The following is a 117950-nucleotide window of genomic DNA, read 5'->3' as shown; positions in this document are numbered from 1 at the left end:
TGACAGCGCGACCTGCTTTTAGAATAAAGATGTGATTTTTAAATTGGATTGGCAGTGGTGATGGATAGCTGGGAAGGTGCTTTGTAGTGCTTACAACTACTACACATTACATGTCTGTCCTTGCTAATGCTGTCCAGTGCTTAGAAAAGCTAAGGGAATTTTACATGCAGGGTTCAGTTGACAATGAGTGGATCATAGGGCTGGATTTAAGCTTGGTTAAGCTCGAGCTCACCTCAAAGATGTCTAAGTTTAGCTCGTTTAAGAGAAATCTAGCTCAAGTTCGGCTCAAGTTTAAGCTTGAATTGAGTTTTAAACTTGGCTTGGTAATAAAATAACAATATTTTAATACCTATTAGTCAAAACGTTTCCGTTTTAATTAATTTGTATCAAATTTTTCAAGCTCACAAGTTTGACGAGTTGAATACTCCTAAAGCTTGAGCTTGAACTTAAATTTGAAAATATTTAATTCTTAAACTCAAAATCAAACTTGCTTGAGTTGACCTCGAGCTCAAACAAGCTCGAATTAAATCTAACCTTTGTAGTTCAGAGAAAAAGAGATTGAACAATTGCTTATTTTTTATGGGAACGTTTCACCTATGATTACTAGTTGGAAGATCAGCTTGTCCCTGCCAAACCCAACAGCCTTAGTTTTGGGATGTTGCTCCAATGATAGTAAGATGTAAGTTACCATTGGATGGTTGTGATAGAGAGCCTTCTGGGTCTAGTTTTTGATAAGTGATTTTACCGAATCCATTTTGTTCATGTATATCATTCTTTAGCAGATAGAATAGATTACTTCTTCTTTACCAGCCGAAAAGTACAAATGTTTTGTTACATAACATAAATCAAACACCACCCTTTCTTTTAAAACCTTTAATTTAATATATGATGTTGTTATTTGTTGGAGCCCCATCATTCAAAGAAAAATCTTCTCATGGATGTGTGCGCTCTAGCCATTTTGTTTGTGTTATTTGTTGCTACTAGAAAGGGCTATCGGCTTGGTCCAGGATTCTTGCTGATTCTAGTAATATTTGCCCAAGTAGATACTGTAGGTCCCTAACAAAAAGCAATTATACTCGCAACATGCAGTTTTGATTTTTTTCTAAGGACAGGTGGCCCTTTCATTGTTTTTCAGCAGAAGTTTCACGAATATTTTGATCCACCAGTTCAAAGATAAATGTTGATTGTGGCCCCTTGATTCCGAAGCCTCAACTTTTTGAGCACATGGGCTGATTGATTGAGAGGTAAACCCGGTCTTTCAAGCTTTTGGCTTATGCACTTGTTTGCGTTTTGTTTTTATTTTGATTTGAACTGATTTCAGTGAATATTATAGAAATAAAGACAGAGATTTTGATCTTATTGGTTTGCTAGTTCAAAAAACAAATGAGGGTTGAGATAGGGACGAAGGTAAAAAGAGGAAAGGATAAAAGAGAAAGAAAGAAACTGAAAAGCTTCTTGCTTTTAGAATAAAAGTCCAAAAAATAGCTTGGCCCTGATCCCTGGAGTCGTTGATAATTGGGTGCGACGTCAGTGTACTTTGTGCAGGGAATACGGTACAGATATTGACCTATAGGTAAGTGCTGGTGATGACCCAAGCACGTTGAAGGCGTGGTGTGGGTCAGCCGTCGGTGAGAATGAATTATGTCAACATTACATCAATACTTACTCTGTGGCTTAATTTCGTTTTTGCTTTTTTGTTACTTTTAATTGTTTAGTGTCTGTCGCCCATACACAATCCCGCTGGCTTGAGTTTGGTCTGCTTACGTTGTACCCGGGAGGCTTCTTGGCCATCAGTTCTCATTTATTCTTTATTATGACTGCTGGTGCTGGGAATTAAGACAGTCCTGGGTCGACCAACTTACTCACCCACAGAGTGGGGTTTCCAATTTGTGTTTTTCACCATGAGCCTACGTAGAAAACACAAGTAACCTCAATTTTAAGAGCGTAATTCAACAAAAACTAGGGGTGGAGTTTCTGGTAGAAGGTGGGATGCGAAGTAGAAGAAAAATCAATTTTAGATGTGAGGTTTATTTTACGTGGAAAATAGGAGAAGAAGAAAAAAGATAAGAAGAAATGAAAAATGAGAAAAAAAAAAAAACAGTAGAAAAATTTAAAAAAATGGAGTCAACTACTAAAAGGTATTTTTGTCTTTCCGTTAACTTTAATGATGAAGTTAATCAATTTTTAAGGACCTAGTTTTAACAAAAACTTAGGTCGGAAATAGTCATTAGGCCAACCAATCGAATTTATCTACGCATACATATATTAATTAATCATCATTAGTCAGGTCAATCCAAATGTAATTAAAAAAAGGGGGGGCTTCGTATCAATGTGATTGGCGAATTTTGCTGTGTGCCCATTTCGACTTGGTGCCAATTAAATTGAATTTTATATTGGTCATATATTTAACAAAGATTTCATGCACCTCCCGCCAAATCCGAACATGTAAATCCTTGTTAGAGCTCTGAAACGACGGTCATTCTTCTATTTCTGTACGTTAAACAGACGGCAAGCCTTCTAATGCTTCTCTTGGGCAAGCCATCCGGTTGGCTTCTCCGCCGCAAAACTATTTATATATTTATTTATAGATTTAGGGTTAAAATTTATGAAAAGAGAGCAGACTTGGTCACAAAGCATGCTATTGGTTGCTCCGCCGTAGTTTTCTTGGACTGCGATAGTTCAACCTATGTGAAAATAAGATATGTTTTGATGATGGATGAAGCATCCCCAAAAAATGTTAACTTGAATTGTTTCTTTTTAATGGCTGAATGATATCTCCCACCCAGTCTTTGGTGAAACAAAATATTTCCCGCATTTTAAATTTTAAAAGTTTGTATTTTCACTAATCATTCAATCCGGTAAGTTAAACACTAATGTAAAAAAGTAAGAAATTAATTTAATAGTTAGACCAAATAGAACAATATTATATATACATATTTTTATATTATATGATTAAGTGTTATTTTATTTTTAATTTAAAATAATTTAATTATATGATTATATATTATTTGTGTATTTAAATTGTATAAAAAATAGATATAATTAATTTTATTAGACCAAATATCACCTATAGATTTCGTACAGGTGAGATCTAGGTGGTTTGAAATGACCAAATCAATGGGAACTAGCCAACCACAACCTTCTTCTCCCTGATCTCTTGTGGGGGAAAGCTCCGGCCATCTCACAGCTTGATGAGATTGAGAAGATTTAGTCAAGCAAAAAATTCACAAAATAAATATTTAACATAAATATACCCGTATACAAAACTAATTTATATCAGGTAATTTTCAATGATATCTAAATAAAATAATATTGTATTAAATTAATTAAATATAATACTATTAAATTTTGTCAAATATACTAATAATTTATAATAAAATAATTTATCATTTGATAATATTTTTATTTTAATAATAGAAAATTAATCGAATCAAACAAGTTTTCCAATAAAACTATGGGTAAAATACATTTATTTTATAACAATATAATAAAAAACAATGACTAAGTATCATTTTATATTAATCTATTATTATATCATATAATAATTTTAAATTAAAAATAAATTAATATTTAATTACATAATAATATATCATTATTAATATTTAAAATAATACTTATTATAAATATTTTATTTAATAAAGAGGGACACAGGACTTGGTAAGATTTATGACCCAAATGGATACAATTCACTTAGTAACTATAATAAATACGAATTCATTCCAAAATAGGGAAAAGGACTATTTCCCACCCATTTTTTAACCCTACCTCAAAAGCATACCCATACTAGATGAAAAACTCAAACACCTACCAATCTCTAAATCGCCGTTAAATTCTTCGTTAAATAGAAGGGTAAAACCATCATTTTACTGTTTATATTTCAGTTATATAATTTTATTGTATTTTTTTCCTCTGATTTTAAAAATTAACTTTTACCCCCATCCCTGAACTTTGAAAAGTGACTTTCACCCCCCCCCCCCCCCAAAATCCCTAATTTTTTTTCACTTTCTCTCTGACCACCGACGACGATGTGGCTGGAGGGAGAGTGACGAGCGTCATCCAGAGAATGGACAACGCTTGTTGAGCTTCACTGGACGACGCTCGTCGTCCATTCTGGATGACCTCTGGACGATGAAACATCGTCTAGAATAGATGACGAAACATCGTCCAGATTGGACGACGATTCTTCATCCAAAGATTTGGACGATGATCGTCGTCCAGAGGTGGTCGATCTCTGGACGAAATCTTCTCTGTCGTTGCCGAAAAAAGTGACTACATTTCAGGGGGAAAAAGTGAATTTTTTAAAACTTAATTCAGGGGACAAATATTAGTTTTTCAAATTAAAGGAGAAAAATGAGATAAAATTTTAATTATTTAATATTATTGATAAAATGATAAATTTACCCCTTAATCTAACTGAAAATATGTGGGTGGATGTAAATAGATTAAACTTTGGATAGGTGTTTGAGTTTTTCATAAAACGTGAGTATGCGATTGAGATAGACCTAACAAATGGGTGGGAAATAGTCCTTTTTCCCTCCAAAATAATAATACTATATATATTTTTAATATATAAATAATATATTATTATATAATAATATATTATTTATATAATTAAATTATATAAAAAATATTCTTCAACGCATAGTTTTATTTATTCGTAAATTCTAGACTGAGTTCGCTTTCTTGGGCACTGCAGCCCGGCCAGCCTTCGCCCACCGCCTCTCTTCTCTCTCAAATTATTTTATCTTGTTGTACATCAAAACCGCGTTTCAACTTTTTCAAGTCTCAAATCTTAGTCCAAACCAAACAAACAAATCTTACTATCAATATAAAACCCAAGCGCCTCTCGCTCTCTCTTGATAATCTTTCCTTCACAATCACCCATATGCCTCCTAAATCGCCTTTCTTCCTCTTACTCTCACTTGCTCTCTTAACCACCACCGCCAATGCCACTCAACAGTTCAGAGAAGCTCCCCAGTTCTATAATTCCCCCGACTGCCCTTCCCTTTTTGATGACATCGAAGAAAGTGAAGCCACTCTTCTCTGCTCCGATCAAGCCGTCCACGTGGCTATGACCCTTGATTCTACCTACATTCGTGGCTCCATGGCAGCTGTTCTTTCTGTTCTCCAACACTCCTCTTGCCCACAAAATATTGCCTTCCATTTTGTCGCGTCTGCATCTGCCAATGCCTCACTTCTACGCGCCACCATCTCCTCTTCCTTCCCTTATTTAAATTTCCGGGTTTATTCTTTTGATGACGCCGCCGTCTCTGGGCTCATTTCTACGTCGATTCGTTCGGCTCTCGACTGCCCTCTAAACTACGCTCGCAGTTACTTAGCCAATATTTTACCTTCTTGTGTAAGACGAGTCGTTTACCTTGACTCCGATTTGGTCCTGGTGGATGACATAGCCAAACTTGCAGCCACTGATCTTGGTAAAAATTCAGTCTTGGCTGCTCCAGAATATTGTAATGCTAATTTCACTTCATATTTTACACCGTCCTTCTGGTCTAATCCTTCTCTGTCATTAACTTTCGCAAACCGCAAAGCTTGTTATTTTAACACTGGTGTGATGGTGATCGAGCTTGATCGGTGGAGAGGAGGTGATTATACCACCAAGATTGAAGAATGGATGGAGCTGCAAAAGAGAATGAGAATATACGAACTGGGTTCATTGCCTCCATTTTTGCTAGTATTTGCAGGGAATATAGTGCCCGTTGATCATCGATGGAACCAGCATGGACTTGGAGGGGATAATTTCAGAGGGCTTTGCAGGGATTTACATCCGGGTCCTGTGAGTCTTTTACACTGGAGTGGTAAAGGCAAGCCATGGGCTAGGCTCGATGCTAACCGGCCATGTCCCTTGGATGCCCTTTGGGCTCCTTATGATCTCTTACAGACTCCATTCGCTCTGGATTCTTGAGAAAATCATTTCAATATCTAAGTTTCTCAAGAAAGCTCCATTGCTGTAGAGCTTTGTAAGTCTTTGCTCGCCTCTCCTCCACCGGTTCATCATTTCGACCTTACTTGGAAGACGAATCACGGAAGAAGAAGAAGCCAGGTTTCTTCTTGTAGGTTATTCAGGTATCATATACAATATTTTTACTATTTCTAATAAAACCTACAGTCAAATTGTCTGCAACAATAAGCAGAAAATCCACATAAAATTTAGTACGGATTGTATGATAATTGTATCAAAATCTGATAGCAAAAAGAGCTATTTTTGTTGGACATTTCTGTATAAATTTTCCATTCTATTGTGATGGGTTTCTTTGTTTCATGCATTCAACAATTCCTTTCTGATGAAAACTTTCAAATGGGTTTCTTTGTTTCATACATACAACTATTCCTTTCTAATAAAATTGTAATTTCATGTGACTTGCTGAATTAAAAGATGCTAAAATGCCTAATTCGATCCAATTTTGAAAAAATGAGGTGGAAAGATGGTGTTTATTTGGTAATATATTTTTTATTAAAAAATATTATTTGAATTCTTTACGAAATTTTTTATTATTGAGTGTCATGTGACTGGTGATAGGGGAATAATTTAATTACCAAGTGTATTTTAGATACAAAAATATTACTTAATAATTTATTTTTTATTAATTTTTAAGATAAAAATATTATTGTTTTCTATTAAAAATATAATAAAATTATAAGTATTTATTTTATGTATATAAATAGATACATATTTATTGTATGTCATCATGTAATTATGTGATTTTGAATTAAAGATATGAAAAGAAATAATTAAATAATTAATTTCATAAAAAAATTCTAATATATTTGGAAAATAAGCAAAAACAAATACTTTAATTTAGTATATCCCTAACACAAAATTAATTTATATACAATAATATTAAAAAAATACTTAAATACCAATTAAATACAACCATTATTATTTTTTACATTTTAATTTTTTTATTAAATTTATTTTTTTAATAATTTTATTTTTAATAATAAAAAATTGTTTTAACATGTTCAAAGGACTAAATGACTTATTCCCATCCAAAATTTTCTCCTTTTTTCAAATTCTTACTAATTATTTTTTAAAACCTCAAATACTTATTCATTAATTATTAAAATTAATAAAATTATATTAATTTTACTTTTTCCAATACTAAAAATTAATAATTTTTATTTAAACCAAATTAAAAAAAAAAAAGATTTTCTTTCATAGGATTTATTTTCCATTTTCGACCCATTCAAAAACGTTATAATTGACAGTGAGACTAATTAAAACTAATTTGACTTTTATTGGATTGATGATGGTGGTGGTGGCCTGAAAAATGCCAACCTGTAAAATTTTTGCTTTTCTCGTAGAATAAAAATTAGAGTGTCGGTCGAGTGAAAGCAGAAAAGAAAAAGCTGTATGCAAGACACGTGGCATTCCAGTGATGAATAATGAGTATTGACGGCCCATGATTGAACAAGTCTTGAGTTGGTACGTTAGATTGATCGATACGTCGCTTACCTTATACTATAAAATATCTCAATCAAATCTAGCTCCTTAAATGTCATTTATTTTACGAGAAAATTCCCTCTCACTATTTTTATTATGTATAATTACTTTGTCCACCCCGTGGTTTAGCCTAAGAATTTTCTGCATCGGTATATCGTATAAATAAAATTTTCTCACTCAAAATCCAATTATATTAATAATAAAATTATATATATATATTTTTGATACATATTTTTATACACAAATAATATATTATTATATAATTTTAAATTAATAATAAAATAATATCAAATTATATGATAACACATCATCTATATGTATAAATTATGTTTAAAAAATATATACACATAATATTACTCTTATATTAATAATAGAAAAAATTGAAACAGTATTAAAAAGGGAAATTACTATTTTATTTACAAGTTAACAAAATTTAAATATATATAATATAAATATCCAAATTTATAAGAATTCACTTATTTTTCTTTTCTTTCACTCTATCAATTTCTTTATCTTTTTCTGATTTGAAACTAGAAATAATAATGACAAATGATGATTGTGATAGTAGTAATTGCACCAGGAAAAACATATATAGAAGTGACAATAACATATAATAATTATATATTTTGAAGCTAAATTATAATTTTTAAAAATGTCAAGGGTGTATATTTTTTTTCAAGTGGTTTTGAAAAGGCCAAAGGACTATTTTCTACCCAAGTTATGCTGTTTTTTCAAGTTTATCTCTATTAACTTTGAAAATTCTATTTACCCACACATGAGCTATTAAAATTAACGGTTTAATAGGTAAAATTGTTATTTTATCTATAATATTAAAAATAAATTAAAATTTTATTTTTTTTCCTCCTTAACCCCTAAAAGCTAACTATTTCCCCGTAAACCAAGTTTTTAAAAAATAGCATTCCCCCCTAAGGTTTAGTTTTCAATCCCCGATGCCAAATCTAGCTCCATCGCCGATAACGAAGCTTTTCCAACGCATCACTATGCTCTGACGGTCTCTCTTCCCTCATCTAGAACACTAATTGATCGAGATCTGGGCTGAAAAATCAAAGAGTTTCGTTAGGAGATGAAGCTCTTCGTCTTCCCAGACGAAACGAGGTCGAAGAGCTTCGTCTGGGGAATACTATTTTTTAAAACTTGGCCTAGAAGAAGATGGTAAGTTTTAGGGGTTGAGGGAAAAAAGAGATAAAATTTTAAGAGGTTAGAGTTCCGTTAATTTTAACCATTTATGAGTAGGTAAATTAGATTTTCAAAGTTAACGGGGGGAAACTTGAGAAAACAGCATACCTTGGGTGGGAAATAGTCCTTTGGCCTTTTAAAAATTCAAAAAAGATTTGGGAGTGTTTATGAAAATTTTAAACTTTCAATATACCTTCCAATAGTTTAAAAAATGATTATTACACTCCCAAAAAACTAAACACAACACAATATATTAGAGGTAATGTATCAAAAACTATTGGGTCACAATAATATTCTCAAAATATGAGGGTGAATATGATAGTTTTTTAATGAATGACATCGCCGGCTAAAGTTTTCAAAAGATTTCAAAGATTAGTTTGTAAGCTTTTAAATTTTGTTAAAGGTTAAATTCTCATATTCAAAATGCTTGAATCTAATCTGTAAAAGATTTATTCTCTTAATTTTTTTTCAAAATTAATATATAATAAAATCATTATTTTACCCTTACACTAGGGTTTAATTTTGGATGGAAAAATGTTATTTATACAATTTAGGATTGAAAAAGTGTTTTGAAACCAAATATTGGGTGGGAACATGTGATTTACTCTCTTGTTTGCCTGTTTAGTTATAGCCTGTAGGTTGACTTTGAAGATAGCTTGCATGAGTTAAACTTGAAGAGGATGAAAGATAAAGACTGCCTAGCGAATATTGCATCAGATTACTTTTTTTTTTTATTTTTTTAAATGCTGAAATAAGAAAATTCTTGTTTGAAATGTTCTTTAACATAATTTAAACAAGTGTAGAAGAGTTTGCAGTGTATGACTATGGGGGACTAAATCAATCTGTTTCATCATTCATGCGAAAGGGCCATTAGAATAAATTATTATGTTCATTTGTTTTGATACTATGCATGCTTTAATTTTTTCTATCTTTATTAGAAAATACTATAAAGGGTGATGAACAAAACTAGAGGTGACAATAGGCACGACCCAAGTTTGACATGATTTGTAAATTTGTAGGTTATACCAAAAGTCATGAATAAAACAAACATATTAAAGACTTATAGAAATGTTTATGAATCAACAAGGTAAAACAACTTTTCAAATTTTGTGAGTTGCCAATCAAAAAGCTTGTAGAGGCATGAGACATCATGTTTTGGATTGTATTATAACCTTGAAAATTCAAAAACTAGCACAACCTATTAAAACTTGCATTTTTGTGGGTATTAACATGACACGACCTATGGTACAACGAGCTTTACCAATTTCAACATATATTTTATGTTGTTTTTTTGTTCTGGTTAGAATTTAGTGAGATAACATACACACAAAAAAAAGTGTTGTCTCTTTGTATTTCTTCAATTATGTATTTATAGAACAAGATGAGAAAGATAACAAGTTTATATCCTAATACATTGAGTTTATATTTTTAATAATAATTAACTTTCGTTAATCACTTTATCTTGTGAAGATAAATTTCGAAAACTCTTAAAAAGGTTTGCCCATTAAAATGAAGGATAAAGATGAAAGGTGATTGAGCGAATCTTGAAGCTATTGATATTCATCTTTTTCGTCTCTTTTGAATGAAATGTCTGTACTAGCATTTTAAGTTATTATCTGAATAAGGTTACATATTTATTATTTTGTGTGTGAATAATATGTTTAACTAATCGATGTTTTGTTGCTTATTTAGTTAGTTACTTGCTTATGTCGAGAATTAATGTTTCTTTGGTCCAACTCATGTACATATTCTCTAATGGTGAGAATATGAGTATATAACAAATGCTATCAAGTATAAGACTCAAACCTCGTTATGGGTCATTTACGATATCACTATTGTATAAATGGTGAACAAATTCAACACACAAATTTATAAAAGTTACAAGGTTTTACTCTTCAATGGATTTTCATGTACCATATTACAATTCATATATGTTTATATGGGATAACTAGAGAACCTCGTTCGATTTTATTAGATAGGTAAACTTCAAAATACAGTGATTAAATTTATAACTACTACATTAGATAAGTTAAAAGTGATTTATCATGATATATCACTAGTCAACCTAAAGTTATTCATGTCCTGACTTTTTATATATAAGAAACCATGTTAATCGAATCATGACCTTTCACAAGGAAAACGTTTTTCTTCACCATTTAAGCCAACCGTTGAGGTTTACAAAATACTATATTTTCTTACAACATTTTTTACTAAATTTATCAAATAAAACAATAGTTAAAACCAATTATAGGCCAAAGAAAGGTTAAAGATGGTTAGTTGACTCTTTTGGCTTGAAAAATCATTAATTTAAATATATTTAATTAACTTTTTCTAAATTTTATTATTTTTTATTCGAGTTTTTTATATTTTACTTTTGTTCGCTCTAAATCCTTAATTTGTATATTGGCAACCCATGTATTGACCAGCTAAACTCGGCAATTTCTTCTCCTCTTCCACGTATCATGGACGTTCCTCACAATCTAAGCGACATCACCGCTGCCCGGTTAGATGGGGCGCATCTTTCTGTCTGCCAACCTAAAAGAGTCTTGTCTTAATAGATTCCAATGAAAAGTTAGCTTTAAGAATTGGTGAAGTTTATATTCTTTCGTCTGTCATTGCAATTATTAAACGAAAAGGAGAACATGATGGAGTGTGATTGATGCAAAACGACGACATTTCATAGTCTGTATCCGCGTTCGGCTCCTACCAGCTTTACCATAAAATGCTTCATACTAAATGGTTTATATAAAAGGTAAGCTTTCCAGTCCTGCACATCAATGTGGACCACTTTTGCTGTCATTGCTTCACTGATGGGATGCCTTTCTGTCTGTCAGTATCCATCTCAAATAATGGAAATCAGACTTGCTAATTGCAACTCCAGCTTAGCTGATTTCAATTTTGAGTATTCATTGAATACTAAATAATATATCATCATGTGATTCTTTAATTCTTTTTAATAGATATCCACTTACAATGCAATTTCTCCTGACTTCTATTCTCCAAATTGTGCAAAGATCCTCATCCTAAGGGGTAAATCGTGAACATACACCAAGTTTTCCCATTCATATAACCATACATTGTTTGTATCTGAAAACCAGTTTATAATGGTAGCTGGTAGCTCCAAATGGTTTTCCAGCAAGAGTCTGAAGCTTATAAGACACCGTCATATTCACTCAATATCCGGGTCCTCAATCGTAAGCTCTAAAACATCACCTCCCCTTCTTCCACCAAAGAAACTGTTTCAAAGAAGAGCAGTTCAGCAAGCATTTCACATGGTGACAGTATGATTTTATTCAAGGAATTTCGATCATATTAGTGACAGTAGATGAGTCCATGCCACATGGTGAAAATAGAGTAATATTCTCGTATAAGCCTCACACATTGTATTTGGGATTGTGATTGACAAGAATATTTGATAAATTATAGATGTTTCGAAGAAAATTAACGATTATCTTTTATAAAATTAAAAGAATCAAAATCACGTTTGCAGTGGCTGACAACACAGCCACAGGGCGCTAAACAATCAGTAACTCCTAAAAAACTGATCTACAGAGAGTAGATTCCTACATGCTAGGGCCTCATGTTCAACCGTGTCAAAGGAAAAAATAAGCAGATGGAAAAGAATGTTGGGTACTTGTACAAGTTCAGTATGGAAATCTCCCAGTCATTCGGATATGATCAAGAGTCCTTCCGAGTCCATATTTATTTACTGCCATCTGCCCTGCTCTAAATCCGTCTCCATATATTGGGGAAGCGTCCGAGACAATCTGGTGCTTAAAAAACTCTCCCAGCTTTCTCTCAAATTTTGATCTAGTCTGCCTTGATGAATTTCTGGAGGTTGATGCAACATTATTGCCTGAACTGGACCGGAGCTGAGCATCCAACCACATGTGTGCTAGAACCTGACAAATACCTTCTTCAACATCTTGATTCAGAGTTCGGAAACCTTACAAACAAAAAACATGTAAATATTAGCGCCTCCACGAGGCATCAAAATGAAACATCCAAGGTTTTCATATTTAGGTGTCGTTTGATTGCTATGAAATGTGAAGTAAAATGAAAAACAAAATAAATGTAAAATTGGAAATCATCCCCTGAAATTTTTATGTCAATTTTGTAAAAGGATATGATTAGACCCATTTTAAATTCCATGAGATGGGATAAAAAGTACCTTGAAGTCGCATCCAAGCATGCATCATCTCATGAGCTAGGATTGACCCGGTAAGTAATCTGCGTAAACAGAGATTTCAAATTACAGATCAAACACCCAACCAATAATTACAATTGCCAAAAACTTATAAATCTCATTGCTAATAAAAAAAAATTGCAGAACGAATGTGGCAAGGTCAAACCCATAAAGGAAAGAGAAATGTGGAAATAAGTGAGATGGAAAACAGTTTCAGAAATTAGCTCTCATCTCACATCAACAATTTCGACTGACAAGAATGTATTAGCGTGTGCAAACACATGATTAAACCTTTAATGACTATAACAACCTATTTGCAGCTAACCATGGCAAGGATTGTGATCATCCAAAAAAAATAAAGTAGGTCATTCAAACCATCATTCCATTCTAGTATTGGGGGCATAGACAACAAGAAAATGTAACATAATCTAATGCAATCAAAATATCAAGTAATAGAAGTTCCTTTTTGTAGGTCTATAGCATTTAATGTCTATGGGATATGAATCTCCCATTATCTCAACATGTGAACTGTCATTGCCATCACAACCCTTTATTCCCAGTTCAACAACAATTAACAATTATAGATAAATTTTTTTCATGCTTTAAATTACTTGTACATTCTTTAGTGTTGTGCAGTCCACCTAACTTCTAGACTTCTAACGCAAATAGTAAAGAGAGTTAAATTACAATACCTTGGAAGGCCATACAGAATCAGTATTGCGGTCACCTCACAGCGTCGTGACAGTTTGTAGGGCTCAGTTATCATTTCCATGGGTATGTTTCCTGTTCCATGCCTTGTTCGCCTTCGAATCTGGAGATTTTCAGGTTTAGTACTGTTAACCCTCAGGGTTGTAAATAAATTCTAGTTCACCAAAAATAGAAAAAGATACTCTTACTGTGCTGATAGTTTGTTCCTCAGAAAGGCAGAGCCCTCTCGTCTCTGGCATGTGATAATGGCCCTGCTGATACACGAAAAAGAATGTGCGGTTACAAAATTTACTGAAGTGACAAAAAATGGTTAACAAATGGCTCATTTACAATGATGAAGAATACAAAATCACAAAATAAAACAACTCGTGTAAAGGCATATCTATATGTTTGTTTCTCTGAATTTAATGTATCAGCATAATTTAATCATCTTGATTTTGTATATGCGTGTAGTACAAACAGAAAAACATATGATTAAAGAGGCTTATTACCATGCACTAGTTATAATATTAAAAACCATAATTCACTAGATCAATAACAAATTCTAGCAAAAAGACAATGTGAGCCACTTTTAAAGTTCTTGAGCGGTATAAGTGAGTAAGAATGTAAGATATGCCAACCATGATTATTCCAAATTGTCCTATATGTCATAATGATAAAAAGAGTTTAAGAGATTCTCCACATACATTCTTTTCTCCCTCTCTGGCATCATTTAATGCTTGCCTCTCAACCAAGAGTAGTGGAACTTGCTGGCCCAATTTCATATTTAAACCTTCATAAAATTCTTGTATATCAAGATACAGGGGTTGGCATGCATTAGTATCCATGATTGAAGAGTCTAGACACTCTAGACAGAGCTTCCTTCCATCATTAAGGGGAACATATCCAGTTTCACGTGGCTGCATATCATGTGCAGATTTATCATGCATCAAAATTTTTTTACAGAAAACTCACAAGTACACACTTCCTTTTAAATGCTTAAAGAACCTGTTTTGAATGAAGATGCATATATTTCACTCAAACTGACCTCCATTCGTTCACAGCTGCAACATCTTGGAGTGCCATCATGTTCATGAGAAGGGCAGTACTTCTGGGACCAAAAGGGATGTGCCCTATATTCAATAAGACCAGCAGGGTTTGTTGGAATCTGTCAAAAAATATATTATCCAGAAAGACCACCAATTGATGATGAGCAATATATACAGAGAGAAATGGATTTACATGTCTTAAATTGAAAATCTCAAAAAGGTAAAATCAGAATTTGAATATGAAGTGCATAAATGAGGCTTTCATATTTTCCATGAATTTTTTGAAGAAATAATCCCAATTGTTGCTTATGAGGTCAAAAACTATCATTATTCTATTACAAGGTGAAGTCTATTATGACACGTGCGTTGAAACTGACATTTAAATACAATTATACATCAAAAACATTAGCTGAGAATTTGGTTGGTAGTAGATTTATTACATATATATCTGCAATCTGTCCTTCCATTGGCCATATCTAAGTTATAAGAAAGACGAACTTAAAACAATATTATTATAAACAGAATATTCTCTTCATACTGAGACAAACTTACAAAATGATTGCAAACATCACATTTTGGATGGTACTGCTCCCTGTAGCAAGATTTATGATAAGGGTAATTCCCAGACATAGAAAACTACAGGAAAATGAACAAAAGAAACGTTAGACACCTACATCACATACTATAAGAAGCCTACCAAAACAACTTAATCAGTCAAAAAACAAGTACTTTAGAATACAATTAGGACTAAACTTTTCACCTCAATATCAGAAATTGGTAGCCGACACGCATTGCAACAGAAACATTCTGGATGCCAAAATGCATTAAGGCAATTCAGAAATCGTCCATGACCAATCTCAGCATTGCAACCAGCACAGATCCTACCAAATAAAGATATTCTTTAATCATATTTCTTGCATAAGTGCTTGAAGGAGATAACAGTGAATAGGAGATGAGGATTGAAGCTCCACAAGAAATTTAGGAAACAACAGCAGACAGTTTAAAGTCAGGAATGGTTGCGGCCAAAAAAAGTAACTGCATTATCCCTCACACACGTCCATTTCATGTAGAAGGGCCTTGAATCAAGTTTTTCACATTCTAAATCCTAGGTTCAAGTTTCATAATTGGCATACTTATGCATAGAATAATTTACTTATTACTTCCCCAAAAATACAAAGCCTATTGGCAATTAAGACCCCGTTTAAAAGCACTCAAGCATAAGTGCAAAACCAAGGTGCTGTCAGCTTTATTGGTAATAGAATGAGCTAATGTAATTGATCATATAACTTATACATACCTGTACCCTGTCGGAAATTGGACTGGCATGGGGAGATATGGATGCCCATTTCCATACCTAGGAGGAGATTGAAAGTTCAAACTTTCTTGTATAGCTCTTGCAAGTTGTTCATCCTCTTCCAATTGAGATCTCCTATCTATTCAATGCATTGAGAAAAATAAATATATTAAATTGTAGAACATTCAATTATAAAGATATAGAATTACTCAACACAATTGCTTAATGCCAACATGCTGGCCGTATTATATGCATCAAATGTTTGGCACGCTATCAACCCATGAAAGTAATTTCCAGAATAGGAATGAAGAAAATGTGAATGAATTATGTTCCTATATACAAAGTTTGCTCACCAAATTTGATGAAGCAGTGATGCATGGCACAGATTGAGTTCAACACATTGTCATAGAAACAGATGGAACACCATGAATGGGTTATTCTTTTAATTTCAAAAACACAACTAGAAGCTATTTCTTAATTATTTCCAGTCACAGGATCCAGAAAAAATAGAAAATGTACATCCTTATAACAGATGATGGAGCATTTATTACTATGTAATACCCAGGTACTCACCAATCGCCCTTTCTCCTTTTTGACTTTCTTCTACCAGGGATAGTGCAATCGCATGATCTATATCTTCATTCTCTTGCTCGGACCACACATCCTAAATTTGAGATTCCCGAAAAGTTATATGTTGAGTAAGAGGACATCGGACATCAGACATCTAAGTATCTAACTTAGCTGAAGCAGTAAAGAGATATCACTAGATGCAAGAAGCATGCGCAAGCACAATGAAAGGACAATCAAATCCCATCAAAAGGATTATAAGTTTGACACCAAAAAAAAAAAAAAAAGAAGAAGAAGAAGAATGTATGTACTTACCCCTGATGTTGAAGGTGCATAGGAATTCGACTCCTCTCCGTAATTACCACGATAACGCCCTTCTGAAATTCTGTGGCTGGAGCCTTTAAAAATTTTGTTAAACCAACCCATAATGCATAATGTTATCTGCTCATAGTCGATGAAGGTTTTACCTGTCCATGAAGCAAATCAGCAAATTAAAAGAAACAAACAAAAATGAAGCACTAAACCCATAGAATGATTCTGATGAGTCTGAGTGATTACCACAACCTTCAAACCTAAACCTTGAACCAAAATTCTCATCAAATATTGAAAATCATCAAAAATACCTTCTTTAATATATAAATGTAATGATTAAAGAATGATAATTTGCCCATGGGATTTTAAAAAAAAAAAAATTTCCATCAGATGGACATAGAAAAATCAAGATCAGATAGTGTCAGAAGAAAATAGTTGAAGACAAAAATCTCAGGAGAGCCATCAATGTCTATGAAACTAAAGTAAAATTTAGTCAGAAATGATTGACGAAAATAAACACCATCAAAACACAGAAATATATACAGCCATTGGGCTATCGTAATAGTAAAATGCTTTCCCAACATTAGAACAAACTTCCATATCCATTTCATGCACAGTCGATTCCCACATTGGAGTAGGGCATTTCTTTCGATAAGCATAAGAAAACAAAATTCTTGACAAAAAAAATCCACCACCCACCAGGCATTGTGTTGCCCAGACGGTTAGAGCAACAAATGAGTGAAAAAAAGATCAAAAGTTGCCAGAACCTTAAGATTATATATGAGATAAAAGACACAGATTCTTCCAGCTCATCATGCCTATAAATTTACGACATGTAGCGTTTTGTTACAGGCCCTAAAGATAAAAGGATTTAAGAATCAAACTAGTGGAAATATGACTCACCTCTGACAAATCAAGAACCTGCGACAATGGTGTAGAAGCAGAACGCAACCAGATCAGATAAAGATCCAATTCCCTCAAAAGGCCTATTTACAGTCTCGTTAAAAAAACGCTAGATTATTCAAAAACAATATATTCAGAAGCGGAGGGACCCTTTTTACTTTTAAGCGCTTTCAATCCAAAGCGGAGGAGAATCTATCAGAGCAGCAACGAGAATATCAAAATAGAATGAAGATGGGTCACAATGACAAGAAATAGAAAGCAAATACGCAAAGAATGAATAGAGGTGTACCTGAATTGCAAGCCAATTCAAAGTCAAATTTTGAGAAAACGTAAAAACACAAACGGATAGTTGTGCTGATAACCCAAATCCGACTGGCGAAGAATCATCAAACCCAATTGAGTTTTGACTAGCTTTCCTATAATTTGGAAGCCATGTGGGGTCCTCCTAATTCTTCAACAAGAACGCTGAAGACCCCCAACAATGTTCTTTTATTCTTTCTCCTTTTTCAATCTTTCCGGTATTAATATATGCAAAGCCTGCCTAAGCACTTCAAATTTAGCCAGTCGACGTAGGGGTTTAAAAAAATTTGCCAAAAACAGGATGAAAAGGTCAATGTTGTGTAAGATCATAGCAATCTTGATCCACGTGTCTCATGCTAACCACGAAAGATAGCATTGATTTGGTGGAGTAATTTTAAATTAAATATATATTAACATTCTATCATAGATGATGTATTATCTACAATGTTTTTGTTTGAGTTTTAACGGGGGTCTATTGTAACTTTTATAAGGCCAAAGGACTATTTTCCATCCAAGGTATGCTATTTTTCTCTCGTTAATTTTTAAAATCTCATTTACTCATCCATGGACGGTTAAAATTAACGGTTTAAAGGGTAAAATTATTATTTTATCTATAATATTAAAAATAAATTCAAATTTAATCTATTTTTCCTCATAACCCCTAAAAACTAACTATTTCCCCTTAGGTCAAGTTTTAAAAAGTAGCATTCCTCCCTAAGGTTTGATTTTCAATCCTCGACGCCATTGCCTATAACGAAGCTTTCTTGATGCACCAACATGCTTCGACGGCCTCTCTTCCCTTTTCTAGAACATCGATCGACCCAAATCTGACGTCGCCTTTGTTTGGAAAGTTGGAGACTAAGCTTTTCGTCTTCTCAAGAGAAGACATCTGGGAACTTTGAGATAATAGCATACTTTAGGTGGGAAATAGTCCTTTGGCCCTTTTATAAATACTTTATGGTCATAGGTCTTATTCTCACTAAAAATTTACTTATTTTTTAAGTTTTTATTTATTATCTTTCAAAAAATTATATATTTTACTTATAAATGGTTAAATTTATTAGTTTTAAAGATAAAATTATTATTTTATTAATTATGTTAAAAATAAATTAAATTTTTATCTCATTTTTTTCAAAAAAATCTTAAAAACTAACAATATCCTCTCTAGATTAAGTTCTAAAAAATAATTTTTTTTTTAGGGTTTATTTTTCAATTTTCAACATCATCTCTGACGGCTTCTCCCTCTCAGCATTTTCTCTCTCTCCCTATCTTTCCTTCAAACCAACCATTCAAGTTAAAAAGACAATTTATGGGAAAAAATTATTAATTTTTAAAATTTCAAGAAAAAAGAAGATAAAATTTTAAAATCAACCGATTTGATTAATCTTGATAGTTTATGAATGAATATTTAAGTTTTTAAATAATAATAAGTAAAAATTTGAGAAAAAAAAAGTAATTTCAATAAAAAAATAAGCCCTTTGTCATACTTTATTGAATAAAGTTTATTACCTCATTATATAAATATATGTGTGTAATGAGCACGTGTTCAAAAACTAAAAAAATAGAATGCTAGAGAGCAATTAAACATTTTCGCTCTCAAGGTTTGCCTTGTAAAGGTATAAATCAACCTTTCCCAATTAAAACTTAAATTGTAAATTTGAAAATTCCTAATTTAGTATTTTACTTTTCAAAGATATTATATATATTCAAATTAATAAAATTTTAATATATCCTTTTTATATATCAATTTTATATTAAAATTCTCTTTTCTTCTTCATCTTTCACTTTTATCTTCTTTTTCTTATGTGGTTCAGTCGACCCTCCATTATTACAACTGTTGTCCTTGAGTTACTACCCTTTTATCTTAACAAGTCACCTTATTTCAGTAATCTTGTAAGTAATCCTCTCTTTTACACCTAATATCTCTCACATTTTTATCACTCATTTTATCGATGTCTACCACAATTAAAAGTACTATCTCGTACCCCAACTAGCCACCCCACACTCGTAGACTTATAAGCCATGTTCTTTCTTACATCCACTAATAGTCACTATCTTTCACCATCACTTTATCCCAAGTTTGGATAACCCTTCCTACCACAATTGTTACCATCTCTTGTACGGTAACAAGTGATCTCACACTCTTATTTTTTAAGTCATCTTTTATGTTGTGTAAACTTTTGTCTTTTTTGATTTCTTTTATCTCTATTTGTTGAAGATTGTCAGAATTTAATAACGTTAAGATTGTTTCGACTTACTTATTTAAATCAATGAGTCATTGTCAAAGTTTGAATTTGAAATTTGGTTACAATAGATAAATTGTTAATGGTAACAAATAAGGTTTCTAGACTTGAATTGCAAGTTTTTAAATTTATTAAAAAAAGGTAAAATTATAATGTTTAAATTGTTAACGTGAAATCCTTAAAATAATTTTTTTTTTTTTAACTTTTAGATGGCTATTTTACTTTAGTAATATTATTTTTTTAAACCATTTAAAACTGAATGAAAAGTATAAATTTTCATGCCAAAAAAAAAAAATTATTTAATAATAAAATCGGGTGGAAAGATGTTGTAGCATTAGATGATTTAATTTAGAACTTCGGAGATGAAACTTTTGAGTCATGCTCACGTGAGGCTTGAGTCATGAGCCGAGCCCATCGACATCAGTCGCCGGCCACGTGTTAGTTGAAAATCCAACCCAGCTTCTGAGAATCCACACACAAAAGATTTGTATTAGTCTTTCCTGCCTTCCACATTTACGCGGTTAAGTATAACGACCGTTCACATTTAAGCAAACTTTTATTATTGCCTAAATCACGGGTCAATGCGAATCCTTGTTGTATGAACAACATCAACATTATTATTATTTTAAACAATAATGACATGTTTCCCACGTCTTCTGAGGTTGATTTGCACCGCCATTTCTGCTAGTTTTAAGTTTTAACAGCCTGAAGTTAATCTGGTTCAGCCTCAGTTCCTATACTCAGCAGCACACAATTTGGTTATCCCACTTTGATGATGTTATTGTTAATTTGTTTGGTGGCAATGGCAAACTAGCCGAATTCAACGGAGATGGCTTAATTAGGTGAAACCACTTCAAACTCTTTCAAAGTATTGTTTTTGAAATCTGCAGGCTGCTGCGATTTACCGAATTCAACTGCTGTTCGATCCCCACAAGTAGGGTCCATGGCCAGGGAAACTGTTGGCTTAGAATGCACAAGCTCGTTGAATGCTTTGTTTGACGAGGTCTTACAGACTTGATAGTGTTTGCTGTTTACTATTCCACGTGAACTTGACAGATGAAGAAGATGCCTTGTTCTTAATTTCTTCGCAAGAGGTCTTACAGAAGTAATTTTTTTCACTGGTTTATGATCAGAACTGTAAATATGATTAATGGATTTGTAACAGTGTAAACTCCCATTGATTTTATGGAACTCAGATTATCCATTGAAGGTTTCCCTCTTTTGGCCTCTTGTAACAGTTGATCTTTTCTGGTCAGCAGCTGTAATTGATACAAAACATTTCAGAAAGCTCTTCTTTTAAATTGGCAGCACCAAATTTTAACATGAGGGTTACCATTGTGCTCATCAGGTTTTGGCTCTTAACAAAGCGGAAACAAATGCAAATACATAACAAAAATTGACTGTCTTCATACTTTGTGATGAAGATCACTCTGTATCCTGTAATTGAGATCCCCCAACCATATTGCTATCTGGCTCGCGTTGCATAAAGGTTTACGTTATTGGAGAAAATTTTGTGTGATATGTGCCTGCATTGAGAATTTCTTTCGTCCACATTGCGAGCTTGTGCTGCATGAAAGTAACCAATTTAATTCACAAACAGAGAACCCCATGTTGAACATTGGCTTTATCATCGGGCAAACACCTTGGCTTTGGCCAGGAATGGAGAAGGCACATTGGAGCAAACGAACTTACCAGAGAGATGAGAAGAGATGTACACCATTATGATTCCTTTATAATTGATGCGGATTGCCACAGCCCCTTTCTTTCTTCTAATTAATCCTCCAAATCCCCGAACAGAATACTTATCAACCTAAACTTCACAAAAGCACCCATTGTATATGGTATGGCAATTCTGAGTTGTGCATGTTTTCCGTATCATTCAAGACAAAGGAACTTAATGTTGTAGGCAGCCTTCATGAACTTTCACATCATCAAAATTTAACTCTTGAATATTTTCTTCGTCAAATTTTGATGACTTATCGTCGAAGTAGTTGAAGGAATCATGAGTGTTAACATCAGTCCCATCATCAAAACTATCTTCAAACTCTTCGTTTTCTTCTTTTTGTAAAAGTTGCATTGTCATAGTTTCGGCTTTGGGCTAAAAAGTCCTTATTTCAGCAAGTATCTTCACTGCGGAGCCCAGTGAGACTCTTTGTTCGGCGTCTTTGTATTGTCCCTCAAATTTTTTGAAATTTCAGACGTGGGCCTGTTTACATTGTCAGCTTGTGTCTCAAAGCTGAAAATTTATTGTTTTCATTTAACATCCTTTAGAAGAGGGCCCTTTAACAGTGCATTATATGACTAAAAGGTTCTCTCAGCTAAAGATTATGTGGCATTGCCAGATTCCTTGTTAAAAAAGTGCAGAGTATTACCGGACTTGAAGAATGTTACTTAGAACTCTGTTGGACCCCTTAATTAGAAATTTTTGGAATCAACATAGCATTATAGTTAAGTCTGTCATTGAAACTTTGGTCGAGCTTGAATTTTTTAAACGCAAGAAAGATGGTATAGAGATTTGCAAAGGCTTCAGGAATTTCAACAGTCTTGATCTTCAGCACATTACCCTTTCCCAGGATGTGTTTCAAAATTTAATTTCAATCTGCCTTCTGCTAACATTGATGAACTTTGATGGCTTCACTCATTTTAAAATTAATGATGGTAAGTAATTTTCAAAACTAAGCTCCCCACGGCTACAGGGAATTCAGGAAAACTTCTCTGGTTATTTATTCATCTTTGTCGGAAATATATATTGAACTTACAAGTGTGAAGATTGAAACCCAAATTACACAAAATCAATTGGCTTAATGTCTAATTCACAACACTTATATATCACTCTCTTATGTTCTATTTATTAGATGTGAGACTTTTAGTCTCCAACATCTTTACTCAAGTGTAACTACTTAGGTTGTTAGACTTGCCGTTTGACTCAGTCAAAAACCTTAGCTAGTTTTTGACTAAGTACGTTGTCACTTGTATCTAGGAATATTTTAGGCTGTTAGACCCGCCGTTTAACTTGTGCTCTGATACCATATTGAAAACATATATTGGACTTACAAGTATGAAAATTGAAGCCCATATTACACAAAATTAATTGACTTATGTTAAAATCCAATCCACACATTTATATACCACTCTCTTATATTTTATTTATTAGATGTGAGACTTTTTAAGTCTCCAACATCCCCGTTCAAGTGCAACCACCTACTGTAACATCCCTCCCCAAAAAGTACTACCCACCAAAAGAGAAATGTTACGAATTAATATCCGGAGCGTCTATTTTTTTTCTTTGAAATACTTTAAAATGAGCGCATCACTAAAAGTGTTTGAAAATTATTCTAAGAAAATTAAAAATCTGGAAGCAAACAAAAGATGTATATACTCATATAAAAACTTATCTAGAAGCATATGAAAACATGGAGTAATCCTATACAACTGTACAATCATATCAAAAAGGTCAAAAGTCAACTAAAACATGCGACTGTATGTATGTAATATAAACCAAAGATAACCTGCTCTAACCGGATCTATTTTCGCTGACCTAACCCTGCCTTGAAGCTACCATGGTCACCTGTACTTGTAATCATGAAAGAGAAGGAAGTGAGAGATAAGAACACTCAGTAAGAGGAAAGAATTAAGTAAATTATCTCATTTTCTATTCTAACTTTCTCTCAGGACTTAACCCCACATCATAACCTTCATAAGAAATCGAGGGAATAATTTAGTTCATTCTTTACTATTTGGGTCATACTTTGTCCCATCTAGTGTCTCTTTAATACTTTCTGAAAGCTCACTATAGAGATTTGACACCTTTCTAAGCTCGAGCTCTCTTCCTTTCTCTCACTACACCATTTTGAATTTGAATTGAGCTCTACTGTGAACGAACCCTACTAGGGGTCTATGTCCTACTGCGGACGTGCCCTACTGTGGGCGGTATAGTGTAAAATGCCCCCTCATAGATCATAGCATGCATGCGTGTCTTATATCTTACTAATCTTATTTTTATCTAAATCTATTCATAACTCACTATACCATACTCTTGGGAGGACCTCTAAATCTTGAGTCCCAAATTCCTTTTTTTGCTTTTCTTTATCTCTCCTTTCTTTCCCTTCCTTTCCTTTCTTTCTTTCTTCCTTTCCTTTTTCTTCTTTTCTTTTTTTCCCAAAAACTGTGAAATACTGTATGCATGTATGTAAATGTATGTATGTATGTATGCATGTATGTATATGTATGTCTATATGTATATGTATGCATATGTTTATGTATGTGTATGTAGGCAAGTATATGTATGTCTGTGTATGTATATGTATGCATGTATGTATGTAATATGTGTATGTATATATGTAGGTATGCATGTATGTGTATGTGTATGTGTATGTGCATGTATATATGTATATGCACATGTATGTGTATGAATATGTATGTGTATGTGTATGTGTATAAGTAGGTAGCCCATTAATACCATCGTGAAGGTGCTGTTGGTCATAGTAAAAAACTAGAGGGCTGGATTCGAGCCGAGCCGAGCTCGGCTCGCAACCAGCTATGGGCGGCTCGAGTTTGGTTCGAGCTCGGTTAAGACTGACTCATTTCGGGCTCGTGTTCGACTCGACTCATTTTTCGTTATCAAAACAATGACGTTTTGTATAAAAAATTTAAAAAAAATTTACCGAGTCAACTCGAGCCAGCTCGAGCTCAGCCAAGCCAAGCTTGTTTCGGGCTCGACCGAGCCGAGCTCGAGTCCAACCCTACTAGAACTACCATTTGAAAGGGGAACTGGTCATTTTGTGCGGCATGAGCATAGGCCTCTCGAGAAAGCTTCTTACAGTCCATCAAGCTGCAAACTTTCTCTCTCTCCACGTCACTTTGAGTAGGATGAGCCTGTGAATATTGAAGCAAAAGATTGATCAAATTGAACATAATGCACCTTGAGGTAGATGCCTATGGCTCTATATATCCCATCCTTTGTTACCCCTGATTGCTCTGGAATAAGTTCAACAAGACTAATGAATTTCGTGACAGATAAGTTACAATCGGAGGCTATCTCAGCAAGGTAGTTCTCCATTAGCTTCCCAACCCATTCCATATCACTTGTTGTGGAAAAACACAATCCACTGAACTGTCTACATCAAACAATGTATCCCTGGTAAAAGAATACACAGGAATCAATAGATTATCCAATACAGCATGTCCTAATTACAAAGCCATTCTCTTCTCCTCAAGCCGGCAAGCAACTGTTGTTTCAAGATATACTACAAATCGAAGTAGTATTGGTAGAATGCTAGCGGACAATGCATTCTTTTCCCTTGGCAGAAGACTCACTATTGTTTCTAAGACAACCCTCTTCTCATGTTCTTGTTGAGGCTCAATTTTCTTCCTCCCTTCTACAAATATTTCCTACATAAGAAAAAAATTTCAGGTTCAATTCTCCAACAATAGGTTAAAGCAACTCAATTTCTGGGTTGAGATCTTAACAAACCTCGAAGAGATCTCTGTGCATTCAGCATAAGTGTAGGAAAACTGGTTGAAATTGCTTCCTCAGTACCATTCACTGCTCTACCAGACATGGAAAACTGGTTTTCTTTACAAGCTATGTATGCTATTGCATCTATGCCACGACCACCGATTTTACTTTCTCTACAATTGGAAGTAGGCTCTCTGACATATGTAAAATGGTAACTGCTACTGCAAGGCTTTTGAGTGCTACTTCGTTCAAGTAAGCATCAGCTCTTCCAACTAAATTTCCAACTGCATAGTCCTCAGTCATCTCAAGATACCCTGCCGCACATCTAAGCAGGGCAATGTTTTCTGTGTTGATCTCAAAATTAATTCCACAGCGGAATTTTGTTGCAAGTTCAAATGCTTCTACCCCTGCCCCTGCCCTGCCCAGAGCATTAGAGACTTCAATAGTAGAAGATCAGCTTCACCAGATTCAGATACCAGCTTCCTTATGTATCCACATTTTGAGACTAATGGAAACTGCCATTACCGTAGGAGATAAAATAGTAAACATATCACTTATTGACTTGAAACTAAAAAGCAAGAGTTGAGAGGAATCACACCTTATGTAATGAAAAGGAAGTTCCTCCAACATGAAAAGTTACATCAGTAGGAATCTCCTGGAAGAACATCCTGAAACAGAGTAAGGAAAAATAAGGACTTGAATAAATCATATAAACATGAGTTTAAACTTGAAGTGAATGAGGAAAAACAAATGATTGGTCACTGGTTCTTTTAAGGGTAGTGGACAGGAGCTCCTTCTTCTTAGTGGCCATGTTTAGAGTGGTAGGCGCATCTATGTTTTTGTTTCTCTCTGATTTCTTGATGTGGTTTACTAACGATTCTTCACAAGTATACATACATACACACATACACATGCATATGTATGTGTATTTGTATGTGTGCATATGTATATGCAAGCATATGCTATATATGCATGTGTATGTGTATATATTGTAGCATATGTATGTGTACGAATATATGTGTATGTATGCATGCGTATGCGTATATATGTGTATATTATATGTATATGTATCTGTATATATGTATATGTATGTAGGTATGCATATGTGTATACGAATATATAAGTTCGTTTGAATAACTTGAAAAGATCATACTTAAAAACTTAAAGGAATCCTATATGACAAAGACATAAGTGAAAAAAATTAAATAAAACTAGCTTCTACAAATCTAGCTTTGCAATTCATCTATAATAATGGATTTCATACAAGATAAAAGAAATTTGAATATTACCTGTCTTTTTACAAAAAGAAGATAAAAGATTTTTGTCAATGTTTTCCATTACATTAACTATATTTTCAGCAAGTACTTGATAAGTGAATCAACATTAATAGTAATAAAAACCAATACCTGTACAGTGCATTTGCTCAAAATACAACAAGAAAATGGAAACTCCTTTAACATTTCCATTTGCTTGCCAAAACCGTTCATTAATTTCAGCCTAATAAAAAAATATTCAACTACCCTATTGTGCATGATTGTTATTATTTTGTGTCTTGATTCTACAAATAACATATAACTCAAAATTTCCACAACTTAGAGTAATTGTAACAAAATACCACAGAAAGTAAGTCACAAATATGTATGAGCATGTATATATGTATAAATGTATATGAATGCATATGTTTGTGGATGCATATGTATATATATGTGTATGTGTATGTATATGTGTATTGTATGTATGTGTATGCATATGTATATATGAATATATGTGTATATGTATGCATATGCATGTGTATGTATATATATGTATATGTATGTATGTATGTATGCATGCATGTATGTGTATGCATACATGTATATACGTATATGCATATGTATGTGTATGTACATGTATGCATATGCGAATGTGTATGTATACATGTGTATGTATATGTTTATATGTATATGTATATGTACGCATATGTATATATATGGATATGTATGTGTTGCAGAATCTGTAAATTAGTAAATAAGGCTTAATTATAGGAATCAAATATAGGAATCAAATATTCATATTCCTAATACGGAATACCTAATATGTATATAAATGTATCTCTGTAACAGTAAAGATTAAGGAAAATAAAACTATTAATTTCAGTATTTTACATGGTATCAGAGCCCGGTTTGCCTTAGTGTGCAAATTCGGAAGTTTCTTCTAGCCTGAGTGAGCAATTTCGTAGCCCTTGAGAGCAATTTCGTAGTTTATTGGTGTAGACTGACCATTAGTTTTCACCACCGTCCTAGAAAGGAGCGCGCTTCGCCGATCGTCAGTTGTCTAGAATCCGGCCACCGGAAGCTCAGTGCGTGACCCACACGCGCCGCCTGTTCCTTCTGAAAACGAACACTCAGTTCTCCTTGTTTTGTGTCGTGTTGATTCTCACCGCCAGCACAGAGAGACTCAGACGACGCCGATCGTTCAGATCGCTAATCTTCCGTCACAGTTCTCCGTTGGACGCGTCGTCGACGTCGCTGGAACAGTCGCCGTCGACGAATCTCTCTCTCTGACCAGGTTTTCGCTTCTTTTTCACTGTTCTGTGTCGCTTGTGCAGTGTTTTCAGATCTTAGTTACTGCAGAAATCAATTTGTGCAAGGGTTTTTTCGCTATTGATTTTATTCGGCTGTGTTGAGTACTATTATGACAGATATTAAACCGATAACCATGGCAGAGATGGTTCCTGTAATGTCAAAAATCACTGAACATAAGCTTAATGGTTCTAATTATCTAGAATGGAGTAAAATGGTTCGATTGTATCTGTTGAGTCTAGAGAAAGATGATCACCTTACGCAAACTCCTCCTGTGGATGGTACTAGACAAGCATGGCTGCGAGATGATGCTCGATTATTTTTGCAGATCCGGAATTCTATTGAAAGTGAGGTAGTAAGTTTAATTAATCACTGTGAATTGGTTAAGGAGCTAATAGAATATTTAGATTTTTTTTATTCTGGAAGAGGTAATCTTTCTCGTATATATGAGGTGTGCAAAGCTTTCTATCGTGCAAAGAAACAAGACAGGACTATCACTTCTTATTTCATGGATTTCAAATGGACTTATGAAGAACTTAATATGTTGTTACCTTTTAGTCCAGATGTAAAGGTTCAACAAGTTCAGCGAGAACAAATGGCCATCATGAGCTTCCTAGCGGGTCTTCCATCTGAGTTCGAAACTGCCAAGTCTCAAATTCTTGCGAGTCCTGAGATTTCATCTTTGCATGACACTTTTACTAGGGTACTTCGCACAGAAAGCACCCCATCATTTCAGAATAATAGCGCTCTTGTTAGTCGAAGTGCTGAAACTGGACGTCCATATCATAAAACTGGTAATAGAGGAGGGAGCAGTGGTAACCATGACAGGGCGATTGATCAGAGTCAGGAATCTGGAGGGATTGTGTGCTATTATTGCCATGAGCCAGGCCATACAAAGCGCACTTGTAGAAAATTGCTAAATCGTGCTTCAAAATCTCAATCAGCACATGTTGCAACAACTAACACTGCTACCAGTTCATTGTCTGGAGAGGCTATTATGATTTCTGCAGAAGAATATGCCAAGTTCTCTCAGTACCAAGACTCACTAAAGTCTTTATCGACTTCTATCACTGCCAGTGCTGAGTCAGGTAAATCAAATACATGTCTTGTTTCCTCCTCCTCCAAATGGGTCATTGATTCTGGTGCTACAGATCACATGACAGGTAATCCTAGTGTCTTTTCAACCTTTCAGTCATTTACATCCCCTTCTAGTGTTACTTTAACAGACGGATCAATGTCATCTATTCTTGGTTCTGGCACTGTTAATCCAACTCCATCAATTTCATTGTCATCTGTTTTGAGTTTACCACAGTTTTCATTTAATTTACTCTCTGTGAGTAAACTCACTCGTGCTCTTAATTGTTGTGTCTCATTTTTCCCTAATCATTGTTTATTTCAGGATCTTACGACGAAGCAGATTATTGGTAGAGGACATGAATCTGGGGGTCTCTATATCCTAGATATGTAAACACCAAGGTCTGCTGCCTGTTCTAGTGTTTTGACCCCATTCGAAGCTCACTGTCGGTTGGGACATCCTTCTCTACCAGTGTTGAAGACTTTATGTCCACAGTTTCGTCATATATCTTCATTTAATTGTGAGTCATGTCAGTTTGCCAAACATCATCGTCTGTCTTCAGGGTCTAGAGTCAATAAACGAGCTAACTCTCCTTTTGAGTTAGTTCATTCAGATGTTTGGGGTCCTTGTCCTATGGTTTCTAAAGTTGGATTTAAATACTTTGTTACTTTTGTTGATGATTATTCTCGTATGACTTGGCTTTACTTAATGAAAAATCGTTCTGAAGTGTTTTCGCATTTTTGTGCCTTTCATGCTGAAATAAAAACACAATTCAATGTTTTTATTCAGACTTTACGTAGTGATAATGCCAAGGAATACTTTTCTGAATCCTTTCAGTCATATTTGAAAAATAATGGCATTCTTCATCAATCTTCTTGTGCTGCCACCCCATCTCAAAATGGAGTAGCTGAAAGAAAAAATAGACACCTGCTTGAAACAGCTCGAGCACTCTTGTTTCAAATACAAGTTCCCAAACAGTTTTGGGCTGATGCTGTTTCAACATCTTGTTTTTTGATTAATCGCATGCCATCTTCAGTTCTTCAAGGTCAGACTCCTTATAATGTTCTTTTTCCAAATAAATCTTTATTCCCTATTGAACCTAAAATATTTGGCAGTACTTGTTTTGTTCGTGATATTCGTCCTGATGTCACCAAACTAGACCCCAAGTCTTTAAAATGTGTGTTTCTTGGCTACTCTCGTCTTCAAAAGGGTTATAGGTGCTTTTGTCCGACCTTAAACAAATATCTAGTGTCTGCTGATGTTACCTTTTTGGAGAATATTCCTTTCTTCTCCACTTCTCCTGCTTACACCATTCCGAGGGAGGATGATGATTTATTGGTGTATACTGTTACCTCATCTCGCCCTATAACTGTTAGTTCTTCAGAACCTTCTTTACCTGAAGAATCAAACCCTGTCAGACCACCCATTACACAAGTCTATTCCCGATGTCAACAAACCCCAGATGCATGTCCTGAACCAGTCTCTTCGTCAGATCCAGTTTCTACTGACATTGATCTACCAATTGCCCTTCACAAAGGTAAAAGACAGTGTACTTATCCTATTTCTTCTTTTGTTTCTTATGGTCATTTATCCCCTATTTCATGTTCCTTTGTTGCATCACTCGATTCTATTTCTATTCCTACTACCACTCATGAAGCTATATCTCATCCTGGTTGGCGTGCGGCTATGATAGATGAAATGCATGCTTTAGCTGATAATGGTACTTGGGACTTGGTCAATCTCCCTATAGGCAAGAAACCCATTGGATGCAAATGGGTGTTTACAGTTAAGGTTAATCCGGATGGATTAGTGGCTCGTCTTAAGGCTCGCCTGGTTGCTAAAGGATATGCACAAACTTATGGGGTGGATTACTCTGATACTTTCTCACCTGTTGCTAAGCTAACATCTGTTCGTTTATTTATTTCTCTGGCAGCTACTTATAATTGGCCTTTACACTAGCTGGATATCAAGAATGCATTCTTGCATGGTGATCTTCAAGAGGAAGTATATATGGAGCAACGACCTGGGTTTGTTGCTCAGGGGGAGTATGGAAAGGTTTGTCGTCTTCGCAAATCCCTGTATGGTTTGAAACAAAGTCCTCGTGCTTGGTTTGGGAAATTTAGTGAGGCTGTTCAAAAGTTTGGCATGATAAAAAGCAAATGTGATCATTCAGTTTTCTATAGACAGTCTGAAGCTGGTAGTATTCTTTTAGTTGTTTATGTTGATGATATCATCATTACTGGAAGTGATACTATAGGGATTTCCTCTCTCAAATCATTCCTTCATACTCAGTTTCAAACAAAAGATTTAGGAGGGTTGAAATATTTCTTGGGTATTGAAGTGACGAGAAGTAAAAAAGGTATCTTTCTATCTCAGAGAAAATATGTGCTTGATTTATTGACTGAGACAGGTAAATTGGCAGCTAAACCATGTAGCACTCCGATGACTCCTAATCTCCAACTTACAAAAGATGGTGAACCGTTTGAAGAACCTGAGAAGTATAGAAGATTGGTGGGAAAGTTAAATTATCTTACAGTGACTCGTCCTGACATTGCATACTCTGTCAGTGTTGTAAGTCAATTCATGTCATCTCCGACGGTTGATCATTGGGTAACTTTAGAGCAAATTCTATGCTACTTGAAGGGGGCTCCTGGACGTGGCATACTGTATGGAAATCATGGTCACACTAATATTGAATGTTTCTCAGATGTAGATTGGGCAGGTTCCAAGATAGATAGAAGGTCTACCACTGGTTATTGTGTTTTCGTGGGAGGGAATTTGGTATCATGGAAGAGCAAGAAGCAAAATGTTGTGTCCCGATCTAGTGCAGAATCAGAATATAGAGCTATGGCTCAGTCCGTGTGTGAAATAATGTGGGTATATCAACTTTTGACTGAAGTGGGTTTCCAGATATCGTTACCAGTGCAATTATGGTGTGATAATCAAACTGCTCTTCATATTGCCTCTAATCCTGTGTTTCATGAACGAACTAAACATATTGAGATTGACTGTCATTTCATTCGAGAGAAGATTCAACAGAATTTTATTTCTACAGGATATGTGAAGACTGGAGAACAGTTAGGAGATATTTTCACTAAGGCTATAAATGGGGTTCGAATTGATTATCTTTGTAACAAGCTGGGCATGATTAATATTTATGCTCCAGCTTGAGGGGGAGTGTTGCAGAATCTGTAAATTAGTAAATAAGGCTTAATTATAAGAATCAAATATAGGAATCAAATATTCATATTCCTAATACGGAATACCTAATATGTATATAAATGTATCTCTGTAACAGTAAAGATTAAGGAAAATAAAACTATTAATTTCAGTATTTTACAGTATGCATATGTATGTATGTGTATGTATGTATGTATGTATGTATATATGTATATGCATGTATATATATATATATTATATGTATTTATATATTTATATATATATGTATATATGCAGATATGTATATGTATGCATGTGTATGTGTATGTATATATGTATGTATGTATGTGAATGTATGTATGTATGTGTATGTATATATGTGTATGTGTATGTATGCATATGTATGTGTATGTGTATGTCTATGTATGTATATGTATGCATTTATGTATGTAATATGTGTATATATATATGTATATATGTAGGTTTGTAGGTATGTATGTGTATGTGTATAAGTAGGTATGTAAATGTATGTATATATGTATGCAGGTATGTAAATGTATGTATGTATGCATGTATGTATATGTATGTCTATATGTATATGTATGCATATGTTTGTGTATGTGTATGTAGGCAAGTATATGTATGTCTGTGTATGTATATGTATACATGTATGTATGTAGTATGTGTATGTATATGTATATATGTAGGTATGCAAGTATGTGGATGTGTATGTAGGTCTATAGGTATGTATGTGTATGTGTGTATATGTATGCATGTGTATGTGTATGTGTATGTGTATATATATATGTATGTATGTATGTATGTATGTGTATGTATATATGTATATGCATATGTATGTGTATATATGCGTATGAATATATATATGTATGTGTATGTGTATAGGTAGGTAGCCCATTAATACCATCGTGAAGGTGCTGTTGGTCATAGTAAAGCACTAGAACTACCGTTTGAAAGGGGAGCTGGTCATTTTGTGCGACATGAGCACAGGCCTCTCGAGAAAGCTTCTTACAGTCCATCAAGCTGCAAACTTTCTCTCTCTCCAGGTCACTTTGAGTAGGATAAGCCTGTGAATATTAAAGCAAAAGATTGATCAAATTGAACATAATGCACCTTGAGGTAAATGCCTATGGCTCTTTATATATCCCATCCTCTATTACCCTTGATTGCTCTGGAATAAGTTCAGCAAGACTAATGAATTTCGCGACAGATAAGTTTCAATCGGAGGCTATCTTAGCAAGGTAGTTCTCCATTAGCTTCCCAACCCATTCCATATCACTTATTGTGGGAGAAACACGATCCGCTAAACTGTCTACATCAAACAATGTATCCCTGGTAAAAGAATACACAGGAATCAATAGATCATCCAATACAGCATGTCCCAATTGCAAGGCCATTCTCTTCTCCAAATCAAGTCGGCAAGCAACTGTTGTTTCAAGATATACTGCAGATCAAAGCAGCATTAGTAGAATGCTAGCCGATAATGCATTCTTTTCCCTTGGCAGAAGACTCACTATTGTTTCTAAGACAACCCTCTTTTCATGTTCTTGTTAAGGCTCAATTTTCTTCCTCCCTTCTACAAATATTTCCTGCATCAGAAAAGAATTTCAGGTTCAATTCACCAACAATATGTTAAAGCAACTCAATTTCTGGGTTGAGATCTCAACAAACCTCGAAGAGATCTCTGTGCATACAGCACAAGTACATGACCAAGAACATATTGTTTAAATCCTCTTCCCATCATTGGTATCAAACCCCGTTGGAAGATATCGATTCGAAAAATAGTTAAATCTTCTGCCCACCAATCAATAATGGCCCTTGGATGAGATGCCATGGTTGAAATTGCTTCCTCAGTACCATTCTCAGCTCTACCAGACATGGAAAACTGGTTTTCTTTACAAGCAATGTATGCTATTGCATTTATGCCACGACCACCAATTTTACTTTCTCTACAATTGGAAGTAGGCTCTTTGACATATGTAAAATGGTAACTGCTACTGCAAGGCTCTTGAGTGCTACTTCGTTCAAGTAAGCGTCAGCTCTTCCAACCAAATTTCCAACTACATAGCCCTCAGTCATCTCAAGATACTCTGTCGCACATCTAAGCAGGGCAATGTTTTCTGTGTTGATCTCAAAATTAATTCCACAGCGGAATTTTGCTGCAAGTTCAAATGCCTCTGCCCTTACCCCGCCCAAAGCATCAGAGACTTCAATAACAGAAGCTCAGCTTCACCAGAATCAGATACCAGCTTCCTTATGTATCCACATTTTGAGACTAATGGAAACTGCCATTATTGTAGGAGATAAAATAGTAAACATATCACTTATTGACTTGAAACTGAAAAGCAAGAGTTGAGAGGAATCACACCTTATGTAATGAAAAGGAAGTTCCTCTAACATGAAAAGTTACATCACCAGGAATCTCCTGGAAGAACATCTTGAAACAGAGTACGAAAAAATAAGGACTTGAATAAATCATATAAACATGAGTTTAAACTTGAAGTGAATGAGGAAAAACAAAGGGTTGGTCACTGGTTCTCTTAAGGGCAGTGGACAGGAGCTCCTTCTTCTTAGTGGCCATGTTCAGAGTGGTAGACGCATCTATGTTTTTGTTTCTCTCTGATTTCTTGTTGTGGTTTACTAATGATTCTTCACGAGTATACACACATACACACATACATATACATATACATATGCATGTGTATATATATGTATGCATATGTATATGCAAGCCTATGCATGTGTATGTATATATGTGTAGCATATGTATGTGTACGAATATGTATGTGAATGTATGCATGCGTATGTGTATGTATATTTATATTATATGTATATGTATTTGTATATATGTATATGTATGTGTATGTGTATGTGTATGTATGCGTATGCGTATGCGTATGTATATGTATGTATAAATGGAGGTATGTATATGTATGCATGTATATATATGTGTATGTATATGTAGGTATGTATATGTAGGTATGTATATGTATGTGTATATGTATGTAGAAATGTAGGCATATATACATGTATGTGTATTAGGGACGACAACGAGGAGGAGATCTCAATCCTCGTCCCCGTTACGGGGATGAAAACGATTCTCCGTTCCCTCGGAGAAAAATCCCAACCCCCCATACCCAGAAAAAATTTTTTTTTTTTATATTTTATAAACACAATATAAATATATTAAATAACAAAATTAAGTAAAATTAAAATTAATCCATTATTTCAAATATCACAAATATAATATATTAACTATTTTAATTTGCACAACAAAATCCTAAATAAATTTAAAAAACATAAATAATTTAAAACTATAAAAATCTATTAATATTTTAAATAAATATATTAATATAAAAGAACGAGGATAAGGGCGGGGAGGGGACACATGTATCCCCATCCCCTACCCGTCTCCGATTGCGGTTATTTTTTTTATCCCTGTTCCCATTTCCTTTCCCGTTTCTATTAGGGAATTCCCTTCCCGTTAAGGTTGGGGCCCCTAAAGTCGAGCTTAAATTGTCATCCCTAATGTGTATGTTTATGTAGGTAGGTATGTATATGCATATGTATACGAAGATGGTTTACACGCATGTATATACATATGCATATATATACAAATAAACCAACCATCTTGCTTTTTAAAAAGTATCAGCATGGAAGAAAAACATATGGGTATCAAAATATGCAATTGGAAAATTAGAGTTATTGTTGAGCGAAATCAAACTCACCTCAGAGAACTTTTGAACAATTTGAAAGGATCATACTAATTAACTTGAAAGAATCTAATATGACAAAGACATAAATGAAAATAATTAAAAGAAAATTAGCTTCTACAAATCTAGTTTTGCAATCCTATATTCATCTATAACAATTGATTTCATACAAAATTAAAAAAATCTGAATATTTTCTTTATGAATGGAAGATAAAAGATTTTTGTCAATGTTTCCCTTTATGCGACCTATATATGAAGCAAATACCTTGATGAGTAAATCAACATCACTAGACAACCTATAAAAATAAAATGATACGTACAAGTTAAAAACCTTTTGGAAAATTAAATGATATTGCTACTAAATTGAGCATAAAAATATTAAAAAGAGTTATTTGTATGATTCAACATCACTGGACATACATATAAATCATCTTTTTGCTTTATAAAAATTTTAAGAGGCACACATTTGTAAAGTCTTATCAGTTGCAATCTAAAAAGATTACTTGAGAATTATCTAGTTGTAATTTAATTTAAAAGGCATCAACATGGAAGTAAGCAAAACTCCTTATAGGTATCAAAGCATGCAATCAGAAAATTAGAGTTATTGTTGAGAGAAATCAAACTCACCTCAAGGAACTTAGTTATAAGTTCGTCTGAACAACTTGAAAAGATAATACTAAAAAACTTGAAGGAATCCTATATGACAAAGACATAAGTGAAAAAAATTAAATAAAATTAGCTTCTACAAATCTAGCTCTGCAATTCGTCTATAACAATAGATTTTATATAAGATAAAAGAAATCTGAATATTGTCTGTCTTTTTTTTACAAAAGGAAGATACAAGATTCTTGTCGATGTTTTCCATTACATTAACTATATTTTCAGCAAGTACTTGATGAGTGAATCAACATTGCTAGACAACCTATAAAGAAAAAAAAGAGACTATGTACAAGCTAAAACCTATTTGAAAAATTAAATGATATTGCTAATAAATTAAGTATAAAAAAATTAAATAAAGTTATTGTATTAATTAACACAGAACAACAAAAGATATACCATAGACATGTCCAAGTGTCTACAAGAGCCTGATGTGATTGTTGATAACCGATTCCATTGTTCGTTTGCTTCCATTTATGACATAATTTCGGGGCTAAAATGCAATCTACAACCTTCGCTGTTGACCCAAACTTCAAAGTATATTTAAGAAGCCAATACACTCGTTTGTATATCAATACTCACATACCAAATATATTTTCATCACCACATACATATATACATTAGAAATTGAATTACCTTTTGAAGATCAGAGGCTTTAGTTGTTAGCGTCAACGCTTTGACTGCCGCCAAAAACTTCCTTACATTCTCAAAGAACTGATCCGCAAGTGGTGGTTGAGCTTTCCTGCTGATTGATTGTACATATGAAATATTCTCCACAACCTTGTTAGCTTTACCATAAACAAAACGATTAACATTAATAGCAATAAAAACCAATATCTATACATTGCATTTGCTCAAAATACGGCAAGAAAATTGAAACTCTTTTAACATTTCTATTTGCTTCCAAAAACCCTTCATTAATCTCAGTCTAATAAAAAAAAATATTCAACTACCCTAGTATATATGAATGTTTTTATTTTGTGTCCTGATTCTACAAATAACATATAACTCAAAATTTTCACACTTTAGAGTAATTGTAACAAAATACTGCAGAAAGTAAGACACAAACATAATTGATCAGGGTAAGGGTTCTGATCTTATCAACACAGAAAAAAAAAATAAAAGAAAACACTTTCTTAAACTACTTCTCCTTTCCTCAAAATTCTTTAAAAAAAAACAGTGAACAATGCACCTTGGCTACACTGCCTGGATTGATCTTGTTAATGGCATTGTAGAGAATGAGACAATTTCTCAAGCCATAAATGAACACTTGCTCTAACAGTTGCTTTGATATGCACCTGTCAAGGCATCAAGGATATATATATATATATATATATATATAGCACACGTACGTAGAAACCAACCATCCTCTTGCTTTTTAAAATGCAGCAGCAAGGAAGAAAATCTTATGGGTATCAAAGCATGCAATAAAAAAATTAAAGTTATTGTTAAGTGAAATTTGGCGCACCTCAAAGAACTTTTGAACAACTTGAAAGGATCATCATACTGATTAACTTGAATGAATCCTATATGACAAAGACATAAGTGAAAAAAATTAAATAAAATTAGCTTCTACAAAACTAGCTTTGCAATTCGTCTATAACAATAGATTTCATATAAGATAAAAGAAATCTGAATATTACCTGTCTTTTTTTAACAAAAGGAAGATAAAAGATTCTTGTCAATGTTTTCCATTACATTAACTATATTTTCAACAAGTACCTTGATGAGTGAATCAACATTGCTAGACAACCTATAAAAAAAAAAAAGTTATGTACAAGCAAAAATCTCTTTGAAAAATTAAATGATATTACTAATAAATTAAGAAAAAAAAATTAAATAAAATCATTGTATTAATTAACATAGAACAACAAAAGATATACCACAGACATGTCCAAGTGTCTACAAAAGCCTAATGTGATTGTTGATAACCGTTTCCATTGTTCGTTTGCTTCCATTCATGACACAATCTCGAGGCTAAAATGAAATCGACAACCTTCGCTGTTGACCCAAACTTCAAAGTATAATTAAGAAGCCAGAACCAATTAATACACTCGTTTGTATATCAATACTCACATACCAAATATATGTTCATCACCACATACATATATACATTAGAAATTGAATTACCTTTTGAAGATCAGAAGCTTAAGCTGTTAGCTTCAACGCTTTGACTGCCGCCAAAAACTTCCTTACATTCTCAAAGAACTGATCCGCAAGTGGTGGTTGAGCTTCCCTGCCGATTGATTGTACATATGAAATATTCTCCACAACCTTGTTAGCCTTACCATAAACAAAACAATTAACATTAATAGCAATAAAAACCAATATCTAATGGAAACTCTTTTAACATTTCCGTTTGCTTCCCAAAACCCTTCATTAATCTCAGCCTAATAAAAAAAAATATTCAACTACCCTAGCATACATGAATGTTTTTATTTTGTGTCCTGATTCTACAAATAACATATAACTCAAAATTTTCACACTTTAGAGTAATTGTAACAAAATACTGCAGAAAGTAAGGCACAAACATAATTTATCATGGTTAGGGTTTTGATCATATCAAAATAGAAAAAAAATAAAATAAAAGAAAACACTTTCTTAAACTATTTCCCCTTTCCTTAAAATTCTTTAAAAAAAACAGTGAACAATACGCCCTGGCTACGGTGCCTGGATTGATCTTATTAATGGCATTGTAGACAATTTCGCAAGCCAGAAATGAACACTTGCTCTAACAGTTGCCTTGATATGCACCCGTCAAGGCATCAAGGAAGAAAATATATATATATATATATATATATATATATATATATATATATATATATATATACACACACGTACATATAAACCAACCATCTTCTTGCTTTTTAAAATGCGTCAGCAAGGAAGAAAATCTTATGGGTATCAAAGCATGCAATAAAAAAATTAAAGTTATTGTTGAGTGAAATTTGGCTCACCTCAGAGAACTTCTGAACAACTTAAAAAGATCATATTGCTTTACTTGAATGAATCCTATATGACAAAGACATAAGTGAAAAAAATTAAATAAAATTAGCTTCTACAAATCTAGCTTTGCAATTCATCTATAACAATAAATTTCATACAAGATAAAAGAAATATGAATATTACCTATATTTTTTTGCAAAAGGAAGATAAAAGATTTTTGTAAATGTTTTCCATTATATTAACTATATTTTCAGCAAGTACCTTGATGAGTGAATCAACATTGTTAGACAACCTATAAAAAAAAAAGGCTATGTACAAACTAAAATCTCTTTAAAAAATTAAATGATATTGCTAATAAATTAAGTATACAAATATTAAATAAAGTTATTGAATTAATTAACACTACACAGTAAAAGACTTATCATAGACATGTCCAAGTGTTTACAAGAGTCTGATGTGATTGTTGATAACCGTTCCCATTATTCGTTTGCTTCCATTCATGATATAATTTCGGGGCTAAAATGGAATCTACAACCTTCACTGTTAACCTAAACTTCAAAGTATATTTAAGAAGTCAAAACCAATTAATACACTAGTTTGTATATCAATATTCCCATACCAAATATATGTTTATCACCATATCCATATGTACATTAGAAATTGAATTACCTTTTGAAGATCAGAAGCTTAAGCTATCGGCTTATACGGTTTGACTGTTGCCAAAAAATTCCTTACATTCTCAAAGAACTGATCCGCAAGTGGTGGTTGAGCTTTCCTGCTGATTGATTGTACATATGAAATATTCTTTGCAATCTCGTATATCAATAATCTCATACCAAATATATGTTCATTACCACATAGATATATACATTAGAAATTGAATTACCTTTTCAAGATCAGAAGCTTAAGCTGTCAGCTTCAACGCTTTGACTGCTGCCAAAAACTTTCTTACATTCTCAAAGAACTGATCCGCAAGTGGTGGTTGAGCTTCCCTGCCAATGGATTGTACAAATGAAATATTCTCCACAACCTTGTTAGATTTACCATAAACAAAACGATTAACATTAATAGCAATAAAAACCAATATCTATACACTGCATTTGCTCAAAATACGACAAGAAAATTGAAACTCTTTTAACATTTCCGTTTGCTTCCCAAAACCCTTCATTAATCTCAGCCTAATAAAAAAAAATATTTGACTACCCTAGCATACATGAATGTTTTTATTTTGTGCTCTGATTCTACAAATAACATATAACTCAAAATTTTCACACTTTAGAGTAATTGTAACAAAATACTGCAGAAAGTAAGGCACAAACATAATTTATCATGGTTAGGGTTTTGATCATATCAAAATAGAAAAAAAAAATAAAAGAAAACACTTTCTTAAACTACTTCCCCTTTCCTCAAAATTCTTTAAAAAAAACAACGAACAATGCACCTTGGCTACACTACCTGGATTGATCTTGTTAATGGCATTGCAGAGAATGAGACAATTTCTCAAGCAAGAAACGAACACTTGATCTAACAGTTGCCTTGATATGCAATTGTCAAGTCATCAACGAAGAAAAAAAATACATATATATATACACACACGTACATATAAACCAACCATCTTCTTGCTTTTTAAAATGCATCAACAAGGAAGAAAATCTTACGGGTATCAGAGCATGCAATAAAAAAATTAAAGTTATTGTTGAGTGAAATTTGGCTCACCTTAGAGAACTTCTGAACAACTTGAAAGTATCATACTAATTAACTTGAATGAATCCTATATGACAAAGATATAAGTGAAAAAAATTAAATAAAATTAGCTTCTACAAATCTAGCTCTACAATTAATCTATAACAATAGATTACAAACAAGATAAAAGAAATCTGAATATTACCTATCTTTTTTTACAAAAGGAAGAAAAATGATTCTTGTCAATGTTTTCCATTACATTAACTATATTTTCAGCAAGTACCTTGATGAGTGAATCAACATTGCTAGACAACCTATAAAAAGAAAAAGGCTATGTACAAGCTAAAATCTCTTTGAAAAATTAAATGATATTGCTAATAAATTAAGTATAAAAATATTAAATTAAGTTATTGTATTAATTAACATAGAACAGTAAAAGATATACCATAATGTCTAGGTGCCTACAAAAGTCTGATGTGATTGTTGATAACCGTTTCCATTGTTCATTTGCTTCCATTCATGATATGCTTTCAGGGCTAAAATGCAATCAAAAACCTTCGTTGTTGAACCAAACTTCAAAGTATATTTAAGAAGGCAAAACCATTAAAACACTCGTTTGTATATCAACACCAAATATATGTTCATCCCCACATAAATATATACATTAGAAATTGAATTACCTTTTCAAGATCAGAAGCTTAAGCTGGCAACTTCAACTCTTTGACTGCCACCAAAAAGTTTCTTACATTCTCAAAGAACTGATCCACAGGTGGTGGTTGAGCTTCCCCGCCGATTAATTGTGTATATGAAATATTCTCCACAACCTTGTAATATTTACCATAAGAAAAACGATTAACATTAATAGCAATAAAAACCAATATCTGTACACCGCATTTGCTCAAAATACGACAAGAAAATGGAAACTCTTTTAACATTTCCATTTACTTGCCAAAACCATTAATACACTTGTTTGTAGTTCAATACTCACATACCAAATATATGTTCATCTCCACATTCATATATACATTAGAAATTGAATTACCTTTTCAAGATTAGAAGCTTAAGCTGGCAGCTTCAACTCTTTGACTGCCACCAAAAAGCTCCTTACATTCTCAAAGAACTGATCCGTAGGTGGTGATTGAGCTTCCCTGTCGATTGATCATATATATGAAATATTCTCCACAACCTTGTAATATTTACCATAAGCAAAGTGATTAACATTAATAGCAGTAAAAACCAATACCTGTACAGTGCATTTGCTCAAAATATAACAAGAAAATGGAAACTCTTTTAACATTTCCATTTGCTTGCCAAAACTGTTCATTAATTTCAGCCTAATAAAAAAATATTCAACTACCCTATTATGCATGAGTGTTATTATTTTGTGTCATAATTCTACAAATAACACATAACTCAAAATTTCCACAACTTAGAGTAATTGTAACAAAATACCACATAAAGTAATGCACAAATATGTATGAGCATGTACATACATATAAATGTATACGTATGCATATGTTTGTGGATGTATATATATATATGTGTGTGTGTGTGTGTGTGTATGTGTATTGTATGTATGTATGTGTATGTATATGTACATATGAATATATGTGTATATGTATGCATATGTATGTGTATGTATATGTATGTATGTATGTATATGTATGTGTATGTATATATGTATATACGTATATGCATATGTATGTGTATGTATGTGTATGCATATGCGTATGTATATGTTTATATGTATATGTATATGTATGTGTATGTATATATATGGATATGTATGCATATGTATGTATGTGTGTATGTATGTATGTGTTTATGTATATATGTATGTATGTGCATATGTATATGTATGTATGTGTGTATGTATATATGTATGTATGTGCATATTTATGTGTATATAAGTATGTATGTATGTGTGTGTGTGTATGTATATATATGTATATACGTATACGTATATGTATGTGTATGTATATGTATATGCATATGTATGTGTATGTACGTGTATGCATATGTATACGCCAACCATACTTTCAGCAAATACCTTGACGAATGAATCAGCATCACCAGACAACCTATAAAAAAAAAAGTTATGTACAAGCTGAAATTTATTTGAAAAACTAAATGATATTGTTACTAAATAAAGTATAAAAATATTAAATAAAGTTGTTTGTATTAATTAACACAAAGCAGAAAAAGGTATACCACAGATATGTCCAAGTGTAAACATGTCCAAGTGCCTACAAAAGCCTGATGTGATTGCCGATAACTCCCACTATTCATTTGCTTCCATTCATGATATGATTGCAGGGCTAAAATGCAGTCTACAACCTTCGCTGTTGAACCAAACTTCAAAGTATATTTAAAAAGGCAAAACCAATTAATACACTCGTATGTATATCAATACTCACATACCAAATATATGTTCATTTCCACATACATATGTACATTAGAATTTGAATTACCTTTTCAAGATCAGAAGCTTAAGCTAGTAGCTTCAACTCTTTGACTGCCACCAAAAAGTTCCTCACATTCTCAAACAACTGATCCGCATGTAGTGGTTAAGCTTCCTTGCCAATTGATGGTATATACAAAATATTCTCCACAACCTTGTAATATTTACCATAAGCAAAACAATTAACATTAATAGCAATAAAAACCAATACTTGTACACTGCATTTGCTCAAAATACGGCAAGAAAATGGAAACTCTTTTAACATTTCCATTTGCTTGCCAAAACCCTTCATTAATCTCAACCTATTAAAAAAATATTCAACTACCCTAGTATACATGAATGTTATTATTTTGTGTCCTGATTCTACAAATAACATATAACTTAAAATTTTCACACTTAGTAATTGTAACAAAATACTACGGAAAGTAAGGTACAAACATAATTTAACATGGTTAGCGTTTTGATCATATCAACATAGAAAAAAAACAAAAGAAAACACTTTCTTAACCTACTTCCCCTTTCCTCAAAAATCTTTTATATTAAAAAGTAAATGATGCACCTTGGCTACAACGCCTGGATTGATCTTGTTAATGGCATTGCAAAGAATGAGACCATTTCTCAAGCAAGAAATGAACGCTCTCTCTAATGGTTGCCTTGACATGCCCAGCTATGCAACTGCTTGAAACTGCTTTTAAGCTGCAAAATCAACACAAAATGAATGAACATTTTTTCTGCTTCCTTGCTGAAAATCCAGATACAAACACCGAAATAAAGAGTCAAACTGAAAAATGGAAAAAAACCTGTAATTGAAAAAGGATTAAGGTTGTTTACTAGGTCCTTGAACAATTTATAATATGGTTTTCTCTCTATTAAACAATTTAATATCTCTGTATGGTTTTCTTTTTTCTAATTTCTAAATTATTAATAATTTACAATATGGTTTTACAAATTTTATTCATTGTTATAAATTTAAATTATATTGTAATAAATAAAACCGTTAAAATATATTTTAATAGCATAATATCACCATTAATTAAGTTACAAAATGCAAAAAACAATGATTGATAGATAATTAAAAAAATTGGCTGAAAAAGAAGAAAACAATATTGTCGTTCACTAAGTCGACTATAAAAGTTCAATGAATCTCAATACAGATGCTTGAGAAATTCACAGTACAGAAACACTAAGAAAAAACAAGCCCACCCACCATGATTCATTAATCATCAAAGTTTCAAGCAATGAACAAAAGATTCTAACTTGTTAATGTGATTCAATAAGACACCTAATTAAGCAAGGTTTAAAAAAAGAAACACATATGAGAATGTTTTTCCTTTATGCAGGAATATGAAAAATTTATTAAATCCCGTCATCCTTGAAACAGTAACATATGGCCATTTTTACTGTTGACAAACATAATGCAAAGAATGCTACAAGTCAGGGATTCAGGGAAAGCACCATAGATAAGGTGATAATATATAAAATGACATACTACACAGAATTTTAATTATCAATTAGCATAAGTGAATTCCAGGGACAAAAATAACATTCAAATGACTAAATAGACTGGCTTCATTAATTTCATAGTAATAAAATAAAAAATTACCAACATATCAATAACAGAAACAACTTGTACTCACTGACTATAAAGATTAAAAAAAATATTAAAAAACAAAAAAACATCATTGAATTGGAAAACAGAAAAAACCCATTTCCAGAAACAGACTTTAAATCGATTCCTTCCAATTAAAACATAGAATTAAGTCAACAATCTACAAGGATATTACCTGATTTTATGAGTCAGATCAATAACATGAATCATTCAACCTTTGCAGGTAGCAGTGATCACCGACATAATCAATGTGCCGTTACGGGGAAGATTCCAGCCTGGAACATGGAGGACCATCTGGGGCTCCTTTCGTATTTTTACCATTTTTGGTTACTACTTTACATAGTTGTGGATCCAATTATCCGATTATGCATCATTGAATACATAACCCAGTTTGACTTGAACGTAAAGGATTTGAACTTTTTGGAAGATATAAAAATGGAACCCCAACTTTCTTTGTAGCCAAACTGTTTTTATAACATCTAAAACAAGAAAAAAAACGTGAATTTACCCATTTTCCAACACTATAAGATGCTATAAAATATGAAAGATGGAGTAGAGGCAACTTGAAGAAAGTAATTAAAATGAAATTTGCTCTTTATTTATAATTTCGGGATATACAGTAATATTCTAGAAATCTGTAGTCTATGAACACCAAGATTTCTTAGAGAAATTTAATTGAAAAAGAAGTGTATTAAGAGGGAAAAGTTAAAAATATCAAATGCATTGTTATTCGATTGAACAAAACTCATATAGAAAATAAAAAAGAACCGTTCGGTTAGTGAGTAGACACCAAGAACAATTACATTGAATATTAAATAAAAAAAACACTGAAAGCCTTTTCTTTTACATTATCAGGGGCCTAGTAAAACAACCTTAAATTCAAGATTATTGAAAAGAAAAAAAAAAAAAAAGGAAGGAAGATAGACCAACCTCCATGTAACCCAGATCTTGCCCCATTCTCCATAAAAATCCAGTCTTCTTGTTCCCTACAAGAAAAAATTAATTTTTCATTACAAAAAAGAAAACCGTTAAAAGGAATACAAACTCAAGATTATTGAAAAAAAGAAGAGGAAAAAAGATTGAACAATTGAATGTCACTGAACTGAATTTATAGGCGAACTGAGGCTAGGGCTTCCTAACGGTTCTTTTACCTGGCCAATTATTTTCTTTGTTAATATTGTCAAATGGTAGTGCGCGTCGGTTGTGTGCACCTTAACAAAAATTCAATTTAATAAAAATAAAATGTTGATATAATATTTAGTAATTAAATAAATAAAATTATTTTAAACATTATTTATAGGGAAATTATAAACAATAGGCAAAAGTAAGGAGGTTTAAGTGAAATTACTCAAAAAATTCAGATTAAAGTAAAAATGCCCAATTTTTGTGAAATGTCGAAACTACCTTTATATATAAACAAGACAAATTTTCATATTTTCCATTGTGAAACTTCCACTATCACTGTACAAATCCAAAGAAAAATCGCCCACTTTCTCACTGTCCACTGTCAAGCTGATTTTCGACGATATTCTTGCTTTCCAGCAACCGAAAATGGTCAAGAAGGTTAGTATATCTTCCGTAGTCTTGTTTGAATCAAGTTATTGTTCATATTATTGAGATTTGAGTGAGATTTTGCTGTTTGAAACTTTAGGGTTTCGATTTTGAACAATGCTTAATATGTTTTGATTCTTGGCTGTTTTCGTTGAATTTGTTGAGAGGTTTTGTGTTATACCCTATGTAGATTCGATTTGTGTTGAAATTGGAGGCCAAAATGACCGATTTTTGGTCAAAAAATGCATCCGAAGCATTTGATAGTCCGACAGTTTCCCACTGTCATGACGAACACTCCTACTGTGACAGTGGGTTAGGGGGGTTAAGCGGCTTGTTTAAAACATTAGGGATCTGGTCATCATAGTTTAGTCCATTGTAGGCGTTTCTAAAATTTGCCATGTGACAGTGGGCTGCTGGTGAATAGTGTGGGTTGGGGTGAAAATTAACTTTTTTGAAACTGTAGGGGCGGTAATAGATTCAAAAATTACTGAGGGGGCAAGGGATAAATATTGGACTTGTTTGTAATATAAATTTTCTCAGGGGGTAAATTGATATTTTTCACATCTAGGGTTTCTCGACGTGTAGTTTTCAAATTTTATATCCGTTTTTTCTGTTTTAAGTTTTTTCAATATATAGTTTTCGAATTTGAGATTAAGTTTTTTGATTTTTATACCTTTCGGACATATTTTACGATGTAATGACCTAATTTCACTCAATATTTCAGTTTTTTCATTTATAGGATATATCGACTCGTACTTTTGAATTTCAGTTTTGTTTTTTCGAATTTTGCCGTTTTATGATATATTGATTCGTATTTTCCAGATTTCTGAATGATTTTTTCGATTAATGATATTCTTATGTATTTTAACTGATAGAATTCGAATTTCAATTTCGTTTTTTCAATTATTCACATTTTAGGGTATATCAACGTATAAAATTCGAATTTCATTTTCGTTTTTTCAAATTTGATTGTTTTAGAATATACCGACTCGTATTTTCCAGATTTTGGAACGATTTTTTGATTGTTGACATTCTAGGGTATTTCAACGTTTAGAATTCGAATTTCAGTTTCATTTTTTTCAATTTCACTGTTTTAGGATATATCGACTCGTATTTTCCAAAATTTCGATTGATTTTTTGATTGTTAACATTCTATGGTATTTCAACGTATAAAATTTGAATTTTATTTCTGTTTTTTTGAATTTCACTTTTTTAGGATATATCGACTCGTACTTTCCAGATTTTGAAACGATTTTTCGATTGTTGCCATTCTAGGGTATAACTGAAATTTCAATTCTAAAAGTTGAAATACCCTAGAATGACAACAATCAAAAAATTCTTCGAAAATCTAGAAAATACGAGTCGATATATCGTAAAATGGTAAAATTCAAAAAAATGAAACTGAAATTCGAATTCTAAAAGTTGAAATATCTTAGAATGACAATAATCGAAGAATTCTTCAGAAATTTGGAAAATACGAATCGATATATCGTAAAACGGTGAAATTCGAAAAAATGAAACTGAAATTCGAATTCTAAAAGTTGAAATACCCTAGAATGGTAACAATCGAAAAAATCTTTGAAAATCTGGAAAATACGAGTCGATATATCGTAAAATAGTGAAATTCGAAAAAACGGAACTGAAATTTGAATTCTAAAAGTTGAAATACCCTAGAACGATAACAATAAAAAATTCTTCGAAAATCTTAAAAATATGAGTCAATATATCGTAAAATGGTAAAATTCGAAAAAATGAAACTGAAATTCGAATCTAAAAGTTGAAATACCTTAGAATGACAACAATCAAAAAATTCTTCGAAAATCTGAAAATACGAGTCGATATATCATAAAACGGTAAAATACGAAAAAACGGAACTGAAATTCGAATTCTAAAAGTTGAAATACCCTAGAATGGCAACAATCGAAAAATTCATCAAAAATCTGAAAAATACGAGTCGATATATCGTAAAACAGTGAAATTCGAAAAAACAAAACTGAAATTCGAATTCTAAAAGTTGAAATACCCAAGAATGACAACAATCGAAAATTTTTTTAGAAATTTAAAAAATATGAGTCTATATATCGTAAAACGGTAAAATTAGAAAAAACCTAAAATTTCATTTATAATGCTCCTACAATATTTACTATCAAAATGCCCCCCAATTTTAATAACATTTCATTTGACCCCTTAATTATCTATTCCTAAAATTTTATTGAGAAATTTATAATGCTCTTATAATGTTTAATATCAAAATGCCCCCCTAATTTTAATAAAATTTTATTTAACCGCTCATAATGAGTGAGGGGGGTTTATATAAATGAGGGGAAGGGTAATTTTGGTATTTTAGAAAAAGTCATGGGCATTTTTGCTTAGAAATAGTGAATTTGGGCATTTTTGCTTGAAAATAGTAACTTTGGGCATTTTTGCTTAGTGAGAGGGTATTTTGGTCATTTTTTATAATTTCCCTTATTTTTATCATTTATTTAAATAGTATACCAATCTGACCTGAGTGATTTTTTCATTGAATTAATGTTTGATCCGAATCCGAAAAGATTACACTTTGTAGGAGAACCCATTATATATACAAAGTAGAATTGAACATACAGATAATTACAGCATCGAAAAGAGCTTCGCACCCTTCACAGAGTTTATAGGCAAAATCATACACGGCTATTCACAAATGAAGCCAAAGCTCCAGAGTTAGGGGCAAAAAAAAAAAATCCATGGAAGGAACAAGAGGTTAGCTAGTTTCTGTCTGAAGATATTTCAGTAACATCCTTGTTACATCATCAACTGACTATAGAAATAAAGGAAATCTAACGATGCTGTCTTGTGCGGAAGAACTCATAGTCAGGATGTTTATTTACACAAGTTTGATTTCCTTTATCGACGACAGCTTTTGACATATGACATGCTGTCTCTCAAGTGTCCTCAGCCGCAACTTCAGAATCCTGGAAGGGTTTAAGCCGGAGCTTTCTGCTGTCTGGTTCATAGCAGGGTGCTTCCGCTGGAACCAGCATTCACTTTGCTTATGCGAACATGCAGTTTATGATCAATGAATAAGAAGAACACAATGTAAGCACGACGCTCTCAGTTACCAAAGATTTATGTGGCCTTTGTTGCTTTTGTGAGAATTCAATTCTCCTGTGTCTTAAAAACTTTTAGAAATGATAATGCCATGGGGTATAATGATACTAAAATTCTTAACTTTCTCTCTCAACATGGTACCATCGTTTATAGGTCTTGTCTTAGTACCTTTTGAAAAACAAATGTGCATAACACAAACATAGATACATCCTAAGCACTATCCATGCTTTTTTTTATCTCTGCCTCATGTCTTGAATAGTATTCCCCCACTAGCAACCAAAGTCCTTATGAATGTTTATATAGTAAACTCCCTTATTATAATTGCAACACTGTCGATTTAGTATGTTTTAAATTATTTGATGGTTTTGAGATTGGAAAAACATTGGCCAAGTGATGTTGAAAATTTGGAATTTTGACCTAATAATAAGTTGTGCATGAAGGATGCATGTCTATTCATAAGTGTTTCATGTGGATGATATAGATATTCTTCAATGGATTCTGATCATATTTTATTCTCATCCCATATTTAAACTTTAACTGTTTAGCATAGAAGATTTTGGGCCATCGGAAGAGGATTTCCGATGACCAAGAAGAAGTTTCTGGCATCGAACTCTATGGTCAGAATAGAGGTAAATAAGGGTTTAATGTTTTCTCATGCTTTGATGAACGTGTAACAAATTTTTGATGCTAGAGATTGCATGTTGATTAAGAAATATGTGAAAGCCAAATTATGGATAAAATTATTAGTTATAATACTATTAGTAAGGATTAAAACTGAAATTATGACCATGAAATATCATATTAAGAATATCATTTGTTATTGTGTTGAATGAGGAAAATATCACATAGCATTGCACTTTGGTTCATTTGGTTAAGAATTGTAACATTCCCTCGAGAAGTATTGCCTTCGAAGAAAAGCGTCATTAACCATGCCTATTAGAGCATGCATTAACTTAAGACTTCAATCATACACATACAACATAATATAACATTCCAAAAATATGAGTATCCCTTGTTGGTATTCAATATCAATGATTCCTTGCCCTCTTGAGATGATAAATTTTAGCATATCACTACAAGAATTACAACCTATTCTAATGCAGAAAATATCAATTATACATGTCCATTTCACTTCACAAATTGTTAAACAAAAAAAAAAAAAGTAATGTTTATAATCTTTAATTCTTTTTTAAATCATGACTTTGTTGTTCTTATTTGTACCATTGCTAAGGTTGGATTCCAAATACAACCGGCATTCTACATGTTTGGTCAGGTAGATAAAATGCCCTTTTAGGAGACGTTTGGCTAAAGGATTATAAAAATTACTCTCTTAATTTATCTTTTATTAGTCATTTTATTTTGTTTGGTTTATAAATAAAAAAAAGTTACAGTAATCTTATATTACTAATGATAATATGATAAATAATATAAGAGATAATTTGATTACCACCTCCACCTTAGATATTAAAAGAGGTCATCTTAATTTTAATATAATTATATCCTTATTTATTAATTTTTTAAAGGGTAAAAATAATTTTATTTTTAATTAATATAACAAATAATATAAGAATATTTTAAAATAATTAAACATAAGGGTATTTAAGTAAAATAATATATTAGAATTCTTTTATTACTTTTAATCAAATACAATAATTATTTATATCTGTCCATTTTTATTAAATTTTATCAAATATATTAATAATTTATATCTAATAATCTTCAAAATAATTTTGTTTTTTTAGTAATAAAACATTCCCCAGACCTAAAGCCCCCTTAAAGTATGGTGATGATAAAGATACATATATTAGAATATACATCATTATTGTTCAGTCTTCAATTTTAAAATAATTTCAGTAGTTTTATTAGAAGAAAACTGGAAGAAATACAACGAACGCAACAGGTGAAGCTGGTCAAGTGCTCTACCAAACATAACTGAAATACGATAGTCATTTCTAATGATCAAGTCATGCCTTCGAATTGAAGGGATGCCTTCTGAGTCCATCTGGGCACAACAGATCGAGCTTAAACTTCTGAAACTTAAAATTATATGATTCTAGAGACATGGACGTTGTAGTATTTTCACAGAGGCTGAAAACGCTATCAGCAGGAGATGAAGGTTTTTTGCCGGATGAAGTTAAGGAAGTGCTTCGGAAGATTCAAACTGATTTTGAACATATGACTTCTTTCATAAGGGAACATCGACACAACCTTATTGGCAATTTCATAAAAAACAGATGAATTAAATCCACAAATCTGGGATATCAAAAAGCAACTGATCATAATGGAAGTAGAGTACTCATAACATCCAAAGATTTTAATGTTGGTACAAACTGGGACGCCTGTCATCTTGATATAGGGCGACTATCTGAAGAAGACAGTCAGGAGATGTTACTTGATAGGGTTTTTATCAAAGAGGGCAGTCAGCTTGAGATCGAGGCTGTCAATAATTCACTGAGAAATTTTTGTCGAGGGTGGCCTTTAGACATCTTATGCATTTCAGGTTTGTTGTCAGAGATGGATATTCAAGATCTTTTCTCGAAGCTGTATCTTCACTGTGTTGAAGCAAAAAAAATACACTTGCCATCGCTCTGCTGGATTACATCTTACTGTTTCCCGAATCTACCTTTGAACTTGAAACCCTGTTTTCTTTATTTTGCTGTCTTTCCTGAAGGCTTTGAGATATTCACATGGCACTTGTATCAGCTTTGGATTGCTGAAGGTTTCATTCATCATAACAGTGAGGCAACAGCTGAGGAGTACTTGAAAGAGCTGATAGCCACGGGCTTTGTTCAAGTAGAAAAGAGAACATCTGGAGGTAGAATTAAAACATACAACATTAATGGTTATACCCGGGATATTCTATTTAGCATCATGGTTGAGAAGGTGCAGTTTATCCATGTTCAACTTAAAATTGAAGATGAGCCGCCACTCAAAAGATTTAAACAGCTCTCTATTCATTTTGATGCCAGCATATTTGTACCTTCAAAGTACTCTGCCCCATATCTCTCTTCACTGTTCTGCCTTGGCTCGAAAAGCAACAATCTGGCCCAGATAATCACGTTTCTGAAAACTTCAAACTCAGGCTATTAGATTTGGGAGCTCTGGTTCTCCAACAATATCCCACTGGAATAGGAACTTTGTTTCTTCTGAGGTACTTAAAGTTGAATATTCCTTCCCTCGCCAGAATTCTTTCAGAATTATGCAACAATCTTCCCAGACTGTACACTCTGGACATGCCAAATGGCTCCACAGACGATACAACAGATGATATTTGGAAGATGCACAAACTGAGGCGTCTGAATTTTAAGCTCATCAAATTGCCTGCACATCCTGGGAAATATTGTAACTCTCTGGAAAATCTCAACTTCTTATCAACCTTACACCCCAGTAGTTGTACTCAAGGTATACTGAGCAGACTGCCTAATCTTCCAAGTCTTCGAGTACATTTAAACTTGAGTTCATATCAATCTACGCTGTCCGAAAGCCTCTGTAAACCACTCAATCTTGAATCATTGAAGCTGGTGAATAAAAGTGAGAACTCAATGATCTCAGCAATTAAGCTGAGTATCAGTTTCCTCCACAACTGACCCAACTGAGCATGTCAAATACTGAACTGAAGGCTGATCCCGTGCCAACACTGGAGAAGCTACAACATCTTATAATCCTCAAACAGAATCACAATTCTTATATTGGTAGAAAGTTGGCTTCCACTTCCGGTGGTTTCTTAAAGCTCAGGGTTTTGCATCTGAAATCAATGCTGTGGCTAGAAAAGTGGACAATGGAAACAGGAGCCATGCCAAACCTCGAATGTTTAGTTATCAATTCTTGTGCTTACTTGAGAAAGCTTCCTGAAGATCTATGGCACATTAAGACTTTCAACAAATTGGAATTATGGCGGCCACTGTCCGAGCTAAAGCAAAGACTGAAGGATTTTGAGGATGTGGAGCAATACGACTTTCAGATTTACCCCTCTGGAATTTGATTCATATGAGTTTATTTGGTATTACTTCAAAGCTCTCAGTCAGTTTTTCTTTTTTTTGTATTATTTCATAATCACTTCAGCCTTCACTATATTTAACTTTATTGAAAGCACATCACATAAGATAATTAAAATAGCAATATAAAAAGTTGAAAGCACATCACATAAGATAATTAAAATAGCAAATTGTACACAAATAACATCAAAGAGTAAAGCGGCAGCTACACCAACTTATCAAATGAAAGCCTCTATGCTCGTGTTAAAACCCCAACCTATAGTGCTTCAACATACAACCAACCTTACAAACAAAAACATAGAATTAAAAAGAGAAGAAAATCATACTCTTAACTCCAAACACAGCAACGTTAAAAAGCCATCCGAACCTTAAAATTCGACTGATCATGCCAACACTAACTTTAACATCTCAACATAGACTGATCACTACACAATGCACAAGCATAATAAGTAAATCAAAATAATATTTCCCCAGAAATGTACTAAACTATTCAACAATGAATAGGCAATCTTAGCTATGCCAGACAAAACTCACCTGCTGTGGTTGTTGGTATGCCCCTGGCTGCTGGTACTTTCCATATCCAGGATAAACCCCATAATACATGTTCAGGTCTTGGGGTGGAGGTGCATATCCATATGCCTCATATCCTTGTGCATATCCATACTGAGCTTGATCAGGCTGATCCTAAGTCAATGTATCGATTAGCACTACTAATTTTCAAACATAGGGGAACAACATGCACTAAAGAAACAAGTGATGAAAGGCATGATTATAGATATGAAACCTGTTTGTAAGAAGGACTACCTCCACATGAAAGTTGAATGTATTGCCCTCCTAATTGGGTTCCATTCAACATTGACAAGGCTTGCTCCTCACAAGCTCTTAAAAACATCATATGAAACACCAAAATCAAGATGACAATATTGAAAAAGGGAAATAAATCAAAATTACAAATGGTTCACTATTTACCTGTTAGCAAACTATACAAAACCACAATGTTTTCCTGCTGGAATTTTCACATGAACTAACTCACCATATTGACCAAAACCTGATTTCAAAATGTCATCTGAAACACTAGGATCCAAGCCACCAACAAATATCTGAATTCAAGAAGTTGACAAGTCAGTCTGAGTATAAACAAAAAAATTAGTATCAACATGAAGACAACTACGCACTGTCGTATTATTTGGATCATTCTCGCACTGGTTTCCTCGAGTATTCTGATAGGTAGCTGCAAATGACAAATACATGTCAGGAAAATAAAAAGATCAAAGTTCATATGGATTTCTGTCCCACAGGCCTGCACACCTAGGCATAACACTGGTCTGTCACATTGAAAACAATCAAACATGGAAATTTTTAAATGGTATTTTGTCGAGAAAACTCGAGGACAATTACATTCCCACACCAACGACCAAATTGACAACGCCATAATGTTTTTATAAAAAGCATAAAAACAAAACCTGATTGATGTAGCAAAAGTCAATTACAAATAGAAAATAACGTAAGTAAGGAGAATGAAAAAGCATGGGTAAACAATCCAAACAATTTACAAAAGTGAGGGGATTATTACACACTATGCACTTCAATAATTAGGATTAAGGCTTCCACATACAATTTATATAATGTGTTACACAAGTTGTACATCATAAGGCCCATAAACAAAGTAAACACTTTCAAAAAGAAATAAGATCAAAAGAACGTGGTAGAGGCATATTAAACAACTAGAATTTAGCTGCTTCAACAAGCACAAGGCTTTAAAATAATAAAATCAAATAAAAAACTGAAATAACTTACAGAAACACAAGATTCAGATGAACAGTGATTTAATACTTTAACTGAACCTAAATTTGTAGATATAAAACAAACAACTATATATAAGCTAAGGAAATAAATATGCAGCCCGTGTGGTTCGCTGGGGCTGAAATGTTCTCAGAAGCAACCAAAGTAGCAAAGGAGAATAAAAGAATAAACAGGAAGCACAATTAAACAGGAAATGATACAAAAACTTTCTATGACAGAATATACAGCAACATAAATTAACATGCAAGCAGCACTATCCACGGCTGCTCCGTGAGTCTTCCAGCTAGTTTCATGTCAACTATCAAAGCCCAAAAATAAACTCAGGTTCTTTCAATAACATAAAGCATATTTTACAAATGGACTAAAAATGAAAAGAAAATGTAACAGCAAAGGAAATTGATCCGCAAGAAATAAACAACAGTTTTTCGGTATAAATTAATTAAACTAAGAAAAAGAAAAATATTGACTTTGGAAAAGGAACATAATTGGTAAGAGGAACTGGAAAAAGTAACTACAAATGTAGCACAAAATGCCATGAGAAATTGAAGAAGCTTATGACGTAAACAAAATAACTTACCTAAAATGAGGCTGATACAGACCTGGAAAAATGGCTAAGATTTCCAGCTAACTGAAGGTTCCGGCAAAGCTCAACAGCTCCTCCAGCCAGTTTCCAGATTCAGCCTCTTCCTGCAGTCTCAAGTTCAAGGTTCTCTCCAGCATCAACTCAACTAATTAATCTCACAAGCATTCGTCCACAACCAAGCAAAGGAAGAACAAATTGATTTATTCTCCATTTTCATTCATATGTAACATAAAATTGTAATTTTGACAGCTTTCTATTTGAATAAAAATCAAGCAAGTTTTCTATTCCATTTCCATATCCATGGTGAAATAATGTTCCAGCAATATTGCTCCAATCCACAAAATCAAATTCAACAACAAATTCATCAACAAATCCAGTAAGAATTCCACAAAACAACAACCAGAACAATAACAGAAATCAAAATAAAGCTAAGGAATGCTGAGTTCCGAGAGTCAGCCCTCTCCAATCCTATTCTGCTACTCAAAACTTCATCCAACATATTCTGTCCTCATCCAAGCTTTTTTTCCCATTTTATGTGCTGCCTGCTAACTATCAATGGACCCCACCACTGTAAAATTCTGGAAAAGAAGCTTCCATTAATTCAGCTGCCTGGGTGCTTTGTCCAGACTGCCCTCCTCCATTTGGTCTTCTTTTTTGTTCTCAGCTGGGCCAATACTCATACTCCCTGGGCTGCCTTCTGTATTGTTTCCTTTGGGCCTGCGGTGCTAAACTCTTGTAATTAGGTTCCCAACAGAGGCCACGCATTAAAGTGGAATCATTTCATCCGAAATCAGTTCCAGGCCGCCCATAATGGAGCCTCTTGGCGTCCTGCTTTATGTCCTTACAGTATTATAAAATCTCACTGCATTTTCTTTTTGCAACTTTTGAGTTCATTTAATGTCCTCATCCTCACTTTGGCTTCGAATCCCCCTTCTCCATATTCTTGAATCTCTGTTTGATACCTAAAAGCCTACATGAACTTTTCTCTCCACAACTTTGGAGCAAATGTCACATCCTTACCTTGGTTTCGTACACATGTCCTCCCCGCACTTTTATTTGTACTTACAAGTCCTACATGCTTCCTTATCTTAGCTTGTTGTCCACTTTCTCGACATACTTAATACTTGCGTCCTTACATAATTCAGATAAAAAATTGAATTTCGCCCTTAATAAACCCTAAACTTTTAATACATGTTTTACCCTCCTCTTCAACTTTAAGAACCTAAGGCAAATACATTTGGCTACTCTTTGAAAAGTACGTAAATTCATCAAATCCATGCAACAAACTTGCTTTCGTCAAAGTATAGATCTAAATGCTACTGTTTATTTTATAAAAAAAAATACATTAGATTAAGTTGAATCTATGTTTCGTGTTCAAATATCTAAAAAAAGAAATTGTGAAAATTTAGAAAATTTTCATGTGGTAGGCTAACCGACCAGTGTACCACTTAGTGTGAAATTTTTAGGTCAGTTAACCTAGGACCTGACCCATCACTTATTTGGTGTATATTTGGTAGGACGGCCAGCTTAGGACCTACCACTTACATAAGTGGTACGATGAGCTGCATCGAAAACCAACCGAGCTACCTGGTCAACCTTATGAAAATTTTATACCAATGAAGTCCTATATTTGTTTACAATGTTTGAGTTAAATTAACATCTTCATCCCTATTTTGGTTTTGTATCCCCCTGTATCCTTATTCCTTAATCTCTATTTTATACCAATGAAGGTCTTATACTTCGAGTCTTGAAAGTCTATTTGAACTCTTCTCTCTACAACCTTAGAGCTAATGTCACATCCTCATCTTGGCTTTGTATTCTTCTTACCAATCATGTAAGACCTTCCCTGTCTATCGATTGAGCTCATATGGTCTCCTTATCTTGGCTTGCTTATCCTCCTCCTCATATTTGATATTCACGTCCTTATATTATTAGAAAATCTTAATAGACTATTTTTCATTTGATACCCATTGAGTTTATTCGACGTCCTCATCCTCAGTTTGGATTCATGTTGCCCTTGTCCTCATACCTGTATCTGTATTTGTTACTAGTGAAGGTTTCATATTTCTAGCCTTAAAAGTGTCCTCATCTTTGCTATATATTTGTACTTACGATTCATGTAAGATTTTCCCTTACCATCCTTAAAGTTGGATTGTCATCAACCTTCTCCACATACATGATATTTGCATCCTTAAGGTCTCATAGTTAAAGAGTCCTAAAAGCTCAAATAAACTCTTCTCTCTACAACCTTAGAGCTAATGTCACATCATCATCTTTGCTTCATATGCATGTCCCCTTCACACTTGTATTCCTCTTACCAGTCGTTCAAGACTTTCCCTTTCCATCATTAGAGCTCATATGGCCTCCTCATCTCGGCTTGCTCATCCTCCTCCTTATCCTTGATAGTCACGTCATTATATTATTATAAAATTTTGATAACTTGTTTTTTTTTTAATAACCATTGAGTTAATTCAACGTCCTACTCCTAAGTTTGGAACCCTTGTCCTCATACTTGAATCTTTGTCTGATACCAGTGAAGGTTTCACACTTTGAGTCCTAAAAGCCTTTACGAACTCTTTTCTTCACAACCTTAGAGCTAATGTCGCATCCTCATTTTGGCTTTGTATGCGAGAATTCTCCTCACACATGTATTTCTACTTATGAGTCAGATAAGATTTTCCCTTTCCATCCTTAAACTTGGCTTGCCATGAACCTTCTCCACATACCTGATGTACACGTCCTTAAAGGTCTTATACTTCAAGTCTTAAAAGCCCAAATGCACTCTTCCTTCCACAACCCTATAGCTAATGTCGAATCCACATCATGGCTTCGTATACGTGTCCTCTTCACACTTGTATACTTCTTACTAGTCGTGCAAGACTTTCCCTTTCCATCATTAGAATTCATATGACCTCTTTATCTTGGCTTGCTTATCCTCCTCCTTATACTTGATATTCACATCCTTATAATATTATAAAATTTTAATAGGTTGTTTTCCTTCTGATAACACCATTGAGTTAATTCAACGTCCTCATCCTCAATTTGGATTCGTGTTGCTCTTGTCCTCATATTTGATTCCCTGTTTGATACTAGTGAAGGTTTCATAATTCGAGTCCTAAAAGCCTCCATAAACTCTTTTCTCCATAACCTTATAACTAATATCGCATCCTCGCTTCGTATGCGTATGTTCCTCTCACATTTGTATTTCTACTTACAAGTCATGTAAGAATTTCCCTTTCCATCCTTAAATTTGGCTTGTTATCAGCCTTCGCATACCTGATGTTTGCATCTTTAAAGTTTTCATACTTTAGGCCTAAAAGCCTAAATGAACTCTTCTTAACACAACCTAAGAGCTAATATCGCATCCTTATCTTTGCTTCGAATGTGTATCCTCACATTTGTATTTTTCTTACCAGTCGTGCAAGATTTTCCCTTCCTATCATTAAAACTATCATGGGCTCCTACTTCTCCTTATACTTGATATTATCATCCTTACATTATTATAAAATCTTAATCGGCTATTTTTCTTTCAATAACCATTGAGTTAATTCAAAGTTCTCATCCTTAGTTTGGATTCGTGTCACTTTAGTCGTTATACTCGAACCTCTATTTGATACAAATGAACGTTTCATACTTTGAGTCCTAAAAGCGTCCATGAACTCTTCTTTATACAACCTTAGAGCTAATATCACATCTTCATCTTGGCTTCCTATGTGTGTCCTCACTTTTGTAATTCCTACATTCTAGCCGTGCAAGATTTTTGTTTTCTATTATCCTTAGAGCAAATGTGGCCTCCTCATACTTGATGCTCGCGTCCTTAAAGGTCTCATACTTCAAATCCTAAAAACCTAAATGAACTCTCTGCAAACCTTAGAGCTAATGTCGCATCCTCCTCTCGGCTTCGTATGAGTATTCGCCTCACACTTGTATTCTTCTTATCAGTCTTGCAAAACTTTCCCTTTCCATAATTAAAGCTCATATAAACTCCTCATCTAAGTTTGCTTGTCCTCCTGCTTATACTTCATATTCACGTCCTTGCATTATTATAAAATCTTAAAAGGCAATTTTTCTTTCGATAACCATTTTGTTAATTCGACGCCCCTATCCTTAGTTTGGCTTTGTGTTGCCCTTGTCCTCATACATGAATTTTTGTTTGATACCAGTGAAGGTTCCATACTTCAAGTCCTAAAAGCCTCTATGAAATATTTTCTCCACAACCTTAAAGCTAATGTCACATTTACAGCTTGGCTCCGTATGTGTGTGTTCTCCTCACAATTGTATTTCTACTTACGAGTCATGCAAGATTTTGAAACAACAATCGAATATCTATTTGGAATAGCCTCAAGAGTTGCTTAGAGTTCTTAAAGTTGAAAACAAGGGTAAAACTAGTATTAAGTTGGATTTTTGGCTAAAAATGTATAATTAAAGAAATTATGGTAAAATTCTATCAATGTTTAAAAAATAGATAAACTAATTTTTCAAGACAATAGTAAAACTAGTATTAACTTAGATTTTTGACTAGAATTGTATAATGAAAAAAATTATAATGAAATTTTATCGAAGTTTAAAAAATAGTTAAACTATTTTTTTTCCCTTTCCCCTTTCCCTTTCCCTTTCTATACCTAGAGCAAATATGGTTGGCACCTCATCTCGACTTGTTGTCTTCCTACTACTCATACTTGATGCTTATACTTGAATCTCTGTTTGATACTAATAAAGGTTTCATTTTTGGTGTCTAAAAAGCCTAAATGAATTTTTCTCTCTACAATCCTTGAGCTAATGTCGCATCCAAAATTTGGCTTCGTATGAGTGCCCTCCTCACACTTGTATTCTACTTATCAATCGAGCAAGATTTTCCCTTTTCCATCCTTAGAGCTAATGTAGTCTCCTCATCTTGGCTATTACCCTTCTCATATTTGGCATTCGAGTAAATTATTATAAAATCTTAATAGGTTATTTTCTGTTTACAATCTTTGAGTTAATTCAACGTACTAATTCTCATTTTAATTTCATATCCTCTTGGTTCTCATGCTAGAATCTTAGTTCAACATCCTCATCCATATTTTGGATTCGTATGCCCCCTTGTCTCTTAAATCCCTATTTGATACTAGTGAAAGTCTCATGCTTAGAGTCTTGAAAGTCTAAATGAAAACCTTTCAGCATCCTTAGAACTAATGTCACTTCCGCATCTTGGTTTGTATGCATGTCCTCCTCACACTTGTATTCTTCTTGCCAATTGTGGAAGATTCTCCCTTTCCATCATTATAGCTAATATGGTTTCGTATGCATGTCCTCCTCACACTTGTATTCTTCTTACCAGTTGTGGAAGATTCTTCCCTTCCATCATTATAGCTAATATGACCTCCTCACCTTGGTTTGCTATCCTTCTTCTTCTTATAGTTTATATTCACATCCTTACGTTATTCCAACGTCCTCATCCTCAGTTTGGATTCGTGTCGCCTTTGTCTTTATACTTGAATCTCTATTTGATACCAGTGAAGGTTTACTTCGAGTCCTAAAAGCCTCCACGAACTCTTCTCTCTACCTTAAAGTTAATGTCCCATCCTCGTCTTGGCTATATGTGTGTGTCCTCCTCACAATTGTATTTCTACTTACCAATCATGTAAGATTTTTCCTTTGCCATCCTTAAAGTTGGCTTGTTATCAACCTTCTCCACATGCTTGATGTCCGCATAAAAATAAATGTTCTTCCTTATAAATATACCATAAACCGAATAAATATATCATAAACCTAGTTGTGTGAACCTTACATAGTTCGAAATAAAAATAGTTATTCTCCAATGGTGTGAACCTAAATAACAAACTTTGATGTTGAAGGAACATAATTTGTTAGAAAGGTCTCATATTCTTATTCTTGAATATAGGCAAAATGTGATCCTCACTTTGGCTTCGTATCTCTCTTATTTTTCTTGTACTTAAATCTCTATTTTCTACCAGTGAAGGTAAAGGCTTCATATACTTTGACTCTCGCAACCTCCATTAACTCTCCTATCTCCAACCTTTGAGCTAATGTCGCTTCCACATCTTCGCTCGTATGCGTGTCCTTCTCACACTTGTATTTCTACTTAAAGTTGTGCAAGATTTTTCCCCTTTTATCATTAGAGCTAATGTAAATTATCAGAAGTCGCATTCCCTACCTAAAAAGCTAACATCATTAGCTTTATATGTTTTCTACAATATCTCCTTAAAATCTGCTACAACAACTAGATAAGTTATTCCTTTCACAAATATTTCTACACTCCTTACACCATGAGGGATTTAACAAGCAAATTCAAAAGCTAGCACAACACCACAGGAAAGCAATTAATGAAGAAAATAACAAACTACAATAAATTACCTGCTTAGACCATGAACCTACTAAGTTCTGGATTCAAGACTTTCTGCCACCTATGTAAGCATTGTACATTTGTCCAGTCCTTGAAACATTCCATATACCAAGAGATAGCAAAACACACCATGCGTAAGCACTGTACATTTTTCTAGTCCCTGAAACATTTTGCTGAAAAACACAGAAACTACAATTAGACCATGTGTGTATATCAAAGAATCAAGAGATGGCAAAACACAAAAGCTCACATATTCATACCAAGAGATAGCAAAACACACCGTGTGTAAGCACTGCACAATTGTCCAGTCCATGAAACATTCCGCTGAAAAACACACAAACTGCAATTAGACCATGTGTGTATATAAAAGAATATCAAAGAATCAAGAGATGGCAAAACACAAAAACTTCCACAGTCATACCACTTTTCTTCCGGTTCTTTCCCTTGAATCATTGAAGAGTCTTCCGCAATATCTCATCCTGAACATAAAATAAAAAACCATCTTGTTAATAAAAGATAAAATAAAACATAATTGAACAGTTTGTGCACATGTGTAAATCATCTCAAAAATAAAGCTAATATGAATGGTACAAAATCCTTATGCACTATAAAATATGAACGCCAGTATAGTTTCATGGTCTCTCTCTGATGGAATCAGATTGAATAGTCATTATGTATTACAAAAAGGTAACATGCCATGAAGCCAATATTTTATATCATCATAAGATCACATAAAATAAAATTTTTGAATCTCAAGGAACATGGAAGGACATCGAAAACCTGAAGAATGGCAAAAAAAACTATAGATAGAAAGTACATATTCACCTCTTCCAAAGTCAATTGCCCTTTTGTGGAATGCCCTGTACGACCAGTAGTCCTCCTATAAAAGAATTAATATAACGTCAGGATTACAATAATAATAACTTACTGATTAGTTTACTTACGAAATTATAATATCAAGATTAAAATCATTCATTGATTAGTAGTCATGTCTCTTTTCACTAAAGGAGTAAAGCAAGCCCAAAACAAACTTAAAACAGCTTAAAACTTAAACCTGAACTAAAGAATGTTATAAGAGGTTTAAAAAAACAAATACACAATGCAATAATAGTCAAGATTGAAAAAAGAATACTAATACATGACGCTTTTAAGAAATTACCTATGCCAAGATTGCATTCTCTGACCACCATAACAAAAGTTGCATACTCTAAAGGAGTAGATATTATCCTTCATTTTCCATGGTTGCTTGTCAAAAAGATAAAGCTGCATACCCCAATTCCTACTTTGTGATGATTTTCCCCTGTATATTCTCTCCAAATCATTATAGATCAACCCAAAAAATAGTAAAATTTTGGTTGCACACCAAACTGTAGGCTGACATGAATAAGAAAAGATGTAATCAGAATCAACAAACAATGATTTCCTTATAAAAGTCAGGCTGACTATTAGAACTCCAATGTGAGTAAAGAGAAAAGTACTTCTTGGAGAACATAATCTAAAAAGCTTAACATAAATCAGCAGTAATTTGCAATTCAACACAGAAAGATAGTAATCAATAACATAAATCACCATCAGAATGAAAGATAAATCATACCATAACAACTAATATCACAAATGGCATTCCATATACCTAGGCTTTCTCAAAACCTTGGGCTTAAATTAACCAACCAAAGGATTTATAGCACAAATAATTGCAACAAATATATAAAACAGCTACTCTCATCTAATATTAACCAGCCCTAGTAATTTACCACTCATTAGTCCACAAAAGTTTCAGCTATAAGGATTAATAACTCCTTTGTAGACACAGTCAAACAAATTATCAAGTTTGGCTCAAATCTAGAACAACCAATTCAAGTTTAGCTCAGAACTAAAATGATCAATTCAAGTTTGATTAATTGATGGATAGTAATATTGAAAAAGAATTATTGAAGAAGAAGAATCAATTGAGAAAAACAAAATTACTAGCCATAGAACACCCAACAATACAAGCCCAAACCTTCATGCCTTCGGCCTAAATAATTCAAGTCATTTCTCACAAACCAGCCCCTTTGTCCACTAGTGCAAGATTTTCCTTTTCCTTCATTAGAGCTAATGTGTCTTCATATCTTGACTTGCAATCCTCCTTTTCCATATATTTGATGCTCGCGTCCTTAAGTTATTATAAAATCTAAACGGGCTATTCTCTGTTTACAACCTTTGAATTAATTCAACGTCCTCATCCTCAATTTGGCTTTACATCCCCTTTGTCCTTTTAGTTGAATATTTGCATGATACTAGTGATGGTCTCATACTTCGAATCCTGAAAGCCTAAATGAACTCTTCTCTTTGCATCCTTAGAGCTCATATCACATCTTCATCTTGGCTTCGTATGTGTCCTCACTTTCTTATTTCTACTTACTAGTTATGCAAGATTTCCGCTTTCTATCCTAAGAGCTAATGCGACCTCCTCATTTTGGCTCTCAATCCCCTTTCTCCTCATACTTGATCCTCGCGTCCTTACATTTTTATAAAACTAAGTGGGTTATTTTATTTTTACAAACTTTGAGTTAATTGAATCACTTCGTCCTCATTTTGGCTTTTCGTATCCCTCTTATCCTTGTTCGTAAATCATAGTTTGATACTAGTGACGGTCACATACTTCGTGTATTTTTTTTAACTGTCTGTACAATCTTTATCACTATTTTTTCATTATACAATTTTAGCCAAAAATTTATTTTAATACATATTTACCCTTGTCTTCGACTCTAAGAGCCTAAGGAAAATACATTTGTCTACTCTTTAAAAAAATTTTAATCCAAGTTTAGATCTAAATGCTACTATTTATTTTACAAAAAGAAAAATCCATCAAATTAAATTGAATCTATATTTTTTTTGTTTAAATTGCTGGAAAAAACGAAACTGTAAAAATTTAAAAAATTTTCGTGGGGTAGGCCAGATGGTAGGCTGGCCAACCTACCATCTTATTGTGAAATTGTTAGGTCAGTTTACCTAGGATCCGACCTATCACTTATTTGGTATGATCTTTTGGTAGGGCGGTCAACTTAGCACCTGGCCTACCACTTAAAATGTGGCAGGTCGGGCCAGGTCTCAAACCGACCGACCTACCTGACATACCCCACAAAAATTTTACAGATTTCTACAGTTTCATTTTTTTCCAGAGATTTGAACACAAAAATATAAATACAACATAAACTAAAGTATTTTTTATATTAAATAAAAATACAATTCATCAAGAATCAACAAATTAAAAGAGCACAAAGTGAAAGATATTTCACTGTTAAAGGATTTTCAAATTTCTAATGAAATAAGAGCATTTAGATCTATACTTTCTTAGAATCCAAGACTAGTATTAACTTAGATTTTTGGCTAAAATTGTATAATAAAAAAAAATTATGATAAAATTTTATCAATCTTTAAAAAATTGTTTAAACAAATTTTTTCCCTTTCCCTATCTATACTTAGAGCAAATATGGCACCTCATCTCGACTTCTTGTCCTCCTACTGCTCATATCCCCTTGTCCTTACACTTGAATTTATATTTAATACTAATAAAGGTTTCATATTTTGTGTCTAGAAAGCCTAAATGAACTTTTCTCTCTACAATCTTAAGAGCTAATGTCGCATCCAAATTTTGGCTTCCTATGAGTGTCCTCCTCACACTTGTATTCTACTTACCAATCGAGTAAGATTTTCCCTTGCCCTTACACTTGAATCTATATTTAATACTAATAAAGGTTTCATATTTTGTGTCTAGAAAGCCTAAATGAACTTTTCTCTCTACAATCTTAGAGCTAATGTCGCATCCAAATTTTGGCTTCCTATGAGTGTCCTCCTCACACTTGTATTCTACTTACCAATCGAGTAAGATTTTCCCTTTTCCATCCTTAGAGCTAATGTAGTCTCCTCATCTTGGTTGTTTACCCTCCTCCTTATATTTGACATTCAAGTAAATTATTATGAAATCTTAGTTCTGGATTCAAGACTTTCTGCCACCTATGTAAGCACTGTACATCTGTCCAGTCCTTGAAACATTCTGCTGGAAAACACAAACTACAATTAAACCATGTGTATATATATAAAAAGAATAACAAAGAATCAAGAGCAAAACACACAAACTTCAATATTCATACCAAGAGATAGCAACACACACAAACTTTCATATTCACACCATGCGTATATAGACCATGTGTGTACCGTACAGACCAGTCCTTGAAACATTCCGCTGAAAAACAGACAAACTACAATTAGACCATGTGTTTATATATAAAAGAATAACAAAGAATCCAGAGCAAAACAGACAAACTTCAATATTCATACCAAGAGATAGCAAAACACACAAACTTTCATTTTCACACCATGCGTATATAGACCATGTGTGTACTAAACAGACCGGTCCTTGAAACATTCCGCTAAAAAACAGACAAACTACAATTAGACCATGTGTTTATATATGAAAGAATATCAAAGAACCAAGAGATAGCAAAACACAAAAACTTCCATATACCAAGAGATAGCAAAACACACCATGCGTAAGCACTGTACATTTTTCGAGTCCCTGAAACATTTTGCTGAAAAACACAGAAACTACAATTAGACCATGTGTGTATATCAAAGAATCAAGAGATGGCAAAACACAAAAGCTCACATATTCATACCAAGAGATAGCAAAACACACCGTGTGTAAGCACTGCACAATTGTCCAGTCCATGAAACATTCCGCTGAAAAACACACAAACTGCAATTAGACCATGTGTGTATATAAAAGAATATCAAAGAATCAAGAGATGGCAAAACACAAAAACTTCCACAGTCATACCACTTTTCTTCCGGTTCTTTCCCTTGAATCATTGAAGAGTCTTCCGCAATATCTCATCCTGAACATAAAATAAAAAGCCATCTTGTTAATAAAAGATAAAATAAAACATAATTGAACAGTTTGTGCACATGTGTAAATCATCTCAAAAATAAAGCTAATATGAATGGTACAAAATCCTTATGCACTATAAAATATGAACGCCAGTATAGTTTCATGGTCTCTCTCTGATGGAATCAGATTGAATAGTCATTATGTATTACAAAAAGGTAACATGCCATGAAGCCAATATTTTATATCATCATAAGATCACATAAAATAAAATTTTTGAATCTCAAGGAACATGGAAGGACATCGAAAACCTGAAGAATGGCAAAAAAAACTATAGATAGAAAGTACATATTCACCTCTTCCAAAGTCAATTGCCCTTTTGTGGAATGCCCTGTACGACCAGTAGTCCTCCTATAAAAGAATTAATATAACGTCAGGATTACAATAATAACAACTTACTGATTAGTTTATTTACGAAATTATAATATCAAGATTAAAATCATTCATTTATACACTAAATGTGGAAGAGAGTACAGATTGTAAATGTTGATTAGGAGTCATGTCTCTTTTCACTAAAGGAGTAAAGCAAGCCCAAAACAAACTTAAAACAGCTTAAAACTTAAACCTGAACTAAAGAATGTTATAAGAGGTTTAAAAAAACAAATACACAATGCAATAATAGTCAAGACTGAAAAAAGAATACTAATACATGACGCTTTTAAAAAATTACCTATGCCAAGATTGCATTCTCTGACCACCATAACAAAAGTTGCATACTCTAAAGGAGTAGATATTATCCTTCATTTTCCATGGTTGCTTGTCAAAAAGATAAAGCTGCATACCCCAATTCCTACTTTGTGATGATTTTCCCCTGTATATTCTCTCCAAATCATTATAGATCAACCCAAAAAATAGTAAAATTTTGGTTGCACACCAAACTGCAGGCTGACATGAATAAGAAAAGATGTAATCAGAATCAACAAACAATGATTTCCTTATAAAAGTCAGGCTGACTATTAGAACTCCAATGTGAGTAAAGAGAAAAGTACTTCCTGGAGAACATAATCTAAAAAGCCTAACATAAATCAGCAGTAATTTGCAATTCAACATAGAAAGATAGTAATCAATAACATAAATCACCATCAGAATGAAAGATAAATCATACCATAACAACTAATATCACAAATGGCATTCCATATACCTAGGCTTTCTCAAAACCTTGTGCGTAAATTAACCAACCAAAGGATTTATAGCACAAATAATTGCAACAAATATATAAACCAGCTACTCTCATCTAATATAAACCAGCCCCAGTAATTTACTACTCATTAGTCCACAAAAGTTTCAGCTATAAGGATTAATAACTCCTTTGTAGACATAGTTTGGCTCAAATCTAGAACAACCAATTCAAGTTTAGCTCAGAACTAAAATGATCAGTTCACGTTTTATTAATTGATGAATAGTAATTTCGAAAAAGAATTACTGGAGAAGAAGAATCAGTTGAGAAAAACAAAATTACTGGCCATAGAACACCCAATAATACAAGCCCAAACCTACATGCCTTTAGCCTAAATAATTCAAGTCATTTCTCACAAACCAGCCCAACCAACCTTATCTTAAACCACCCAACTACCGATCATCCACCTAAAAACCAAGAGCACCAAATATTATCAAACTCCAAAATAAGGGAATCGACAAAATAGAACCAACGACATCAATTGTTTAGCTTGAACTCCAAAATAAAACATAACAAACACTTTATATGAAACAACACTAGGATCAGCTCCTCCCAAGGTAAGCCTTACAATTAGCCAAATACTGTCCTAAACTCAAACTATTTTTCTTCTTTCCGTGTACAATCTTAGCTCTTTTCTATATATACTGCCCATATGTATGTACCATACATGTTTCATAACTTTCCATTCCCATATATTTCACCAAAATAGATGAGAACAAGTGGTTTTCAAAGAGTGGTATAATATTAAGATTAGATGATAATAATAATAATTAATTAATATAATAATTATGATTATGTTAGGATAGAATATAATTTAATTAGGATAATATTTATTAGGATTACAAACATTATTAGGATAATATTATTAGAATATTATCTTATTATTATTTAATTAGAATAAAATTTATCTATAATTATAATTGATGAAGAGTAATATTTAAGTCAAATAAATGGCATTGGGAAGCTATGGAACATGTATGGTATGACTGAAATTGGATTGAGGAGTTCTAAAACATGTGTGTTAAGCAAGAAAAGTATGTATAAAAGGGAGATAGAATTGTAAAAGGAAAGAAGAAAATAGTCTCTGAGTTTAAAGCAGTCCAACTTCTCTTGTTGCCAAGATTATTTCAAAATGGGATATTTGTTTTGTTTTAGAGGTTCCTATCATCTTCAAATTAAAACAAAAAATGAAATAATATTCTAAAGCTATTAAGAACATAAGGCCTTAGAGGGGTTTGTAAAGGCAACAAGATAGTATACAAGAAAATTTTAGAGGTTCCTATCATCTTCAAGGAATGGTACATTTTGTTCCAACTAAAAATGTTTGTCATTGGTCAACCTAAACCAAAGGTGGGTATGGATCTATTCAGTTGATCTATACAGAATTGATATAGAGGTACCATAATTCGTGAGTAAAGAGTTCATTTATATAGCCTATAAATGTGGAAAGTAAGGATGTATCGAGCTCCCTTTCCTCTCAAAACTGTGAACCCCTTAAACTAATAACCACATCAATTTTCTACTTCAATTAGAAATCTTTTCGAGCTTCCCACACTCTAAAAATAGTAATGAAATAGTATAGCAACATCATTCACAACAACAAAAAATAATAAGATAGAGATAATCCTCTTTTTGCCATAACATGGGCAGATTGCAGAGTTATATGTAATTTTGAACGTATAGCATCAAGAACCACTGAAATACTAGAAATAAATCAAAGAAGTAATAATAATAAAAAAGCATAAAAATTAATTAAACAAAGTGCATATGCTAAATGCATAATTAAGATACTTAAATTTTAACCTGCACCCCTTGATTCAACATCTTATGTTCCAAACTGTATATCACCTCATCTTCTTCAGACGGCTTCTAAAGTGTCATCCAATACACCTCTTAATAGACATGCTAGTTCCATCAGCAACAACAGACCACCTGAAAAAATATTACCAAAAACATAGGAAATATACCAAAAAGGAAGTTTTAAGGGAGAATAGAAGGAAAGGGAGATTTTCTCCTCAAATACATCTAACCTGGAAAAATAAATTTAAGGAACCATTTTAAACATTTGTTAAATACTTCACGTTATATATATTCAGCCACACAAGTATTTATTAGACATGGCTAAAATTTTTTCAAGAACTAAGATAGTATTGGAAGGGCTTGCTAGGTACAGCGGTGTAATGTCACCCAACCCTGTCAGCTATTGGAATAGAATGGGTATGCATACATACCAAAGGAATAGAATCCACAGCATTGACAATTGCTGGTGCCAACCACACAGCAACCAATGCACCACTTCCATATAAAAGAACTGAATATGTGCATCTCTAGAGTCAACCTGCAAAGTATTTAATAAATCACCAATATAAACAAGTCATTCATTTGCCATTAACAAATTATAATAATAAATAATTTAAAATAAAAAAATTATTTGAACTAGGTAGCAGTCTTTAAAACATGTTTTTTCAAATCATAAATACCAACTGCACCACAACAATGTTGTACATTAAAGTTCTTCGGTTAACATGCTTTTTACACACACATTTCATTGTCCAAGAAATTCATCAATAAGATAAAAGCAAAAATTATAATCCCAATTATAATATCCTAGATTTGATAGACCAGTTTGCATTCTTAATCATTATTCAACAGAATTAACGACTTAATTGCATAGGAGTCTATAAATCAGAAGAGCATGCAACCGCCTTACTCAAGAACTTCATAAAAAGGACAAAAAGAAAAATTTATTAACAGACGAAGTGGAAGAAAATAGTCTAGAGATAGAAAGGCGTCTCTGACTAAACTTAATAGGAAGAAGCAAACAAACAAATCATTAAGAGATTCCAAGAAAACCCGAAAGGAATCCTTTCAGTTGCTCGGGTAACCGCTCAGGATCAACTTTCATTAAACAATACATAGGAGCTTTCATACATTTAGAAATCATCATGGCAACCAATTTGCAACATTGGTGATGAAATTCAGAAACCCTAATGAACTCACCTTACGCAGCTTCAAGATTCTTAATTTAGAAGAAGTCGATGTGGGAAGGAGAGGAAGCGCCTTTGCAGATCCAAAGTGAAGCAAGAGAAGAAACTGATCTGCAAGTATAGTTTTGAAATTAAAAAGATCAAAGAAAGAGATACTGAGAAAGAAAGAAACGGATTCAAAGATACAAAGGGGCAGGCAGGCGAAGGATATTCAGTATGATTGGTCTGATTTAAACACATGGAAACCATCACCAACGGCCATTTTTTTTCTAAAAAATCTTAGAACGGGCATATTTTCACTTCTTATATATATCAAGCCCACCACACATTATTTGAAAAACCGAAGAATGAACATTAAAAAAAATCCAAATCAAAGATAAAAAGCATTAATATTCCCAAACTCAGCATCCCCAGTTGGGCCCACCGCATATCAATCGTTATGCATATTGGGCGGGCTTAATCTGTATGGAAAGGATGAGCGTATTAAAATCATTTAATCATTTAATATTAAAACTAACGGGACAGTCTTAACGTGGGCCAAAGGACTAGTTTCCACCCAGACTATACTGAAATCTCAAAGTTCTCCCTATTAACTTTGAAAATATCATTTACCCACTTATGACCGGTTAAATTTAATGAAACTCTAACACCTAAAAATTTAATCTCATTTTCCCTCTTAAAAGTTTAAAAACTAACATTTTATTTTTTAAGCCAAGTTTGAAAAGATCGTATTTTCCCCTCTAGGGTTTAGTTTTCAAATCCGTTCACTTTTTCCGGCACCATCGCCAGCCGTCTCTCCCTCCCGACAGCTTCTCTTCCACCAATAGCCCGCTTCAACTCCACCCCAACTCATCCAGCCCTTCCTAATGATTACAACAGAAGTAGGGTACTAATAACAACCAATGATTTTAATGTTGGCTATAACTGGGACGCCCATCAACTTGAAATAGAGCGACTATCAGAAGAAGACTTTGATTTCACGGGATTGAATTGATAGACTGACTATGTAACGGCAAAATTTTCTTATGCATTTGTTGTCTTATCTCTAGGTTATAACAAGGTTATTTTCAATTAATAACTTCCTATATCTTAGTGAAAGTTGAATCTAACGATACTTATTATGAGTTATGAAATTCCTTCATGGAGTAAAATGTTTTTGGATAGGAACTAGAATAAAAATTTGTGTACTTGACGAGTGCTAGTTTCGATTTGGATATTTTGTTCTTTCCTAGTTGTTGACATTCAAAAGTGTTGTTCACATTTTCCAGAAAATATATAAAATATAACAATTATCCCTTTAAACTTGTCTGAGATTTGGAGGGCACAGTGTAATTTTATTATACAAGTTGTAGAAGGTTGCTTGAGATTTTACTCAGCATGCATAAATTTATATGCAACATAACACGTGTTATGTTATTTCACACATGATGCCACGTTATTTTTTATAGGTGGCGTTAAGGTATCAGCCATAGAAATTTTTAACATCTAACAATATTTTGAATAAACCCTTCAATGTTATAGGATTTGTTTAGGATATATGCTTCAAGATTTTTTTTTTTTTAGAATGTTGCATCAAGGGAAAAAATGAAAATTTGAGGGTTTGACAAGCACCCCTCAACTTCTGTTGGATAATTAAGTGATCTTGGTCTTGATATAATTTTTCTCGTTATGATTATTATGTGTATTGTTGGCAAACATGATAGATATTTGAGATTGAATGTAAAGTTGATCGTCTATTTGAATCGGTGTTTGTTCAACTACCTTCCCAAATTACGTAAATTCATGTATCTTCTTCTCATTAGAAGTCTTATTATTCTAGGGGTCTTTTAGTAAATGTTTAACATGATAATTTTGATTATGTTTCATGTGAACTTGGCAAATATAATGTTTTATTTCTTTGATGATTAGTATCATTTCACTTGGATATATTTTATGAAAAGCCGCTCTTAGTTACCAAAGATTTATGTGGCCTTTGTTGCTTTTGTGAGAATTCAATTCTCCTGTGTCTTAAAAACTTTTAGAAATGATAATGCCATGGGGTATAACGATACTAAAATTCTTAACTTTCTCTCTCAACATGGTACCATTGTTTATAGGTCTTGTCTTAGTACCTTTTGAAAAAACAAATGTGCATAACACAAACATAGATACATCCTAAGCACTATCCATACTTTTTTTATCTATGCCTCATGCCTTGAATAGTATTCCCTCACTAGCAACCAAAGTCCTTATGAATGTTTATATAGTAAACTCCCTTATTATAATTGCAACACTGTCGATTTAGTATGTTTTAAATTATTTGATGCTTTTGAGAATGGAAAAACATTGGCCAAGTGATGTTGAAAATTTGGAATTTTGACCTAATAATAAGTTGTGCATGAAGGATGCATGTTTGTTCATAAGCGCTTCATGTGGATGATATAGATATCCTGCCATGTCAAAATTTTTAAGTGGGTGAACAACCGTACGTCAATTAAGCACAATTGTTCCAATGGTTGTTATCTGATTTTATTTAAACAATCACATTCTGCACGATTTCCCTCTCAATAGATTCTGATCATATTTTATTCTCATCCCATATTTAAACTTTAACTGTTTAGCATAGAAGATTTTGGGCCATCGGAAGAGGATTTCCGATGACCAAGAAGAAGTTTCTGGCATCGAACTCTATGGTTAGAATAGAGGTAAATAAGGGTTTAATGTTTTCTCATACTTTGATGAACGTGAACAGATTTTTGATGCTAGAGATTGCATGTTGATTAAGAAATATGTGAAAGCCAAATTATGGATAAAATTATTAGTTATAATACTATTAGTAAGGATTAAAACTGAAATTATGACCATGAAAGAACATGAAATGTCATATTAAGAATATCATTTGTTATTGTGTTGAATGAGGAAAATATCACATAGCATTGCACTTTGGTTCATTTGGTTAAGAATTGTAACATTCCCTCGAGAAGTATTGCCTCCGAAGAAAAGCGTCATTAACCATGCCTATTAGAGCATGCATTAACTTAAGACTTCAATCATACACATACAACATAATATAACATTCCAAAAATATGAGTATCCCTTGTTGGTATTCAATATCAATGATTCCTTGCCCTCTTAAGATGATAAATTTTAGCATATCACTACAAGAATTACAACCTATTCTAATGCAGAAAATATCAATTATACATGTCCATTTCACTTCACAAATTGTTAAACAAAAAAAAAAAGTAATGTTTATAATCTTTAATTCTTTCTTAAATCATGATTTCGTTGTTCTTATTTGTACCATTGCTAAGGTTGGATTCCAAATACAACCGGCATTCTACATGTTTGGTCAGGCAGATAAAATGCCCTTTTAGGAGACGTTTGGCTAAAGGATTATAAAAATTACTTTCCTAATTTATCTTTTATTAGTCATTTTATTTTGTTTGGTTTGTAAATAAAAATAAATTACAGTAATCTTATATTACTAATGATAATATGATAAATAATATAAGAGGTAATTTGATTACCACCTCCACCTTAGATATTAAAAGAGGTCATCTTAATTTTAATATAACTATATCCTTATTTATTAATTTTTTAAAGGGTAAAAATAATTTTATTTTTAATTAATATAACAAATAATATAAGAATATTTTAAAATAATTAAACAAAAGGGTATTTAAGTAAAATAATATATTAGAATTCTTTTATTACTTTTAATCAAATACAATAATTATTTATATCTATCCATTTTTATTAAATTTTATCAAATATACTAATAATTTATATCTAATAATCTTCAAAATAATTTTGTTATTTTAGTAATAAAACATTCTCCAGACCAAAAACCCCCTTAAAGTATGGTGATGATAAAGATACATATATTAGAATATACATCACTATTGTTCAGTCTCCAATTTTAAAATAATTTCAGTAGTTTTATTAGGAAAAAACTGGAAGAAATACAACAAACGCAACAGGTGAAGCTGGTCAAGTGCCCTACCAAACATAACTGAAATACAATAGTCATTTCTAATGATCAAGTCATGCCTTTGAATTGAAGGGATGCCTTCTGAGTCCATCCGGGCACAACAGATCGAGATTAAACTTCTGAAACTTAAAATTATATGATTCTAGAGACATGGACGTTATAGTATTTTCACAGAGGCTGAAAACGCTATCAGCAGGAGATGAAGGTTTTTGCCGGATGAAGTTAAGGAAGTGCTTCGGAAGATTCAAACTGATTTTGAACGTATGACTTCTTTCATAAGGGAACATCGACACAACCTTATTGGCAATTTCATAAAAACAGATGAATTAAATCCACAAATCTGGGATATCAAAAAGCAACTGATCATAATGGAAGTAGAGTACTCATAACATCCAAAGATTTTAATGTTGGTACAAACTGGGACGCCTGTCATCTTGATATAGGGCGACTATCTGAAGAAGACAATCAGGAGATGTTACTTGATAGTTTTTATCAAAGAGGGCAGTCAGCTTGAGATCGAGGCTGTCATAAATTCACTGAGAAATTTTTGTCGAGGGTGGCCTTTAGACATCTTATGCATTTCAGGTTTGTTGTCAGAGATGGATATTCAAGATCTTTTCTTGAAGCTGTATCTTCACTGTGTTGAAGCAAAAAAAATACACTTGCCATCGCTCTGCTGGATTACATCTTACTCTTTCCCGAATCTACCTTTGAACTTGAAACCCTGTTTTCTTTATTTTGCTGTCTTTCCTGAAGGCTTTGAGATATTCACATGGCACTTGTATCAGCTTTGGATTGCTGAAGGTTTCATCCATCATAACAGTGAGGCAACAGCTGAGGAGTACTTGAAAGAGCTGATAGCCACGGGCTTTGTTCAAGTAGAAAAGAGAACATCTGGAGGTAGAATTAAAACATACAACATTAATGGTTATACCCGGGATATTCTATTTAGCATCATGGTTGAGAAGGTGTAGTTTATCCATGTTCAACTTAAAATTGAAGATGAGCCGCCACTCAAAAGATTTAAACAGCTCTCTATTCATTTTGATGCCAGCATATTTGTACCTTCAAAGTACTCTGCCCCATATCTCTCTTCACTGTTCTGCCTTGGCTCGAAAAGCAACAATCTGGCCCAGATAATCACGTTTCTGAAAACTTCAAACTCAGGCTATTAGATTTGGGAGCTCTGGTTCTCCAACAATATCCCACTGGAATAGGAACTTTGTTTCTTCTGAGGTACTTAAAGTTGGATATTCCTTCCCTCGCCAGAATTCTTTCAGAATTATGCAACAATCTTCCCAGACTGTACACTCTGGACATGCCAAATGGCTCCACAGACGATACAACAGATGATATTTGGAAGATGCACAAACTGAGGCGTCTGAATTTTAAGCTCATCAAATTGCCTGCACATCCTGGGAAATATTGTAACTCTCTGGAAAATCTCAACTTCTTATCAACCTTACACCCCAGTAGTTGTACTCAAGGTATACTGAGCAGACTGCCTAATCTTCCAAGTCTTCGAGTACATTTAAACTTGAGTTCATATCAATCTACGCTGTCCGAAAGCCTCTGTAAACCACTCAATCTTGAATCATTGAAGCTGGTGAATAAAAGTGAGAACTCAATGATCTCAGCAATTAAGCTGAGTGAGTATCAGTTTCCTCCACAACTGACCCAACTGAGCATGTCAAATACTGAACAGAAGGCTGATCCCGTGCCAACACTGGAGAAGCTACAACATCTTATAATCCTCAAGCAGAATCACAATTCTTATATTGGTAGAAAGTTGGCTTCCACTTCCGGTGGTTTCTTAAAGCTCAGGGTTTTGCATCTGAAATCAATGCTGTGGCTAGAAAAGTGGACAATGGAAACAGGAGCCATGCCAAACCTCGAATGTTTAGTTATCAATCCTTGTGCTTACTTGAGAAAGCTTCCTGAAGATCTATGGCACATTAAGACTTTCAACAAATTGGAATTACGGTCGCCACTGTCCGAGCTAAAGCAAAGACTGAAGGATTTTGAGGATGTGGAGCAATACGACTTTCAGATTTACCCCTCTGGAATTTGATTCATATGAGTTTATTTGGTATTACTTCAAACCTCTCAGTAAGTTTTTCTTTTTTTTGTATTATTTCATAATCACTTCAGCCTTCACTATATTTAACTTTATTGAAAGCACATCACATAAGATAATTAAAATAGCAATATAAAAGTTGAAAGCACATCACATAAGATAATTAAAATAGCAAATTGTACACAAATAACATCAAAGAGTAAAGCGGCAGCTACACCAACTTATCAAATGAAAGCCTCTATGCTCGTGTTAAAACCCCAACCTATAGTGCTTCAACATACAACCAACCTTACAAACAAAAACATAGAATTAAAAAGAGAAGAAAATCATACTCTTAACTCCAAACACAGCAACGTTAAAAAGCCATCCGCACCTTAAAATTCAACTGATCATGCCAACACTAACTTTAACATCTCAACATAGACTGATCACTACACAATGCACAAGCATAATAAGTAAATCAAAATAATATTTCCCCAGAAATGTACTAAACTATTCAACAATGAATAGGCAATCTTAGCTATGCCAGACAAAACTCACATGCTGTGGTTGTTGGTATGCCCCTGGCTGCTGGTACTTTCCATATCCAGGATAAACCCCATAATACATGTTCAGGTCTTGGGGTGGAGGCGCATATCTATATGCCTCATATCCTTGTGCATATCCATACTGAGCTTGATCAGGCTGATCCTAAGTCAATGTATCGATTAGCACTACTAATTTTCAAACATAGGGGAACAACATGCACTAAAGAAACAAGTGATGAGAGGCATGATTATAGATATGAAACCTGTTTGTAAGAAGGACTACCTCCACATGAAAGTTGAATGTATTGCCCTCCTAATTGGGTTCCATTCAACATTGACAAGGCTTGCTCCTTACAAGCTCTTAAAAACATCATATGAAACACCAAAATCAAGATGACAATATTGAAAAAGGGAAATAAATCAAAATTACAAATGGTTCACTATTTACCTGTTAGCAAACTATACAAAACCACAATGTTTTCCTGCTGGAATTTTCACATGAACTAACTCACCATATTGACCAAAACCTGATTTCAAAATGTCATCTGAAACACTAGGATCCAAGCCACCAACAAATATCTGAATTCAAGAAGTTGACAAGTCAGTCTGAGTATAAACAAAAAAATTAGTATCAACATGAAGACAACTACGCACTGTCGTATTATTTGGATCATTCTCGCACTGGTTTCCTCGATTATTCTGATAGGTAGCTGCAAATGACAAATACATGTCAGGAAAATAAAAAGATCAAAGTTCATATGGATTTCTGTCCCACAGGCCTGCACACCTAGGCATAACACTGGTCTGTCACATTGAAAACAATCAAACATGGAAATTTTTAAATGGTATTTAGTCGAGAAAACTCGAGGACAATTACATTCCCACACCAACGACCAAATTGACAACGCCATAATGTTTTTATAAAAAGCATAAAAACAAAACCTGATTGATGTAGCAAAAGTCAATTACAAATAGAAAATAACGTTAAGTAAGGAGAATGAAAAAGCATGGGTAAACAATCCAAACAATTTACAAAAGTGAGGGGATTATTACACACTATGCACTTCAATAATTAGGATTAAGGCTTCCACATACAATTTATATAATGTGTTACACAAGTTGTACATCATAAGGCCCATAAACAAAGTAAACACTTTCAAAAAGAAATAAGATCAAAAGAACGTGGTAGAGGCATATTAAACAACTAGAATTTAGCTGCTTCAACAAGCACAAGGCTTTAAAATAATAAAATCAAATAAAAAACTGAAATAACTTACAGAAACACAAGATTCAGATGAACAGTGATTTAATACTTTAACTGAACCTAAATTTGTAGATATAAAACAAACAACTATATATAAGCTAAGGAAATAAATATGCAGCCCGTGTGGTTCGCTTGGGCTGAAATGTTCTCAGAAGCAACCAAAGTAGCAAAGGAGAATAAAAGAATAAACAGGAAGCACAATTAAACAGGAAATGATACAAAAACTTTCTATGACAGAATATACAGCAACATAAATTAACATGCAAGCAGCACTATCCACGGCTGCTCCGTGAGTCTTCCAGCTAGTTTCATGTCAACTATCAAAGCCCAAAAATAAACTCAGGTTCTTTCAATAACATAAAGCATATTTTACAAATGGACTAAAAATGAAAAGAAAATGTAACAGCAAAGGAAATTGATCCGCAAGAAATAAACAACAGTTTTTCGGTATAAATTAATAAAACTAAGAAAAAGAAAAATATTGACTTTGGAAAAGGAACATAATTGGTAAGAGGAATTGGAAAAAGTAACTACAAATGTAGCACAAAATGCCATGAGAAATTGAAGAAGCTTATGACGTAAACAAAATAACTTACCTAAAATGAGGCTGATACAGACCTGGAAAAATGGCTAAGATTTCCAGCTAACTGAAGGTTCCAGCAAAGCTCAACAGCTCCTCCAGCCAGTTTCCAGATTCAGCCTCTTCCTGCAGTCTCAAGTTCAAGGTTCTCTCCAGCATCAACTCAACTAATTAATCTCACAAGCATTCGTCCACAACCAAGCAAAGGAAGAACAAATTGATTTATTCTCCATTTTCATTCATATGTAACATAAAATTGTAATTTTGACAGCTTTCTATTTGAATAAAAATCAAGCAAGTTTTCTATTCCATTTCCATATCCATGGTGAAATAATGTTCCAGCAATATTGCTCCAATCCACAAAATCAAATTCAACAACAAATTCATCAACAAATCCAGTAAGAATTCCACAAAACAACAACCAGAACAATAACAGAAATCAAAATAAAGCTAAGGAATGCTGAGTTCCGAGAGTCAGCCCTCTCCAATCCTATTCTGCTACTCAAAACTTCATCCAACATATTCTGTCCTCATCCAAGCTTTTTTTCCCATTTTATGTGCTGCCTGCTAACTATCAATGGACCCCACCACTGTAAAATTCTGGAAAAGAAGCTTCCATTAATTCAGCTGCCTGGGTGCTTTGTCCAGACTGCCCTCCTCCATTTGGTCTTCTTTTTTGTTCTCAGCTGGGCCAATACTCATACTCCCTGGGCTGCCTTCTGTATTGTTTCCTTTGGGCCTGCGGTGCTAAACTCTTGTAATTAGGTTCCCAACAATACCCCCCCCCCCCCTAAGAGTCTCACCTTGTCCTCAAGGTGAAAAGAAGGAAAGTGCTCCTGGACCTCTATATAGTCTTCCCAAGAGTTTTCACATGGAGGTAGGTGCTGCCATTTGAGAAGGACTTCCAGGCTGCCATTCTTAGCAAAACGAGTTTCCAACACGGCCTCCGGTTGCAATTTGAGCTCTAAATCATCCGTGAGGCAGGTGGGCAATGGTTGGGATTGAATTTCAGTCCCTACCATCTTCTTGAGCTGAGAGACATGGAAAACGGGGTGAATTTTGGTACCCGGTGGTAAGAGCAAACGATATGCAACCGCTCCAATCTTCTCAAGAATGTCGTAAGGCCCATAAAACCGAGGGCTTAGCTTCTCATTGGGACGTTTAGCCAAATTTTTAAAACGATAAGGTTGTAGCTTGAGGAAGACCTTATCACCCACCTCAAATTGGACTTCTCTTCTTTTCAAGTCGACTTGTCTTTTCATTCGTTCTTGGGCACGATGTAGGTGGTCTTTAAGCTCATTCAAAATAGCATCCCTTTGTTGTAACAAAACACCCACGTCATCAATTTTGGATGCCATGGAACCCCACCTAAGTAATGTTGGAGGGTCACGCCCATACAAAGCTTTAAAAGGGGTCATGCCAATGGAGCTATGGAAGGAAGTATTGTACCAATATTCCGCCCAAGGAAGCCATTTGGTCCAACTACGGGGCCGTTGAACACAAAAACAACGTAGATAAGTCTCAAGGCTACGATTAAGGATCTCGGTTTGGCCATCGGTTTGGGGATGATAAGCGGTACTAAACTTCAAAACGGTCCCCATAACACGAAATAGCTCAGTCCAAAAATGACTCATGAAAAGACGGTCTCGATCGGAGATGATGGAGCGAGGGTAACCATGAAGACGAACAATGTCCCTCCCAAATAACTCAGCCACATCTTTTGCAGTATACGGATGCAAGAGCAACAAGAAATGAGAGTACTTTGTCAATCGGTCAACTATGACGAGTATAGTGTCTCCTTGACTCGTGCGGGGTAGGCCTCCAATAAAATCCATAGTAATGTCGTCCCAAACTTTATCGGGGATTGGCAAGGGTTGCAACAATCCAGCTGGGCTCATAGCTTGATATTTACTCCGTTGACAAACTTCACAACTAGCCACATAGTCCTTAATAGACTTTTTCATCCCAATCTAGAAGAATACCGCTGTAATCCTTTTATAAGTACGGAAAAACCCCGAATGTCCACCAAAAGGGGAAGCATGAAACTCAGACAAAACAACCGGAAGAACCGTGGAATGGGGAGCAAGCACCAATCTACCTTTATAAAAAAGAATCCCATTTTTCAATACAAAAATTGGCATGGCTGTTTGGGTCCCGAAGTAAATCTTGAATAATTCCTCGATAATGGTGATCAGACTGAACCTCCTCGGCCACAATATCACCCTCAACCCATGAACTAGTAGAGAGAGCGGCCAGGTTAGTGCAAATGGGTAATCTGGAAAAGGCATCCGCAGCTTTGTTTTCAACCCCCGAGCGATACTGAATCTCAAAATCAAATCCCAACAATTTCATCACCCAACGTTGTTGGTCCCCACTCACAATTGTTGCTCCATCAAATATTTGAGGCTCTTTTGGTCGGTTCGTACTATGAAGTGTTTCCCCAATAAATAGTGTCGCCATTTCTGTAAAGCCAAGACTATAGCCATTAACTCCCGCTCATAGATAGATTTTGCTTGACTCCTTGGAGATAAAGCTTGACTCATGAAGGAAATTGGCCTGCCACCTTGCATAAGAACCGCCCCGATACCTATAGCCGATGCATCTGTCTCCACAATAAATGGTTGAGTAAAATCTGGCATTGCTAACACTGGAACCGTAGTCATAGTCTTCTTAAGAGTCTCAAAGGCATGCGTAGCTTCATCCGACCACAAAAAGGAATTCTTTTTCAAGAGTTGAGTGAGAGGTGCGGCGATTCGCCCATAATTGCGAACGAATCGGCGATAGTACCCTGTGAGACCCAGAAATCCTCGAAGCTCAGTAATGTCTTTGGGAAGTGGCCAATCAACCATACATTGAATTTTTTTGGGGTCAGCAGCAACTCTTGAGGCAGAAATAATGTGGCCCAAATATTCAAGCTGTGTCACGGCAAAAGAGCATTTTTTCCTATTTAAGACCAAGTGGTGTTCTGAAAGCAAGGTCAATGCTGTATGCAAGTGCTCGAGGTGATCTGCAAGGTCTCGACTGTAAATCAATATATCATCAAAGAATACCAATATGAAACGACGTAAGTGGTCACGAAAAACCGTATTCATTAAGGCTTGGAAAGTGGCCGGTGCATTGGACAAACCAAAGGGCATTACTAAGAACTCGTAATGTCCATTATGGGTCCGAAAAGTTGTTTTCTCAATATCATTGTCAACAATCCTAATCTGATGATATCCAGACTTCAAATCTAATTTACTAAAGATGGTGGCGCCAGATAATTCATCTAACAATTCATCAATAGCTGGAATAGGAAACTTATCTGGTATCGTGAGCTTGTTGAAGACCCTGTAATCAACACAAAAACGCCAACCTCCATCTTTTTTCTGAACCAGCAGAACCGGGTTGGAGAAAGGGCTGATACTTGGGCAGATGATGCCTGCCTTTAACATGTCTTGGATCTGCCTTTCCACTTCATTTTTCTGATGATGCGGATAGCGGTAAGGGCGAATGTTGGGTGGAATGGCGCCCTCCACTAGCCGTATAGCATGATCACGAGTTTGTCGAGGAGGGAGACCTGAAGGTTCCTCGAATAAATGTTGGAAGTGTTGCAAAACTGCAGTAATTTCTGGCTGTTCTGGACTGCTGTCCTCCATCACAGTATGAGTGAGTTCAATCCAGTAGACAAGGTTGCTTGATTTTAAAGTTTTACAGAACCCACGGAGAGAAGTTTCTCTGATAGTCAAGGAGGGGTCCCCCTGGAGAGATACTTGCTGGCCATTCCAATTAAACCACATAGTTAATGATTGCCAGTCACTGTGGACGATTCCTAACGTAGACAGCCAATCCATTCCAAGAATTACATCCACATTACCAAGCTGGAAGACATAAAAATCCTGAAGGAAATGAATGGAGCCCAAGTGTAGTTTAACTGCTCTGCAAACGCCGCCTCCCTTGATGCTCTGTCCGTTTCCTACAGTAACTGAAAATGCTTTTTGGTGGATCTGGAGAGCTAAGTCCTTGACTACTTGTTGAGAGAGGAAGCTGTGAGTGGCGCCGGAGTCGACCAATACCACTACCTCAGTCTCGGAAATTTTTCCTAGCAACTTCATTGAGCGAGGGGAGTTAATACCTGCCACCGAGTGGCTCGACAACTCAATATCCTGCCCATCCTGGTGCGGAGGCTCTGGTGCTGCGTCCGTTGGTTCTGTCGACTCTTCTTCACCGTCTTCACAAAGCATCAGTCGAAGCTGTCGGAATCGGCATTGATGGTTGAAGCTGTACTTGTCACCGCACTTGAAACAAAGTCCCTGAGCGATCCTGGCCTGGATTTCGGGCTGAGAGAGTCGACGAGGAAAAGGAGGCAGAGGTGGCCGCTTACTAAAAAGAGGTGAGGGGTGTGTGGTTGGTGGGGGAGCGGAGAAACTGGAATGATCGGAACCATGGGACGGTGATTTTGGTTGGCCGGCAGGTAAGGAGGATGGTGGGAGTAAGGCTGAGGTGGCTGAATGGGTGGGTGTGTGGTTCGTCGGTGGTGGAAAATTTGAGGTTGAGGGAGAAGGGGTGGAGATATTCGTTGGAGAAGGGGTTTGGGTTTGGGTTTGGGGAAGAATTGAGTAAGGGATACGGGTCGAGGCAATAGTATTGGGCGGGTTGCTTATATTGGGTAATGGGCCAGCCTGAGTTAGAGGTGGGCTGGATGCTGGGAACTGAGGGTGGGCTTGGGCTGTAGGTAGGTAGGCTGGGTAATGAAATTGGTTTGGCCTTGAGTGTGGAAGGTTGGGTTCGGCCCAATTAGGCTGTGGAAGCTGGTTGGGGTTGTGTGAAGTTGGGCTTGGAAAGGGTGGGTGCAGATAGAAGCCCGTTGGTGCGCTGAGAAGGGAATTGGCTTGACCCGGTTGGGCAGCTTCTGCTTTACCCGAATTTCCTCCCATGCCATATAACGCCCAGTCACGTTGTTCTACGTCCGCCGCCATCTGCATCAGCGAACGAAGGTCTGTCGGTGCTAACAGCCGCAGTTCAGCTTGAATACGGGGGCTCAACCCAGCCATGAAGGCGCCTTTCAGCCACTCAATGGAGACCGCCGGCAACATGGCCACCAGTTGCTCAAAGCGTGCTCGGTACTCTGCTATTGTCCCTGTCTGCCGATGGAGAATGATTTGTTCATAGGGCGTACGGTTTTGCGTCAACCCGAAACGGAGAAGTAGCTCCTCCTTCAACTCCCTCCATTCTCTGAACGGCTGCCACAACTCCCTAAATTGCCACCAGCTCAAAGCCTCGCCTTCGAAACAAAGGATCACCGCCGGTATTCGTTCCCTTTCATCCATCCCGTTCATCTGAAAATATCGCTCAGCCTTGGCGATCCAACCCCATGGGTTCCCACCGTCAAACAAGGGGAGCTCCATCCTCCTGTGAAAATGGTCCCGTCGGTTCCAGTGTTCTGCTTGGCCAAGGTGTGGCCTGTAGTTGTTCCTGGAAGCCTCTCCGTAAGCTACTCCAGGAAATAAAGGTGGCGGGGGTGGAACGGTCGGACCAAAATTTTCTTCCACAACAACGTGCGGATCCGGTGGAAGTGGTGCATGCGAATGGATGGCAGTGGTGGTCGGCCCTATTTCAGTTTCTTTTCCCCTTAAGTTCTTCGACAATAACTGCCGTATCTCATACAAGTTTTCATCTATTTTTCAAGCCGTGAGGTTGCTTGAGCTTCTGAATGCCCTAGCTTCTCATCTATTGTCGCCACTTTCTCTGCCAAGTCCTTGTAATACTTCTCTAACTCCTCAACTCTCCCTTCCATTCTTGTCGTTACCATTACCCGGTTCGTCGGCTCTGATACCAAGTTGATACAGACCTGGAAAAATGGCTAAAATTTCCAGCTAACTGAAGGTTCCAGCAAAGCTCAACAGCTCCTCCAGCCAGTTTCCAGATTCAGCCTCTTCCTGCAGTCTCAAGTTCAAGGTTCTCTCCAGCATTAACTCAACTAATTAATCTCACAAGCATTCGTCCACAACCAAGCAAAGGAAGAACAAATTGATTTATTCTCCATTTTCATTCATATGTAACATAAAATTGTAATTTTGACAGCTTTCTATTTGAATAAAAATCAAGCAAGTTTTCTATTCCATTTCCATATCCATGGTGAAATAATGTTCCAGCAATATTGCTCCAATCCACAAAATCAAATTCAACAACAAATTCATCAACAAATCCAGTAAGAATTCCACAAAACAACAACCAGAACAATAACAGAAATCAAAATAAAGCTAAGGAATGCTGAGTTCCGAGAGTCAGCCCTCTCCAATCCTATTCTGCTACTCAAAACTTCATCCAACATATTCTGTCCTCATCCAAGCTTTTTTTCCCATTTTATGTGCTGCCTGCTAACTATCAATGGACCCCACCACTGTAAAATTCTGGAAAAGAAGCTTCCATTAATTCAGCTGCCTGGGTGCTTTGTCCAGACTGCCCTCCTCCATTTGGTCTTCTTTTTTGTTCTCAGCTGGGCCAATACTCATACTCCTTGGGCTGCCTTCTGTATTGTTTCCTTTGGGCCTGCGGTGGTAAACTCTTGTAATTAGGTTCCCAACAGAGGCCACGCATTAAAGTGGAATCATTTCATCCGAAATCAGTTCCAGGCCGCCCATAATGGAGCCTCTTGGCGTCCTGCTTTTTGTCCTTACAGTATTATAAAATCTCACTGCATTTTCTTTTTGCAACTTTTGAGTTCATTTAATGTCCTCATCCTCACTTTGGCTTCGAATCCCCCTTCTCCATATTCTTGAATCTCTGTTTGATACCTAAAAGCCTACATGAACTTTTCTCTCCACAACTTTGGAGCAAATGTCACATCCTTACCTTGGTTTCGTACACATGTCCTCCTCGCACTTTTATTTGTACTTACAAGTCCTACATGCTTCCTTATCTTAGCTTGTTGTCCACTTTCTCGACATACTTAATACTTGCGTCCTTACATAATTCAGATAAAAAATTGAATTTCGCCCTTAATAAACCCTAAACTTTTAATACATGTTTTACCCTCCTCTTCAACTTTAAGAACCTAAGGCAAATACATTTGGCTACTCTTTGAAAAGTACGTAAATTCATCAAATCCATGCAACAAACTTGCTTTCCTCAAAGTATAGATCTAAATGCTACTGTTTATTTTATAAAAAAAAAATACATTAGATTAAGTTGAATCTATGTTTCCTGTTCAAATATCTAAAAAAAGAAATTGTGAAAATTTAGAAAATTTTCATGTGGTAGGCTAACCGACCAGTGTACCACTTAGTGTGAAATTTTTAGGTCAGTTAACCTAGGACCTGACTCATCACTTATTTGGTGTATATTTGGTAGGACGGCCAGCTTAGGACCTACCACTTACATAAGTGGTACGACTAGCTGCATCCAAAACCAACCGAGCTACCTGGTCAACCTTATGAAAATTTTATACCAATGAAGGTCCTATATTTGTTTACAATGTTTGAGTTAAATTAACATCTTCATCCCTATTTTGGTTTTGTATCCCCCTGTATCCTTATTCCTTAATCTCTATTTTATACCAATGAAGGTCTTATACTTCGAGTCTTGAAAGTCTATTTGAACTCTTCTCTCTACAACCTTAGAGCTAATGTCACATCCTCATCTTGGCTTTGTATTCTTCTTACCAATCATGTAAGACCTTCCCTGTCTATCGATTGAGCTCATATGGTCTCCTTATCTTGGCTTGCTTATCCTCCTCCTCATATTTGATATTCACGTCCTTATATTATTAGAAAATCTTAATAGACTATTTTTCATTTGATACCCATTGAGTTTATTCGACGTCCTCATCCTCAGTTTGGATTCATGTTGCCCTTGTCCTCATACCTGTATCTGTATTTGTTACTAGTGAAGGTTTCATATTTCTAGCCCTAAAAGTGTCCTCATCTTTGCTATATATTTGTACTTACGATTCATGTAAGATTTTCCCTTACCATCCTTAAAGTTGGATTGTCATCAACCTTCTCCACATACATGATATTTGCATCCTTAAGGTCTCATAGTTAAAGAGTCCTAAAAGCTCAAATAAACTCTTCTCTCTACAACCTTAGAGCTAATGTCACATCATCATCTTAGCTTCATATGCATGTCCCCTTCACACTTGTATTCCTCTTACCAGTCGTTCAAGACTTTCCCTTTCCATCATTAGAGCTCATATGGCCTCCTCATCTCGGCTTGCTCATCCTCCTCCTTATCCTTGATAGTCACGTCATTATATTATTATAAAATTTTGATAGCTTGTTTTTTTTTTAATAACCATTGAGTTAATTCAACGTCCTACTCCTAAGTTTGGAACCCTTATCCTCATACTTGAATCTTTGTCTGATACCAGTGAAGGTTTCACACTTTGAGTCCTAAAAGCCTTTACGAACTCTTTTCTCCACAACCTTAGAGCTAATGTCGCATCCTCATTTTGGCTTTGTATGCGAGAATTCTCCTCACACATGTATTTCTACTTATGAGTCAGATAAGATTTTCCCTTTCCATCCTTAAACTTGGCTTGCCATGAACCTTCTCCACATACCTGATGTACACGTCCTTAAAGGTCTTATACTTCAAGTCTTAAAAGCCCAAATGCACTCTTCCTTCCACAACCCTATAGCTAATGTCGAATCCACATCATGGCTTCGTATACGTGTCCTCTTCACACTTGTATACTTCTTACTAGTCGTGCAAGACTTTCCCTTTCCATCATTAGAATTCATATGACCTCTTTATCTTGGCTTGCTTATCCTCCTCCTTATACTTGATATTCACATCCTTATAATATTATAAAATTTTAATAGGTTGTTTTCCTTCTGATAACACCATTGAGTTAATTCAACGTCCTCATCCTCAATTTGGATTCGTGTTGCTCTTGTCCTCATATTTGATACTAGTGAAGGTTTCATAATTCGAGTCCTAAAAGCCTCCATAAACTCTTTTCTCCATAACCTTATAACTAATATCGCATCCTCGCTTCGTATGCGTATGTTCCTCTCACATTTGTATTTCTACTTACAAGTCATGTAAGAATTTCCCTTTCCATCCTTAAATTTGGCTTGTTATCAGCCTTCGCATACCTGATGTTTGCATCTTTAAAGTTTTCATACTTTAGGCCTAAAAGCCTAAATGAACTCTTCTTAACACAACCTAAGAGCTAATATCGCATCCTTATCTTTGCTTCGAATGTGTATCCTCACACTTGTATTTTTCTTACCAGTCGTGCAAGATTTTCCCTTCCTATCATTAAAACTATCATGGGCTCCTACTTCTCCTTATACTTGATATTATCATCCTTACATTATTATAAAATCTTAATCGGCTATTTTTCTTTCAATAACCATTGAGTTAATTCAACGTTCTCATCCTTAGTTTGGATTCGTGTCACTTTAGTCGTTATACTCGAACCTCTATTTGATACAAGTGAACGTTTCATACTTTGAGTCCTAAAAACGTCCATGAACTCTTCTTTATACAACCTTAGAGCTAATATCACATCTTCATCTTGGCTTCCTATGTGTGTCCTCATTTTTGTAATTCCTACTTTCTAGTCGTGCAAGATTTTTGTTTTCTATTATCCTTAGAGCAAATGTGGCCTCCTCATACTTGATGCTCGCGTCCTTAAAGGTCTCATACTTCAAATCCTAAAAACCTAAATGAACTCTCTGCAAACCTTAGAGCTAATGTCGCATCCTCCTCTCGGCTTCGTATGAGTATTCGCCTCACACTTGTATTCTTCTTATCAGTCTTGCAAAACTTTCCCTTTCCATAATTAAAGCTCATATAAACTCCTCATCTAAGTTTGCTTGTCCTCCTGCTTATACTTCATATTCACGTCCTTGCATTATTATAAAATCTTAAAAGGCAATTTTTCTTTCGATAACCATTTTGTTAATTCGACGCCCCTATCCTTAGTTTGGCTTTGTGTTGCCCTTGTCCTCATACATGAATTTTTGTTTGATACCAGTGAAGGTTCCATACTTCAAGTCCTAAAAGCCTCTATGAAATATTTTCTCCACAACCTTAAAGCTAATGTCACATTTACAGCTTGGCTCCGTATGTGTGTGTTCTCCTCACAATTGTATTTCTACTTACGAGTCATGCAAGATTTTGAAACAACAATCGAATATCTGTTTGGAATAGCCTCAAGAGTTGCTTAGAGTTCTTAAAGTTGAAAACAAGGGTAAAACTAGTATTAAGTTGGATTTTTGGCTAAAAATGTATAATTAAAGAAATTATGGTAAAATTCTATCAATGTTTAAAAAATAGATAAACTAATTTTTCAAGACAATAGTAAAACTAGTATTAACTTAGATTTTTGACTAAAATTGTATAATGAAAAAAATTATAATGAAATTTTATCGAAGTTTAAAAAATAGTTAAACTATTTTTTTCCCCTTTCCCTTTCCCTTTCTATACCTAGAGCAAATATGGTTGGCACCTCATCTCGACTTGTTGTCTTCCTACTACTCATACTTGATGCTTATACTTGAATCTCTGTTTGATACTAATAAAGGTTTCATTTTTGGTGTCTAAAAAGCCTAAATGAATTTTTCTCTCTACAATCCTTGAGCTAATGTCGCATCCAAAATTTGGCTTCGTATAAGTGCCCTCCTCACACTTGTATTCTACTTATCAATCGAGCAAGATTTTCCCTTTTCCATCCTTAGAGCTAATGTAGTCTCCTCATCTTGGCTATTACCCTCCTCATATTTGGCATTCGAGTAAATTATTATAAAATCTTAATAGGTTATTTTCTGTTTACAATCTTTGAGTTAATTCAACGTACTAATTCTCATTTTAATTTCATATCCTCTTGGTTCTCATGCTTGAATCTTAGTTCAACATCCTCATCCATATTTTGGATTCGTATGCCCCCTTGTCTCTTAAATCCCTATTTGATACTAGTGAAAGTCTCATGCTTAGAGTCTTGAAAGTCTAAATGAAAACCTTTCAGCATCCTTAGAACTAATGTCACTTCCGCATCTTGGTTTGTATGCATGTCCTCCTCACACTTGTATTCTTCTTGCCAATTGTGGAAGATTCTCCCTTTCCATCATTATAGCTAATATGGTTTCGTATGCATGTCCTCCTCACACTTGTATTCTTCTTACCAGTTGTGGAAGATTCTTCCCTTCCATCATTATAGCTAATATGACCTCCTCACCTTGGTTTGCTATCCTTCTTCTTCTTATAGTTTATATTCACATCCTTACGCTATTCCAACGTCCTCATCCTCAGTTTGGATTCGTGTCGCCTTTGTCTTTATACTTGAATCTCTATTTGATACCAGTGAAGGTTTACTTCGAGTCCTAAAAGCCTCCACGAACTCTTCTCTCTACCTTAAAGTTAATGTCCCATCCTCGTCTTGGCTATATGTGTGTGTCCTCCTCACAATTGTATTTCTACTTACCAATCATGTAAGATTTTTCCCTTGCCATCCTTAAAGTTGGCTTGTTATCAACCTTCTCCACATGCTTGATGTCCGCATAAAAATAAATGTTCTTCCTTATAAATATACCATAAACCGAATAAATATATCATAAACCTAGTTGTGTGAACCTTACATAGTTCGAAATAAAAATAGTTATTCTCCAATGGTGTGAACCTAAATAACAAACTTTGATGTTGAAGGAACATAATTTGTTAGAAAGGTCTCATATTCTTATTCTTGAATATAGGCAAAATGTGATCCTCACTTTGGCTTCGTATCTCTATTTTCTACCAGTGAAGGTAAAGGCTTCATATACTTTGACTCTCGCAACCTCCATTAACTCTCCTATCTCCAACCTTTGAGCTAATGTCGCTTCCACATCTTCGCTCGTATGCGTGTCCTTCTCACACTTGTATTTCTACTTAAAGTTGTGCAAGATTTTTCCCCTTTTATCATTAGAGCTAATGTAAATTATCAGAAGTCGCATTCCCTACCTAAAAAGCTAACATCATTAGCTTTATATGTTTTCTACAATATCTCCTTAAAATCTGCTACAACAACTAGATAAGTTATTCCTTTCACAAATATTTTCTACACTCCTTACACCATGGGGGATTTAACAAGCAAATTCAAAAGCTAGCACAACACCACAGGAAAGCAATTAATGAAGAAAATAACAAACTAGAATAAATTACCTGCTTAGACCATGAACCTACTAAGTTCTGGATTCAAGACTTTCTGCCACCTATGTAAGCATTGTACATTTGTCCAGTCCTTGAAACATTCCACTGAAAAACACAACCACAATTAGACCAAAGAATCAAGAGCAAAACACACAAACTTCCATATTCATACCAAGAGATAGCAAAACACACAAACTTCGATATTCACACCATGTGTGTACAGACCAGTCCTTGAAACATTCCGTTGAAAAACAGACAAACTACAATTAGACCATGTGTGTATATATAAAAGAATATCAAAGAATCAAGACATAGCAAAGCAAAACACACCATGTGTAAGCACTGTACATTTGTCCAGTCCCTGAAACATTCTGCTGAAAAACACACAAACGACAAAAGGACCATGTGTGTATATAAAAGAATATCAAAGAATCAAGAGATGGCAAAACACAAAAACTTCCATATTCATACCAATTTTCCTCTGGTTCTTTCCCTTGAATCATTGAAGACTCTTCCGCAATATCTCATCCTAAACATATAATAAAATGCCATCTTGTTAAAAAAAGATAAAATCAAATAGAATTGAACAGTTTGTGTACGTGTAAATATAATAGCCCTTGAAGTTAAAATATCATTAGCAGTTATACAATGAAACATCTAAAAAATAAAGCCAATATGAACGGTACAAAATCCTTATGCACTATAAAATATGAACGCTAGTATAGTTTCATAGTCTCTCTCTGATGGCATCAGATTGAATAGTCATTATGTGTTACAAATATTTTATATCATCATAAGATCACATAAATTAAAAATTTTGAATCTCAAGGAAGATAGAAGGACATTGAAAACCTAAAGAAAGGCAAAAATAACTATAGATGGAAAGTACATATTCAACTCTTCCAAAGTCTATTGCCCTTTTGTGGAACACCATGTAGGGCCAGTAGTCCTCCTATAAAAGAATTAATATAATGTCAAGATTATAATAATAACAACTTACTGCTTAGTTTACTTACAGAATTATAATATCAAGATTAAAATCATTCATTTATACACAAAATGTGGAAGAGAGTACAGATTGTAAATGTTGATTAGTAGTTATGTCTCTTTTCATTAAAGAGAAAAGCAAGCCCAAAACAAACTTAAAACAACTTAAAACTTAAACCTGAACTAAAGAATGTTATAAGAGGTTTAAAAAAACAAATACACAATGCGATAATAGTCAAGACTGAAAAAAGAATACTAATACATGACGCTTTTAAAAAATTACCTATGCCAAGATTGCATTCTCTGACCACCATAACAAAAGTTGCATACTCTAAAGGAGTAGATATTATCCTTCATTTTCCATGGTTGCTTGTCAAAAAGATAAAGTTGCATACCCCAATTCCTACTTTGTGATGATTTTCCCCTGTATATTCTCTCCAAATCATTATAAATCAACCCAAAAAATAGTAAAATTTTGGTTGCACACCAAACTGTAGGCTGACATGAATAAGAAAAGATGTAATCAGAATCAACAAACAATGATTTCCTTATAAAAGTCAGGTTGAATATTGGAACTCCAATGTGAGTAAAGAGAAAAGTACTTCTTGGAGAACATAATCTAAAAAGCTTAACATAAATCAGCAGTAATTTGCAATTCAACATAGAAAGATAGTAATCAATAACATAAATCACCATCAGAATGAAAGATAAATCATACCATAACAACTAATATCACAAAAGGCATTCCATATGCCTAGGCTTTCTCAAAACCTTGGGCTTAAATTAACCAACCAAAGGATTTATAGCACAAATAATTGCAACAAATATATAAAACAGCTACTCTCATCTAATATTAACCAGCCCTAGTAATTTACCACTCATTAGTCCACAAAAGTTTCAGCTATAAGGATTAATAACTCCTTTCTAGACACAGTCAAACAAATTATCAAGTTTGGCTCAAATCTAGAACAACCAATTCAAGTTTAGCTCAGAACTAAAATGATCAATTCAAGTTTGATTAATTGATGAATAGTAATATTGAAAAAGAATTATTGAAGAAGAAGAATCAATTGAGAAAAACAAAATTACTAGCCATAGAACACCCAACAATACAAGCCCAAACCTTCATGCCTTCGGCCTAAATAATTCAAGTCATTTCTCACAAACCAGCCCCTTTGTCCACTAGTGCAAGATTTTCCTTTTCCTTCATTAGAGCTAATGTGTCTTCATATCTTGACTTGCAATCCTCCTTTTCCATATATTTGATGCTCGCGTCCTTAAGTTATTATAAAATCTAAACGGGCTATTCTCTGTTTACAACCTTTGAATTAATTCAACGTCCTCATCCTCAATTTGGCTTTACATCCCCTTTGTCCTTTTAGTTGAATATTTGCATGATACTAGTGATGGTCTCATACTTCGAATCCTGAAAGCCTAAATGAACTCTTCTCTTTGCATCCTTAGAGCTCATATCACATCTTTATCTTGGCTTCGTATGTGTCCTCACTTTCTTATTTCTACTTACTAGTTATGCAAGATTTCCGCTTTCTATCCTAAGAGCTAATGCGACCTCCTCATTTTGGCTCTCAATCCCCTTTCTCCTCATACTTGATGCTCGCGTCCTTACATTTTTATAAAACTAAGTGGGTTATTTTATTTTTACAAACTTTGAGTTAATTGAATCACTTCGTCCTCATTTTGGCTTTTCGTATCCCTCTTATCCTTGTTCGTAAATCATAGTTTGATACTAGTGACGGTCACATACTTCGTGTATTTTTTTTAACTGTCTGTACAATCTTTATCACTATTTTTTCATTATACAATTTTAGCCAAAAATTTATTTTAATACATATTTACCCTTGTCTTCGACTCTAAGAGCCTAAGGAAAATACATTTGTCTACTCTTTAAAAAAATTTTAATCCAAGTTTAGATCTAAATGCTACTATTTATTTTACAAAAAGAAAAATCCATCAAATTAAATTGAATCTATATTTTTTTTGTTTAAATTGCTGGAAAAAACGAAACTGTAAAAATTTAAAAAATTTTCGTGGGGTAGGCCAGATGGTAGGCTGGCCAACCTACCATCTTATTGTGAAATTGTTAGGTCAGTTTACCTAGGACCCGACCTATCACTTATTTGGTATGATCTTTTGGTAGGGCGGTCAACTTAGCACCTGGCCTACCACTTAAAATGTGGCAGGTCGGGCCAAGTCTCAAACCGACCGACCTACCTGACATACCCCACAAAAATTTTACAGATTTCTACAGTTTCATTTTTTTCCAGAGATTTGAACACAAAAATATAAATACAACATAAACTAAAGTATTTTTTATATTAAATAAAAATACAATTCATCAAGAATCAACAAATTAAAAGAGCACAAAGTGAAAGATATTTCACTGTTAAAGGATTTTCAAATTTCTAATGAAATAAGAGCATTTAGATCTATACTTTCTTAGAATCCAAGACTAGTATTAACTTAGATTTTTGGCTAAAATTGTATAATAAAAAAAAATTATGATAAAATTTTATCAATCTTTAAAAAATTGTTTAAACTAATTTTTTCCCTTTCCCTATCTATACTTAGAGCAAATATGGCACCTCATCTCGACTTCTTGTCCTCCTACTGCTCATACTTGATGCTCATATCCCCTTGTCCTTACACTTGAATTTATATTTAATACTAATAAAGGTTTCATATTTTGTGTCTAGAAAGCCTAAATGAACTTTTCTCTCTACAATCTTAGAGCTAATGTCGCACCCAAATTTTGGCTTCCTATGAGTGTCCTCCTCACACTTGTATTCTACTTACCAATCGAGTAAGATTTTCCCTTGCCCTTACACTTGAATCTATATTTAATACTAATAAAGGTTTCATATTTTGTGTCTAGAAAGCCTAAATGAACTTTTCTCTCTACAATCTTAGAGCTAATGTCGCATACAAATTTTGGCTTCCTATGAGTGTCCTCCTCACACTTGTATTCTACTTACCAATCGAGTAAGATTTTCCCTTTTCCATCCTTAGAGCTAATGTAGTCTCCTCATCTTGGTTGTTTACCCTCCTCCTTATATTTGACATTCAAGTAAATTATTATGAAATCTTAGTTCTGGATTCAAGACTTTCTGCCACCTATGTAAGCACTGTACATCTGTCCAGTCCTTGAAACATTCTGCTGGAAAACACAAACTACAATTAAACCATGCGTATATATATAAAAGAATAACAAAGAATCAAGAGCAAAACACACAAACTTCAATATTCATACCAAGAGATAGCAACACACAAACTTTCATATTCACACCATGCGTATATAGACCATGTGTGTACCGTACAGACCAGTCCTTGAAACATTCCGCTGAAAAACAGACAAACTACAATTAGACCATGTGTTTATATATAAAAGAATAACAAAGAATCCAGAGCAAAACACACAAACTTCAATATTCATACCAAGAGATAGCAAAACACACAAACTTTCATTTTCACACCATGCGTATATAGACCATGTGTGTACAGTACAGACCGGTCCTTGAAACATTCCGCTGAAAAACAGACAAACTACAATTAGACCATGTGTTTATATATGAAAGAATATCAAAGAACCAAGAGATAGCAAAACACAAAAACTTCCATATACCAAGAGATAGCAAAACACACCGTGCGTAACCACTGTACATTTTTCGAGTCCCTGAAACATTTTGCTGAAAAACACACAAACTACAATTAGACCATGTGTGTATATCAAAGAATCAAGAGATGGCAAAACACAAAAGCTCTCATATTCATACCAAGAGATAGCAGAACACACCGTGTGTAAGCACTGCACAATTGTCCAGTCCATGAAACATTCCGCTGAAAAACACACAAACTGCAATTAGACCATGTGTGTATATAAAAGAATATCAAAGAATCAAGAGATGGCAAAACACAAAAACTTCCACAGTCATACCACTTTTCTTCCAGTTCTTTCCCTTGAATCATTGAAGAGTCTTCCGCAATATCTCATCCTGAACATAAAATAAAAAACCATCTTGTTAATAAAAGGTAAAATAAAATAGATTTGAACAGTTTGTGCACGTGTAAATCATCTCAAAAATAAAGCTAATATGAATGGTACAAAATCCTTATGCACTATAAAATATGAACGCCAGTATAGTTTCATGGTCTCTCTCTGATGGAATCAGATTGAATAGTCATTATGTGTTACAAAAAGGCAACATGCCATGAAGCCAATATTTTATATCATCATAAGATCACATAAAATAAAATTTTTGAATCTCAAGGAACATGGAAGGACATCGAAAACCTGAAGAATGGCAAAAAAAGCTATAGATAGAAAGTACATATTCACCTCTTCCAAAGTCAATTGCCCTTTTGTGGAATGCCCTGTACGGCCAGTAGTCCTCCTATAAAAGAATTAATATAACGTCAGGATTACAATAATAACAACTTACTGATTAGTTTACTTACGAAATTATAATATCAAGATTAAAATCATTCATTTATACACTAAATGTGGAAGAGAGTACAGATTGTAAATGTTGATTAGTAGTCATGTCTCTTTTCACTAAAGGAGTAAAGCAAGCCCAAAACAAACTTAAAACAGCTTAAAACTTAAACCTGAACTAAAGAACGTTATAAGAGGTTTAAAAAAACAAATACACAATGCAACAATAGTCAAGACTGAAAAAAGAATACTAATACATGACGGTTTTAAAAAATTACCTATGCCAAGATTGCATTCTCTGACCACCATAACAAAAGTTGCATACTCTAAAGGAGTAGATATTATCCTTCATTTTCCATGGTTGCTTGTCAAAAAGATAAAGCTGCATACCCCAATTCCTACTTTGTGATGATTTTCCCCTGTATATTCTCTCCAAATCATTATAAATCAACCCAAAAAATAGTAAAATTTTGGTTGCACACCAAACTGCAGGCTGACATGAATAAGAAAAGATGTAATCAGAATCAACAAACAATGATTTCCTTATAAAAGTCAGGCTGACTATTAGAACTCCAATGTGAGTAAAGAGAAAAGTACTTCTTGGAGAACATAATCTAAAAAGCTTAACATAAATCAGCAGTAATTTGCAATTCAACATAGAAAGATAGTAATCAATAACATAAATCACCATCAGAATGAAAGATAAATCATACCATAACAACTAATATCACAAATGGCATTCCATATACCTAGGCTTTCTCAAAACCTTGTGCGTAAATTAACCAACCAAAGGATTTATAGCACAAATAATTGCAACAAATATATAAACCAGCTACTCTCATCTAATATAAACCAGCCCCAGTAATTTACTACTCATTAGTCCACAAAAGTTTCAGCTATAAGGATTAATAACTCCTTTGTAGACACAGTCAAACAAATTATCAAGTTTGGCTCAAATCTAGAACAACCAATTCAAGTTTAGCTCAGAACTAAAATGATCAATTCAAGTTTGATTAATTGATGAATAGTAATATTGAAAAAGAATTATTGAAGAAGAAGAATCAATTGAGAAAAACAAAATTACTAGCCATAGAACACCCAACAATACAAGCCCAAACCTTCATGCCTTCGGCCTAAATAATTCAAGTCATTTCTCACAAACCAGCCCCTTTGTCCACTAGTGCAAGATTTTCCTTTTCCTTCATTAGAGCTAATGTGTCTTCATATCTTGACTTGCAATCCTCCTTTTCCATATATTTGATGCTCGCGTCCTTAAGTTATTATAAAATCTAAACGGGCTATTCTCTGTTTACAACCTTTGAATTAATTCAACGTCCTCATCCTCAATTTGGCTTTACATCCCCTTTGTCCTTTTAGTTGAATATTTGCATGATACTAGTGATGGTCTCATACTTCGAATCCTGAAAGCCTAAATGAACTCTTCTCTTTGCATCCTTAGAGCTCATATCACATCTTTATCTTGGCTTCGTATGTGTCCTCACTTTCTTATTTCTACTTACTAGTTATGCAAGATTTCCGCTTTCTATCCTAAGAGCTAATGCGACCTCCTCATTTTGGCTCTCAATCCCCTTTCTCCTCATACTTGATGCTCGCGTCCTTACATTTTTATAAAACTAAGTGGGTTATTTTATTTTTACAAACTTTGAGTTAATTGAATCACTACGTCCTCATTTTGGCTTTTCGTATCCCTCTTATCCTTGTTCGTAAATCATAGTTTGATACTAGTGATGGTCACATACTTCGTGTATTTTTTTTAACTGTCTGTACAATCTTTATCACTATTTTTTCATTATACAATTTTAGCCAAAAATTTATTTTAATACATATTTACCCTTGTCTTCGACTCTAAGAGCCTAAGGAAAATACATTTGTCTACTCTTTAAAAAAATTTTAATCCAAGTTTAGATCTAAATGCTACTATTTATTTTACAAAAAGAAAAATCCATCAAATTAAATTGAATCTATATTTTTTTTGTTTAAATTGCTGGAAAAAACGAAACTGTAAAAATTTAAAAAATTTTCGTGGGGTAGGCCAGATGGTAGGCTGGCCAACCTACCATCTTATTGTGAAATTGTTAGGTCAGTTTACCTAGGACCCGACCTATCACTTATTTGGTATGATCTTTTGGTAGGGCGGTCAACTTAGCACCTGGCCTACCACTTAAAATGTGGCAGGTCGGGCCAAGTCTCAAACCGACCGACCTACCTGACATACCCACAAAAATTTTACAGATTTCTACAGTTTCATTTTTTTCCAGAGATTTGAACACAAAAATATAAATACAACATAAACTAAAGTATTTTTTATATTAAATAAAAATACAATTCATCAAGAATCAACAAATTAAAAGAGCACAAAGTGAAAGATATTTCACTGTTAAAGGATTTTCAAATTTCTAATGAAATAAGAGCATTTAGATCTATACTTTCTTAGAATCCAAGACTAGTATTAACTTAGATTTTTGGCTAAAATTGTATAATAAAAAAAAATTATGATAAAATTTTATCAATCTTTAAAAAATTGTTTAAACTAATTTTTTCCCTTTCCCTATCTATACTTAGAGCAAATATGGCACCTCATCTCGACTTCTTGTCCTCCTACTGCTCATACTTGATGCTCATATCCCCTTGTCCTTACACTTGAATTTATATTTAATACTAATAAAGGTTTCATATTTTGTGTCTAGAAAGCCTAAATGAACTTTTCTCTCTACAATCTTAAGAGCTAATGTCGCATCCAAATTTTGGCTTCCTATGAGTGTCCTCCTCACACTTGTATTCTACTTACCAATCGAGTAAGATTTTCCCTTGCCCTTACACTTGAATCTATATTTAATACTAATAAAGGTTTCATATTTTGTGTCTAGAAAGCCTAAATGAACTTTTCTCTCTACAATCTTAGAGCTAATGTCGCATCCAAATTTTGGCTTCCTATGAGTGTCCTCCTCACACTTGTATTCTACTTACCAATCGAGTAAGATTTTCCCTTTTCCATCCTTAGAGCTAATGTAGTCTCCTCATCTTGGTTGTTTACCCTCCTCCTTATATTTGACATTCAAGTAAATTATTATGAAATCTTAGTTCTGGATTCAAGACTTTCTGCCACCTATGTAAGCACTGTACATCTGTCCAGTCCTTGAAACATTCTGCTGGAAAACACAAACTACAATTAAACCATGTGTATATATATAAAAAGAATAACAAAGAATCAAGAGCAAAACACACAAACTTCAATATTCATACCAAGAGATAGCAACACACACAAACTTTCATATTCACACCATGCGTATATAGACCATGTGTGTACCGTACAGACCAGTCCTTGAAACATTCCGCTGAAAAACAGACAAACTACAATTAGACCATGTGTTTATATATAAAAGAATAACAAAGAATCCAGAGCAAAACAGACAAACTTCAATATTCATACCAAGAGATAGCAAAACACACAAACTTTCATTTTCACACCATGCGTATATAGACCATGTGTGTACTAAACAGACCGGTCCTTGAAACATTCCGCTAAAAAACAGACAAACTACAATTAGACCATGTGTTTATATATGAAAGAATATCAAAGAACCAAGAGATAGCAAAACACAAAAACTTCCATATACCAAGAGATAGCAAAACACACCATGCGTAAGCACTGTACATTTTTCGAGTCCCTGAAACATTTTGTTGAAAAACACAGAAACTACAATTAGACCATGTGTGTATATCAAAGAATCAAGAGATGGCAAAACACAAAAGTTCACATATTCATACCAAGAGATAGCAAAACACACCGTGTGTAAGCACTGCACAATTGTCCAGTCCATGAAACATTCCGCTGAAAAACACACAAACTGCAATTAGACCATGTGTGTATATAAAAGAATATCAAAGAATCAAGAGATGGCAAAACACAAAAACTTCCACAGTCATACCACTTTTCTTCCGGTTCTTTCCCTTGAATCATTGAAGAGTCTTCCGCAATATCTCATCCTGAACATAAAATAAAAAACCATCTTGTTAATAAAAGATAAAATAAAACAGAATTGAACAGTTTGTGCACATGTGTAAATCATCTCAAAAATAAAGCTAATATGAATGGTACAAAATCCTTATGCACTATAAAATATGAACGCCAGTATAGTTTCATGGTCTCTCTCTGATGGAATCAGATTGAATAGTCATTATGTATTACAAAAAGGTAACATGCCATGAAGCCAATATTTTATATCATCATAAGATCACATAAAATAAAATTTTTGAATCTCAAGGAACATGGAAGGACATCGAAAACCTGAAGAATGGCAAAAAAAACTATAGATAGAAAGTACATATTCACCTCTTCCAAAGTCAATTGCCCTTTTGTGGAATGCCCTGTACGACCAGTAGTCCTCCTATAAAAGAATTAATATAACGTCAGGATTACAATAATAACAACTTACTGATTAGTTTACTTACGAAATTATAATATCAAGATTAAAATCATTCATTTATACACTAAATGTGGAAGAGAGTACAGATTGTAAATGTTGATTAGTAGTCATGTCTCTTTTCACTAAAGGAGTAAAGCAAGCCCAAAACAAACTTAAAACAGCTTAAAACTTAAACCTGAACTAAAGAATGTTATAAGAGGTTTAAAAAAACAAATACACAATGCAATAATAGTCAAGACTGAAAAAAGAATACTAATACATGACGCTTTTAAAAAATTACCTATGCCAAGATTGCATTCTCTGACCACCATAACAAAAGTTGCATACTCTAAAGGAGTAGATATTATCCTTCATTTTCCATGGTTGCTTGTCAAAAAGATAAAGCTGCATACCCCAATTCCTACTTTGTGATGATTTTCCCCTGTATATTCTCTCCAAATCATTATAGATCAACCCAAAAAATAGTAAAATTTTGGTTGCACACCAAACTGCAGGCTGACATGAATAAGAAAAGATGTAATCAGAATCAACAAACAATGATTTCCTTATAAAAGTCAGGCTGACTATTAGAACTCCAATGTGAGTAAAGAGAAAAGTACTTCCTGGAGAACATAATCTAAAAAGCCTAACATAAATCAGCAGTAATTTGCAATTCAACATAGAAAGATAGTAATCAATAACATAAATCACCATCAGAATGAAAGATAAATCATACCATAACAACTAATATCACAAATGGCATTCCATATACCTAGGCTTTCTCAAAACCTTGTGCGTAAATTAACCAACCAAAGGATTTATAGCACAAATAATTGCAACAAATATATAAACCAGCTACTCTCATCTAATATAAACCAGCCCCAGTAATTTACTACTCATTAGTCCACAAAAGTTTCAGCTATAAGGATTAATAACTCCTTTGTAGACATAGTTTGGCTCAAATCTAGAACAACCAATTCAAGTTTAGCTCAGAACTAAAATGATCAGTTCACGTTTTATTAATTGATGAATAGTAATTTCGAAAAAGAATTACTGGAGAAGAAGAATCAGTTGAGAAAAACAAAATTACTGGCCATAGAACACCCAATAATACAAGCCCAAACCTACATGCCTTTAGCCTAAATAATTCAAGTCATTTCTCACAAACCAGCCCAACCAACCTTATCTTAAACCACCCAACTACCGATCATCCACCTAAAAACCAAGAGCACCAAATATTATCAAACTCCAAAATAAGGGAATCGACAAAATAGAACCAACGACATCAATTGTTTAGCTTGAACTCCAAAATAAAACATAACAAACACTTTATATGAAACAACACTAGGATCAGCTCCTCCCAAGGTAAGCCTTACAATTAGCCAAATACTGTCCTAAACTCAAACTATTTTTCTTCTTTCCGTGTACAATCTTAGCTCTTTTCTATATATACTGCCCATATGTATGTACCATACATGTTTCATAACTTTCCATTCCCATATATTTCACCAAAATAGATGAGAACAAGTGGTTTTCAAAGAGTGGTATAATATTAAGATTAGATGATAATAATAATAATTAATTAATATAATAATTATGATTATGTTAGGATAGAATATAATTTAATTAGGATAATATTTATTAGGATTACAAACATTATTAGGATAATATTATTAGAATATTATCTTATTATTATTTAATTAGAATAAAATTTATCTATAATTATAATTGATGAAGAGTAATATTTAAGTCAAATAAATGGCATTGGGAAGCTATGGAACATGTATGGTATGACTGAAATTGGATTGAGGAGTTCTAAAACATGTGTGTTAAGCAAGAAAAGTATGTATAAAAGGGAGATAGAATTGTAAAAGGAAAGAAGAAAATAGTCTCTGAGTTTAAAGCAGTCCAACTTCTCTTGTTGCCAAGATTATTTCAAAATGGGATATTTGTTTTGTTTTAGAGGTTCCTATCATCTTCAAATTAAAACAAAAAATGAAATAATATTCTAAAGCTATTAAGAACATAAGGCCTTAGAGGGGTTTGTAAAGGCAACAAGATAGTATACAAGAAAATTTTAGAGGTTCCTATCATCTTCAAGGAATGGTACATTTTGTTCCAACTAAAAATGTTTGTCATTGGTCAACCTAAACCAAAGGTGGGTATGGATCTATTCAGTTGATCTATACAGAATTGATATAGAGGTACCATAATTCGTGAGTAAAGAGTTCATTTATATAGCCTATAAATGTGGAAAGTAAGGATGTATCGAGCTCCCTTTCCTCTCAAAACTGTGAACCCCTTAAACTAATAACCACATCAATTTTCTACTTCAATTAGAAATCTTTTCGAGCTTCCCACACTCTAAAAATAGTAATGAAATAGTATAGCAACATCATTCACAACAACAAAAAATAATAAGATAGAGATAATCCTCTTTTTGCCATAACATGGGCAGATTGCAGAGTTATATGTAATTTTGAACGTATAGCATCAAGAACCACTGAAATACTAGAAATAAATCAAAGAAGTAATAATAATAAAAAAGCATAAAAATTAATTAAACAAAGTGCATATGCTAAATGCATAATTAAGATACTTAAATTTTAACCTGCACCCCTTGATTCAACATCTTATGTTCCAAACTGTATATCACCTCATCTTCTTCAGACGGCTTCTAAAGTGTCATCCAATACACCTCTTAATAGACATGCTAGTTCCATCAGCAACAACAGACCACCTGAAAAAATATTACCAAAAACATAGGAAATATACCAAAAAGGAAGTTTTAAGGGAGAATAGAAGGAAAGGGAGATTTTCTCCTCAAATACATCTAACCTGGAAAAATAAATTTAAGGAACCATTTTAAACATTTGTTAAATACTTCACGTTATATATATTCAGCCACACAAGTATTTATTAGACATGGCTAAAATTTTTTCAAGAACTAAGATAGTATTGGAAGGGCTTGCTAGGTACAGCGGTGTAATGTCACCCAACCCTGTCAGCTATTGGAATAGAATGGGTATGCATACATACCAAAGGAATAGAATCCACAGCATTGACAATTGCTGGTGCCAACCACACAGCAACCAATGCACCACTTCCATATAAAAGAACTGAATATGTGCATCTCTAGAGTCAACCTGCAAAGTATTTAATAAATCACCAATATAAACAAGTCATTCATTTGCCATTAACAAATTATAATAATAAATAATTTAAAATAAAAAAATTATTTGAACTAGGTAGCAGTCTTTAAAACATGTTTTTTCAAATCATAAATACCAACTGCACCACAACAATGTTGTACATTAAAGTTCTTCGGTTAACATGCTTTTTACACACACATTTCATTGTCCAAGAAATTCATCAATAAGATAAAAGCAAAAATTATAATCCCAATTATAATATCCTAGATTTGATAGACCAGTTTGCATTCTTAATCATTATTCAACAGAATTAACGACTTAATTGCATAGGAGTCTATAAATCAGAAGAGCATGCAACCGCCTTACTCAAGAACTTCATAAAAAGGACAAAAAGAAAAATTTATTAACAGACGAAGTGGAAGAAAATAGTCTAGAGATAGAAAGGCGTCTCTGACTAAACTTAATAGGAAGAAGCAAACAAACAAATCATTAAGAGATTCCAAGAAAACCCGAAAGGAATCCTTTCAGTTGCTCGGGTAACCGCTCAGGATCAACTTTCATTAAACAATACATAGGAGCTTTCATACATTTAGAAATCATCATGGCAACCAATTTGCAACATTGGTGATGAAATTCAGAAACCCTAATGAACTCACCTTACGCAGCTTCAAGATTCTTAATTTAGAAGAAGTCGATGTGGGAAGGAGAGGAAGCGCCTTTGCAGATCCAAAGTGAAGCAAGAGAAGAAACTGATCTGCAAGTATAGTTTTGAAATTAAAAAGATCAAAGAAAGAGATACTGAGAAAGAAAGAAACGGATTCAAAGATACAAAGGGGCAGGCAGGCGAAGGATATTCAGTATGATTGGTCTGATTTAAACACATGGAAACCATCACCAACGGCCATTTTTTTTCTAAAAAATCTTAGAACGGGCATATTTTCACTTCTTATATATATCAAGCCCACCACACATTATTTGAAAAACCGAAGAATGAACATTAAAAAAAATCCAAATCAAAGATAAAAAGCATTAATTCCCAAACTCAGCATCCCCAGTTGGGCCCACCGCATGTCAATCGTTATGCATATTGGGCGGGCTTAATCTGTATGGAAAGGATGAGCGTATTAAAATCATTTAATCATTTAATATTAAAACTAACGGGACAGTCTTAACGTGGGCCAAAGGACTAGTTTCCACCCAGACTATGCTGAAATTTCAAAGTTCTCCTTATTAACTTTGAAAATATCATTTATCCACTTATGACCGGTTAAATTTAATGAAACCCTAACACCTAAAAATTTAATCTCATTTTCCCTCTTAAAAGTTTAAAAACTAACATTTTATTTTCTAAGCCAAGTTTGAAAAAATCGTATTTTCCCCTCTAGGGTTTAGTTTTCAAATCCGTTCACTTTTTCCGGCACCATCGCCAGCCGTCTCTCCCTCCCGACAGCTTCTCTTCCACCAATAGCCCGCCTCAACTCCACCCCAACTCATCCAGCCCTTCCTAATGATTACAACAGAAGTAGGGTACTAATAACAACCAATGATTTTAATGTTGGCTATAACTGGGACGCCCATCAACTTGAAATAGAGCGACTATCAGAAGAAGACTTTGATTTCACGGGATTGAATTGATAGACTGACTATGTAACGGCAAAATTTTCTTATGCATTTGTTGTCTTATCTCTAGGTTATAACAAGGTTATTTTCAATTAATAACTTCCTATATCTTAGTGAAAGTTGAATCTAACGATACTTATTATGAGTTATGAAATTCCTTCATGGAGTAAAATGTTTTTGGATAGGAACTAGAATAAAAATTTGTGTACTTGACGAGTGCTAGTTTCGATTTGGATATTTTGTTCTTTCCCAGTTGTTGACATTCAAAAGTGTTATTCACATTTTCCAGAAAATTTATAAAATATAACAATTATCCCTTTAAACTTGTCTGAGATTTGGAGGGCACAGTGTAATTTTATTATATAAGTTGTAGAAGGTTGCTTGAGATTTTACTCAGCATGCATAAATTTATATGCAACATAACACGTGTTATGTTATTTCACACATGATGCCACGTTATTTTTTATAGGTGGCGTTAAGGTATCAGCCATAGAAATTTTTAACATCTAACAATATTTTGAATAAACCCTTCAACGTTATAGGATTTGTTTAGGATATATGCTTCAAGATTTTTTTTTTATTTTCAGAACGTTGCATCAAGGGAAAAATGAAATTTTGAGGGTTTGACAAGCACCCCTCAACTTCTGTTGGATAATTAAGTGATCTTGGTCTTGATATAATTTTTCTCGTCATGATTATTATGTGTATTGTTGGCAAACATGATAGATATTTGAGATTGAATGTAAAGTTGATCGTCTATTTGAATCGGTGTTTGTTCAACTACCTTCCCAAATTACGTAAATTCATGTATCCTCTTCTCATTAGAAGTCTTATTATTCTAGTGGTCTTTTAGTAAATGTTTAACATGATAATTTTGATTATGTTTCATGTGAACTTGGCAAATATAATGTTTTATTTCTTTGATGATTATTATCATTTCACTTGGATATATTTTATGAAAAGCCGCTCTCAGTTACCAAAGATTTACGTGGCCTTTGTTGCTTTTGTGAGAATTCAATTCTCCTGTGTCTTAAAAACTGTTAGAAATGATAATTCCATGGGGTATAATGATACTAAAATTCTTAACTTTCTCTCTCAACATGGTACCATCGTTTATAGGTCTTGTCTTAGTACCTTTTGAAAAAACAAATGTGCATAACACAAACATAGATACATCCTAAGCACTATACATACTTTTTTTTATCTCTGCCTCATGTCTTGAATAGTATTCCCCCACTAGCAACCAAAGTCCTTATGAATGTTTATATAGTAAACTCTCTTATTATAATTGCAACACTGTCGATTTAGTATGTTTTAAATTATTTGATGCTTTTGAGAATGGAAAAACATTGGCCAAGTGATGTTGAAAATTTGGAATTTGGACCTAATAATAAGTTGTGCATGAAGGATGCATGTCTGTTCATAAGTGTTTCATGTGGATGATATAGATATTCTTCAATGGATTCTGATCATATTTTATTCTCATCCCATATTTAAACTTTAACTGTTTAGCATAGAAGATTTTGGGCCATCGGAAGAGGATTTCCGATGACCAAGAAGAAGTTTCTGGCATCGAACTCTATGGTTAGAATAGAGGTAAATAAGGGTTTAATGTTTTCTCATGCTTTGATGAACGTGTAACAAATTTTTGATGCTAGAGATTGCATGTTGATTAAGAAATATGTGAAAGCCAAATTATGGATAAAATTATTAGTTATAATACTATTAGTAAGGATTAAAACTGAAATTATGACCATGAAAGAACATGAAATGTCATATTAAGAATATCATTTGTTATTGTGTTGAATGAGGAAAATATCACATAGCATTGCACTTTGGTTCATTTGGTTAAGAATTGTAACATTCCCTCGAGAAGTACTGCCTTCGAAGAAAAGCGTCATTAACCATGCCTATTAGAGCATGCATTAACTTAAGACTTCAATCATACACATACAACATAATATAACATTCCAAAAATATGAGTATCCCTTGTTGGTATTCAATATCAATGACTCCTTGCCCTCTTGAGATGATAAATTTTAGCATATCACTACAAGAATTACAACCTATTCTAATGCAGAAAATATCAATTATACATGTCCATTTCACTTCACAAATTGTTAAACAAAAAAAAAAAAAGTAATGTTTATAATCTTTAATTCTTTCTTAAATCATGACTTCGTTGTTCTTATTTGTACCATTGCTAAGGTTGGATTCCAAATACAACCGGCATTCTACATGTTTGGTTAGGTAGATAAAATGCCCTTTTAGGAGACGTTTGGCTAAAGGATTATAAAAATTACTCTCTTAATTTATCTTTTATTAGTCATTTTATTTTGTTTGGTTTATAAATAAAAAAAAGTTACAGTAATCTTATATTACTAATGATAATATGATAAATAATATAAGAGATAATTTGATTACCACCTCCACCTTAGATATTAAAAGAGGTCATCTTAATTTTAATATAACTATATCCTTATTTATTAATTTTTTAAAGGGTAAAAATAATTTTATTTTTAATTAATATAACAAATAATATAAGAATATTTTAAAATAATTAAACAAAAGGGTATTTAAGTAAAATAATATATTAGAATTCTTTTATTACTTTTAATCAAATACAATAATTATTTATATCTGTCCATTTTTATTAAATTTTATCAAATATATTAATAATTTATATCTAATAATCTTCAAAATAATTTTGTTATTTTAGTAATAAAACATTCCCCAGACCAAAAACCCCCTTAAAGTATGGTGATGATAAAGATACATATATTAGAATATACATCATTATTGTTCAGTCTTCAATTTTAAAATAATTTCAGTAGTTTTATTGGAAGAAAACTGGAAGAAATACAACGAACGCAACAGGTGAAGCTGGTCAAGTGCTCTACCAAACATAGCTGAAATACGATAGTCATTTCTAATGATCAAGTCATGCCTTCGAATTGAAGGGATGCCTTCTGAGTCCATCTGGGCACAACAGATCGAGCTTAAACTTCTGAAACTTAAAATTATATGATTCTAGACACATGGACGTTGTAGTATTTTCACAGAGGCTGAAAACGCTATCAGCAGGAGATGAAGGTTTTTTGCCGGATGAAGTTAAGGAAGTGCTTCGGAAGATTCAAACTGATTTTGAACGTATGACTTCTTTCATAAGGGAACATCGACACAACCTTATTGGCAATTTCATAAAAACAGATGAATTAAATCCACAAATCTGGGATATCAAAAAGCAACTGATCTAGTATTCTCATGAATTTGATTCGGCCATCGACATAATCTTGCTCAATATCATGCAACACAAGAGCCAGAGCAATTCCAGGGTGTTTTCTGATGCTCATGATGACATCAAAATAGGCAATAACACAAACAAACTGAATTTGGGTGAAGAAGAATTGCCAACGTTGCTAATGTGCTTAGATCAACATGAAGAATCTTCTCGAGTGAAGGGGAGCAAGGACGAGTTTTTTTCCTTGTGTGGATGAGATGATGAAGAGGGAGAAGGGATTCCATCACGCAGATCAAACTATCAAATCACCTGTGGATCAATTTTACGATTCTTCCTCTTCCTCATCATTTACAGAAAAGGAGAGGAAGATGGAGCTTTTTCAAGAGTTCAAAAGAGGCCACGTCCGTGGAATTGACTTACTGAGGTGTCTCATGTACGAAGGTGAAGAGATTGCATCAAAGCTACCTCAAGTAAACTATTCTCCTCCTTCATCAGAGAGAGGAGTGAACGTGCAGAGGAGGGAAAGGAAGCTCATCAACAGCAAACCCCGATTGGTGGGTCGTGAAGTAGAGACAAATAATTTGTTACGTCTTTTGATTGAGGGGGACCCTTCGCTTTCCGCAATTTCAATTGTGGGAGTTAGTGGTAACGGGAAGACTGTACTAGCTGCAGAAGTTTACAACAGCAATTACGTAAAGAACTATTTTGATTGCCATGCTTGAATTGTGGTGTCTTATAACAACAATATCCACAAGATATTGGACGACATTTTGAAATCTGTGATGCCTTCTTCTTTATTGAGTGATGCTATGGATGAAGATCCTGAGTTGAAGAGAAATGCTCTCCATGATTTCCTGACAAACAAAAGATACTTGATTGTGTTGGACGATCTTTGGAATTCTAATTCTCGAAATGATTTCATCAAGGCCCTTCCTGATGATCATAATGGAAGTAGAGTACTCATAACATCCAAAGATTCTAACGTTGGTACAAGCTGGGACGCCTGTCATCTTGATATAGGGCAACTATCTGAAGAAGACAGTCAGGAGATGTTACTTGATAGGGTTTTTATCAAAGAGGGCAGTCGGCTTGAGTTCGAGCCTGCCATAAATTCACTGAGAAATTTTTGTCGAGGGTGGCGTTTAGACATCTTATGCATTCCAGGTTTGTTGTCAGAGATGGTTATTCAAGATCTTTTCTCGAAGCTGTATCTTCACTGTGTTGAAGAAAAAAAAATACACTTGCTAGCGCTCTGCTGGATTACATCTTACTCTTTCCTGAATCTACCTTTGAACATGAAACCCTGTTTTCTTTATTTTGCTGTCTTTCCTGAAGGCTTTGAGATATTCACATGGCACTTGTATCAGCTTTGGATTGCTGAAGGTTTCATTCATGATAACAGTGAGGCAACAGCTGAGGAGTACTTGAAAGAGCTGACAGCCGTGGGCTTTGTTCAAGTAGAAAAGAGAACATCTGGAGGTAGAATTAAAACATACAACATTACTGGTTATACCCGGGATATTCTATTTAGCATCATGGTTGAGAAGGTGCAGTTTATCCATGTTCAACTTAAAATTGAAGATGAGCCGCCACTCAAAAGAATTAAACAGCCCTCTATTCATTTTGATGCCAGCAGATTTGTACCATCAAAGTACTCTGCCCCATATCTCTCTTCTCTGTTCTGCCTTGGCTCAAAAAGCGACAATCTGATTCTGGCCCAGATAATCAAGTTTCTGAAAACTTCAAACTCAGGCTATTAGATTTGGGAGCTCTGGTTCTCCAACAATATCCCACTGGAATAGAAACTTTGTTTCTTCTGAGGTACTTAAAGTTGAATATTCCTTCCCTCACCAGAATTCTTTCAGAATTATGCAACAATCTTCTCAACCTGTACACTCTGGACATGCCAAATGGCTCCACAGAGGATACAACAGATGATATTTGGAAGATGCACAAACTGAGGCATCTGAATTTTAAGCTCATCAAATTGCCTGCACATCCTGGGAAATATTGTAACTCTCCGGAAAATCTCAATTTCATATCAACCTTACACCCCAGTAGTTGTACTCAAGGTATACTGAGCAGACTGTCTAATCTTCCAAGTCTTCGAATACATGGAAACTTGAGTTCATATCAATCTACGCTGTCCAAAAGCCTCTGTAAACCACTCAATCTTAAATCATTGAAGCTGGTGAATAAAAGTGAGAACTCAATGATCTCAGCAACTAAGCTGAGTGAGTATCAGTTTCCTCCACAACTGACCCAACTGAGAATGTCAAATACTGAACTGAAGGATGATCCCGTGCCAACACTGGAGAAACTACAACATCTTATAATCCTCAAGCAGAATCACAATTCTTATATTGGTAGAAAGTTGGCTTCCACCTCCGGTGGTTTCTTAAAGCTCAAGGTTTTGCATCTGAAATCAATGTTGTGGCTAGAAAAGTGGACAATGGAAACAGGAGCCATGCCAAACCTCGAATGTGTAGTTATCAATCCTTGTGCTTACTTGAGAAAGCTTCCTGAAGATCTATGGCACATTAAGACTTTCAACAAATTGGAATTACGGTGGCCACTGTTGGAGCTAAAGCAAAGACTGAAGGATTTTGAGGATGTGGAGCAATACGACTTTCAGATTTACCCCTCTGGAATTTGATTCATATGAGTTTATTTGGTACTACTTCAAGGCTCCCAGTAAGTTTTTTTTTTTTCTATTATTTCATATGCACTTCAGCCTTCACTATATTTAACTTTATTATCTTATGAGTAATATTATCTACACCTAATTTTAAGTTTGAGAGTACTCAGATAATATGTTATCATATAATTGGATGTCACTTTATCTTTTCATAATTATATACTCATTTTTTTGTTCATATGCACTTCAACCCTTATTATACATAACTTTATATCTTATTTTTTTGTAACCTACAGCCTACCATATGAATCTAAATTTACACTAAAATTCGTTTAGGCTAAATTTTGTATCCTTTACTTTTATTGGATTCATCCCTAAGTTGGAAGTGAGAGATGCTTATACATTTATATATTAGTGTCATTTTTAACCAACTTGTGTGCCAAAACCACTAATCTGTCAATTGGCAATCATAGTAGATCGACCAGGACATAGATAACTTTGGAGATGAATCATATGGTCAGGGTGTCGAATTTCTACCTTAGTTGAGTCCGTTTGGTAGAAAATGATGATATGAGAGATTTAAGAATTCATTTCACTTTCACCTTAGATACAATATGCAATGTGTAGACACTAATATTCCAGGTTAGATAACCTTGGAGATGAATCACATGGTCAGAGTGTTGAATTTATACCTCAGCCAAGTCTGTTTGGTAGAGAATGATGATATAAGAGATTTGAGAATTCATTTCACTTTCACCATAGATACAATATACAGTGTGTACATACTAATATTCCAGGTTAGTAAGAATTCGGTAGAGATCACCCTAGAGGAAGTAAGACAGTATTCCTAGGGTGTTTGATAGAAAATTGAAATGAGATAATATAAATGAATATTGTTTGATAGATTAATCTTACTTACTAAGTGTTGTAACTCACCCATTTCTTTTAGTTTTGCGAGTGAGATACGTAGATGTGAAAGTGACAAGACAGTCAATTAGTGATGGAGCGATATGAGATGGGCAAACTCATAGTTTATTGTTTGATGGATTTTATTTTTATGTTGATTGATTATTTGCTAGATTCGGATTTTGCACACAAACATTATGGATGTTTTATTGGGTTCGATGATTGTGAACACTTGGGAGTATTGTTTCTGTTTTTCATGATTATTATTTGATGAGGTTATTTAAATAATTTAAACTACTGTTGATGCATGTTGTTGATTATGAAGATGTATGTCCGGGTTGGAAGAAGAAAAGGTCGAAGAAAAGATGGTGAGAGAGGAAACAAAACCAGCAAAAACTCCAAAGCTGATTCTATTACTTTGGAAGAGTAAGAAGCACTGGCACTCAAGTTATTTAACTCAATGCACTCATAAGTTATATATTGTGAAAATCTTGTTCCCAAAAAACATGTTGTGACTGCTCAGGATGGAATTTTTCTTTTTTCACAAAAACTGTTTTCTTCGCCCAGTTTCTCTTCCCCTTTGTGTCAACTATCGATGATTGAATTTCATGCTTCCTCGTTAGGCAGGCATGTTGGCTAGTTATGCACAATGTTGTGTCTTCGGGAGAACTTTTATTAGCCACAAATGAGGAAGGATGCTTTTGCCTATATTGTGACTTGCTTGGTATGTCAGCAGACAAAGCAGTCTACCCGTGTGTCACAGGTTTCTTGCATGCCATAACTCCTCCGGACCACGTGTGGGAGGATCTGACAATGACTTAGTGTGTGCATTGCCAGTTTGACAGGTTTTCAAAGGCAACTCATTTTTGGAGGTCTACCAACCCATATCAGGTCATCTTCGGAAAACTTCCTCATTGCCAAGATATATTTCAGGTTCCTCTCCTATTGAAGTAGTGGACCAGGCATTACTGTTATGTGATAAACTCCTTAGGATGTTGAAAAAACATTGTCAGCTTGCTCAACAACAAATAAAGCTCAATGATGACAGGTCCTGTCATAAGTTGCAGCTTCAGCTTGACGACTTAATACCGATGTGTCTACAACTGTATTGACAGACTATCGTAGAGCTCAACTGTATCCATGATCGGTTACCGTCTGCTAGCTTCCACCGTTTGAGTGTGGAATGTATGTTGCTACTCATTCCTCAGGCAATCTAGTAAACATGTTAGAGCGGCTAGTGCTTATGCAATGGACTAATGTCATGCCAGAAGACCCCATTTAGGAGCAATTTGAGGCTTTGAACAAGCCTTATCTCTTATATCATCTTGAGGACAAGTAGATTTTTTATAGGTAAAGGGATGATATGAACTAGGACCTTGACTTGTCTACTAAGGCAAACGCTTGGGAGGGACACGCTGGCAGACACAAAAGGAAAAACCCAAATCCAACCCCATGGTTACTAATCGTGTGATTAAACCAACAATAAAACTATATATACATACTTTTGGTATACAAATATATGCATATATGCATATTTCATCATATGATTGAATGATTTTAAATTAATAATAAAATAACATCTAATTACATGATGACACAACCGTGGATTCAATAAGGCACCCAATTGATCTAGCTTTTTATTTTCAATCATTACTCTGTAACAGTTCGATAATTGCAATTCTATATATAGTGGGTCTTTGTAAAGAAAAATCAAGGAATAAATACTCTTGGACTCAAACGAGCGACATGTAACAATATCTATATCTTTTTATTTGTAAATCTCAGCAATCCAACATTAAACCCAAGTATAAACAAGTCTGTTATGTATATGGCAATTGGTAATGTGTTTCTGGTTCATTTACGCATATCAATGATTAGGACATTGACAATGAGTTGGAGTTAAGTCTCACCATCATTGGAGACTTAACAGATCCCTAATTTATCACATCATCATCAACCAATTTTCCATAAGAAATTGCTTGACTGAATTTTGAAGGTAAATTTGACACACCAAACATGTTATCAACAAGATTGGGAAAACAATTGTAAACACAAGACCTAATGATAGAGCACAATATAAAAAGTTAAAAGCACATCACATAAGATAATTAAAATAGCAAATTGTACACAAATAACATCAAAGAGTAAAGCAGCAGTTATACCAACTTATCAAATGAAAGCCTCTATGCTCGTGTTAAAACCCCAACCTATAGTGCTTCAACACACAACCAATCTTACAAACAAAAATATAAAATTAAGAAAAGAAGAAAATCATACTCTTAACTCCAAACACAGCAACATTAAAAAACCATCCGAACCCTAAAGTTCAAGTGATCATACCAACACTAACATCTCAACATAGACTGATCACTACACAATGCACAAGCATAATAAGTAAATCAAAATAATATTTCCCCAGAAATGTACTAAACTATTCAACAATGAATAGGCAATCTTAGCGATGCCAGGCAAAACGCTCCTGCTGTGTTTGTTGGTATGCCCCTGGCTGCTGGTAATTTCCATATCCAGGATAACCCCCACAATACATGTTCAGGTCTTGGGGTGGAGGCGCATATCCATATGCCTCATATCCTTGTGCATATCCATATTGAGCTTGATCAGGCTGATCCTAAGTTAATGTATCAATTAGCACTACTAATTTTCAAACATAGGGGAGCAACATGCACTAAAGAAACAAGTGATAAAAGGCATGATTATAGATATGAAACCTGTTTGTTAGAAGGACTACCTCCACATGAAAGTCGAATGTATTGCCCTCCTAATTGGGTTCCATTCAACATTGACAAGGCTTGCTCCTGACAAGCTCTTAAAAATATCATATGAAACACCAAAATCAAGATGACAATATCGAAAAAGGGAAATAAATCAAAATTACAAATGGTTCAGTATTTACCTGTTAGCAAACTGTACAAAACCACAACGTTTTCCAGCTGGAATTTTCACATGAACTAACTCACCATATTGACCAAAAACTGATTTCAAAATGTCATCTGAAACACTAGGATCCAAGCCACCAACAAATATCTGAATTCAAGAAGTTGACAAGTCAGTCTGAGTATGAAAGGGAATTTTACTGTTTTACTGTTCACCAGCAGACAGCCAAAGCTTGAACATGCAAGCAGTTACTGGCGTGCAGCGACTGCTATATCTGCAATGAGCTCATTTTTGGCGATAAATTTATGCCTTCAAACCTCAAAGAAAATTTCGGTCACTTCGCAACTTGCCATGACTAAGGGTGTAATCGAACTAAGCCAAGCCAAGCTTAGTAATCGATGGCATTAAGGCTGAGTATGAGCTCCCAAAGCTGGTAAATTTTTGGCTTAAGGTCAAACTCAAGACAAAAATGACTTATTTGAGCTTGGCTCAAAAATTATTCCAAGTCACTAGCAAAGTAGGCATCACTAAGTCGAATTTTCAAAAGACAAACAGTTAAAATAATGATGGTTAGGTTACCTAAGTGTTGTAACTTTGGAGACCAACAACCAGAGAGACAATACTATCTACATTGGCCGAATTGACTTTTGTACTTCTACAAATCATATGACCAAGTGAATGGTAAGTCAAAAATGCTACATGAAAATTGCCATCGGGAATCCTATATATCGGATACAATGCCACTGAGTACCTGATATATTAGATGGCACCAAAAGTTAATATATTTCTTAGTGTCAACTGTCAATATAACAAAATTAGTTCTGCGTGAACGTTCAAAAGATGATAAAGAAATTACTGCTCCATTGAGCATACTATTTTTATTCAACTCAGTACTGAATTGAGTTACACATGATTTTGTGTAAATTATCCAGAGATTAATTACTCACCAGGATGTAGGACGCAGATCATGAAGATTTACTGAGGTCAAACTAGTTGGATCTCCATATGCTTTCCACGGTGAAGACCCATCACCACTAGCCAGCTCCTGAATTCTGGCATGGATAAAAGCAGAATTAGAGATAGAAAATGAAAGGATGTCA

General features: G+C 34.1%; 5 protein-coding genes, 2 long non-coding RNA genes and 4 pseudogenes across 29 annotated transcripts; 2 read left to right on the top strand and 9 right to left on the bottom strand.

Moving 5' to 3' along the window:
• The first annotated feature begins 4678 nt into the window (after positions 1–4678).
• On the top strand, positions 4679–6284 carry LOC123202558 (probable galacturonosyltransferase-like 1). The gene has a single exon (XM_044618492.1). The coding sequence runs from the start codon at positions 4886–4888 to the stop codon at positions 5921–5923; it is 1038 nt and encodes a 345-aa protein (XP_044474427.1). The 5' UTR covers positions 4679–4885; the 3' UTR covers positions 5924–6284.
• Positions 6285–12088: 5804 nt separating this feature from the next.
• Positions 12089–18169, bottom strand: LOC123203723 (protein DA1-like). Of its 3 annotated transcripts, none has more exons than XM_044620181.1 (13): positions 17947–18169; positions 17658–17849; positions 16758–16909; positions 16449–16539; positions 15879–16014; positions 15342–15462; positions 15134–15217; positions 14581–14700; positions 14240–14452; positions 13742–13807; positions 13538–13656; positions 12831–12889; positions 12089–12605 (listed from the first exon to the last, which is right to left on the bottom strand). In XM_044620181.1, the coding sequence occupies exons 3-13, from the start codon at positions 16866–16868 to the stop codon at positions 12304–12306; spliced, it is 1422 nt and encodes a 473-aa protein (XP_044476116.1). In that variant the 5' UTR covers positions 16869–16909; positions 17658–17849; positions 17947–18169; the 3' UTR covers positions 12089–12303. The 3 variants fall into 3 exon arrangements, with proteins under 3 accessions (XP_044476116.1, XP_044476117.1, XP_044476118.1); XM_044620182.1 differs by having other exon boundaries at positions 13742–13804; positions 17947–18167; XM_044620183.1 differs by lacking the exon at positions 14240–14452 and having other exon boundaries at positions 13742–13804; positions 17947–18168.
• Positions 18170–21478: 3309 nt separating this feature from the next.
• On the bottom strand, positions 21479–22995 carry LOC123203108. Its single transcript, XR_006499193.1, has 2 exons — positions 21893–22995; positions 21479–21766 (listed from the first exon to the last, which is right to left on the bottom strand). It is a non-coding gene; the product is annotated as an uncharacterized LOC123203108 (long non-coding RNA).
• Positions 22996–25084: 2089 nt separating this feature from the next.
• Positions 25085–46670, bottom strand: LOC123203631 (annotated as a pseudogene).
• On the bottom strand, positions 33376–35205 carry LOC123203630 (annotated as a pseudogene).
• Positions 46671–54291: 7621 nt separating the features above from the next.
• Positions 54292–106532, bottom strand: LOC123202716. Of its 13 annotated transcripts, XM_044618767.1 has the most exons (17): positions 106207–106532; positions 105438–105544; positions 105010–105138; positions 102700–102914; positions 102326–102380; positions 101922–101979; positions 101761–101824; positions 101610–101660; positions 101496–101514; positions 101236–101327; positions 96852–96879; positions 93805–93945; positions 93006–93063; positions 92865–92908; positions 92707–92764; positions 92564–92639; positions 87104–92426 (listed from the first exon to the last, which is right to left on the bottom strand). In XM_044618767.1, exons 6-16 carry the CDS (start codon positions 101976–101978, stop codon positions 92580–92582), a joined length of 672 nt encoding a protein of 223 aa, XP_044474702.1. In that variant the 5' UTR covers position 101979; positions 102326–102380; positions 102700–102914; positions 105010–105138; positions 105438–105544; positions 106207–106532; the 3' UTR covers positions 87104–92426; positions 92564–92579. The 13 variants fall into 13 exon arrangements, 8 of the variants coding, with proteins under 8 accessions (XP_044474710.1, XP_044474708.1, XP_044474703.1 ...); XR_006499042.1 differs by lacking the exons at positions 87104–92426; positions 92564–92639; positions 92707–92764; ... (3 more) ...; positions 96852–96879; positions 101236–101327 and adding exons at positions 64067–64205; positions 66763–66944; positions 67039–67130; ... (1 more) ...; positions 67433–67476; positions 96975–97066 and having other exon boundaries at positions 101423–101514; positions 101610–101673; XR_006499041.1 differs by lacking the exons at positions 87104–92426; positions 92564–92639; positions 92707–92764; ... (2 more) ...; positions 93805–93945; positions 96852–96879 and adding exons at positions 97009–97066; positions 97182–97225; positions 97474–97531; positions 97876–97930; positions 98250–98464 and having other exon boundaries at positions 101423–101514; positions 101610–101673; positions 106207–106526.
• LOC123203798 lies at positions 71882–71961 on the bottom strand (annotated as a pseudogene).
• On the bottom strand, positions 75896–85805 carry LOC123202715. 7 transcript variants are annotated; one of them, XM_044618763.1, is made up of 7 exons: positions 80434–85805; positions 79228–79283; positions 79022–79152; positions 78837–78933; positions 78587–78736; positions 78420–78477; positions 75896–78334 (listed from the first exon to the last, which is right to left on the bottom strand). In XM_044618763.1, exon 1 carries the CDS (start codon positions 85802–85804, stop codon positions 82793–82795), a length of 3012 nt encoding a protein of 1003 aa, XP_044474698.1. In that variant the 5' UTR covers position 85805; the 3' UTR covers positions 75896–78334; positions 78420–78477; positions 78587–78736; positions 78837–78933; positions 79022–79152; positions 79228–79283; positions 80434–82792. The 7 variants fall into 7 exon arrangements, with proteins under 7 accessions (XP_044474698.1, XP_044474694.1, XP_044474700.1 ...); XM_044618759.1 differs by having other exon boundaries at positions 75896–78477; XM_044618765.1 differs by lacking the exon at positions 78420–78477 and having other exon boundaries at positions 75896–78029.
• LOC123203797 lies at positions 106079–106158 on the bottom strand (annotated as a pseudogene).
• Positions 106533–111193: 4661 nt separating the features above from the next.
• LOC123202925 (disease resistance RPP8-like protein 3) lies at positions 111194–113067 on the top strand. The gene is made up of 3 exons (XM_044619070.1): positions 111194–111575; positions 111747–111958; positions 112045–113067. The coding sequence occupies exons 1-3, from the start codon at positions 111194–111196 to the stop codon at positions 113065–113067; spliced, it is 1617 nt and encodes a 538-aa protein (XP_044475005.1).
• A 2953-nt stretch (positions 113068–116020) lies between these two features.
• LOC123203726 lies at positions 116021–117030 on the bottom strand. Of its 3 annotated transcripts, none has more exons than XR_006499340.1 (3): positions 116870–117030; positions 116685–116781; positions 116021–116584 (listed from the first exon to the last, which is right to left on the bottom strand). It is a non-coding gene; the product is annotated as an uncharacterized LOC123203726 (long non-coding RNA). The 3 variants fall into 3 exon arrangements; XR_006499341.1 differs by having other exon boundaries at positions 116021–116578; XR_006499342.1 differs by having other exon boundaries at positions 116021–116578; positions 116705–116781.
• Between the last annotated feature and the right edge of the window lie 920 nt (positions 117031–117950).

Source organism: Mangifera indica, chromosome 19, assembly GCF_011075055.1.
Source record: "Mangifera indica cultivar Alphonso chromosome 19, CATAS_Mindica_2.1, whole genome shotgun sequence".
Lineage (NCBI taxonomy): Eukaryota > Viridiplantae > Streptophyta > Magnoliopsida > Sapindales > Anacardiaceae > Mangifera > Mangifera indica.
Note: the sequence above shows the minus strand (reverse complement) of the source record. Positions and strands in the feature narration are given on the sequence as shown.

Excerpts from the sequence above, each read along its gene's own strand:
- LOC123202558 (XM_044618492.1), top strand. The coding sequence starts at position 4,886 with ATGCCTCCTAAATCGCCTTTCTTCCTCTTACTCTCACTTGCTCTCTTA.
- LOC123203723 (XM_044620181.1), bottom strand. The coding sequence starts at position 16,868 with ATGGGTTGGTTTAACAAAATTTTTAAAGGCTCCAGCCACAGAATTTCA. Across the intron at positions 14,701-15,133 it reads GTGATGTTTGCAATCATTTT|ATTCCAACAAACCCTGCTGG; the intron begins GTAAGTTTGTCT and ends ATTTTTTGACAG. Across the intron at positions 13,808-14,239 it reads CCAGAGAGGGAGAAAAGAAT|CAGGGCCATTATCACATGCC; the intron begins GTATGTGGAGAA and ends TTCGTGTATCAG.
- LOC123202715 (XM_044618759.1), bottom strand. The coding sequence starts at position 85,804 with ATGGAGCTCCCCTTGTTTGACGGTGGGAACCCATGGGGTTGGATCGCC.
- LOC123202716 (XM_044618767.1), bottom strand. The coding sequence starts at position 101,978 with ATGAGATATTGCGGAAGACTCTTCAATGATTCAAGGGAAAGAACCGGA. Across the intron at positions 92,909-93,005 it reads AAAGAACCAGAGGAAAATTG|CAGAATGTTTCAGGGACTGG; the intron begins GTATGAATATGG and ends TGTGTTTTTCAG. Across the intron at positions 92,765-92,864 it reads ATGTACAGTGCTTACACATG|GACTGGTCTGTACACACATG; the intron begins GTGTGTTTTGCT and ends GAATGTTTCAAG.
- LOC123202925 (XM_044619070.1), top strand. The coding sequence starts at position 111,194 with ATGCCTTCTTCTTTATTGAGTGATGCTATGGATGAAGATCCTGAGTTG. Across the intron at positions 111,576-111,746 it reads AGACATCTTATGCATTCCAG|GCTTTGAGATATTCACATGG; the intron begins GTTTGTTGTCAG and ends TCTTTCCTGAAG. Across the intron at positions 111,959-112,044 it reads TTAGCATCATGGTTGAGAAG|CAGATTTGTACCATCAAAGT; the intron begins GTGCAGTTTATC and ends TTTTGATGCCAG.